Below are 144,179 nucleotides of genomic sequence, written 5' to 3' on the forward strand. Positions count from 1 at the left end.
CCTAGATCAAAGGGCAGACACGTGGCAAACCTTTCAAGGTGCCCTTATGGGCTATACTATATAGAGCACTATAGGGGCAAAATCAGGCATATAACATGCTTCTGCGGCCCAACGCATGAATGCAGTCACATGCTGCTGCATGGACGCATTGTAAAGTCCCCCTAGATGAACATACTGCAAGCACGGACCCCTAGGTCAAAGGGCGGAGGCCTGGCGGTGATTTACATTTGGCTCTGTAGGCCTCTATGGCATAATCCATTCAAACACACTTACATGGCCAGACAGGGCCAACCGCTGAGCGCAGCTGAACCAAAATTTAGATACATCATATTAGATACATACATACATATATTACATCATATATCATAATGTAATATGAATTTGGGTGGTGCGGGCCAATGGATGGAGGTAGCTGCACCCCCTCATAGAGTGTTACTCTTCACTATATATACATGGTTAGTCCATTGTTACAAGCACCTAGCAACAAGGGCCTGCCCACATGAACATTCTTTGTGAGTGGGATGCAAATTCACATCTATATGAACTGTGTCAAATAATGTCAATTGGGATGCAAATTCACACCTATTTGAACTATGTCATATAGATGTGAAGTGGGATCAAGAAATGGGATGCTAGTTTATTTTAAGAAATGAGCTTAAAACTCGCAAACTAAGCATTAATTAACATAGTACATGTTTCACTGAAGCCATATATGTCTTCAGAGTTGTAAAATTCTACTGTACAAAACCCACCTATTTTGGTGACTTGAGTAGATTGGAATTGGGATTATGAGATCTCTGCTTTGGAGTGACCTACATTGAAAATAAGACCAGCACAGTCCAAGTTTGGGTCTCCCTAAGTCAGAGTGTGAGTTTGAAGAGGATTGGAGAAAGTCAAAATTTTGGTCCAAAAAAACCCTTTGGACCAAATTTTTGACTTTCTCCAATCCTCTTCAAACTCACACCCTGAATTACAAGGGCACAGGTATATACATGAATGGTTTGGGGTGTCCTTTGTCCTATTTTTCCTTTCACAATGCATCAAACGTCATTTGTCGTTGCCAAACTGTGCACAATGCCAAATGCCATATGCACTTATCCACTTAGCCCTCTACCACATACCACCATGCATGCTGGCCTTTTGTGTTCCGATGACAAACCAGATGGTCCCTCTCCTCCTCTAGCCCGGATGATGATCCATGTCCATGATTTCCTTATTTACTTCTGAAACTCTGGGATGCTCTTTTATATCCAATCTTGTTACTGATCTGTTTTTATCATTACACAACTTTATCGTTTATGTTGAAGTACACAGCCAGTGTAGAACAGGGCCATGTCTATACACCTGCGCAATACACTTCATGGTACAAAAATAACCCAACCATTAATTTTAAAGTATAATGATGTTTTAGAATAAGTGAAAATCATTACAAATCTAATGTTGGTGTAAGCATGTGACTGACTAATCAATAAAATAAGTGATAATGACCCAACAATGCCCCAGAGCTTTCTGCAGGTAATTGTATGACCAAAAGTTTTGATTGTTACTTTTGGCAAAACAGACAATATAGTGTATCACTGAAATTGCGAACATGACTGATTCTGAGAATGTGGTGCTACAAGTTAAGAACAATTAGAAATACAACATGAAGTTTTACAATATTATATCAATTTTAAGTGATATGTAGGTAAAGAAAAGGTGTGTGGGGTAAACACTTTAATTCCACATACAAGTATTGTTTTAAGATGTTGCACAATATCTTTATTGAACAATAATAACCTTATGAATGACAAGGGTAATGATGAATAAATAACACATCACCTAGAAATAGTTATGCTAAACATCAAAATTCCAAAATGAATAATTTAGAGTATTATTTCAAATCATTACTACGGGAATATCTCGTTGAAAGGCTCCCATGTGTCTTTCCACTTGATGCCACTGCAAAAAAAGAAAACAAAATATAAGGCATCACATTACGTAAAATACATTCTTATAAATCGGAGTGTGAATAGAAATGAGCCTTGTAATCCTCTCTATCCTCCGCAGTGACTTGCTTATGTAAGTACATAAACTTTCACATTTTAATTTCAGAATTAAATCACAAATGACAAAGTTCACATACCACCCAGAACACTGCTGCCAACGGACTTTGACCTCTTTTGTGCCCTATGATGAAATATAAATTATTCATTACACTCCACAGTCCAATTACAGTGTTACTGACCTGGTCTCGCTACAAATACACCACAACATCTTCTAAGACATTATGCTGAATCGACACACAATACCACAGTGGTTTCATTCAGTCTAGGACTTGGCTACAAATATTGTCATCTCAAAGACAGAACAATAAACAGCATCAGTTTCAAGATAATACTCATCATAAAATCACAAGATTTATACACCTCAAAGTAAAAAACATTATGACCACTCACAGATGAAGCAAACACCGATATTATGACAGTGACGCATGTCAAGGTTTGTGATACATTACAACTGAACAGTTGCTTCTCATAGTCAGCATGTTGGTTCTAGGGAGAAATCGGCAAGATTGAAGACCTGAGTGACCAAATCATCAGAAGCCTGGGCATCTGGAGCATCTCAGAAATGGCAAATCACAAACCTGCAAGAAGGTGTTGGGTGCTCAAAGCTCATTGATGAGACAATGAAGGCTATATTGTCTGGGCTACTGGGTCACAAATAATAATAATAAAAAAAAACATTTAATACTAGCTACACAATGTATTGCACCTTGCTGCAAATTTACCCCTGTGGGATAATAAAAGGCTATCTTATCTTATATGTGGCTGTTTAGCTGTAGCTAAAGTCCTGTCAGCGTGTCCAGGCTTGTCCCATGCGCCCACAATGCGTCATGAGAATCATACCTTGGAACAATGAAAGAAGGTTGTCTGAGGGTTGCTCAATTTGACACATTCCACCTCCCTAAACATTGTTATGAGTCAGGTACAGGTTCCCTGATGGCAGTGATATCTTTCAGGATGACTCCTAATAATGCATCCTGCCACACTGCACAGCGTTTGGGAACGGTTTGAGGAACATGCAAAAGAGTTCCCTGACCTCCAGATCTTAAGCAGATTAAGCATCTGTGCTTAATCATTTGTGACATCACATTAAGCATTTGTGATGTACTGCAACAGCAGGTCCTATCCAGCAGCTCTACTTTTGCAACTTACAGGATGCAAAGGATTTGAAGTTAATGTCTGGGTACCGTATACCACGGAGCACCTTCAGGGGCCTTGCCTCAGCATGTTGGAGCTACTGTGGTGGCATGCGGCATATGGTCAACAGCATATAAGGCATGTGGTCATAATATTTTACCTCATCAGGGTGTTTGGTGTCCCAGACATTCAGAGAACACCTGTAGCTTTAAACATGTTTATACCAGGGTAGAACTGAGTCTTAAGTCAGAGCTGAATTACTTTTAATGTGTTCTTGGATTGGATACGTATCTGATTTGTGACGATGAGACATTCATTTTGGAATATAGCCTATATTTTTTCCCACTGTGCATGTGTTTATCCTCACACATCATAAAAATAGGACCCTTTATCTCAGTTTGCATTCAAAAGATGAATTTCCTTCAGGATCTGCAATTTCCTTCAGGATTAATAAAGTGTTATCTTATCTTATCTTATACACTGAAACAATGATCACTCACCTCTTTTGATACCCTCTGTGATAAAATTTTTTGGACTGGGTAGGTGTCAGCCATAGTGTGGACAGGGCATTCTAAAGTACAAACAGTACAAATTTCATTATGACCAGCTTTGTTAATGTATGTAGTCATATATTTAGATTAATTAAAGCAATGTCCTATAATGCAGTGGTTCTAGTACTCAGGGCCAACCTTTTTGCTGTAAACCTACCAGATATCCAGTGTTCGTAATGTACAGGTGCATCTCAATAAATTAGAATATCATCATAAAGTTGATTTATTTCAGTAATTCAATTCAAAAAGTGTAAGCCATATATTGTATAGATAGACAAACGTAGTGATCTATTTCAGGCGTTTATTTCTTTTAATGTTGATGTTCATGGCTTACAGTCAATGAAAACCCAAACGTTATTATCTCAGAAAATTAATGTTTTCTAAGCCTTTAAAGCGGTCCCTTAGTCTGGTTCAATAGGCTACACTAGCATGGGAAAGACTGCTGACTTGACAGATGTCCAGAAGGCAGTCGTTGACACCCTCCACAAGGATGGGTAAGCCACAAAAGGTCATTGCTAAAGAAGCTGGCTGTTCACAGACAAAAAGGACTGGACTGCTGCTCAGTGGTCCAAGGTCTTGTTTTCAGCTAAAAGTAAATGTTGCATTTCATTTGGAAATCAAGGTCCCAGAGTCTGGAGGAAGAGTGTAGAGGCATACAATCCAAGCTGCTTGAGGTCTAGTGTGAAGTTTCCACAATCAGTGATGGTTTGGGCAGCCATCAAAGCAACCTGGTCTTCCATAACACTTCAGCAGTGCCACAGACTGATCGCCTCCATGACACGCCGCACTGATGCAGTAATTCATGCAAAAAGAGCCCTGACCAAGTGTTGAGTGCATATACTGTACATACTTTTCAGTAGTCATTTCTGTATTAAAAATCTTTTTAAAAATTGGTCTTATATAATATTCTAATTTTTTAAGGTAATGACTTTTGGGTTTTCATTGACTGTAAGCCAGAATTACCAACATTAAAAGAAAAACACTTGAAATAGATCACTATGTTTGTCATGTATCTATACAATATATAAGTTTCACTTTTTGAACTGAATTACTGAAATAAATGAACTTTTTGATGAAATTATAATTTTTGAGCTGCATGCACCAGTATTTGGTACTATGCAAATGTTTCAGGCACCTGAGAAAATATTTCTGAAATATTACATTCTTCTTAATATAATCAAATAAACTAGTCTAGGTAAAAATAATTACAATTTCAGTTATACATCAATTCAATTAAATAGATGAACCCAATAGAACCCCAGATTGTGAGAATATGATTTTACCACTTGGGTTGATCTTTATTCTTCTTTTCTTGCAGGGAAAAGTACGATTAAATGTCGAGCTGGACACTAGATGAAAGAAAACATATTAGTAGTTAGAGCTGTGGCGCCGAAATTTTCGCTGCAGCACAAGCTGGCTGAGTTGTGACATCAACACAACTCTTATTTAGAAGTAAACAGGCAGACTATATAACTATGCATCTATATAACTACACATAAAATTAGTCTAAATAGTAGTGTTAAATATTTTTTTTACATGTATTGTTACCCTGCATTTTATTTCTGCTTCATATGAGTTCAAAACAAGTAGGCCATATAAACACATTTCATCTCAGTGTTCTATTCATGTCTCAAATAAACCACATGGTCACCCATGTGGTTCCAACCTGGAGAAACTACTGTCTCACTTGCACTGTCATTGTTGTTCAGTTGCTACATAGAAAACAATGCAAAACAACCAAGGTATTATAAAGTTTAAGGAGGGAAGACTACAAGTCTGAACCTGCTGGTTCCTTCAGTGAATGTTAAGGAATCTAATACTTATTTTCATTCGCAGTTCAGTAAGAGTGATCTGAAACAATGACAAATATAACAACATTATTTCTTCATCAGAATTATTATTTGAATATACATATACATTACAGATACATACATAAAATTATGATTACACAAATACGAATCTAATAAAGGTTAGATTTGTTTCCAATGATACAATAGTTTTATTAACTGTACCGATGTGGGTGCTAATTGTTTGACGATTTGACAAACGTTTCATTCATCTACTTTACTAGTTTATGGGATATTTAAACAAGGCTAGGTCTGCATTGCGGGGGTCAGTTGCTTAATAGGCAAATGATGGGCATGGGTGCCATTGTTCAACAACTAAACAGACTATCAAGTTTTCATGGTAAACAAGAGGCTAGCTGTTTTTGCTAACTCTCTGCTGAAAGTGAAAATGTAATCTTAGATTGTTTTGTCTGTCGTATTATTGCATAATGACTGATTACAGTTCAATGCAATAACCTTAAAAAGTATAGTGAAGCTAATAATTTACCATTTGGTGTTACTTCTTGTGTTCTTTTCTTGCAGGGGTACTTGTCTGTGGAATTCTCATTTCCAGATGTAACAGGGGAGAGAATTGGTTTGAGTTCATCTAAAGAGCTGCTGCGGGGCTCAGGAGTAGCTGAAAAGCTGGGGCTAGCCTCAGGACCATCTGAAGAGAAGGGGCTGGTCTCAGGAGCATCTGAACAGATGGGGCTGGTCTCAGGATCATCTGAAGAGCTGGGGTTGACTTCCAGATTAAGAACCACTAAGTTGAGGAAAATATTTTATTAATTACAGTTCCACAGAATGCATGACCGATAATACAAACCTCTCGTGTTTCATTCATGGTGCCAAGTACATCGCCAATATATTTTACAAGTTTACAGTAATTGACCGTTGTGTAGATTGTGCTGCACAATTTATCAGCAAACCTCTTCTATTTCCATTAACAGAAAGGGAACAATACTGGACCAACAAAGATAAAAAATTAATTGTGTCGGCCTATTGCCCATATAGTAAGTGCGTAAGATAAAAAGTCCAGTTAATGTAGCCTTCACGAACATCAATGTTCTAACTCAGTTACTTTATAGAAACCTTAATAAATTATGTTATATGAGTGAGAAATAGAAGTCTGGACCCGCAAACACATTCAGTGAATGTTAAGCATTATTTTTTGGTACTTGCTTTCACTCTCAGAAGGACTGATTTTAGTTAAGAGACATACATGAATGATGCATTTTGACCAGAATAATCACTGGATTATAAAGGTGGTTGCATCTATGCCAAGGGGCAATAAACTTTTCTATCAGCTTGGGATCACCTTACAAATGAACATTTTTATTGTTTATTGCTTAAATTTGTGACTGATCTGTATGTATCTATAAACAATGTATAAATGACTGTGTAAATACACAAATATAAAACACATTTATGAGCGTAGTGATACACCATTAACAGTTCAATGTAATAAACTGAAAGAGTAATAATAGTGAATATTACCATCTGACAGGAACTTTTGTGTTCTTTGCTTGCAAGGGTCTCACCTGTGGAATTTTCCTTTTCAGATGTAACAGGAGTAAGAATTAAGGTGTATGTAGGTTCAGTATGAAGGGGAGCAACTGAAGAGCTGGGGTTCTCTGTAGGACCATCTGAACAGCTGAAGTTGGTCTCAGGAGCATGTGAAAAGCTGGTGTTGGTCTCAGGAGTATGGGCAGAGCTGGTGTTGGTCTCAGGAGCATTTGAAGAGTTGGGGTTGGCTTCTGGATTAAGAGCCACTACGTGAAGAAAAACATTACTATAATGTTATTATAATACCACACTATTATAATGTAATGTTATAGTAATTACAGTCCTTTGAAGGACATATTAACATTCATTCCTCCTGATTTGATAAGCAGATATGAGAGACACAGAAAATGAATGAGTGAAATACTCAATGCACTTAATTTCAACATGCCTTTTAGAAGACCTTCATACAGCAAACGAATTGTAGAAATTGATGTCCTCTCCATTTCTGAAGAAAACTGCTGAGGATAAAAAACATCTGACCTAAAATTTGTGGCCTGCCTCGTCTTCCTCCTCCCAAGAAGAAGAAGGGGGTAATAACCCAACATGTGAAACTTGTGGAGCTGTAAGTTAACAATAAGTACATATTAGTAGTATTACAAAACCCATGTATGTAAACAGTCCATGTGATTAGTTATTATTAGTTAACTTACTAGAAGATTGGTGGAATTTATCAGCTTTGAGGTGTTTCTTCCATTCAACATTTTTTGGGCCCATTCCTTTGATGTTTTGTCTTTGGCCTGCTGCTATTTCACTTTCTGGGGCTGAGAAGCCCCACACAGCTTGCAGTGTTTACAGCCAACATTTATTTGTGCCTTGCATGACTGGCAGGTCTTTTGGGTTGAACCTGGCATGGTATCCAGTCAGTCAGACAGACAGATGAACAGCCAGAAAGAAAGCCAAAAAGGTAGAACGACAGAGAGGTAGGTAGGTAAGTAGATAGAGAGATAGACAGATAGATATATAGATAGACAAACAGATAGGTAGATAGACAAATTGATTATCTATAATCAGATTATAAACGGATGTATGGATAGACAGACAGACGAGTGGCTCTTAAAAGTGCCGTTGGGTCGCTATAAAGGATAGAGAGATAGATGGATGTGAGGAGGGATCTGAAAGGTCTGTGAAAAGAAAAAAAAAAGATGTCAAAACATTTAATGTTACCATATAATTTTTCGGAGCATATTGCAGATACTGTCAGTAATAAAAGTAATTAGGCCTCTCCAACTAGATTTGGTAGAGCACAGTGTGTGAAATGTTTAAAAAAAATATCATTGTGCGTTTATACTCTGAAAATATTTTAACTAATTTATTAAATACTACCACGTATCATGAAAACTTCTTACTCATGTTTTCACAATTCACATATCAACCAGCTCTAGCTGTAATGTCATTTCTATATCATTCATTAATGGACATACAGTTTGAGTAATGTTAGTGTAGACCTGTGGATTATTTAGGTATACATATTAGGCACATGCTCTAATTAGGCCAGCTCTAATGCTAGCTAGCAAAGAACATTTTCACCTGTTAAACACCGACACGCGTTCTTAGCATGTCAAAAGTAAACTACTACATGGTGCACAGGGCAACATAACTTTATAGAAATTGCGATACTTACAAAAGGAAGAGTGATTAAAATCTCAAGTTTATTAAAGGCATGCTAGCTAATCTAAGCTAGTTTACTAGTTTAGCTAGCAGCATGACCAGCTCTGTGCACATTTGTCTTATACTCTTGGGATGTTAAACCGAGCTCCTACTTAATATTGCATTTTATTTAAGTTTATATTAATGAAAAAAAACTGTTAATGTATTCAGAATTGCATGTGTCTGTTATTAAAACGAAGTCAAGTTAAGCACCGGACTGCTTACACACTCACCGTGTGGAGGGAAAAGCGAGCTGTGGTTCCGTGTCCAGAGGATCGGGCGGAAGTGCACACAGTCCGAAAGATGGGGGGCGCTCACTTTCACTTCAATGCATTAGCTTTCATAAATGAGGCTGTATGAAATGTAGTGCCCTAACTTAGACCCTCCCTTAAACGATCTTTGCTTCAAAACCTTGATATCGATGGTCGCAATCGCGCTCAAATTGGATAGCAACCTTACCAATGCAACCAGAACTTCACAGTAAGAGTCTTTGTCTGAGCACATTCTTGTTAACTAAATACATACATATATTGGGATGTTTCCATACGTGGTCTATTATGAATGAATTCCTGTTACAAGTGAGGTTAACTAAAACGAACAAGAATGACTAAAAGTAAATTCCTTTGTTAAATTGGCAACCTCGCACATCACTTCTGAAGATGTAAAATCCATCATTATTTGAGCTTGGATACTAATCAGTTCATTTAGGCATATCAGAACCTGAGAAGAACCAGAAACAGAGAATAAAAGAAGGAATACGTTTAGGTGAAAATTACGTTTGTCTCCACACATCAGAAAAAAGTAGCCAAAAACAAACCGAACAAACCCTAAACTATGAAACTATTAAACTCTCATAGTTTATTAATTAATAACAGAATTATTAATAATATATTAATTACTAATATTAATACCATTATTATTATTAATTAATAATAACGTGTGTGCTCATTGGTGTGTATCTCCGTCCCTTACTCTGTGGCAGGCCTGAACATACTGTGCTCCAGTGTATAGCACGCTTATATTTACCTCAGACATCATTGCTCAGGAAGGGTTTTAATAAAGCGATTATGTTGGTCTTTTTAGTGAAGAATTCTGACCGAATCCCACTGTATTCTGGGCATTCGCTCAGTAAGTGCATCTCTCTCTATGTCTCTCTCTCTCTCAACTCGTAAAACGTCAAATGTCTCATCTTTTTTTAGCGTTTGCGTTAATATACTGTACAGAGTAGATACTACGATCAGTTTGGACACCTAAATATAGCCTAGGGTATTTACATGTATTTGATAGCGGCGTAACATTTGTACGCAGCTCTCTGCGTACGCATGAGTACGCATCCCAGTGTTTAGTTTTGCGTACGATTTCATACGCATAGGGAGTGAGACCGGGTTGGAATGCACTGAGACAACTGACATTTTCAAGTAAATTGAATACTAAAAATTGTATGTGTAGGTGTATTAATTACTGATTTTAATTTGTATTTCAGTGTATATGTAAAATTGCAACTTTACAAGAGAAGCAAAACAAAATCTTAACTTTTGATGCACGTTGATGTAAAAAGTGTTTTTGGGACACTTTCTATTCATGTTCTGTTGATGAATTTTTGAGAGAATGTTAAAGGCAGCTGTTTTTTCACATTATGTAGAAAAAAAGCCAAAGGTTGAGATACATTGTGTTATTCTGACATGCAGCGATGATATGAAATACAGTAGGAACATATATAGTAAAACCCCAGGCACTCCACTGTACCTTTACCAGTACAGCTCCCAAGAACATAACACAACTATGTCAGTGTCACTGCTGTCCTGAGAATGGTCTGCTTCTCATGTGATTTTTTTCATACATCTAAAGTAACTGTACTTCTGCAGTATATGCACTGACAGCTTAAATTTAAAAGATTACTAAAACAACCCAACTTGTACTGGTAATTTTCTGTGCAGATAAACTCTGATAGAGTTCTGTAGCCCACTGGGGCTGAAAAAATATTGGGAAAACCTTTTTTTCATTGCATAGCATGGGGCTCAGGTGGGGTGGTTTTCGTGTGATTTCTATATTCACTGTAAACACTGATTTGGGTTTTTAAGCAGCATTAAGATTTTTTGTTAAAGTTGAAAGAAGCTGTTTGTCTGGAGAAAAAAAGAGAGCACATTAAAATATGGTAAGATAAAATATGCTGCAAGTTGCCCTGCAAAGGCTGAATCAATAATTTATGGATTATGCAGGAGTTTTCGAGCCATGTTCGATTGACATCACATGCATAGGCTCATAAAGAAGATGATGGCAATAGTAAATAATTCACTCATATTCTCAGAAGATCACTCGTGAGGCTCTGATCGAAACACAACCAACAATACAAAATACATATACAAAATGGATGGATGGATGGATGCTTTGTTGCAGGTTGAAAAATAGCTAGAAGCCCAGGCCAAGCATCGCTGGGGATTAAACTCAAAATCTCTCGACAATAGGGTCAAAAATCTGTACATTTTGGGATATTCCACTGTGTAATGACTTTAACTTCCAATGACTTTCAATCTTCCGGTTGAGTGAACGCTGGCGTGTCTGGCTGCCGCTGCTCACCGGTTGCTATTTGCTGTGACTTTCTAAGTTTGTGTAGTTTTTGTACTGTTGACGTCGGCGGGATTACGATGTGGATCCACAGAGTGTGTGTCTGGTTGGTGCTCACCTGGGCTGTTTTATCCGTTGTTTATCACCCGGTGATGGCCCTCCTTCAGTACACTGCTGCAGAGCTTCTTCGACTCCGCGTCCACCCGGCTGGCCCTCCACCTGTGGCGCTTCACCTCCATCCGGACATCGTTTTCAATCCCCGTCGCAAATACATTCACCGTGGATCACGGCTAAACTTCACTACCAGTGACAGTGACTCTATACAATCCTTCTGGTCTAGAACTCGTCGTCCTCCCCGCAATACTGACCGGGGTGTCAACCGCGATGTATTAGCCCACCTGGCAAGGTCGGCTAACTCTTCCATCAAGCACCGCAGTTCCAACGTGAACTTCGGTCTTCTAAACGTCCGCTCTCTTACTGGTAAGGGTCATCTCATCCAGGATGTCCTTCGCGACTGTAAGTTGGACTTTCTTTGTTTGACTGAAACCTGGCAACATCCCAACGACTTTGTTTCTCTTAACGAGTCAACTCCATCCGAGTTTGTTTACATTTGTCAGCCCCGCAATACGGGTAGTGGCGGAGGTCTCGCGATAATTCACCGAAAGCACTGGAAAGTCCTCCCTGTCTCTGCTCCGCTCTTCCACTCATTTGAATACACTGCAGTACATCTCCCTGGATCTGCTCCTACTATTTTATGTACTGTTTATCGACCACCTAAACCTAACAAGGATTTCTTATATGACTTTGCTGCTCTTCTCACGCATCTCTCTGTTCTCTCTCCCAATATGATTATTGTTGGTGATTTTAATATCCACATGGACAATGGCAATAACCTTCTCTCCAGAGACTTCACCTCCTGTTTGGATAGTTTTGGTTTGCAACAATACATCAATTTTCCGACACATTCTAAAGGTCACATTCTGGATTTGGTTTGTTGTTCTGGTGTCACCCCTACTCACTGTAAAGCCGATCTGTTTTCCCTTTCTGATCATAAGCTCATTTCTTTTAATGTTAATATAATAGCCTTGAAAATCTGTGTACCTCGTGTCATTACATTTAGGAAAATTAATGATATTGATCCTGTCATTTTCTCTTCTGCTATATCTGACCTTCCGTTTGTTCACAGTCTGTCAACTCTTGATGAACTCATGTCCCACTATAATGTCAATCTTCAAAACCTTCTAAATGCATTTGCTCCACTCAAACACAGATCTGTTTCATTTGCTCGCTCAGCTCCATGGTTTACTTCTAACCTGCGGCTTCTCAAAGCCAAAGGACGCCAACTGGAACGTCTGTTTAGAAAAACTGGACTTACAATACATAGAGAAATGTATGACAACCATATTTTATATTATAAGGACTGTATTGTCTCAGCAAAATCTGCATATTATTCTGGTTTAGTTAGCTCCAATGAAGGTTACTCCAAGTCTCTGTTTTCTCTGTTTGCCAGTTTAACTAAGCCTCCTGACCCATTTCCCTCTCACATGCACTCTCCTGATTTTTGCAATTCTTTCTTTTCTGATAAAATCTCTAATATCCACCAACAACTTAGCTCTGTAAGAGCTCTCTATACTGAAGCTGATTCCCTGTTCTCCTCGTTGTCCGTCTGTTATTCCTTTTCAACTTTCACTCTTCCGTCTTTATCTGATGTAATAAATATTATTCATAAATCGAACTCATGCACCTGCCAGCTTGACCCTCTTCCCACAAAGTTGGTTAAAGCTTGTCTACCTACCTTGGCTCCTCTCATTACCACTATCATTTGCTCTTCCCTTAATAATGGAACTGTTCCGTTATCTTTGAAAACAGCTTCCGTCACTCCAATTCTAAAAAAGCCTGGATTAGATCCTAACAACTTCGATAATCTTCGCCCAATATCTAATCTTCCTTTTCTTGCAAAAATTCTGGAGAAAGTCGTTGCTTCCCAGCTCCACTCATACCTCAGTACACATAATCTCTATGAACAATTCCAATCTGGTTTCCACCCCCACCACAGTACTGAAACAGCTTTGTTAAGGATCACCAATGACCTTTTGATGGCAGCTGACTCTGGTTTTCTCACTATTCTCATCCTTCTTGATCTCAGCCCAGCATTTGATACTATTTCTCATGATATCCTTCTGAACAGATTAGCATCCATCGGTATTAGTCAAACTCCGCTTGCATGGTTTAGTTCATATCTTTCTGGCCGCACTCAGTTTCTTCAGTTTAAATCTCATTCCTCTAGTTTGTTCCCTGTTGCTGCTGGTGTGCCCCAGGGTTCCGTACTAGGGCCCCTTTGATTTATTATTTATTTGCTCCCCCTTGGCTACATATTTCGCAAATATAATATCAATTTTCGTTGTTATGCTGATGACACCCAGCTCTACATTTCCTCTAAACCTACTTCATTTCTACCTCCTTCCTCCATTTCGGACGGTCTGATGGAAATTCAGTCATGGTTTTCCTTTAATTTTCTTAAACTCAATAGTAAGAAAACAGAAGTTTTACTTGTTGACACTCCTTCCACTTTAACCAAATCTCCGAATTTTCCCATTATTATTGATAATTCTCATGTATATCCTTCCCCTCAGGTAAAGAGTCTGGGTGTCATACTTGATAGTACGCTTTCTTTTTCATCTCATATTAATTCTATCACCCGTTCTGCCTACTTTCACTTGCGTAACATTAACCGACTTCGTCCCTTTCTTACTCCTCATGCTGCTGCTGTCCTTGTCCATAGCCTTATCACATCCAAGTTAGATTACTGCAACTCTCTTCTGTTTGGTCTTCCGCATAAGACTCTCCATAAACTGAAACTTCTCCAGAACTCTGCTGCCCGGGTCATTACTCGTACTCCACCCAGAAAACACATCACCCCGGTTCTGCAACAGCTCCACTGGTTACCCATTGAAGCTAGAATTAATTTTAAAATTTTAACTCTCACATTCAAATCCTTTCATAAACTTGCTCCTCCTTACCTGTCTGAACTGTTACACATCTCTACTCCGTCCCGTTCCCTCAGATCCTCATCCTCCACTCATCTTTTTGTTCCTTCTGCCCGCCTTGTTACTATGGGCAACAGAGCCTTTAGTCGCTGTGCCCCTCAGCTATGGAATTCCCTCCCCCCAGTTATTAGGAATGCAGACTCTCTTCTCTCTTTTAAATCTCTATTGAAAACATACCTGTTTAAGCAAGCATATTCTCTTTAAACTGGTTTGTTGTTTTACCGTGACTCTTTTAGTGTTGTTTTATTTTGACGTATTCAAATGATTGTTGATTCACATTTATTATTGTTGTTGCTTTTTCCTGTTTTGTAAGGTGACCTTGGGTTTTTGAAAGGTGCCATGAAATAAAATGTATTATTATTATTAACTGAGAATGTAAAGGTACCTCCTATAGAACAGCAGAACACACTCACCACATTTTGGCCTGTACTTATTACTGACTCAAAAAAAAGCCATTTTTAAATACATGTATTAGTCCAACAGTGCATAGACAAACACAAATGCAAAAAATTCTCATTAAAAATGTTTTCCGATTTGAATATTTATTATGAGTTATTTTAAAAGTATGTTTTATAATAGAAAAAATATGATATATAAAATAATCGATTCTGTCGCATATTAATAACTGTTCATGCTCCTGGCTATTTATGTAAATATTCTAATTTAAAAATAGAATACTATAAATATAAATTATATATAAATCATGCATAAATCATAACTCTTTTTTGTTAAAAAAAAAAAGGGTTAAGTTGAACTTCATCGTAAGTTACGACGCTACTAGCTGCAAAATCTATATTAAACATATATTTAATTTAGAATTAGCTGTGCTTACTGGGATTTCCTCACGTAGAAATAAAGGGCGCGGGGTGGGGGGGGGGGGCGTTTGGCTTAGGAACTAAGTTTTAGCAGCAGACATGATAAGTACAAACGTAGTAAAGATATGACCGCTGCAATCAAATAGAGAGGGTCACATCAGAAGGTATGAACCTACGCTGCATTTTTCTGGGAGCGGTCTGGAAATCTGCACAGAAATGCGGAAATCTGTGTAAAGCTGCGTGAATTCAATGTTAGTCTACTTCCGATATAACCTCCTCCCATTTAGGAAGTTAGAAGATCCACCGCTTAACTTTCGATTCAGTTCACTTCCTGCAGAGCCTCGACAAAGCAGCGGAGAAATGAAGAAGAAATAAATCAGCGATTACAGACGGCCATGTTTAACAATTCCATGGGTAGGTTGAGTTTGTTTTACCAAATATTATAAATGAGCGTTTATCCACTATTAAATATGATACTCAACAGCTATGAGAGGTTTAATAATGAGAAGTCTACATTGTGTTTTCACAAGTTCAACAAGTTTTTGTTTTTATTATGTAGCCTGTGCTGGTGTATCATTAAGAGTCTTAGAAAATATGAAGAGTGAGATTGAAAAAGAGAATGAACGTTCTTGTAGCTCAAAGTGAAAGTAAAAATCAAGCAATGTATTTTCTGGCGACGCCAACTTGACGTGGGCCAAAGTGAACGTGTTGAAAATGCATGTTCTGCGACTGCAGAGGCTGGTAGAATAATTCATCAACACATCAAGATTTTTTTTTTTTTTACCGAAAAGTCGGTGGAATTCTTAAAATTCGTTTATTATAATGTAGCAATCATAGTGTGAAAGAATTATTCAAATGCAGTTCTGCACCTGTGAACACTATTCACTTGAATAAATTGCTGTTGTGGCATATGAGACATATAAAATGCATATAGTAAAAAGAAAGTGGTCCTTTACAAGCCTACTATACTTCTGTAGTTATGACTTCCCAGCATATTCCATCGTTCTCTTTTAAAACCTTTTAACTGTATTGAAATTTTTTTTTTTAATGTCAGTGTGCTCTTTCTGTAAGATATAGGCTCTTTTCAAGCCTAAGTTTAGACAAATGTCCATCAGTTTACAGTCATGAGGCACTATTTATTTGTGTTCATTGTATGTTGAAAAAAAGACATAAATCCGACTTGCAGTAGAGAGACAAAACTCAAAATGTCTATCTCCAAGTAATACGACCAGATCAAATTTACAGATTTGACGTGTCATAATTATTATTATTACTATTATTATTATTATTATTATTATTATGTTTCCGAATTGCTTGTCATTTTAGAACCATGCTTCTTTTGATGTTACACTCTCAGGAAAAAAGGTATGACACTGTCACTGGGGCAGGACCCCTCTTGTCACTGTGGTGTTAGCCTCAGGGGTACATCCCAGTACCTTTAGTCACAGAACATAACTGAACCAGAACCTACTGAAATGTTCTATTCTAAGCTGTACTGACTGCACACCCCCCGCCGCACCTCCAGGATTTTCATGGTCTTCAACCATGGTGAACGAAGGCCACACTGCCTGGAAGCCCTGACTCTCTGCCTTGGTTCCAAATAAATTTATGCATCAGTGTTGTACATTTTGTTCCAGTGTCACGCTCTCTGTGGATCACGTCTAAATATTTGAAACAATATCATAGGTAGGGTTTAGTATCATGAAACAGCAACATAATCACTTTCAGCTTTTCTGAATTAAGAACTGATGTAGGAATCAAGTACAGGTTTATTGTCAAAGAAATAATATAATGAACAAAACAAGGTCAACAGAGACCAATACATTGAGGCATATCAAAGAAAGAGAGTCCAAAAGACATAAAACCAGGGTTGTGGTCAGGGATATGCCTAATAATGTCAAAAGTGCACTTTAAATCGGAGGAACAAGAAACACAAAGAAGTCTTTCATTTTTTTCACATTACTGAGGTTTATACACAGTTTATGGATGCTAATGACAAACAGGGAAACTCGTTTAGAACTTAGATGCTACATTGTCTCTTGTTCTCTGTCTGAGGCGTCTGCACGTCCGCCATGTTGGAGCGGTCAAGATCTGCTTGTGAACAAATTCACTTGTATTGAGAGATGAAGAGTCTTAGAATTAAATCAGCCACAACTTCCTTATTACTCAATCCATTTTCACCAAATTTGTTTTCTTATAACCCTCAGACTCAGATTAATTTATGTTGCATAGACTGCTCTTGGTAGCTTTTATTACTTTAATAACTGATCGTGATAATTAAATGTGTGCAAATTAAATGTTAAATGTTTCTTTGCAGGTGCAAATTTGGGGCAAGCAGCGTCAGGCACTAAAGACTCTCCGGTGGCCTCACAACCTACCACTGGTAAATTTAACTTACTTAACACTAACATAACTTTTATCTGCTGAGATGATTTGCGTTAACATTAGCACAGTTGAAGAAAACATTGTTGCATTAAAAATTTCATCGCTTAGTATAACATTGGGCTTTCTCACTAGTACATGAATTTAAGGTTTACTAATGATTTTTCCTGTACTTGGCTGGGCATTAATGATATTATTAATCTATATGCTCCTATTACACATCTGTCTACATATAGGTCCAAAAAATTGGGACAGTACTTGAAATTCTGATAAAAACAGAAAGAGTAATTAGTAAATTCTATTTGATGTGTACTAAACTAAACTCAGCATAAAAACATATTTTACATTTTATGTTATTAACCTAATTGTTTCCTGTAAATATATGATCATTCCAAATTTGAAGCCTACAAGACATTTAAATAAATTTGAGACAGAAGCATATTACCACTGTTACATCACCTTTCCTTTTAACAACACCTAATAGTTATTTGGGGCCTGAAGACACCAATTGGTTTTGGTTTTTGCCATTATTTTGTTATGCAAGTTTTCAGTTGTGCAACTGTTCAGGTCCTTCATTGTTATATTTTACACAGACAATTCTAGACTGCATGTAGACCAGTCTAGCACCCATACTCTCATTACATAGCCAAGTTGCTGTAACGTATGCAGAAGCTGGTTTGCTGTTGTCATGTTAAAATAAGCATGGATGTGCTTAATAATATAATCTGAAAGGTTGACTTAACAGATGTCAATGAACGTTTCCATTGTGCATTAATTAATTTCAGATTAGCTTGAGTCCAGAGAAATCAGCAGCAGTAGACATATGACTTTTGTCCACATACTTTTGGCTATATATGTATTATTATTATTATTATTATTATTATTTATAATATTTATAACTCAAAACTATTAGTATTATGCCCATAGCATAATACTAATATGTGAAGATGACTGAAAGAATTAAAAGACAGGCTCATATGGTGCATTTAAAAACATAATTAGAGAAAATATTTTATGAATGAGTAATATCTGTTATATGGAGTATTATTAAAATGTTCACCAGTTACAGTATTACAGTAATAAATGGTAATTAACTGTGGTGAAAAAAAATGAATATGGCACGGATTAACATTTTCAAACCCAACAGCTATAATGGAATAAATAGTTGATTATAGTAACATGACTTTTTTATACCTTTAAATATAAACTGACAGAAGAATATGATATTTGCCTTAACTTTTACCTGTACAAACATGAGCCTGTTGTATGACATGATGTCTTTATGGCTTGGTTGTGTCAAAGTTATGTTTGAGTAAAGTGTTAGCATTTTGCTTTATGGGTAAGTGCTCAGACAGCTCAAGCAAATGGGCACATGCTGATAATGGAGGGCTGAAAAAGGAAGAAATGAAAGAAAAAGGTGGTACCACACTCGTGGTAGCATGAGACGGACTCTACAACCCACACAAGTGTCTCAGGTCATGCAGCACATCCAGGATGGCACATCAATGTGAGCTGTGGCAAGAAGGTTTGCTGTGTCTGTCAGCGTAGTGTCCAGAGGCTGGAGGCGCTACCAAGAGACAGGCCAGTACACCAGGAGACGTGGAGGAGGCTGAAGGAGGGCAATAACCCAGCAGCAGGACCGCTACCTCCGCCTTTGTGCAAGGAGGAACAGGAGGAGCACTGCCAGAGCCCTGCAAAATGATGTCCAGCAGGCCACAAATGTGCATGTGTCTGCACAAACGGTTAGAAACCGACTCCATGAGGATGGTATGAGGGCCCGACGTCCACAGATGGGGGATGTGCTCACAGCCCAACACTGTGCAGGACACTTGGCATTTGCCAGAGAACACCAGGATTGGCAAATTCGCCACTGGCACCCTGTGCTCTTTACAGATGAAAGCAGGTTCACACTGAGCACATGTGACAGATGTGACAGAGTCTGGAGATGCCGTGGAGAGCGATCTGCTGCCTGCAACATCCTTCAGCATGATCGGTTTGGCAGTGGGTCAGTAATGGTGTGGGGTGGCATTTCTTTGGAGGGCCGCTCAGCCCTCCATGTGCTCGCCAGAGGTAGCCTGACTGCCATTAGGTACCGAGATGAGATCCTCAGACCCCTTGTGAGACCATATGCTGGTGCGGATGGCCCTGGGTTCCTCCTAATGCAGGACAATGCTAGACCTCATGTAGCTGGAGTGTGTCAGCAGTTCCTGCAAGACGAAGGCATTGAAGCTATGGACCGGCCCACCTGTTCCCCAGACTTGAATCCGATTGAGCACATCTGGAACATCATGTCTCGCTCTATCCACCAATGTCACATTGCACCACAGACTGTCCAGGAGTTGGCAGATGCTTTAGTCCAGGTCTGGGAGGAGAGCCCTCAGGAGAACATCCGCCACCTCATCAGGAGCATGCCCAGGCGTTGTAGGGAGGTCATACAGGCATGTGGAGGACACACAGATCACTGAGCCTCATTTTGACTTGTTTTAAGGACATTACATCAAAGTTGGATCAGCCTGTAGTGTGTTTTTCCACTTTAATTTTGTGTGTGACTCCAAATCCAGGCCTCCATTGGTTAATAAATTTCCATTGATGATTTTTGTCTGATTTTGTAGTCAGCACATTCAACTTTGTACAGAACAAAGAATTCAATGAGAATATTTCATTCATTCATTCAGATCTAGGATTTGTTATTTGAGTTAATAACAACAAAGCAATGCATTTAAAAAAATGCCCGAGTCATCAGGACTTTTGACAGGAGTGCGGGGGCACTCAATAGGGACCCCAGTAATACCCACAGATTTAACGGACGCACCAGTCACAGGACCACTGTAAGAGAGCGAACTGAAAGAAGAGTAGGTGGAGTCCACCAGGAAGGTGTAAGTGTGATTATCAATGATTAGATCTAGATTAGGAATTGATCTGAAGTCATAAGCTAGCACAGCACTAAGGCCACTAAATTATACTAAATATACTAAATTAAATACCCTTGTCCGTAGGGGTCTCATTCTGTTGGCCTCCCAATGCTTGTGCAGAGGGGACCATAGCGAGGGTGGGGGCAGGCTGCCACTGCCACTGAGGAGGTGGAGGTGGAAGAGGATGTTGGACTCCGCCCCCATTGTTTTGTTCCTGCCCTTCTCCTTTATTCCCCTTTTTCTTAGCTGCATCTCTACGTTTCTTATGACATTCACATGCAAAGTGACCCTTTTTTTGGCAATAGTGACACTCCAGATTTGCCTTTGAAGAGAGGTAGTGGGGTCCATTATACATACTGGGCACTGGTTCAAATAAGGCAGGCAGAGCTCCAACTGACTCAAGCTCTCGCACCCTTTTTGCCAGATCAGATGGGGTTTTTTTTTTGAGCAGATTTTCAGTATTACATCTAATGGTTTGTCCATGCTCCTGACACATGTTCTGTAAACATGTGGACACAAACAGGTTTTTTTCGGCATCTGTGGTTTGACCTAATCCTGCTTGTTCAGTCCATGCCTTAGTAAAGCGGTAAAGAAAAGCAGAGCATGATTCCCCTGGGAGCTGCTTACAAGCAGTAGCCACAGTTAAATCACGATTAGAGGCATTCAGGCCAAGGAGGAAATTTCAGAGCTCTGTGGAAAACCGATCAACATTTTCTGAAACGCTCCAGTAACAAACTTGAGCACCATCAGCATTTGAGCTTGGGAGCGCATCATTATCAGCAGAAAGTGAGGCTATGCCCTGAATTAACTCTTCCTCTGGAAGTCTATGTTTCAAGCAACGTGTGAGGGTGGTTCTAAAATCAGGGCCCGTGAGCTGTGCATACTTGGTAAAACCTTTCAAAGCATCTACAAATGCATGAACATTAGAAGGATCTGGTAAACTATCACAAATATGTTTAATATCTGTCATATTCGGTGGTTTAACCTGACACATTTTAGCTACAACCTGAACGAAGGGAGCAGAGATGTTTACCCTGCTTCAAAGCTTTAGGCATCCTACTAAGTTCTATTCCATGCGACTTATCCCACACCTTTTTTGCTTTTTCCCAAGCCAACCATGATTTCTCCATATAATCCTAATCCCAGTTTGGATTCCCATAACCCCCATGAATCAACCAGTGAGTTAAATCTAGCATCTCTTGCTTAAATGAGCCAATTCTTGGATATTGCCTAAGTCCTGTACACTCAGTCCACCCAGCCAAACAATCGATATAAGGATTGCAACGTGAGCCCAAATTACAACGTTCAAGCCAATCCTTTGGCGTTTCCCCTGCTTTAGGTTTAACATAACTAACACCCGACCCCATGGTTCACAGGCAGTATGTTAAATGGTTAATAAACACACACAAAACAAAACGCAGACAAGAACAAAAACACACACGGCACAAAAACGACAAAAATGACAACAATGAATGACTCGAAGGAGGGAGGCTTCAGGTTCACAAACACTGCATGTACTCAGCTTAACCCAGGCATGAAAACGGAAAAAAAAAAACAGTAAACCAGTCCAATTTGGACAAGGAGTGATCCTCTCCTTTCTCTCTGTGCGCACAAAACAACCCTTTGCTGCATGGGGCGGAATCCCAGCCTGCCTGTGTCAAGAGAAACTCTTATGCCTTTACAGGGTTATGTAATACATTCAGACATTAACCATAAGATGCTGTGTGACTAATAAGACAGAAGAAAAAAAGTCTTTTCTATAATGCGATCAAAACAAGAATTTAAAAAGGAAAACTTCATCCTAAATTGCCATTATAAGGTTCTGTCTGCATCAGCCAAATGAGGGTGCATTTTCCACAGCTTAGCTATGTTGATAAATTCCATTGGAAGAACCGTCATTTGACCAGCAAGTCTTTCTCAAAACCTCAGTTCAAGTTGTAGTTATAGTTTTCTTTGGAAGCCTGATTAGGAATAGAGGGAGTCCTGTAGCTCATCTGGTAAAGCGAGATATGAGCAACTCTAAAGTACTGAATTCAGTTACCATGTAAGCAAATGTTTGAGGTTTTTTGATAAATATGCATTTATTTTCAAATTAGTACTTCTCTCTTGTTATAAACTGAGTATTCTGGGCACTCTGGTTATTTTGTTATGGTTGAAAGTTGGTTCTTACATAACATGTTCAGTGATGGCCACAAGGAGAATGTTTCATAACCTATTTAGAAGAACACATCACAACTCATATGTATTGCTTAAAATCATTTAAAAAATTTCTGATTTCTTTAGTATTTCTACAGTAGCTTATTTATGTAAGCATTAGAGGTCTGTGTCATACATATTGCATTTTTTCCTCAGACTCGGTTTGTTGTAATGATGTCTTCTGAAGCTAAAGATAGTTTAGGTTTCACTGAAGCGTCCTGTCACTTTCCACTGTTGTGTCCTCACTCCTACCAGCACTGAGCATTGTTGGTGATGTCACAGATTTCTTGTTGAAACAGATCTTAAACACATTCAGTATTTGAGATTTATTATCACAGGTTCATTTCATGTTATAATTAGCATACAGATAATGTTCAGTTTTTCTTTGCAGGGCCCCGGGGTCAAATGCCTTCGACAACTGACGACTCTCTCCATCAGGAGGATCAACAACACAACAGAGGTAAATATCCTTCATTTTACTTTTATATTCGGAGACGAGGCAAGGAGATCAAACAAGATCACACTGTTTCAAATATGTTTATCTGCACAGGTTTATGCAAATTTATGTTATTTTGGTAGTATTATTTAATGTTCCTTTTTTTTTTTTTTTTTTTTTAGCTCATCCGCTGTCAAACATCCAAGAGCAACAGCATCAGGCGGGTTTCAGTTTACTCTCTGCTATTGGTAAATCCTTCATTTTACTTTTATATTCTGATATGAGGCAGTGAGATCAAATAAGATCAGACTGTTTTAGATTTATTTTTGAGTGCAGGTTCATGTGAGTTTATGTTATAATTGGTGTGCATGTTTAACATTTCATTTCTTTTTGCAGCTAAACTCTTGTTAAACAGATGATCCTCAGCATCAGAGGGGTCTCAGACAAAGAACTAATAAATCCTTAATTTCTGTATACTGAGAAGGGGGATTTATTACTTTCTGCAGAGGAGCAATTATACATTTGCCAAACTATCAGTTACACACGTTTGTTCTTTTACAAAACTATAATAACATCATAAGAGCACAGAACAGGTAAAAGTATAGTTGCATTAAAAGATTCCATCTTTTTTCATCCATACAAATACAGTATTGGCCTATCAAACCATGAGTCCCACTAATGTTTCTTGCTGTTCTTGGCTGAAGATCAATGATTATGATTTTCTGTATTTGTTTTAGCGTGGGTGGGTCGAAGAGTTGAATGTGTGTTCTAATTTATTTTGAAGCTACAGTGCTATATAACATGAAGAGTCACTGAATTTCCCACTAGTACCTCCAGTTCACCATCCTCATCACAAGCTCCTCTTTACAGACTCGTTAAGACTGCTGTTTACAATCTGTTCTCTGGTTGTTTCACTTCAGTTCACCTAAACATTAGACCACCAAATATACAGAGAATGTATAAAAGAGAAAATATGAGAATACATATGAAAAGTTGGACAACCTTAAATCACATAATTAACAGCGAGAAAATTACTATTATGCTCTTGTTCATGAAATTAAGCCTGGGGTCAAGGCAGCACTGATCAGCAGAGGACATAATCCACTAAATTGACCAAACCAGAAACATCATCATAAATGAAGTGGCCAACTCTGAATAACACTGACTGAAGCAGGTTTTGATCTCTCTAACAACATGATATAAAACTTTCAGTCTCTGTAGCTTTAGCATGCTAGCTTTATTTCCTGCAACAAGACATGGACAAAACAACTTCTGATTTTAATTCATTCATGTTCTATAGATGTACATATTGCAGTTTGTAGTGAACAGTCAGCTATTCTATCAACACTGAAACCAAAGATTAGTCTTTTATGACTATAAGGATGTCAGAATATATGTGCTGAATAGACGAACAACAGAGTTACATTAGTCACTATAGGTTTTGTGTTGAAAAGGCTTTGAAAAGATGTGCAAACACGTTTCCGACACTTTCTCATAGCTGCCATAGTGGAGTTGTCATTAAACTTTTAATTTAAATTTCAGTATTATCATTACTTACCTGTACTACCATGAACCTGTGCTTTTGGTGGACATATGACATCGGCCATTACGTCTTTATTAATTTGAATTAATTTATTAATTAAAATCTTTTAAACTCTGATTTGTGTTACTATTTTAATTTTGTCTTAAATTATGTTTGTTGTAATGGTGTCTTGTAGCTAAGAATAGTTGAGGTTTTAATAATATAATTATTAATGATTAAAATTGTCTTTAGATGTAAGGGAAGTGTCTCTTCACTTGCCACTTGTCTCCTCACACTGCCTTGCACTCATGAGTGTTGGTGCTATCATTAATATCTCAGTGAAACAAAACTGAATCAATACAATAATATTTTGCTGTATGAGCTTCATTTTATAATTGGTGTCCTCAGTTAATCTTTCTTTCTTTTTTTTTTTTTTTTTGCAGCTGAGCAACCAGGTCAACCACATTTCATCAGTGGACATCTTTTTAATCAGATACCACAGAGGTCACAACTCATCACAGGTATGTCCTTCACTTTCACATTTTGAGATGACAGCTTCTTTCTATTAAGCAAGAGATCAAGTACAGAATAGGCTACACTGTCAGTTACACACGTTGTCAATTCAACATGTATATCTGAAGGGGCTATTGGTAGATGTGGTCTGAGGTGTGGCATAAGCAGCATAAAAGAGCTTTTGTTGTATTTCAGTAGGTTTCAGTCTCAGGCACTCTGCAAACAGAAGTACTCAAACAGTTTAATGTAAACTGCACACTAAAATCACCACAGCACTGTCAATACAATGGGTAGTCATTTCTGCACAACAGGGGGTCATTCAGAGTGACCTATAGCCGTAGCTGCAGAACCAGAAAACTATCTTGCAATCTCATTTTAAGCAGGTACTCCTGAATTTTTTTGAAGCTGTAAGTAGCTAGTAACTAATATAGCCTTGTGTTTGCCCACAGGTGCTCCACTTTAATCTGAGTTTGTTTTTGTTTTGTCTCGCTAAACATTTTTTGTGATTAGTCTTTATGGGTTTGCATTTCACTCAAAAAGCTCTTTCCTATCAGAGATGATGGTTCTTTGAAGCTACTTAGTCTGGCTTACAAGTATTTAATTCTTAAACAGCTTGCGGTGAAATTGTTTTTATCTCATTTTATGTCAACAAATCCTGGTAACTGGAAACTTTACTTTTGATGGAATGAGATTAAACAAGGTACCATGTTTAAAAAAATAATTTAGTATAGTTTGTAACTAGTGATGTTTGATCATCTTCAACTACCACACCACTCAGTCTGTACAGGTAAGTCAACTCTGTAGGTGTGTGCAGTTGCATCCTCCAGCCACTAGGCAGATGCTGTGCATTACTGGGCTCTGCTGCTTGAGATTTTGTTTGTGAGCCTGAAGCAAGAAGATATTGTGGTTAGCAGATCAAAGTGGTGGTTGGGATTTGGTTGTCTGACTGTTTCTTAGCTTCCCATATGAGCATTATTCTATAGAACAAGTTTAAAAAAATGATTATCCAGATGTTTCTGGTAGATGTAGCCACAAGAGCACTTAAACATAGTGTAAGGTGAGACACACTAAACAAGTGTTAAACAAACAAGCATTTGAAGACAGAATTTTCTCCATAGTCTCATTCTGAATTACATATATTATAATAATCGAAGAATCAACTGTTCTGTAATGATAAAATAGGACGCCAAGTAAGAAAAGGGGATTGCAATATTTACCTAGAATGTTGCAGTTTAACACTGAAGATTGACTTGTAACAATAACTGAAGACTTCGCAATAGTCTGAAAAATACTAATAAATATTTACATTTGAAGCTTAACTTAATTAATGGAGCCTGTTAATCTGCTGAGGCAGTCAGCCTAGTTCTAGTTCAAATGCTGGCTACTGAACTTTGTGCTGGTAACAATGTGGATGTCCCTTTAGTTCTTTGGCCCAGAGAACACAATGTGCATTATTTCTATAATCTGAAAGTTTGACTCATTAGACAACAACGCACTTTTACAGTGTGCATCAATCAATTTCAGATGAGCTTGAGACCAAAGAAGCAGCAGCTTTTCTGGGTGCTGTCAACAAATGACTTCCACTGTGTAGAGCCCTGCACATTTTAGTGGATGCAGTGACGAGCAATGTCTGTTGACACTGGTTTGCTCCTGTGTGGTGATATCTATCACACATATCTTGTTTTTGCACAGCTTTGGTTTCAATATGGGTCAAAAGGATTTAAGAATCAGTACTTTCTGTTTTGATGAGAATTTCACATGCTGTCCCAGTTTTTTTTCCTCTTAACACATTGTACCCACCATTAGAAATACTGCATTTTTAGGATGAAATTGTAGTGGTACGATTAGAGCTGTTGCAACAACCCCCAACAATTTTTTTTAAACCCCTCAATCTAAAAAGTTATGCGCTCAATTTTTACAAATCCTATGCAGAAAAGTTTGGACATTTTGTATAATGCGATCAAAACAAGAATTTAAAAAGGAAAACTTCATCCTAAATTGCCATTATAAGGTTCTGTCTGCATCAGCCAAATGAGGGTGCATTTTCCACAGCTTAGCTATGTTGATAAATTCCATTGGAAGAACCGTCATTTGACCAGCAAGTCTTTCTCAAAACCTCAGTTCAAGTTGTAGTTATAGTTTTCTTTGGAAGCCTGATTAGGAATAGAGGGAGTCCTGTAGCTCATCTGGTAAAGCGAGATATGAGCAACTCTAAAGTACTGAATTCAGTTACCATGTAAGCAAATGTTTGAGGTTTTTTGATAAATATGCATTTATTTTCAAATTAGTACTTCTCTCTTGTTATAAACTGAGTATTCTGGGCACTCTGGTTATTTTGTTATGGTTGAAAGTTGGTTCTTACATAACATGTTCAGTGATGACCACAAGGAGAATGTTTCATAACCTATTTAGAAGAACACATCACAACTCATATGTATTGCTTAAAATCATTTAAAAAATTTCTGATTTCTTTAGTATTTCTACAGTAGCTTATTTATGTAAGCATTAGAGGTCTGTGTCATACATATTGCATTTTTTCCTCAGACTCGGTTTGTTGTAATGATGTCTTCTGAAGCTAAAGATAGTTTAGGTTTCACTGAAGCGTCCTGTCACTTTCCACTGTTGTGTCCTCACTCCTACCAGCACTGAGCATTGTTGGTGATGTCACAGATTTCTTGTTGAAACAGATCTTAAACACATTCAGTATTTGAGATTTATTATCACAGGTTCATTTCATGTTATAATTAGCATACAGATAATGTTCAGTTTTTCTTTGCAGGGCCCCGGGGTCAAATGCCTTCGACAACTGACGACTCTCTCCATCAGGAGGATCAACAACACAACAGAGGTAAATATCCTTCATTTTACTTTTATATTCGGAGACGAGGCAAGGAGATCAAACAAGATCACACTGTTTCAAATATGTTTATCTGCACAGGTTTATGCAAATTTATGTTATTTTGGTAGTATTATTTAATGTTCCTTTTTTTTTTTTTTTTTTTAGCTCATCCGCTGTCAAACATCCAAGAGCAACAGCATCAGGCGGGTTTCAGTTTACTCTCTGCTATTGGTAAATCCTTCATTTTACTTTTATATTCTGATATGAGGCAGTGAGATCAAATAAGATCAGACTGTTTTAGATTTATTTTTGAGTGCAGGTTCATGTGAGTTTATGTTATAATTGGTGTGCATGTTTAACATTTCATTTCTTTTTGCAGCTAAACTCTTGTTAAACAGATGATCCTCAGCATCAGAGGGGTCTCAGACAAAGAACTAATAAATCCTTAATTTCTGTATACTGAGAAGGGGGATTTATTACTTTCTGCAGAGGAGCAATTATACATTTGCCAAACTATCAGTTACACACGTTTGTTCTTTTACAAAACTATAATAACATCATAAGAGCATAGAACAGGTAAAAGTATAGTTGCATTAAAAGATTCCATCTTTTTTCATCCATACAAATACAGTATTGGCCTATCAAACCATGAGTCCCACTAATGTTTCTTGCTGTTCTTGGCTGAAGATCAATGATTATGATTTTCTGTATTTGTTTTAGCGTGGGTGGGTCGAAGAGTTGAATGTGTGTTCTAATTTATTTTGAAGCTACAGTGCTATATAACATGAAGAGTCACTGAATTTCCCACTAGTACCTCCAGTTCACCATCCTCATCACAAGCTCCTCTTTACAGACTCGTTAAGACTGCTGTTTACAATCTGTTCTCTGGTTGTTTCACTTCAGTTCACCTAAACATTAGACCACCAAATATACAGAGAATGTATAAAAGAGAAAATATGAGAATACATATGAAAAGTTGGACAACCTTAAATCACATAATTAACAGCGAGAAAATTACTATTATGCTCTTGTTCATGAAATTAAGCCTGGGGTCAAGGCAGCACTGATCAGCAGAGGACATAATCCACTAAATTGACCAAACCAGAAACATCATCATAAATGAAGTGGCCAACTCTGAATAACACTGACTGAAGCAGGTTTTGATCTCTCTAACAACATGATATAAAACTTTCAGTCTCTGTAGCTTTAGCATGCTAGCTTTATTTCCTGCAACAAGACATGGACAAAACAACTTCTGATTTTAATTCATTCATGTTCTATAGATGAACATATTGCAGTTTGTAGTGAACAGTCAGCTATTCTATCAACACTGAAACCAAAGATTAGTCTTTTATGACTATAAGGATGTCAGAATATATGTGCTGAATAGACGAACAACAGAGTTACATTAGTCACTATAGGTTTTGTGTTGAAAAGGCTTTGAAAAGATGTGCAAACACGTTTCCGACACTTTCTCATAGCTGCCATAGTGGAGTTGTCATTAAACTTTTAATTTAAATTTCAGTATTATCATTACTTACCTGTACTACCATGAACCTGTGCTTTTGGTGGACATATGACATCGGCCATTACGTCTTTATTAATTTGAATTAATTTATTAATTAAAATCTTTTAAACTCTGATTTGTGTTACTATTTTAATTTTGTCTTAAATTATGTTTGTTGTAATGGTGTCTTGTAGCTAAGAATAGTTGAGGTTTTAATAATATAATTATTAATGATTAAAATTGTCTTTAGATGTAAGGGAAGTGTCTCTTCACTTGCCACTTGTCTCCTCACACTGCCTTGCACTCATGAGTGTTGGTGCTATCATTAATATCTCAGTGAAACAAAACTGAATCAATACAATAATATTTTGCTGTATGAGCTTCATTTTATAATTGGTGTCCTCAGTTAATCTTTCTTTCTTTTTTTTTTTTTTTTGCAGCTGAGCAACCAGGTCAACCACATTTCATCAGTGGACATCTTTTTAATCAGATACCACAGAGGTCACAACTCATCACAGGTATGTCCTTCACTTTCACATTTTGAGATGACAGCTTCTTTCTATTAAGCAAGAGATCAAGTACAGAATAGGCTACACTGTCAGTTACACACGTTGTCAATTCAACATGTATATCTGAAGGGGCTATTGGTAGATGTGGTCTGAGGTGTGGCATAAGCAGCATAAAAGAGCTTTTGTTGTATTTCAGTAGGTTTCAGTCTCAGGCACTCTGCAAACAGAAGTACTCAAACAGTTTAATGTAAACTGCACACTAAAATCACCACAGCACTGTCAATACAATGGGTAGTCATTTCTGCACAACAGGGGGTCATTCAGAGTGACCTATAGCCGTAGCTGCAGAACCAGAAAACTATCTTGCAATCTCATTTTAAGCAGGTACTCCTGAATTTTTTTGAAGCTGTAAGTAGCTAGTAACTAATATAGCCTTGTGTTTGCCCACAGGTGCTCCACTTTAATCTGAGTTTGTTTTTGTTTTGTCTCGCTAAACATTTTTTGTGATTAGTCTTTATGGGTTTGCATTTCACTCAAAAAGCTCTTTCCTATCAGAGATGATGGTTCTTTGAAGCTACTTAGTCTGGCTTACAAGTATTTAATTCTTAAACAGCTTGCGGTGAAATTGTTTTTATCTCATTTTATGTCAACAAATCCTGGTAACTGGAAACTTTACTTTTGATGGAATGAGATTAAACAAGGTACCATGTTTAAAAAAATAATTTAGTATAGTTTGTAACTAGTGATGTTTGATCATCTTCAACTACCACACCACTCAGTCTGTACAGGTAAGTCAACTCTGTAGGTGTGTGCAGTTGCATCCTCCAGCCACTAGGCAGATGCTGTGCATTACTGGGCTCTGCTGCTTGAGATTTTGTTTGTGAGCCTGAAGCAAGAAGATATTGTGGTTAGCAGATCAAAGTGGTGGTTGGGATTTGGTTGTCTGACTGTTTCTTAGCTTCCCATATGAGCATTATTCTATAGAACAAGTTTAAAAAAATGATTATCCAGATGTTTCTGGTAGATGTAGCCACAAGAGCACTTAAACATAGTGTAAGGTGAGACACACTAAACAAGTGTTAAACAAACAAGCATTTGAAGACAGAATTTTCTCCATAGTCTCATTCTGAATTACATATATTATAATAATCGAAGAATCAACTGTTCTGTAATGATAAAATAGGACGCCAAGTAAGAAAAGGGGATTGCAATATTTACCTAGAATGTTGCAGTTTAACACTGAAGATTGACTTGTAACAATAACTGAAGACTTCGCAATAGTCTGAAAAATACTAATAAATATTTACATTTGAAGCTTAACTTAATTAATGGAGCCTGTTAATCTGCTGAGGCAGTCAGCCTAGTTCTAGTTCAAATGCTGGCTACTGAACTTTGTGCTGGTAACAATGTGGATGTCCCTTTAGTTCTTTGGCTCAGAGAACACAATGTGCATTATTTCTATAATCTGAAAGTTTGACTCATTAGACAACAACGCACTTTTACAGTGTGCATCAATCAATTTCAGATGAGCTTGAGACCAAAGAAGCAGCAGCTTTTCTGGGTGCTGTCAACAAATGACTTCCACTGTGTAGAGCCCTGCACATTTTAGTGGATGCAGTGACGAGCAACGTCTGTTGACACTGGTTTGCTCCTGTGTGGTGATATCTATCACACATATCTTGTTTTTGCACAGCTTTGGTTTCAATATGGGTCAAAAGGATTTAAGAATCAGTACTTTCTGTTTTGATGAGAATTTCACATGCTGTCCCAGTTTTTTTTCCTCTTAACACATTGTACCCACCATTAGAAATACTGCATTTTTAGGATGAAATTGTAGTGGTACGATTAGAGCTGTTGCAACAACCCCCAACAATTTTTTTTAAACCCCTCAATCTAAAAAGTTATGCGCTCAATTTTTACAAATCCTATGCAGAAAAGTTTGGACATTTTGTATAATGCGATCAAAACAAGAATTTAAAAAGGAAAACTTCATCCTAAATTGGCATTATAAGGCATTATACAACCCCCATGAATCAACCAGTGAGTTAAATATAGCATCCCTTCTTAAATGAGCCAATTCTTGGATATTGCCTAAGTCATGTACACTCAGTCCACCCAGCCAAACAATCGATATAAGGATTGCAACGTGAGCCCAAATTACAACGTTCAAGCCAATCCTTTGGCGTTTCCCCTGCTTTAGGTTTAACATAACTAACACCCGACCCCATGGTTCACAGGCAGTATGTTAAATGGTTAATAAACACACACAATCCATCTGCATCAGCCAAACGAGGGTGCATTTTCCACAGCTTAGCTATGTTGATAAGTTCCATTGGAAGAACCGTCATTTGACCAACAAGTCTTTCTCAAAACCTCAGTTCAAGTTGTAGTTATAGTTTTCTTTGGAAGGCTGATTAGGAATAGAGGGAGTCCTGTAGCTCATCTGGTAAAACAAGATATGAGCAACTCTAAAGTAGTGAATTCAGTTACCATGTAAGCAAATGTTTGAGGTTTGTGATAAATATGCATTTATTTTCAAATTAGTACTTCTCTCTTGTTATAAACTAAAGTATTCTGGGCACTCTGGTTATTTTGTTATGGTTGAAAGTTGGTTCTTACATAACATGTTCAGTGATGGCCACAAGGAGAATGTTTCATAACCTATTTAGAAGAACACATCACAACTCATAAGTATTGCTTAAAATCATTTAAAATTTTCTTTTTACTAAATAAGATAGCCAGGACACTTGGTGATAGCCAGGACACTGGGTGCTCTGTGGTTTGGTGTTGGCTCTAGCAGGCGGTGGAAGCAAAAGCATGGCTCCTGGTCTGGCCTAACGGCTATGCTAAAGAAACAACGACCTTCCTCACCAACGCAAGGGCCATCGCCAACAAACTGGACGAAGAGAACCTGCTGATTTCCACCAACAAATTAATCGCTGACTGCTGTATTTTGTTCATTACGGAGACGTGGCTGCATTCGCTTGTCCCGGATGTAGCCATTGAGCTAATAGGCTGCACAGCATTTCGCTGGGACAGAAACAAAGACTCCGGTAAATCAAAGGGAGGAGGGTTATGCATTTATGTCCATAACAGCTGGTGCACTAATGCCAAAATCATTGATAGACACTGTTCTTCTGATTTGGAGTACTTGATGGTTAAATGCAGGCCCTTTTATATCTCTCGTGAGTTTAACATCGTCACGGTAACCACTGTTTACATTCCACCGGATGTTAACGTTGGCATAGCGCTAGGCTACCTGCTCAGTGTCATTAGCTCACAACAGAATAGCTATTTTGAAGCAGCACACATTATAGCTGGCAATTTCAATAATGCCGATTTAAAAACGGTTCTCCTCAAATTCCAACAACACATAAAATGTGCTACCAGGGGGAGAAATACATTAGACAAGGTCTACACAAACATCAAGAACATTATTACCACATCTGGGTCAATCAGATCACTGCTCCATATTTTTAACTCCTGCATACACCCCTCTCAAAAGGAAATCTCAACCCATCACAAGGACTATCAAAACATGGCCTGAAGGAGCTTCCTCACAGCTGCAGGACTGCTTCGAAAGGACCAACTGGGAGGTCTTTGAGGATCAGGACCTGGAGGAATACACATCAGCTGTGCTATGCTACATCAAAAACTGTGTGGACAATGTTACAGCGGACAAAAACATCAGGGTGTAACCGAACCAAAATCACTGGATGACAAAGGAGGTCCGAATTCTCCTCAATGAGCGGAATGCCACCCTAGGTCTGGCGACAGAGCCCTTTACAGTGCGGCCAGAACCAACCTAAAGAGAGGCATCAAGGAGGCTAAGACCACCTAAAAGAAGAAAATTGAGGATCACTTCAATAACAACGACCCACGTCAGGTGTGAAAGGTCATCCAGCACCTCACCAATCCCAAGACCAGAAGCTGCACAACAGTTAAAGGTGACACCTCACTGGCAGAGGAACTTAACTGTTTCTTTGCTCGCTATGAGGCCAAGCAGCAGAGACATACACAAGACCTCCACCAGTCTCCCACAACCACATCCTCACTGTGCAGGAACATGAGGTGAGACGTGTGTTCAGGGCAGTGAACCCCAGAAAAGCTGCTGGTCCTGACAGAGTGACAGGAAAGATGCTGAAGGTATGTGCAGACAAGCTCTCTGTGGTCTTCACAAAATCTTCAACCTGTCCCTGTCCAAATCCATCATCCCACCATCCCACCTTGTCTGAAGTCTGCCACCATCATCCCACTACCAAAAAAGACTATCATCAGCGACCTCAATGACTATCATCCAGTCACACTCACACCGGTCATAATGAAATCTTTTGAGAGACTGGTTCTGCATCACATCAGAGCCATCCTCCCACCCACCTTTGATCCGCACCAGTTTGCCAATAAAGTAAACACATCCACAGAAGACATTATCACCACTGCTGTCCACGTAGCACTCACACACCTGGAGCACCAGGGGAGCTATGTGAGGATGCTCTTCATAGACTTCAACTCAGCTTTTAAAAGTCATCCCCCACAAACCGGTTACCAAACTCACAGACTTGGGACTTTCGCAACCCACCTGCTTCTGGATCAGAGACTTTCCGCAGACTTGACCGCACCCAGTCTGTAAGATTGGGTCTTCATCATTACTCCACCCTCAAACTAAGCACCGAAGCACCTTAGTGGTGTGTGCTTAGCCTGCTTCTCTATGCTCTGTACACCTATGACTGTGTCCCCACCTACTCCTCCAACACCATAGTAAGGTTTGCCGATGAAAAGACAGTCGCTGGACTTATCTCCGGAGGAGATGAGACTGCCTACAGGGATGAAGTCCAGGGCCTGGCTGAGTGGTGTTCAGGAAATAACTTCACCCTGAACTCCTCAAAAACAAAAGAGCTCATTGTAGACTTCCGGCAGAAAGGGGCAGTCCCCACACCACTGTACATCAATGGGGACTATGTTGAAAGAGTTGCTTCCTTCAGATTCCTGGGCACAAACGTTTCTGAGGATCTTTCCTGGACCACCAACACCATGGCAGTGGTCAAGAAGGCGCAACAGAGGCTCTACTTCCTGAGAATTCTCAGAAAAAATAACCTTCAGGAGAAGCTGCTGGTGTCCTACTACCACTCCACCATTGAGAACGTGCTGTCATGCTGCATCTCAACGTGGTACAGCAGTTGCTCAGTGGCAGAGAGAAGAGCAGTGCAGGGAGTCATAAGAACAGCCCAGAAGATCATTAGCTGCCCACTACCCTGCATGGAGGACCTGTTCAGCTCCCACTGCCTCACCAGGGCAGCCAACATCCTGAAGGACACATTTCACCCAGGACATCATCTGTTTGACCTGCTGCCCTCTGGTAAATGCTTTAGGTCCATCCCATCCTGAACAAACAGCTTTTACCCCAGAGCTGTGCGGGAACTGAACACTTCCAAAGAGACACACTGACAAGGACTTTCTATAGAACACTGTGCTCAGTAGAACCGACTGAACACCAGTACTGCTCTTTACTGGCACTGATTTCATTTCATAGGGCACTTTACACTGTTCCAGTGCTCCACTACTGCTCTTTACTGGCACTGATTTCATAGGACACTTTACACTGTTCCAGTGTTCCAGTCCACCTCTGTTCTATTTATTATTCATTTGTTCTCGAGAGTGCAATCTGTATTCTTTCTGTCTTTCTGTATTCTTTCTGTACAGATGCTATCTGTGCAGAGGATGGCAAAATGGGCTCTGGCTCGGGTGTGATCTACAGGGTGTCTACCTTGGGGTTTCTGGAACCAGAAAGGTGCAAAATATTACATTGAAAATGAGAGAAAAAGAGTGATCAACGGGTCAGTTAAGGCATTTAGCAGTGCAGAGATATTCTAAATTCTTGTAATGGTGGGTGAATGGTCAGACACATGCAGAGCAGGATATAATAAAAAGTGCTTAATGCAGGGAGAATCCAAAATCAAAGTACAAATCAGGGAAGGGTCAGTACATATTAGAGCAAAGAGAGTCCAAAAAGATAAGGCTAAAACAGAATAAAAAATTCAGTACACATATACAAGGCTTGGTAATGCACAGGAACTGCAACAATACTTCGCAAAGGCAAAGCACTTGAAGACAAACATATATAGTCCTATATAGTCCAAACAATACTCAGGTGAGCTAGAGCATTGGTAGGTGGATGGCTGTCTGTGGAAGGGATCCTGGAATGGGTCTCGCCACGGGCAGGGTAGGAAGTGGACATCCTGGTCCTCGGATGACCTTTAGACTGACATCTGAAGTCCCTGGTCGACAACCAAACCCGTTCTCCAGGCTGATAGAAAGAGGTCTCGCCACAATGTCGATCAGCTTGTTCCTTATATATTTGCAGAGCCGTTTCAATGTGACAATGACTCTGTTCCCATACCTCCGCACTCTGTCACATCCATTCATCAACTGTGGGTATGTCAGAAGCTTGAGCAGCCCAGGGTGCCAGTGATGTCTGATATCCTAAAATACACTGAAAATGCATTAAACCGGTCGAAGAACAAACCAAAAAATTCTGAGCCATTTCTGCCCAGATGAGGTACATGGACCAATCTCATGGGTTGTTTTGACAATACAATCTGAGAAATTTCCCCAATTCTTGATTTACTCATTCACACTGACCCTAAATCTGTGAGCGATAGCCAGAAGTCAGACTGATGTTTACACTCAGCAGTACCGTGGGCAACACAGCCTGCTCCCCCAACTGAGCGCAGCCGGCGCCGGGGCGCAGAATGTAAAGAAAAGGGGGGGAAGTGAGGGGGGCTACGTGCTAAGCTATGGCTAAGTCCCCACCGATCGGCGGTTCCCAGCTTATTTCTTGCCCATGTCCGGGCTCTAGCGGGCAAAATGGACGAGCTGCGACTATGGACCACTACACAGAGATGGATCAGGGAGTGTAACATCATGATTGTGATGGAATCGTGGCTGAATGGCGACATTTCCGACACCGCGGTGGAGGTGGATGGGCGCAGCATGTTCAGAGCGGACAGAGACGCTGAGGACTCCGGTAAGAGCAGAGAGGGAGGTCTGTGCATCTATGTAAACAAACTGTGGTGCACAGACTCCACAGTAACTGAACGTCGGTGCTCTTCTAACTTAGAATACCTGATCATAAAGTGTCGCCCCTTTTATTTAGCTAGAGAGCATTCAGCCGCTATTATTACTGCTGCCTACATCCCTCCTGATGCTAATGCTAAGCTAGCTATGGAGGAGCTGAGTTTGGCGATCAGCAAACAACAAACTGCGCATCCAGACGGACTTTTTATTGTTGTGGGGGACTTCAATTATTCCAACTTGAGATCTGTACTGCCAAAATTTCACCAGAATGTTTCCTACCCAACAAGAGGAGACAAAACCCTGGATCATGTCTACACAAATATTGCAGAGGCATACAAGGCTGTACCCCTCCCCCAACTGGGGCAGTCTGATCACCTCTCATTGTTCCTGCTCCCGAAGTATGTGCCACTCATCAAACGTGTGAAAACATCAACAAAGATTGTTAAAGTATAGCCAGAGGGGGCCATCTCTACACTACAGCGTCAGTTTGAAAACACTGACTGGAGTGTGTTCTCCTCTCAAGCCACCTCAGAATCACACACAGATTTGGACACGTACACTTCCGCAGTCATGAGTTACATCAACTCATGTATAGATAATGTCACTTCTGTCAAACAACTGAAAATCTTTCCTAATCAGAAACCCTGGATGAATGCAGAGGTTCGCCTACTGCTGAAAGCACGTGATGCTGCTTTCAGATCTGGTGATGCCGAGGCTTACAGCTCAGCCAGGGCAAACCTGAAAAAAGGGATTAGGAAAGCCAAACACACCTACAAACTGTCTGTTGAAGAGAACTTCCACAACTCTAACCCCTGCCACATGTGGAAGGGCATTCAGGCAATCACCGGCTATAGGCCTCCATCCCTGACCCCCCCAGCCAGCAGTGTCTCTCTCCCAGATGAGCTTAATCAGTTCTATGCTTGTTTCGACCAGAGGAATGACCAACACAGCACATGGAGTGGTCTTCCCCACAATGAAAGCCCCCTCACACTTTCCTCAGATAATGTGCAGTCTGTACTGAGCAGGGTGCATGCACGCAAAGCTGCTGGTCCAGATGGCATTCCTGGACGTGTTCTCAGAGCGTGCACTGGACAGTTAGCCAAAGTCTTCACCGATATCTTCAACCTATCACTGGCCCAGGCTGCTGTTCCTGCATGCTGGAAGACATCCACCATCGCCAAAGTGCTCATCTGCTGCATGTCCTAATGACTTCCGCCCAGTCACACTCACCCCCATTGTGATGAAGTGCTTTGAGAAACTGGTCTTCAGCCACCTAAAGACAGTGCTTCCACCATCTCTGGACTCCCACCAGTTTGCATACCGTGCAAACAGGTCGACTGAGGATGCAATCTCCACTGCTCTTCACTCTGCCCTCACCAATCTGGATGAAAGGAACACCTACATCCGCATGCTGTTCATCAACCTCAGCTCTGCTTTTAACATGGTCATCCCAACTAGGCTGGTCATCAAGCTCAGCGACCTGGGAATCAGCACCCCCATGTGTAACTGGGTTTTGGAATTCCTGACAGACCAACCCCAGTCCGTGAGATTGGGCAATCATATGTCTACCACCATCACTCTGAACACTGGTGTGCCGCAAGGCTGTGTGCTGAGCCCTCTGCTCTTCTCCCTGTTCACCCATGATTGTGTTCCTCTGCACACATGTAACATCTTCATCAAGTTTGCAGACAACACCACTGTGGTTGGCCACATCAGGAACGATGACTCGGCCTACAGGGAGGAGATCCAGCACCTGACTTTCTGGTGCACCACCAACAACCTCATCCTGAACACAGACAAAACCAAAGAACTCATTGTGGAAACCAAGGGCTGTCGGAAAACCAAGGGTCTCCTGTTTACATCAACGGAGCAGAGGTAGAATGTGTCTCCAGCTTTAGGTTCCTGGGAATCCACATCTCTGCAGACCTTTCATGGTCCTTCAACACCTCCCATCTCATCAAGAAGGCACAGTCTTTACTTCCTGAGGAGACTAAAACAAGACCGTCTGTCTCCTCAGATCCTCACATATTTTTACCGATGCACCATCGAGAGCATACTGACCAACTGTGTGACCGTGTGGTACAGTAGTTCCACTGTGGCGGAGAGGAAATCCCTGCAGAGGGTAATAAGGACTGCTCAGCACATCACAGGCATGCAGCTCCCTGCCATCAAAGACATTCACCACCAGCGCTGTGCGCAGAGGACATCTCCAACATGTTCATGTATATATCTACACACCTATAGTGAATCTTTTTTTGCATATCTATAATAGTAATTTATTCTATATACTGTAATTTGTTGCACTATGTCTATGTCTATGTCTTGCACAGTCTCTTTTTGCACTATTGGTACTATTTGCACTTCTGGTAGATGCTAACTGCATTTCGTTGCCATGTACTTGTACTGAGTAATGACAATAAAGTTGAATCTATCTATCTATCTATCTATCTATCTATCTATCTATCTATCTATCTATCTACCTGTGTGTTCAAAGAAGCCTGACCAGGCACATGATGTAAACTGTGAGCCCCTGTCAGAACATATGTCCTCAGGAATACCAACGTGTGTACATAGCTTCTGCTGTCTGAAAAGTGGTAGGGAGAGATTTGAAAGGTATAAATTTAACCCCTCTAGAGAAGCAGTCTATGATATTGAGTATGGTAGTGAAACCATCGGATGGTAGTAAATCTGTTATGAAGTCGATAGCGATGTGTGACCATGGACGTTCAGGGACCAAAAAGGGCATCAGTTTATCAGCAGGTAATGTTTTAGGAGTCTTATTTTTAGCTCACACTGAGCATGATGCTACAAATTTGTGTATGTCCTGGCGAATGGTCTCCCACCAGTACTGGGTAGTTAGCAGTTGTTGGAGTGCGTGTCTCACCAGGGTGACCTGATGACAGAGAGGAATGAGCCCATGTAATAAGTTGTATTAGACAGGGACATAAATCTTGTTAACTGGACAATATTGTGGTACATGAATTTGTTCTAGTGCCATTTCAATGTCTTCATCAACCTCCCAGTGTATGGTAGCTGCCTCCTTACTAGATGTTGTGCTTTTGGGTCATGAGAGATACGCTGGCGTGCTTGGCTGCCGCTTCTCCCCCAGTGTAACTTTTTAAACTTTGTCATTTTAAACTGGTTTATCTTAAGCTTCGCTTGGTGTTGCTGGTCTGAACTAATTGCATAAAACATTCTACTGGATTGTATGCACTGGATTTTACCTCTGGATCATTCATTGGTGTATGTGGGACAAGTCATTTGTGTGTTTTTTGCTATTGCTCCCCTGGATTTGTTCTGACCTGAACACTTCAGGATTGGACTTGTAACCAACTGGATATTTTTCTGTATTGACTCGATCCCGTAGTGCACAGTGCTCTGTCTGCTGTGACACAGTTCTGTGCTGTGGAGCTCTCCCCGTACTACCCTGTGTTTGTGGAGTAAAGAATCTACAGTAGCGTGATTAGTGGATCACCTGTTCTCTATGTCTGTTGGTTCAGTCTAATAGCTCCTGCTACTGTGATTACCTCCCCTCCCGGGCAATGGATTATTCTGGGATTGCTCCTTTGGCTGCTGGGCAGTGACGACTGCTACTATCACAGAGGATGCAGCATGATGATCAGGTACTCATGCAGTGTGATCACCTGCCATGCAGAGGGCTTTCTCAGGCAAGAAAAAAGCCAGTGGAATCTGCTTTTATATCAACCAAGGCTGGTGTGCAGATGTCAGAGTGTTAATGAAAACATGCAGTCCTAACCTGGAATCACTTCTTATAAAATGTAAACCTTTTTACTGCCCATAAGAATTCTCCTTTGTCATTCTTGCAGAAGTCTGTATTCCATCCCAGTCATCCAAGCATGCATGCTATCACAGATCAGATCACCAGCATGGAGCTCAAACACACAGATTTAGAGAATATGTTACCTGCCACACCAGGGAGAGTAATATTTTAGATCACTGCAACACTGTGTTAAAGGGTGCCTATCACTCTGTTGCTGGTTTGGGCCTGTCCAATCACTCGCTAATCCACCTCCTTCCAACCTATAGGCAGAAGCTGAAGTGTGCCAAACCTGTAGTCAGCTCTGTGAAGAAATGGACCAACAAGACTAAAGAAAGGCTTCAGGACTGCTTGAAATTATAAGAATGGAATATGTTTGGATGCTACAAGCAGTTTGGATGAATATATGGACACTAACATCCTACATCAGTGTTTGTGAAGTGTTCCCACCAGGACTAAATATAACAACAACAAGCCCTGGTTTAATGCCAGACTGAAACAGTTGCACTACTCTAAAGAGACTTCATATATGAGTGGAGATCAGGCTCTGTACAATCAAAATAAATAAATCAGAGCTGCAAAAAAGAGCTTCTCAACAAACTGAGAAGTAAGATGTCTACAAATGAGACATGAACTGTCAAGAAGTGCCTGCAGACCATCACCAGCTACAAAAGGACTCTTTGACTATTCAGGAAACAAAAAGTGAGGAAAGCGCTAGGACCAGATGGTGTATCACCCTCTGAGGGCCTGTATTAACCAGCTTGCAGCTGTTTTTACAACAATCTTCAACAAATGACTGAAGCTGTGTGTTGTACCCAAGAAAGTTCCCAAGAAAGCAACCATCACAGGATTGAATGACTGCAGACCCGTTGCTTTGACCTCTGTAGTCGTGAAATCCTTTTGGAGACTGGTACTCACCAATGTAAAGAACAAATATCACAGATCCTCTGCTACACCTCCTGCAGTTTGCATACCGGACAAACAGGTAGGTGGATGACACAGTGGACATCTCCATCTTATTCTCCAACAGCTTAATGACCCCAGAACTTGGACTTCGACCAGTTCAGCCATTAATACAACCTTCCCAGGTCAACGACACAACACACTGGTCCAACCGCCACCTGCCAGTGGATCACCAACTTCCTCACTGGCAGAGAACAGCAAGTGAGGTTGGGAAAGTTCACTTTAGACACCCAGATCATCAGTACAATAGCACCACGGGGTTATGTTCTTTACCCTTTGCTCTTCTCACTGTACACAAATGACTGTACCTCCACAGTCTCAAAATTTTTAAGTTTGCAAATGACACTACAGTCATTGGTCTCATCTTAAATGGTGATGAGTCTGCTTACAGATAGGTGGTTGATCAGGTGGTCCTTTGAAGCAGCCACAATAACCTGGTGCTGAATACAATGAAAACAATTCAGATGGCGTTTGACTTCAGGGGGTGTCCTCCAACCCTGCCTCCAACCATCCTGGACAGTACAGTATGGCAATGGAGTCCTGCAAGTTCCTGGGCACAACAATCACCACGACCTGAAGTAGGACAGCATCAGCTCCATCATCAAGAGATGCCAGCAGAAGATCTACTTCCTGCATCAGCTGAGGAAGTTCAAACTGCCCCGGAGCTAATGGTGCGGTTCTACACAGCCATCATAGAGTCTGTCATCACCATGTCCATCAGAGTGTGGGGTAGTTCAGCCACCATGCATGACCTGCAGAGACTACAGCACATCATCATGTCTGCAGAGAAGACAGTTGGGTTTATGTTGCCCACATTGCTAGAGCTGCATGACTCTAGAACCAGGAACCACTATACACCCTTTAACTACTGCTGCACTAACTTAAGACTCATACTTTGCACAATCAAAGGTCTACAGGTATAACCCCAATTCCAATGAAGTTGGGACATTGTGTAAAACATAAATAAAAACAGAATACGATGATTTGCAAATCCTTTTTTATCTATATTCAATTGAAGACACTACAAAGACAAGATATTTAATGTTCAAATTGATAAACTTTATAGTTTTTTGCAAATATTCATTTTGAATTTGATGCCTGCAACATGTTCCAAAGAAGTTGGGACAGGGGCTACAAAAGCCTGGGAAAGTTGAGGAATGCTCAAAAAACACCTGTTTGGAACATTCCACAGGTGAACAGGTTAATTGGAAACAGGTAAGTGTCATGATTGGGTATAAAAGGAGCATCCCTGAAAGGCTCAGTCGTTCACAAGCAAGGATGGGGCGAGGTTCACCACTTTGTGAACAATATTGTTGAGAACAATGTTTCTCAATGTACAGTTGCAAGGAATTTAGGGATTTCATCGTGTCCTCTGTGCCAAAGAGGAAAAAGATTGTCTGGATTGTTATCAGCGCAGTTCAAAAGCCAGCATCTCTGATGGTATGGGTTATGTTAGTGCCCATGTCATGGGTAACATCTGTGAAGGCTCCATTAATGCTGAAAGGTACATACAGGTTTTGGAGCAACATATGCTGCCATCCAAGCAACGTCTTTTTCAGAGATACCCCTGCTTATTTCAGCAAGACAATGCCAAGCCACATTCTGCATGTGTGACCATTGTGTGGTTTCGCAGTAAAAGAGTGCAGGTACTAGACTGGCCTGCCTGCAGTCCAGACCTGTCTCACATTGAAAACATGTGGCACAATATGAAGCGCAAAATACGACAATGGAGAGCCTGGACTGTTGAGCAACTGAAATTGTACATCAAGCAAGAATGGAAAAGAATTCCACCTACAAAGCTTCAACAACAGTGTTCTCAGTTCCCAAACGTTTATTGAGGGTTGTCAAAAGGAAAGGTGATGTAACACAGTGGTAAACATGCCCCTAACTTCTTTGGAACGTGCTGCAGGCATCAAAATGAGTGAATATTTGCAAAAAAACAAAGTTTATCCATTTGAACATTAAATATCTTGCCTTTGTGGTGTATTAGAGTGGATATAGGTTGAAAAGGATTTGCAAATCATTGTATTGTGTTTTACACAACGTCCCAACTTCACTGGAATTGAGGTTGTATGACTGTGTGTGTGAGTGAGTGAATGATGGTTGGAATGTGTTTATTTTATTCACTACATGTAAATTTTTGTCTGATTCTGTGCACTGTGAGCTTCTGTAACCAAAACCAAATTCTTTGTAGACTATATTTCCAAAGTATTCACTCATCCATCCAAATCATTGAATTCAGGTGTTCCAATCACTTCCACAGGGGTATAAAACAAGGTACGTAGGCCTGCAGACTGTTTCTACAAATATTAGTGAAAGAATGGGTCACTCTCAGGAACTCAGTGAATTCCTGTGTGGTATCTTGATAGGACGGCACCTGTGCAACAAGTCCTTTTTGTGAAATTTCCTCACTACTAAATATTCCACAGTCAACTGTCAGTGGTATTATAACAAAGTGAAAATGATTGGGAATGAGAGCGACTGAGCCACAAAGTAGTTATCCAAGTAAAATGACAGTGGGGTCAGCAGGTACTGAGGTGCATAGAGGTTGCCAACTTTCTGCAGAGTCAGTCACTACAGACCTCCAAACTTCATGTGGCCTTCAAATTAGCTCAAGATCAGCATAGAGAGCTTCATGGAATGGGTTTCCATGGCCGAGCAGCTGCATCCAAGCTTTACATCACCAAGCACAATGAAAAGCGTCAAATGCAGTGGTGTAAAGTGCCACCACTGGACTCTAGAGCAGTGGAGATGTGTTCTCCGGAGTGATGAATCAGGCTTCTCTGTCTGGCAATTCGATGGGCGAGTCTGGGTTTGGTGGTTGCCAGGAGAATGGTATTTCTCTGACTGCATTGTGCGAAGTGTAAAGTTTGGTGAAGGAGGGATTATGGTGTGGGGTTGTTTTTCAGGAGTTGGGCTCGGCCCCTTAGTTCCAGTGAAAGAAACTCTTAATGCTTCAGCACCAAGAGATTTTGGACAATTTCATGATCCCAACTTTGTGGGAACAGTTTGGGGACAGCTCCTTCCTGTAGAGGATGGCCACTACATGACTGTGCACCAGAGCACAAAGCAAGGTCCAAAAAGAGATGGATGAGTGTGTTTGGTGTGAACTTGACTGGCCTGCACAGAGTCCTGACCTTAAACCAATAGAACACCTTTGGGATAGATTAGAGACTGCGAACCAGGCCTTCTAGTCCAACATCAGTGTCTGACCTCACAAATGCACTTCTGGAAGAATGGTCAGAAATTCCCATAAACACACTCCTAACCCTTGTGGAAAGCCTTCGCAGAAGAGTTGAAGCTATTATAGCTGCAAAGGTTGGGCCGAAATCATATTAAACCCTATGGATTAAGAATGGAATCTCACTCAATTTCATATGCTTGTAAAGGCAGACAAGCAAATACTTTTGGAAATAGTGTATGTGTAAACATACCTAGCCAATAAAGCTTGATACTAATTCTGATTCTGATTGACTTATTGCCACATTCACTTCCAGAATGTCATGATATTTAGTGAAATTTATCCTTCCTGTTTAAATGTTTCCCGTGGCATTTACTGCCACAAGCATAATAGATTCACACACCACTTTACAGATGATAAGGAGTTCTTTTCATCAAATGCTGCTTCTTTTAATTCGAAACACTTGATCATTGAGGCAAAAGGTCATTTGCTATCATGTGGGGGTTTTACTTTGCCTTTCTAGGCAACAAAAATCAGTTCTTTGCCGTCCAGATCTTCCCTTGACTTCCAGTCATTTCCCAATGGCTTTTTGGACAGTAAAAATTTTCAGTTGGAAGATGTCTTTTTATAGCCTTTTTACTGCTTTCAATTAGGTTTATTTTCAGATCTTCAGTCAGCTGCTTAGAGGAGCCCATGGTTAGAGTGTTAGCAGAAAGTTGGAAGCGTGAGCAAATTTATTATCCTCTGGAATTGTCATCAGCTTCCTTCTGTCCTGTCTAACCAGTCCTAATAAATTTACATTCTGAGACTTTACAACTTGAAAGTTATCCAAACTTTTGCACAGGCGACAATTACTAGTTACTGTTTTTTTAAGTTAATCAAATAAAGAATAACTGTACAGTAACATTCAAATTAAAATGTTTTATTTTTAAAAATTGTTTCAGCAAAGGATTTGGTTCTTTTTTTTAAAAAAAGCAAAAAATAGGTATGCCCAAACTTTTGTATTTCCACCTGTGACTCACTGTCCCTCTGTAATGCCGGGGAGCGAGGAGGCGGACGCATATGATGCATTGATGAGATGCATATGACTTTTATTGTGGACAAATCCAAAATCAGGGTCACAACGGTCCATGGTTAGAAAGCCAATGCGAACAGATCGGGGTACATACATAACCAACTACAAAGCAGACTAAACACAGAACAAATTACAACAGGGGCTAGAATAACAGCAAACGATACATCCAAGCAGCACAAACATCAAACAAACATTCCAAACAAAGACCTGTGAAAACAAAAGTCAAACACAGCTTAAATACATGATGGTAAATGAGGGACAGGTGTAAACACAGGTGGAGACAATCAGGGGTGGAGTCATGAAACAAGACGGCAAGACTGAAAACCAAAACAAAAGCACATGGACAGGACTGGGAAGTAAACACAACAGGAACACATGGAGGAGTGGGAGGAGCTGCACACCAAAAAAAATAAAACAACAAAATAGAACAAAACCATACAGACACCAAGGACAGGGCTAAACAGGGACAGGAGCCAAGACACAAGGAACGGAGGACGGAACAGGCACAGACAAAGAAGCAGGAACAACAGGCACAGAATCAGGAACAACAGGCACAGACGCAGGACAGGAGAGGGAACAACAGGAACCATGGGCATTGGCACAGAAGTGGGAACAGAAGACACAGCACCAGACACATTAACAGACGAAACAAAAACAGACTGAGGACAAAACATGGAGGAAGGACAAGGAGTCACAACACAAAATGATGCTGAATGAGGGACGACAGGAGGTACAACAAGACGAGAGAAACAAGAATGTAAATCAGACCACACAAAAGACAGGGGAAACAGGACCAAAACCAATAAAGGCACAGAAATGGACACGGCCACGGGATCTGGCTTGCTGCAGTGTGCCGCCACGGGATCAGAAACTCAGGCTGGGGACAGCTGCTCCAACCTGGAGGAACGCACAGACACACGACCTTCTCGGCTGCTCCCAAGGCTCACTCGAGCTATGAGATTACTGTAGCCAATTACCGTAGTAAGGGTTATCTGAAAGTTCCTTCCATCTACCCTCATCTTGTGCTGCAGGTCACTCCTCCATGCAGCATTGCTCAAGATGGGCAGACCCAAGGTGCTTACCTGAGCTCTCATTGTCCAAACCGAAGACGGGATGGTCCTTCACCTTTCTATGGGACCTACGAGAAGCTCTTCTCCCCTCAGTGCTAGGGGATTTGCTCTCACTGGCTTGACGGTGTTGGGGTGCGGGTAACTCGGGCTGCATAGAAACAGCCACATCCAAGTATGTCACTTACTCACTGCCTCCTCTGTTGGATGGTCTTTATGTAATGCCAGGGAGTGAGGAGGTGGATGCATACACCAAGATAAGTGACATTTTTTGTGGGCAAATTCAAAATCAGGGTCATAACGGTCAATGACCCAACGAAGAAGCGCCCAGAACAAGGTTCAAACCTTCGCTGTTATGGTCAACGGTCTGCGGCACTTCCACTGCACCATGTGAGTGAGTGACAACAATCAAGGAATCCTGAGGAAGGTGGAAAGGGATGCGGAAGTAAGGGCAAACCAAAGAGACATCACGGACAACATGCTCAAACAAAAGATACTTAGAAAGGCAAAATCAACAAAATAAAAACACAAAGACGCCACCACCGTGACTATGGCAGTTGGCGGGCTTTGCTCGATGTGTTTACTCATAGAGTAAGCACCTTTTGAGGCTTGGATTTCTTTTCTTTCTTTATCTTTCTCTGTTCTGTTCTTTTCTTTCCTTTCCTTTTGTGTTCTTTTATGGTATTTTCCATTTCTGTACTTTTCCTTTTCTGTTCTTTTTTCTTTGTTCTTTGACTAAGAGCTGTACCAGTCACCCCCTCTACAAAGGTGTGACAAATGTTGATGTTTGCCAGCACCTTTATATACGTGGGCTTCCAGGTGCGTCGAATTAGTTTTAATTGCCAGCACCTTGCCACTGTCGCCCTCTGCCGGCCTCAGGTGGCATGGGCTGGGCGCCTTGCTGCCAACGCCTTATATTGTTTTAAAAAAATGGGTATTACTGGACAGTACTACCATCCTGTCAGCTGAATTGCTGCTTCTGAAATGCTGTCATTGAACCACATTTTCCTAAAATAAAAAATGTAGCAGTCTCAGAGTTTGCAATGAAGTCAGATGTAGTCTACGGTGGTCCAGTTTTTTGTCAAGAGAGTGGACTTTGGAGAGGAGAAGAGATAGTACAGCCAGGTGGCTAGTATTAGCTTTTAGCCTAGCACAGTTACCTGAGTGGTTACCCTGCTTCCACCTGGCACACCGTTTTTAGCATTTCCTCTTCTAACCTGCAATGTCACACCATCTTGCAGTCCTGTGGCCTGGTTTGCTTGGCACGCAGGTCACACAGTGCCTCTGTCACGATTGGCCCCTCCCAGTCCTGTCCATGTGTTCGTGTTTTGGTTTTGTAACTCCGCCCCTGATTGTCTTCACCTGTCGCTCGTTACCCCTGTGTATTTAAGCCCTGTGTTTGCCCGTTGTTTTCGTCGTGTTGGTGTTTGCCTTGTCCACCTGTTTGTCATGTCAGAAACTCGATCTGTTCGTGTTGGCTATTTGACCCTGGACCGTTGTGACCCTGATTCTGGATTTACCCTCAATAAAAGTCGCTTACCTCCGCACTTGCATCCGCTACCTCGCTCCACGTTACAGAACGACCAGCCGCCTATGGACGCAGCAGGTAAGCGACACACTGGCTTGTGGCAGTTCCGTTGGGGCGAAACTCTGGCTGTTTCCACGCAGCCCGAGTTACCCGCGTCCCAACGCTGCCCCGCCAGTGAGAGTGAATCCCCTGGCGCTGTGGGAACACGAGCGTCTCGTCGGTCCCGCAAGAAAGCGAAGGACCTTCCCGCCTTGTGTCCGGGCGACGAGCACTCAGATAAGCGCCTTGGGTCCACCCGGCTTGAACAACGCTGCAGGGAGGAGCGACCTGCAGCGCAAGTCGAGGTGAGACGGAAGGAGCATTCAGATGACCTGTTCTGTGGAACTCGGCTCGTTCGCAAGTGCCACTGCGAGCTGCCTATCGCTTGAGTGAGCTTTGGGAACGGCCGAGTGGGTCCAGTGTCTGTCTGTTCCTCCAGGTTGGAGCAGAGGTCCCCATTCTGAAAGCCTGATCCCGTGGCCGCACCCCGCGGCACTTCTGATCCCGTGGCTGCACCCCGCGGCAAGCCTGCGCCTCCGGACCCGCCGCCAGTCGCTGCGCCTCCGGACCCGCCGCCTGCCTCCGTGGATGTCGCAGCAGGCCCGCCTGCCTCCGTGGACATTACATCCCCTTTGTTCCCGCCCATCCCGCCCTCGCCTGTGTCTGTTCCCCCTGGGCCTTCCTTTTCTGTCTCTGTTCCCCGTGGTCCTTCTGTGCCTCCTGTGTCTGTTTCTGTTCCTTTGTTTCTGCCCTGTTCAGTCCCTGGTTTTGTCCTGTTCCCTACTGTTGTCTGTCTCGGTTCCCGTTCCTGTTGTGGTTCCTGTTCCTGTGTCTTCTTTTGTTTCTGTTCCTGTTTCTGTTTCTGTACCCGTTTCCATTCCTGTGTCTGTCTTGGTGCCTGTTCCTCTGTCTTTTGCGTGGTCTGTTGTTCGTTCTTGTTTTCCTCGTCCTGTGTCTCCGGTCGTCTCTCAGTCGGCGTCGTTTTGTGTTGTGCCTCCTCGTCCTCCCTCTGTTTTTTTTGTCCTCGTTCTGTTTCGTCTGTTCCTGTGTCTGGTGTGTCTCCATCTGTGTCTGTTCCTGCCTCTTGTGGTTCTGCCTCTTGTGGTTCTGCCTCTTGTGGTTCTGCCTCTGTGCCCGTTTCTGCCTCTGTGCCCGTTTCTGCCTCTGCTCCTGAGTCTGTGCCTGTGGTTTTGGTTTCGTGTTCTCTTGCTCCGGTGTCTGTGCCTCTCCCTGTGTAGTTTGTTTCGGTTTTTGGTCTCTTGTGTCTGTTTTTGTTCTGTTTTTGGTTGGCACGCCTCAGTGTGCGTGCCTTTGGGGGGGGGGACTGTCACGATTGGCCCCTCCCAGTCCTGTCCATGTGTTCGTGTTTTGGTTTTGTAACTCCGCCCCTGATTGTCTTCACCTGTCACTCGTTACCCCTGTGTATTTAAGCCCTGTGTTTGCCCTTTGTTTTCGCTGGTCGTTGTTTTCGTCATGTTGGTGTTTGCCTTGTCCACCTGTTTGTCATGTCAGAAACTCGATCTGTTGTTGTTGTTGATTGTGTTGGCTATTTGACCCTGGACCGTTGTGACCCTGATTCTGGATTTGCCCTCAATAAAAGTCGCTTACTTCCGCACTTGCGTCCGCTACCTCGCTCCACGTTACAGCCTCCAACAGTCCATTATTTATTGCAGCTAAACTTTTCGAATCTCAAGCAGTGTCTAGCGATGATGAATATCTTGGGCAAAATTGTTTCTGAACTCTGACTACAAGAAATTAAAGCATCATTTTTTCAGTACCTAAAGTAGCTGCTGAAGGTATGAAATGTGTAAAAATACTGCATTTACACTTTTTTTGATCATTATATCTCACAATGTCATGGCCACCCCACACCTATTTTTTGTCGCACTTTGGATACAAGTAAAGGAGAGCATGCTAATTAGCTAGTTAACCAGTCACAGTCCATGTCTTTTATATCAGAGAGGGTGGGGTCAGTATCTATAACAACTTGAAACAAATGAGGGATGTCCTGAAACAACAAATTCCTTTTGCTTTGTGCAAATGGATTGCAGTGCACTTCTGTATTGTCTGTCGGACAGTAGAGAAAAAGTTTCACTAAATATACAAGAATTAAATGAAATGGTAAATAAGAGGCCTAAACATGATTAATAGCAAAACCATTCTTTGATAACATGATTGTGAAATTAAGGAAGAGTAACGTTCATGACTCCACATAGCAATATCATTTATGCTCTAAAATGAATGCAGTTCTGTTTAACCGGATCTAATTGTAACCTAAACAGTAGCAGTATACAGTAAACAGTATGTTGTAATGTATAACTTACAGTGTAGTTAGGCTATCCAGACCCATTATCATTGTGTAATGATACCGTTGAAATCTGTATCTATCAAAAGCAGCCACTTGAATATTTTGACAGCACTTCTAGTTGTTGTTGACAAGCTGATTTATATTTTGCATTTTCTGTAATGGCACCATATTCTGTCCGGATTAGAGCGGGCTAAGCAGGTTAGTCAAAAGCAAATAATGATGTATCAGTGCTGAATAAAGAGAACTTTACAACTTTTAATCTTGGCTCCTCTGTAGGCTCCTTTAGGTTCTAAATAGTGCCAGGTCAGACTTCTGGAGTTTATTCCATTAGAGCTGATAAGAGTTTAATAAGTGTCTAATATTTCAAAATGTTTTCCCTATTTTATATCAGGGTGGTACCCTCAAGGATATGTCTCAGTACCTTCAGTTAGGGAACATAACTGTACCACAATCCACTGAAATGATATTTTCTGCTCCACACACCCCGTCTCGCCCCGTCCCCGTCTTTAGTGTTAAAACATTCTGTTATGAAAAGGTCAATGCAGCACCTTCAATGCAGCACAGATAACCAGACTATTAATCTGGTGATTTTCCTCTTCTTTCTCTCATTGTTGTTTTCACCATAAAACTGGTCTCTGATGCTGGGTTCACTATGATGGGCACCAGCAACCGTAACAATGGACAAAAGTGCCAATTAGAGTATTCTGTTATTTGGAACAGCTTAACCACTTTATGATATCACATGCTTTATACACAGAGCTACAATTACATAATTTACTGTTACTGAGGGGCAAACAATTTGTATTATTATTGATGTAATAAAGTGGATTCTGAGTGTGCACTGTTTAAACTGGTGGTTGACTGAGCCTTGCGATCTCTCAGTTATTGTGTGGTCTAGAATGAAGTGAAAACTCTCTCATGCATACTTCATTATACTTATTACACTTCATACTTTTTTGTGATTGCAGTGGTTGCTCAATTGTTGCACATCTTCTCTTAAACTGTATAACTTATAAAGCTAATCAGGCAAACGCCACCAGCTGCTGAACAAAATGATCAATTAATGACTGTCATTCAACAAATCACGTTCAGCACAGTAAATGTTGGTAAATAGCTTCGGAACTGTATTAGTAGATATTAGGAGCTGTATTAGGAGGTGTATTAGAGGTTTAATATGGTTAAACACACAGTATATCTAGGTATGTGTATAAATGTAATAAATGTTTACTTTATTGCTATGTAATTAACATTACTAGAACAAAAAAATTCATAACTAATTTATATCTTATCAGTTCAAAAAGTATGCATCATACATCATAGTAGAGTTTGGAACCAGTCCACTGAATGGAGGCTAAATGGCAGACACATCCAAGGAAAGCAGACTACACTGCTAATCTTGCAGTTTTGTAGTTGCAGCAAAAAAGGAAGTTCTATGTAATGTGTAGAGTGCACACAGAAGTACAAATGAATACATGAATGCATATTTGAACAGAATGAAGCCATAGATAAGCTGTTATTGGATCTCTTAATGTAGTTGTCCAGGCATTTTACCTGTACAAACTGTGAGATAAACTGTTTTTTGTTTGTTATTTGTTTTTAATGTGCACTGTCAGTGTTACTGCAGTGCTGAGAATGATCCACCACCCAAATAGTGCCTGCTCTGTGAGGGTCCAGGGAGATCCTGACCACTGAAGAACAGGTTAAATGGGGCTAACAAAGCAGAGAAACAGATTACAGTCTGTAACTGTGCACCTACAGTAACTCACAAAAATGAGTACGCCCCTCACTTTTCTGCAAATATTTTATTATATTTTTTCATGGGACAACACTATAGAAAAAAAACTTGGATATAACTTCAAGTAGTTAGTGTACAGTTTGTATAGCAGTGCAGATTTACACTGGGTTCGATTCTCCTCTCTGTGTGGAGTTTGCATGTTCTCTCTGAGTCTACATGGGTTTGCTCCGGGTTCTCCGGTTTCCTGTCTGGCCGATTGGACACGCTAAATTGCATGCTGGGTGACCGGGGTCCTCTCTGTGCAGTTTTCATGTTCTCTCCGTGTCTGCATGGGGTTACTCCGGGTTCTCCAGTTTCCTATCAGGCCAATTGGACATGCTAAATTGCCCTGGGTGTGATAGTGTGAGTGACTACCTGTCTGCCCTGTGATGGACTGGCGACCTGTCCAGGGTGTATCTTGCCTTCCGCCTGATGACCGCTGGGATAGACTCCAGCACCCCCCACGACCCTGAGGGAGAAGCAGCTTAGATAATGGATGGATGGATGTATGAAAAGAACTCAACACACAGCCATTAATGTATAAATAGCTGGCAACACAGGTGAGTCCACCTCACAGTGAACCTGTCCAAATTGTGCCCAGTTGTCCCTCCCTGGTGTCATGAAATTCGTTAGAGGTGTGAAGGCGAGCAGGGCTGTTAAGTTTGTTGTTTTGGGTACAATTCGCTCATACTGGCCACTGGATATTCAACACGGCACCTAATGGCAAAGAACTCTCTGAGGATGTGACAAATAGAAATGTTACTCTCCACAAAAATGGCCTAGGCTATAAGAAAATTGCTAACATCCTGAAACTGAGCTATAGCATGGTGACCAAGGTCATACATCAGATTTCCAGGACAGTATCCACTGAGAACAGGCCTCACCAGAGTTGACCAAAGAAGTTGAGTTCACATTTACAGCATCATATCCAGAGGTTGGCTTCAAAAAATAGACACATGAGGGCTGCCAGCATTGCTGCAGAGGTTGAATAAATGGGAGGTCAGCCTGTCAGTGCTCAGACCATACGCCACACAATGCATCAACTCGGTCTGCATGGCCGTCATACCAGAAGGAAGCCTCATCTGAAGTTAACACACAAGAAAGCCCGGAAACAGTTTGCTAAAGACATGCGGTCCAAGAACACGGATTACTGGAACCATGTCCTGTGGTCTGATGAGACCAAGATGAACTTGTTTGGCTCAGATGGTGTCCAGTGGCATATGTGTGATGGCACCCTGGTGAGGAGTACCAAGACAGCTGTGTACTGTCACATTCTGAAGCAGCCCAGGATTCACTGCCTTCAGAAACTGTGATGCATGGCAGCTCATCAACTCGATAATGACCCCAAACACACCTCCAAAATGACAAGTGCCTTGCTGAAGGTAAAGGTGATGGACTGGCTAAGTACGTTTCCAGACCTAAACCCAATTGAGCACCTGTGGGACATCTTCAAGTGGAAGGAGGAGGAGCGCAAGGTGTCTAACATCCACCAGCTTTGTGATGTCATCATAGAGGAGTGGAAGAGGATTCCAGTAGCAACCTGTGCAGCTCTGGAAAATGCCATGCCCAAGAGGGTTAAAGCAGTGCTAGATAATAATGGTGGTCACATAAAATATTGACATTTTGAACAGAATTTGGACATGTTCACTGTGAGGTTTACTCACTTGTGTTGCCAGCTATTTAGACATTAATAGCTGTGTGTTGAGTTTTTTTCTGAGGACTGTAAATCTGCACTGCTATACAAGCTGTACACTGAAAAGATATAATAAAAAATATTTGCAGAAATGTGAGGGGTGTACTCACTTTTGTGAGATACTGTATATAGTAAGTGGAACTGATTAAATGAACAATGAGCATAGAAACAAAGAAGTACTCATAATGTTATGCCTGAGCAATGTTTCTCCTAACACCAGAGTTGAATGAAATAATGAAACTGCAATTTCATTATGCAATGTACTTGTATTTACAGATAATGAAGCTGTAAATACAGCTCATGAGCATACAGATACAGATAATGAGCAGAAGAAGAGAAGAGAAGACTGGCTAAGGAGACAAGAAAACCAGATAAAGGAACAGAGAACACAGCTGAAGAAAGAGGAAGATCAGCTAAAAGACAATAAAGACCAGCTAAATAAACGAGATGACCAGGTAAAGAAACAGAGAACCCAGCTGAAAAGAGAGGAAGATCAGCTGAAGAAAAGAGGAGAAGAGCTAATGAAACAAGAAGAGCTGATAGACAAAAAGAGCAGGCAACTGGAAAAAGAGCAATATCACCTGACAGGAAGAGAAAACCAGCTAAACAGACAAGTAGAGCATTTAAAGAAACAAAGAAAGAAACTGAACAATGAGAATGATCAGGTGAAAGACAGTGAAGACCAACTAAACAGACAAGTAGAGCATTTAAAGGAACAGAGAAGGAAACTGAAGAACCAGAATGATCAGGTGAAAAACAGTGAAGACCAGCTAAATAAAGAAGAAGAGCAGGTAAAGGAACAGAGAAGGAAACTGAAGAATGAGAATGATCAGAAAAAAGACAGTGAAGACCTGCTAAATAAACAAGAAGAGCAGATAAAGGAACAGAGAACGAAACTGAAGAACCAGAATGATCAGGAAAAAGACAGTGAAGACCCACTAAATAAACAAGAAGAGCAGATAAAGGAACAGAGAAGGAAACTGAAGAACGAGAATGATCAGGAAAAAGACAGTGAAGACCTACTAAATAAACAAGAAGAGCAGATAAAGGAACAGAGAAGGAAACTGAAGAACGAGAATGATCAGGAAAAAGACAGTGAAGACCAGCTAAATAAACAAGAAGAGCAGATAAAGGAACAGAGAACGAAACTGAAGACCCAGAATGATCAGGAAAAAGACAGTGAAGACCCACTAAATAAACAAGAAGAGCAGATAAAGGAACAGAGAACGAAACTGAAGAACGAGAATGATCAGGAAAAAGACAGCGAAGACCAGCTAAATAAACAAGAAGAGAATATAAAGGAAAAGAGGACACAGCTGAATAAAGAGGAAAAGAATGAGAATGATGAAGTGAAAGATAGTGAAGACCAGCTAAACAGACAAGTAGAGCATTTAAAGGAACAGAGAAGGAAACTGAAGAATGAGAATGATCAGGTGAAAGACAGTGAAGACCAGCTAAATAAACAAGAAGAGCAGATAAAGGAACAGAGAACCAAACTGAAGAACCAGAATGATCAGGAAAAAGACAGTGAAGACCTGCTAAATAAACAAGAAGAGCAGATAAAGGAACAGAGAAGGAAACTGAAGAACGAGAATGATCAGGAAAAAGACAGTGAAGACCTACTAAATAAACAAGAAGAGCAGATAAAGGAACAGAGAAGGAAACTGAAGAACGAGAATGATCAGGAAAAAGACAGTGAAGACCAGCTAAATAAACAAGAAGAGCAGATAAAGGAACAGAGAACGAAACTGAAGACCCAGAATGATCAGGAAAAAGACAGTGAAGACCCACTAAATAAACAAGAAGAGCAGATAAAGGAACAGAGAACGAAACTGAAGAACGAGAATGATCAGGAAAAAGACAGCGAAGACCAGCTAAATAAACAAGAAGAGAATATAAAGGAAAAGAGGACACAGCTGAATAAAGAGGAAAAGAATGAGAATGATGAAGTGAAAGATAGTGAAGACCAGCTAAACAGACAAGTAGAGCATTTAAAGGAACAGAGAAGGAAACTGAAGAATGAGAATGATCAGGTGAAAGACAGTGAAGACCTGCTAAATAAACAAGAAGAGCAGATAAAGGAACAGAGAAGGAAACTGAAGAACCAGAATGATCAGGAAAAAGACAGTGAAGACCCACTAAATAAACAAGAAGAGCAGATAAAGGAACAGAGAAGGAAACTGAAGAACGAGAATGATCAGGAAAAAGACAGTGAAGACCTACTAAATAAACAAGAAGAGCAGATAAAGGAACAGAGAAGGAAACTGAAGAACGAGAATGATCAGGAAAAAGACAGTGAAGACCAGCTAAATAAACAAGAAGAGCAGATAAAGGAACAGAGAACGAAACTGAAGACCCAGAATGATCAGGAAAAAGACAGTGAAGACCCACTAAATAAACAAGAAGAGCAGATAAAGGAACAGAGAACGAAACTGAAGAACGAGAATGATCAGGAAAAAGACAGTGAAGACCAGCTAAATAAACAAGAAGAGCAGATAAAGGAACAGAGAAGGAAACTGAAGAACGAGAATGATCAGGTGAAAGACAGTGAAGACCTGCTAAATAAACAAGAAGAGCAGATAAAGGAACAGAGAACGAAGCTGAAGAACCAGAATGATCAGGAAAAAGACTGTGAAGACCTGCTAAATAAACAAGAAGAGCAGATAAAGGAACAGAGAACGAAACTGAAGAACCAGAATGATCAGGAAAAAGACAGCGAAGACCAGCTAAATAAACAAGAAGAGAATATAAAGGAAAAGAGGACACAGCTGAATAAAGAGGAAAAGAATGAGAATGATGAAGTGAAAGATAGTGAAGACCAGCTAAACAGACAAGTAGAGCATTTAAAGGAACAGAGAAGGAAACTGAAGAATGAGAATGATCAGGTGAAAGACAGTGAAGACCAGCTAAATAAACAAGAAGAGCAGATAAAGGAAAAGAGTACACAGCTGAAGGAAGAGAAAAATCAGCTGAAAGACAATGAAGACCCACTAAATAAACAAGAATGGCAGACAAAGGAACAGAGAAGGAAACTGAAAAATGAGAATGATCAGGTGAAAGGAAGTGAAGACCCGCTAAATAAACAAGAAGAGCAGATAAAGGAAAAGAGTACACAGCTGAATAAAGAGGAAAATCAGCTGAAAGACAGTGAAAACCAGCTAAACAAAGAAGAAGAGCAGGTAAAGGAACAGAGAAGGAAACTGAAGAACCAGAATGATCAGGAAAAAGACAGTGAAGACCAGCTAAATAAACAAGAAGAGCAGATAAAGGAAAAGAGTACACAGCTGAATAAAGAGGAGAATCAGCTGAAAGACAGTGAAGACTGGCTAAATAAACGAGAAGAGCAGATAGAGGAACAGAGTATGCAGAGTGAAAATGGTCAGGTGAAGGGAACCAAAGACCAGATGAGGAGATATGAAGAGGACATCAAAAAATGCAAAAGACAATTAGAGAAAAATCCAGATCAGTTTATACGATGTGAAAACCAGCTGATGAGAGATGAGCAGATAGAGAGATTGAAGAGAAAGTTGGACGGAATGGAAGACAAGCAAAGTAGAGAAAAAGAGCTGATAATGGAATGGAAAAAAAAACTAGAGGTAAGGGAAGAGCAGCTAAAGAGGGATGAAGAGCAGTTAGAAGAATGGACAACACAGTTTAAGAAAGAAGAAGATCAAGTAAAGGAAAAAGAAAAACAGCAAAGGAGAGATGAAGAACAGATACATGAACGGAAAACAAAGTTTAAGAAAGATGAAGATCAACTAAAGGAAAATGAAAACCAACTAAGGAGAGATGAAGAAAAAATAAAGGACCAAAGAATGCAACAGAATAAAGAAGAAGATCAGCTGAAGGGAAGGGAAGACCAGCTAAAGAGATGTGAAGAACAGATAAATGAATGGAAAACACAGTTTAAGAAAGAAGAAGATCAAATAAATGAAAGAGAAAACCAGCTAAAGACAGATGAAGAAAAGATAAACAAATGGAAAATGAACTTAAAGGAAGAACAAGATAAATTAAAGAAAAAGGAAGACCAGCTAAGGACAGAGCAAGAGCAGATAAAAGAAAGTAAAAGACATTTAAAGGGAGAACAGGATCAGCTGAAGGATGAGAATGAGGAGCAGACAAGAAGGATGGAGCAGCTAAATGAACAGGAAAAGAGGCTGGAAGAATTTAATACAAATCTCTGCAGGCAGCAGACTGATTTAGGAAAAAGATCACAGGATCTAAAGAAAAGAGAGGAGAGGAGAGAGATACAGTTAGAAACGATAGAGAGACTGGATAATGAGATCAACGCACAAACCAGAGTGATTGAACACTTAACAAAGATGAAACAAGAAAAGGAAGAGGAGATGAAAAAGGATGAAGAAAGTAAGAAAGAGCAGGCTTTACAGATAGAGAGAAATGATGAGAAACTGAAAACACAGGAAGAGAAGCTACAGAAGCTTAAAACTGACATACAGAATATGAAGAAACAGAAGCTGAGAGAGAAACAGTGGATAGAGGAGGAGAACAAAACTTTAAAAAGACAATGGACAGAAATAGAGAATGAGAAAGAGAAGATTCAGAAACAAGAGAGAGTTAACAAAGAGGAGATAAACAGACAGGAGATACAAAAACTAAAAAATGCAGAGAAGATTAAAGTTCAGACAGCTCTGATACAGAAGCTGAAGATGGAGATGAATGAGCATGAAGACACATTACAAAGACAGAGAAACATGAAACAAGTGAATGAGAAAGAAATAGAGCAGCAAACCACTCAGCTTCAGGAACAGAAAACCAAAATAAATACACAGAGAGAAGAGATAGACAGACAGGAGACAGAAAAATTGAAAAATGTAGAAGGAACTAAAACTCAGACAGCTCTGTTATTTAAGCTGAAGGAGGAGATGAACGAGTGTGAAGACACATTACAAAGACAGAAGAATATAAAACAGATAAACGAGAGAGAAATAGAGCAACAAACCACTCAGCTTCAGGAACAGAAGATAAATATTGATACACAGAAGGAGGAGATAGACAGACAGGAGCAGGAAAAATGGAAACAAGTAGAGGAGATTAAAGTTCAGACAGCTCTGATACAGAAGCTGAAGATGGAGATGAATGAGCATGAAGACACATTACAAAGACAGAGAAACATGAAACAAGTGAATGAGAAAGAAATAGAGCAGCAAACTTCTCAGCTTCAGGAACAGAAAATCAAAATAAATACACAGAGAGAAGAGATTGACAGACAGGAGACAGAAAAATTGAAAAATGTAGAAGGAACTAAAACTCAGACAGCTCTGTTATTTAAGCTGAAGGAGGAGATGAACAAGTGTGAAGACACCTTACAAAGACTAAAGAATCTGAAATGGGTAAACGAGAAAAAAATAGAGCAACAAACCACTCAGCTTCAGGAACAGAAGATAGAGATTGAGGAGGAGATAGACAGACAGGAGAGAGAAATCCAAGCAAATGCTAGAATTATAAAACAAGTAAGGAGGAAAAAACAGACACTGGAAAAACTGATGCAGACTGAAGAGAAACAACAACAGTTAAAAACTGACAAGTTTCAGAAACAGGTCACTGAGCTGGAAAAACAAAAGAAACTTCTTGAACAAAGTGTGACTTTAATGAGATACAAAGAGAAGAGAAAAAGAGAAGAGCTTAGAGAAAAGCAGAGGGAAGAGCAGAGAGGCATCAGAGAGAAAGATGTCCAGATTCTGCAGGACATTTATGACCAGCTGGACAGCAGATGTTCCTCATCAAGCTACATGCAAGACTGTGACACAGAGGGAGTCTTAAGAGATAAACTGAGAAACATTGTTGAGAAGATGAAGATAGAGGAACAGACTGATGAACTAGGTAAGAAGCTTAATTTTATTTTAAATTTTCCACTCAGAGTGACATTTTTTCTACAGAATATTTTGTCAAAACATAATAAAAATGAATGAATGAATTAATTAATTAAATTAGTTGTTTAACTTAGTTTCCTTGTATCAGTTACTTTAGTCCATTTATATTATTTACTTAATATGAAGAAAATGAGAAATGCTTACAATAAACTGTTGTTTTGTGCAGATGCTTTACAGGATGCTGCAAGCACCAATAAAGACAAGGTAATAATAAATACCACTACAAAAATAAATCATAATGCCTTCAACATTCCTTCAAAACTAAAGGGCCCATATCCTACATTTTTCTTGTATCTTATTTTTCCCTGATGTCTACTTATACAGTTAATGGGAACTGATGTTTCCACAGTAGCTGTAATTCATTTTTACACATTATTTATGTGTTATGACATAAATTTAGGCAATGAGGTTTAAAACATGGCATATAGTGAATTAATAAATGATGGGGAAACGACTGAGGTATAGACACTCAAGAACATTTGAACTACTTTAGTGATGGCCACTAAAATACCCACACTAGTAAAATACATTTATACTATTTAAATGTATAGTTCTGCACATAAATGTGCATAACCCCAGCTGAATTTGTAAAATAGTTAACATGTTTAGAAAATGTGTGTCTAAACAACATAACATGTCCATATGCAGGTCTGAGTAGACATATGCTACAGAAACTATTATAAGAATAATATCATAATTTTATGCAAAAGATGTGTAAAAGATTATACATATGTCAAGGTATGTAGCTTTTTTAGCAGATGTTTTCATCCTAATGGGAGTTACAACAGAATATTCTGAGCCTCTTTCAAGGGACCCTGCCTATATAATAATATTACTATAATATAAACTAATATACTAAATATTTCAGAATTATATGAACATTTGTAAAGATTTAACATTTAATTTGTAACATCAGTTATGCTTTGTAGTACTGTTCCATTACTGCGTAGATGTCACATTTATTTTTTAGCATAGTTAAGGCAACTGTAGGACAGTTTGCTGATTCCCTAACAATGGTGGCACATGCAAACTGTGGCTTTTTGCAAAGAACCACAAGCAAGAACGCGTTCAGTAAATGCAAATTCTAGGTTTAACTCAAGGGGTTGCACAAAAATATCCTATGAAATGTTTAGGAATTGCAACCATTTTTCTACAAAGCCTCCTAATTTCAGGGGCTCAAAAGTAATTGAACAATATTAACTTTACCATAAATAAAATGTTCATTTTTAATACTTTGTTGAGAATCCGTTATAGGCAATGACTGCCTGAAGTCTGCAACACATGGACATCACCAAACACTGGGTTTCCTCCTTTGTGATGCTTTGCCAGGCCTTTACTGCAGCTGTCTTCAGCTGTTGCTTGTTTGTGCGTCTTTCTGCCTTAAGTTTTGTCTTAAGCATGTGAAATACATAGTCGAACGGGTTGAGATCTGGTGATTGACTCAGCCATTGCAGAATATTCCATGTACACGTCCAAATTCATCCGGCTGCTTCTGTCTTTTGTCACATCATCAGTAAACACTAGTGACCCAGTGCCGTTGGAAGCTGTGCATGCCCATGCCGTCACACTGCCTCCACCATGTTTTACAGATGATGTGGTGTGCTTTGGATCATGAGCCATTCCAAGCCTTCTCCATAGAATGGAGAAAGAATACTGTTCCAGAAGTTCCAGGCTTCTTTAGACATTTTTTGGCAAAGTCTAATCTGGCCTTTCTATTTTTGAGGCTGATTGATGGTTTGCACCTTCTGGTGAACCCTCTGTATTTGCTCTCATGAAGTCTTCTCTTTATGGTAGACTTAGATATTGATACACCTACTTCCTGGAGTTTTCTTAGCTTGGGTGGATGTTGTGAAGGGGTTTTTCTTCACCATGGAAAGGATTCGGCGATCATCCACCACAGTTGTCTTCTGTGGACGTCCGTGCCTCACCAGTGCACTCTTTTTCCCCCCAGAATGTACCAAACTGTTGATTCAGCCACTCCTAACATATCTGCTATCTCTCTGATGGATTTCTTCTTTTTTTTAGCCTAATGAAGGTCTGCTTCACTTCAATTGAGAGCTGCTTTGACTGCATGTTGTGGGTTCACAGCAACAGCTTCCGAATGCAAATGCCACACCTGGAATCAACTCCAGACCTTTTACTTGTCTAACTGATGATGGATTATGAGGGAACAGCCCATACAGTCCATGAAATAGCTTTTGAGATAATTGTCCACTTACCTTTGGACCCTTGAAAAAGAGGCAGCTACATATTATAGAACCATAATTCCTAAACCGTTCCTCCAATTAGGATGTGAATACCTTCAAATTAAAGCTGCGAGTTTGCACTTTAAGCTCATGTTGATTATACAACTGTATCTTGAATATGTTTTGGTAAACAGCTTCTTCTTCTTCTTCTTTCGGCTGCTCCCTGTAGGGGTCGCCACAGCAGATCATCTGCCTCCATCTTGCCCTATCCATTGCCTCCTCTACTTTCATACCAACCATCTCCATGTCCACCTTCACTACATCCATAAACCTTCTCCATCTCCATCTCCAACTTTGACCAATTTATCCACTATTTCTCCTCAACACATGTCCAAACCATCTCAACCTGGCCTCTCTGGCTTTATCTCCAAACTGCTCCACCTTCACTGTCCCTCTGATATGCTCATTTCTAATCTTGTCCAGCCTTGTCACTCCCAACGAAAATCTCAGCATCTTCATCTCCAGCCACCTCCAGGTCAGCCTCCTGTCTTTTAGACAGAGCCACAGTCTCCAAACCATACATCATAGCAGGACGCACTACTGTCTTGTAAACCTTCCCTTTCATTCTTGCTGCTATCCTTCTGTCACACATCAGCCCTGACATCCGTCTCCACCCACTCCATCCTGCACCCTCTTCCTCACCTCTTTTTTGCACTGTCCATTGCTCCATTGCTCCATTGTCCATTGCTCCATTGTCCGTTGACCCAAGATATTTGAAGTCATCCACCTTCACGACCTCTACTCCTTGCATCTTCACCTTTCCACCTGCCTCCCTCTCATTCACAAACATGTATTCTGTCTTATCTCTACTGACACTTCATTCCTCTCCTCTCCAGTGCAAACCTCCACCTCTCCAGATTCTCTTCCACCTGCTCCCTACTCTCACCACAGATTACAATGTCATCTGCAAACATCATGGTCCATGGAGCCTCCTGCCTGACCTCATCTGTCAACCTGTCCATCACCATTGCAAACAAGAAGGGGCTCAAAGCTGATCCCTGATGTAACCCTACCTTCACCTTGAAACCATTTGTCACTCCAACAGCACACCTCACCACTGTCTCACTGTCCACATACGTCCTGCACCACCCTAACATACTTTTCAGCTACACCTGACTTCCTCATACAGTACCACAGTTCCTGTCTTGGCACCCTATCATATGCCTTCTCTAGATCCTGTGGTGGAAATCGCTGGATGACAAGTAATAATGAAGGTCTCTGAGTCTGGATCAGGTATACCCAAAGCAGGCATGTTTTGCAAAGCTATCTTGAGCTGTGTGAAAGCTTCCTCAGCCTGCTCAGTCCACTGCAAGCGTGTGGTATTTGTGCTTTTTGTTGGGATGATTTCCCTCAGGGGCCCCTCTTTCTCAGCATAAGATGGAATGAAAGTGCGACAATATGAGCACATACCAAGGAAAGACAACAGCTGTTTCTTAGTCATTGGTTTGGGAGTTTGGCAAATCGCCTGTATTCTGTCTGCTGCCATTCGCTTTTGGCCTGCAGTGATAATGTGGCCCAGAAAGGTGACCTCTGGCTTGCAATACTGCAATTTGTTTTTGCTGGCTTTGTGCCCATTGTTGGCTAGATCCTCTTGGAACCTCTGGGGCTCTGGCATGGACTGCTGCATTTACTGCTTGCAGATCTTGAACAAACCTCCACTCCTCCCGGCCGGGTTTCTTTACTGGGAAGATTGGTGTTCTTACTGGTGAGTCTGGACATGGAACTATTACCCCTGCCTGGAGCAGTGCTTGAAATACAGGCTTAATGCCCTTAATTGCCTCAGGCTTCAAAGGATACTGGGCCTGCCTGGATCTGTATGCCGATTTGGGAGTGATCACAACTGGTTCACAGTCTTTAATTAGTCCCACATCATATTTACTAGACGCCCACAGTTGAGGAGGAAGTGAGGCCAGTTCTAGTTCCTCCTCCTCTGTGAGTGTGGCAGCCTGCACCAATGGAGGGGGGCCAACTAGCTCCACAGTGCGCTCCGTTCTCAATCTGCATTGAAAAGGGCACTTCCACATTTTCGTGGAGGTGCTGTACTGTACATTAAGGCGCTCTGTGTCAATCCAATCGTTAGCCTTGGCCACTCTCAAAGCCCATGGTCCAAAGTCTCGCCATGGGAGGGTGTGTTCAAATCTGGCTAGGGAGATGTGTGGGTACAAATTACCTACTGTGAATAATTCGCTCTGAGCTTTTGTCAGTGAAACTTGGGCGGCCGCCATTTTGTCGCTCCATATGAGTGCTGTAGTGGCAAGGGATTCTGTCATTTGGTTAAAAAACTGTTTCTCATAATCATGATCTGGGCCTCGACTGATGTGTGAGGTGCAATGCACATCTTGAGTTTTCCATTGCAAAGAACCTAAAACTGTTTGTTGGGCTTTTGACAGAAAATGTTCAACAGTTTCCCCTTGTTCATCACCACAGCACCACATGTAAGCGTATCCCCGGACTCCTGGTGCTAATTGAACCATGCATGGTTGTTCTAGAAAATCTATGGCTAGTCCCTCTGGTGAGCTAATCAAAGTGCATCCCAATTTACACATTAGATCCCTAGCTAACAGATTTACTGGGCAAACGAAAGATATTAAGAAACAATGCGAAAACATTTTGCCATTTAGAGAGCACTGGAGAGGCACAGACACTTTCTCTCTAACTACTTCTCCCCCCACACCTATTAATGCTTGAGATTTTCCCTGCTGTGTGTCACAATTAAGGTCATTCGTTCTAATCACCGAATGCCCTGCCCCACTATCTACCAAAAATTCCAAATCCTTCCCTTGTACCGTTAACATTATTTTTGGCATGCTTAAAGGGCATGTTGTCAGCTGCTGCACTAATGAAAAATAGGGAGAAGAAGATGGCACTTCCCTTTTTGGTGTGTCAGTGGATCCCGCCTCGCCATCCTGCCCCTCCGCCGCCCGTCACTTCTCTTGAGTGGGCTGTCCTGGACAGTCTCTGGCGAAATGTCCAAGTTGGCCGCAGTTATAGCACCGATTCTCCCATTCACCCATCTGATCCACACTTGGTTGGAAGGCTGGCCCATTGCCAGCGAATCCTCTCCCTCTGCCTCGTCCTCGACCCCTCCCCTGTCTTCTCCCTCGGCCTCCTTGGCGTGGAGCTCTGGTGGGGAGGGCTGCAACTTGCTGTACCATCGTCAGCATGGCTTGATCCATCGTGTCTGCTCGTTTTTTCTCTCTCCTCTTTGTTTCTGAGTTGAGGAAGCTTTCATGGTGTTTGGCATGATCCTCAATGACGCTGAGAGGCTGTCTGACAAATCCCACACAATGCTGTTTTATGGCGCTAGACAGTTCTGGCTTCAGTCCCAATAAGAAGCTATTACGCAAGTGTGCTTCCCATGGGCCCACGTGCTCTGCATCGTTCGCTCTCTGTGCAGGTGCTTCCAGCCCGCTGTAATCTGTGTGCACTCTTGTCAAGCGGACTAGATAATCTTGGACAGTCTCCCCATCTTCCTGCTTACATGCAGCTATCTTCCCCGTGTTCACATGCAGAGGGAAAGCAGCCTCTAGGCGAGTTCTCAGATCCCTTATCATATTCCGATAGGGAGCATTGGGGTCCGGTTGGCCAGCTGGTGGCTGATAACTGGGGGCTGCCAGGCGAATGTCTCCATCTGGCCAGTTCCGGTCGATCTTGCAGTAACTGGACCCCAGCTTCCTGAACAAGATGCGTTTTATCTCATTCGCAGTTGGGCGACAAGACATAACAAAGTCCTCAAATTCCTCTCCAAACCTTCGACCTCCTACTTGTCGAGGGTCGGATAAACCAGAGGCAGCTTCCATTGTATCCTTTTCAGTCCAGTATCGGTGGACTAACAATGGGCCTTCAGGTCCTGCAACTTCCACCATTGGAAAACATCCACTTACAGCCTGAACTGCTGTAAGAACATTCCCATCTATGTTGTTCTCGTTACGGCTTCTGGTGTGTGCAGCCACAGGTGACCACACGGGAGGAGGCTGCTGCTGTCCACGGCCGGTCGGGGATGGGCTGGTCTGCGGAGCCGCTGATGCGCTCTGTTGGATCTCACCCAGGCCTGCCCTTGCTGGTGCGTATGGGCTAGGCATTGCAGGTGGTGGCGGTGGTTGGTTGTATGGCGGTGGAGGTGGTTGGAGCATCTCCGGTAGTGGTGGTGGGAGCATCTCCGGTGGTGGTGGTGGGAGCATCTCCGGTGGTGGTGCTGCTGGTTCTCCCGGTTGGGGTCGTCTCGGTGGGGCGGCATCGAGGTCAGGATCAAGCGTGACTGAGACACACTGAGACACAGGGTTAGTTCCCCCCCCCCCCCCCCCCCCCCTCTCTCACTCTCTCTCTTTTGTGCTTCATCCATCCAGAACTCTACTGCTTGTAACATTTTCTCTTTTTCTGACAATGCTTAGTTATTGCCTTTGAGCAACCAACTGGTGGCTGCTCAAGTCTTTTCTTGAACCTGTTTAAATACTTCACACTGAGGCTCCCAGTAGTAGGGAATCCGAAATACTTTATCCACAACGGGACATACATAATGCTATCAGTGCCATAATCCTGGCTCATCTGACTAAAGAGAGCCGCATTGTGAACTTTAGGATTAAACTGTAGGTCTTTAGTTACCTGGGATCCCATTTTGCTCTCTCACTCGATCTTGGCGACTCAGAGAAATTTGGCCCCAACAACCAAGTCTCACCTCCCTTTTTATCCCTATATCCCTATTTAATACCCAATCAGCACCCTGTACTATTGGTATTACTTATGCACTCCTCCCCACGGTCCGGACCTATTGCTCTAAAGATACGTCTATCAGTAGAGGCCTCGCTCTGACCAGGCTAGTCTTTTCTGATTGCGCCGTCGAGCGTCCTGCCCTGACTGCCACGCAATGTGTTACACCGTCATGCAACTAACTTTGTCCAGGGCGGAGTGCTTTAGGCGAGGTGGAGGGGTATAAAGTTCAACAACGATCAAATAATCTTAAACTTGTCACTCACCACCTATTTGTTCGTTGATGAGGCTTGGACTGCGTGCGGAGGGATGATTAGTCACACCCGCCCCCACGGTACTTCTCCCTTATTCTGTGGGATTTTCCCCTGCTGTTGGGTCCGGCTTCAGCCAGAGAGCGTCCTCGGTGGGTGTTTCACTCCTCCTCCCCTCGCCGCAGTCCGCTGTTCATCCTGTTCGTGACGCCAAATTGTGGTGGAAATCGCTGGATGACAAGTAATAATGAAGGTCTCTGAGTCTGGATCAGGTATACCCAAAGCAGGCATGTTTTGCAAAGCTATCTTGAGCTGTGTGAAAGCTTCCTCAGCCTGCTCAGTCCACTGCAGGCGTGTGGTATTTGTGCTTTTTGTTGGGATGATTTCCCTCAGGGGCCCCTCTTTCTGTGCAAACAAAGACACAATGTAGCTCCTTCTGACCTTCTCTGTACTTCTCTACCAACACTCTCAACACAAAAATTGCATCTGTGGTATTCTTTCTGGGCATGAAACCAAACTGCTGCTCATTGATCTGAACCTCTTGCCTTAGCCTTGCTTCAACAACTCTTACCAAAACTAGTGTCACTGTCCAGATATTTCTGGGCTTAACTGTATATGGCTGGTTATGTAGTGGTCAAAATTGTAAATTGACATTTACTGAGTAGAACTGCTTGTAGTCATTGAAATGATGAGAAATGCATGAATACCATGATTTACCATGATGTGCTTACATCAGTGTTCATTGACAAAGAAGCAGATGGCTCCTCCCCCAGATTTAATGGTGAACTTTGCATCCCTGTCCTACCTGAGCAGGTGCAGTGCACTCTCAGGGTTCAGATCAGAAAGCCAAGTCTCAGTAAAGCAGAGGGCACAGGCAGTTGAAAAGTCCTCATTGGTTTTGGTTGAGCAGAAGTAGTTTTTCCATTTTGTTGTGTAGAGATTGCTGAATGGACAGAAATAAAGATGGTAAAGATCCACACTGTCTCAGTCTTACAACCCCAATTGCAATGAAGTTGGGACGTTGTGTAAAACATAAATTAAAAACAGAATACGATGATTTGCAAATCCTTTTCAACCTATATTCATCTGAATACTCTACAAAGTGTGGACGAAACCAGTCCTGCGTGTTCGTTAATACAAAAAAAAAAATTGAGACGAGTAGATCAGACTGAAGTGAAACAAACGGTTTTATTACAGAATTCTGGAGAGGTTACAAACAGAGAACATGCATCATGTATCTCCCAAGTAAGCTCTGACCCCTTCTCATCTGACTCCCTTTTTTATAGTCGCATTACAGCTCTTCCCTTCTCTAGCCTCCAATGTGTGCGTTAGCCCATCTCACCAATCTATATCATAAAAGTGTAAGGATGAGCTCGAGATGTGAGCGCGTCTGCAAGGTCAGCTTAAGGTATTTCCTGTGTTTATCAACTCCCCCCGCTTTCCAGACAATGGCTCTGCTTATCTGACAAGATGAAACACATGTGTGGTGTGCTAATCCCAGTGTCTACTACAATCAGCTTCGAGATATTACCTGTTATCTGACGTCCTTGTGCATTCCACCGTTAGTCAGCACACAGCCTTATGTGCTGACTCTTAGCTCTTAGAATTGGACAATATGACCATTAAGCTTTCAATGGTAAACATAAGCTTTCTTTAATAAATCTTAAAAAAGAAATATGAACAATACTAAGGCTAATAATTCCGCAAAAGACAAGATATTTAATGTTCAAACGGATAAACTTTGTTGTTTTTTGCAAATATTCATTCATTTTGAATTTGATGCCTGCAACACATTCCAAAGAAGATGGGACAGGGGTAACAACAGACAGGGAACATTAAGGAATGCTCAAAAAAATGCCTGCTTAGAACATTCCACAGGTGAGTGTCATGATTAAGTATAAAGGGAGCATCCCTGAAAGGCTCTGTCATTCACAAGCAAGGCTGGGGCAATTTTCACCACTTTGTGAACAACTTCATAAGCAAACAGTCCAACAGTTTAAGAACAACATTTCTCAACGTGCAATTGCAAGGAATTTAGGGATTATCATCATCTACAGTCCACAATATCATCAAAAGATTCAGAGAATCTGCAGAAGTAAGCAACAAGGCAGAAAACCAACATTCAATGCCTGTGACCTTCGATCCCTCAGGCAACATCATTCTGTAATGGATATTACCACATGGGCTCAGGAACACTTCAGAAAACCATTGTCAGTGAACACAGTTCGTCACTCTATCTACAGTTGCAAGTTAAAACTCTGCCATGCAAAGCAAAAGCCATATACCAACAACACCCAGAAACACCGCCGACTTCTCTGGGCCCGAGCTCATCTGAGATTAACTGACACAAAGTGGAGAAGGGTCCTGAGGTCTGATGAGTCCACATTTCAAATTGTTTTTGGAAATCATGGACGTTGTGTCCTCTGAGCCAAAGAGGATAAGGACTGTCCAGATTGTTTTCAGCGCAAAGTTCAAAAGCCAGCATCTCTGATGGTGTGGGGGTGTGTTAGTGCCCATGGCATGGGTAACTTGCACATCTGTGAAGGCACTATTAATGCTGAAAGGTACATACAGGTTTTGGAGCAACATATGCTGCCATCCAAGCAACGTCTTTTTCAGGGACATCCCTGCTTATTTCAGCAAGACAACGCCAAGACACATTCTGCACATGTTACAATAGCGTGGCTTCATAGTAAAAGAGTGCAGGTACTAGACTGACCTGCCTGCAGTCCAGACCTGTCTCCCATTGAAAATGTGTGGCACATTATGAAGCGCAAAATATGACAATGGAGACCCCGGACTGTTGAGGAACTGAAGTTGTACATCAAGTAATAATGGGAAAGAATTCCACCTACAAAGCTTCAACAGTTAGTGTCCTCAGTTCCCAAACGCTTATTGAGTGTTGTTAAAAGGAAAGCGGTGTAACACAGTGGTAACCATGCCCCTGTCCCAACTTCTTTGGAAAGGAAAGCAACAAAATTAAAAAAGAGGGAATATTTGTAAAACACAATAAAGTTTATCCATTTGAACATTAAATATCTTGTGTTTGTAGTGTATTCAATTGAATTAAGGTTGAAAAGAATTAGAAAATCATTGTGTTCTGTTTTTATTTATGTTTTATACAACTTCCCAACTTCATTGGAATTCGGGCTGTACAAGTGCTCCAGCCCTTCTACGTCAGCCTACTATACCTCTTAGCCAAGTTGAGCAGAGCCACTTCATACATCAGGATATAATGAAGTGTAAGGTCTGCATCAGATAGGAATAGTAATTAATAAAGGTAATTATTAAGTATTAACATATTTTTAACCCATTCTGTCTAATTCTGTTAATTAATACCATGACAGTATATTATTTAAAACCAATGTGAAAATAGACACATGCTCATAATTTCAAAGAATGTGTAATTTTTTAATTCTTGTAAATTATATATATATATGAATGATTTAATTATACTATATTAATTGGTTGTTTAGATTGTATTGTTTAGATCAATGTCACATGATAAACAAACTTATTTTACTAACAACATTGCAAAAAGAAATGATCCACAGGTTACGTATGTAACAAAATAATAGTTTAATTTATGTAGTAAAATAACTGAGTAAATCATTCAGTATGACATGACAAGCAAATTTGTCATTTATTAAAGATATTCATAAGTCATTTATTAAATGTGGACAGAATGCAGCCAGAAAGACTAGCATCTATGCTAATTCAATGCTTATTTACTGTCATTCTTTTGTTATGCCTTTATCAGTCATGCCTTCTATCAATGAACTAAAATTCTAAAAAAGGCTGAAATCTCATTAATCAATGATAAATTTGATTTGAAGGTTTTATTTTTTTAATTATCACAAACCTTACTCATATCCTGCAAACGTGGTGCCGCAGAGTGCAAGCGTTGAGTGAGAGCCCAATGTGTGTAACTGAAATTATGCCTGAACATACATACACTGTGGCCTAGGTAGCCTTAATGAAGAGAACTGCGCTGAGACAATCAGAATAATATTTAATGATAGACAGAATTAAAACACTGACCTTGATCTTGCTGATAAGTGCCCAGAATCATGTTAGATAAAAAACTAACATAAACATTTAAAACACCTTGACTAAGACAGCGCCAAACACACTTCTATGTTTGTGATATTTTACAGGCTATTTGACATAAAATGCATAACGTAGCAGACCTACATTGTTTTTTCCTCATATATTTTATGCTGGAAGACACAAAACTGTGTTTCATTAAATCTTTTTATTGCCTCTTGTAGAATCACAGACATATTGCACTTTTCAAGTAAAAAAACAAAAAGTGAATTTCTGCATCAACCCCTTACCCTTAAACCATAACCCACCCACCCCCTTAGAACACCTACTTCCACTAAAGCTGCTCCTGGGGATCAGCTTTACAGAGATAAACAGAATATCTACCAGAACAAGAGTGGTCTAAATCAGAGTGTAAGTAATACTAAATATCAATTGTAAATTACAATATGTACAAATATCAATAACATTAGAAAAGGAGTTTAAATAAAAATAAAATAAAATTAATAAATAAATAAAATAGTAACGATAATGATAAAAATAATAAAAAACATAGAAAAGGGCAACACGTAACTCTCAATTCACATATTTAGGCATAGCTATCTTTGAGTAAAACAGAATTGTTGATAAACTCAAGCATAGGATCCCAGGTCCTGTGAATGAATCTCAAGGAACCCTTCAGGGAGAATCTTAGCTGAACCTGGTCCAGGATGCAAGCCCAGTGGTCGTCTGAAATAGTAATTCCCAAGTTCTCCTCCCAGGATTTTCTAAGGGTTTCAGTAGGTTCTACCTGTACTGAATTAATTAAATTATATATAACAGATATGAGTTGCTTTTTGGAATAATCAAGAGCAAGAAATTGATTGATATAGGTTTCAGGAAGACAATTAGGGAAGTGGGGGAATAGTTTTTGGACAAAATGTCGGGCCTGAAAAAATCGAAAGAGGTGACTATTGGGTAAGTCAAATCTAGTACATAAGTCTGAGAAGGATGAAAAGACCCCATCCTTATAAAACTCAAAAACTGTAGTAAGCCCCTTACTTGACAAGAAGCGAAAAAAAGGCAAGTCAGAGCAGGATGGAGGAAACAAGTGATTTTTAAGATAGGCATATGGATTGAGGCACTATGAAAACCAAAATGTTTCCTAAATTGGAGCCAAATTTTAATAGCACTGATAACAACTGGATTCATAGAAGCTTTGTCAACAGATATGGGGAGTTGGGAACAAAGTACAGTAAATAGGGAGCTATGAGAATACGAGAACTCAATATGAGCCCTTGGTGGAAGGCCATTTGGTGCTTTCCAATAGGCCCAGTAAAGTAATTTATGAATATTACAAGCCCAATAGTAGTAACGAATGTTAGGGAGTGCCAAGCCTCCTTCAGACCTCGAGAGCTGGAGAACTGACCTTTTGAGACGTGCGGGTTTGTTGTCCCATAAAAATGCATTCAGTAAAAGATCAAAGTTGACAAAGAAGGATTTACTAATAACCACAGGGATATGTTGAAAACTATATAAGAATCTAGGAAGTGCGACCATTTTAATCAAGCTAACACGGCCTGTAAGGGACAATGGAAGGGAGGCCCACCTGGTTATGTCCTATTTAAATTTATCAAGGAGAGGCTGAACATTTTTGGAGACAAGGTCATTAAATGAGTTGATAAAGGATACCCCCAAACACTTAAATCCCCCTGCTGCTATTACAAAGGGAAATGTTGACTGCAGAAGGGACTTTGCTAGAGAGTTAACAAAAAATAGCTCGCTTTTTTTCAAGTTCAATTTATAACCTGAGAGATGGCTAAACTGGTCGAGAATTTCTAATATTGGTGGAAGGGATGAGGCGGGCTTAGAAATCTAAAGAAGAAGATCATCTGCGTAAAAGGGAAAGTTTATATACTACATTGTAACATGTAGTGCCCTCAAATCTGTCCTGGCTACGAAGCCAGATTGCTAAAGGCTCTAATGCCATGTTGAATAGCAAGGGGGATAGCGTCCCTGGTATGTCCCATGGTATAAAGGAAAAGGTGATGAGTTCATCCTGTTAGTATGGATGGAAGCAGTTGGGGCAGTGTATAACAGATGTATCCAACGAATAAAGTTAGAGTCAAAACCAAATTTGTCTAAAATGAAGAACAGGTAACCCCATTCCACCCTATCAAAAGCTTTTTCAGCATCAAGGGACACTACAATTTCAGGAGAGTTGGAAGAAGGGGAATATAAAATATTAAGTAATCTCCTGATGTTGAAGAATGAGTGTCTGCCCTGTATAAAACCTGTTTGGTCAGGGGCAATAAAGTCTGGCATAATCTGCTGAAGCCAATGAGACAGAACTTTAGCCAGAATTTAAAAATCTACATTTAAGAGCAATATTGGTCTGTAACTGCCGCAAAGGGTCAAGTCCTTGTCCTTTTTGAGTAACAAAGAGATAGTTGCTGAAGATAAGATTGGAAGAAGTCTGCCTTTGTCAAATGAGTCATTGTATAACCATGTCAAGATAGGGAGAAGCTGTGTAGAAAATGCTTTGTAGAATTCTACTGTAAAACCATCAGGTCCAGGGGATTTTCCATTTTAGAGTGACCCTATTGCCTCTTGTATCTCCAGGGTGGAAATGGGCCTACCCATGTCCACAGCCAGTCTCGTTAACTTTGGGGTAATTTAGTGCATCAAGAAAGCAGTGTAACTCTAAGGGATTGAAGGGCTGTTCTGACATGTAGAGGCTGGAATAATAATCAAAAAAGACTCTGTTAATTTCAGATGGGTCTGAGGTTATATTGCCCGAAGGTAACTTAATCTTAGAAATCAACCTGGAGGCGTAACCTGGAGGTGTGCAAGCAACTTCCCCGCTTTATCTCCCTGTTCAAAGAATAATTGTTTAGATTGTTGCAGTTGTCTCACTATTTTGTGCATCATCAAAAGGTCATGCTCTGAGTGTAATTGAAGGCATTTCTTGTAAAGAGTGGTAGAGGGTGTGGAAGCATCGACTGTGTCTAATTTGAAAAGTTCGTCTGTTATCTCTAAGGACCTAGCTCTCTCTGCCCGTCTCACCTGAGAAGAATAAGAAATCACTTGCTCACGAATAAAAGCCTTGAAGGCCTCCCATAAAATGTCTTTACCAACCTCGGGAGTATCGTTAACAGCAAAATAGAAGCTTATCTGAGCGTCAATAAAGTTCCAGAACTCATTATTGGATAGCATAAATGAACTGAATCTCCATTGTTTAACAAAATTTGGGGCAGAAGGAAAACTGATATAAACTGTTGTGGGGGTGTGGTCCGAAATGACAATGGTGTGATAATCACATGAGTTAACATTTTGGAGTAGTCTGTTATCTAGCAAGAAAAAATCTATCCTTGAGAAAGAGTGATGCACATGAGAGAAAAAAGAGAAGACTTTGCCCTGTGGATTTTTAAATCCCCAGGGGTCTGACAAACCTAATCAGGATTTGTGATTTAACACAGCACTGGCCGATTTCGACAAGGTGGCCTGATTAAGTGACAACCTATCAAGACTCGCATCCTGAACGAGAATCCATAAAAAAAGAAAATGCAGTGACAGAGAACCAGAGAACAATGAAGTAACTGTCAAAGGTTCATCAGTCCAGACCAATCGTACGTGTTTAGCTAGTGATCTTAAGATAACTGTGTTCGCCAATGATGTCAAATATGACAGCTAAATGGCTGAAGCAGACTTTAGCCCTGAGCTAGCAAGTAGCTAGTTCGTAGCACTCAATTAGCACAAACTTTTATGCTCTCTACAATGTTTACCATTAGCCCAGAGATTCGTTAGGTAGCTTTTAGCCTCCTCAACTGAAGCAAGTCTCCTCTTAACCCCGTCCTTGATCGTGATGATAAGCTTAGCTGGGAATAACAGCGCAGACTTGAGACCGAGGTTGTAGAGAACTGCTAGTTCTTCTCTCTCTATGGGGCTGCCATGGTATTGTAGCTTGCCTCTGTCCTCGTGGACGATTCTCTCTTTCTGTTGGAAATGGTGTAGTCGGATTATAACTGCCCTTGGCTTCTCCCCTGGACACGGCTTACTGGTCAGTGCCCTGTGCACTCGGTCAAGCTTTGGGGGAGAGTGCAAAATCTCCTCACCGAAAACCTCACCAGGAGCTCAGAGAAAAAGACTGTAGGACGATGACCCTCGATCAATTCTGGTAAGCCGACAATTCTGATGTTGTTACGATGGCTTCGAGATTCCAGGTCGATGATTCTTGCTGAAAGCTTGGCATTGGTTTCCTTTAGCATAGAGCACATGGCTTCAAGGGCTAGCACGCGCACGCCTAGGAGGCTAGCGTTGGATTCCAGGGAGAAAATCTTCTGGTTATGTTCGAAAACCGTGGTATGGATGCTGTCAAGTTTGGTTTCAAGAACTGAGATTGAGGACCTGAATTCCGCAGAGAGGGACTTTTTGTGTTCTTCCAGGAGGCGAGCTAGCGACGCCTCTTCTTTTGAGTCAGGCTTGACACCGAGTTTCTTCTTGCATGGTTTTGTAGACTTGGAAGACATATTTATATGAAATGCAGCAAAACAACTGGTTTTGTCTTGTAAATTGTAAAAAAATGCTGTGCTGCAGGGTTTGAAAGGTAGAAAGTCCAAAATGACCACTACACGTCTATTCCATTCCTGCTCCTAACTGGGGTGTGAAGTTTTTTTGAGTGATTTTACTGATAAATAATTTAATTCTTGTTCACTGTAATGATATAAAGATCTTTAGATCTCCAACTTACATGGCATATAAATGTAAGGAGTAAACATGCACAGACATATTAAGCAATGAATTGTATCATATGTCATTATCAAATGTATGCAGTCTTTTTTCCTGGCAGTCAAGCCTTTTCTGTGTAACAAATAAAATTTATGAAGATTCTTTAATCATGAAATGTTCACACAGAGATGCCATTGATTTTCCTGCAGATTAGTGTATTGGTTTTAAGCCTATAATTTTATGATGAACTTACATCATCTCCATCACACAGTATGTATTATAGAAAGGGTCTTAAGGTATTAAGTCCATCCATCCATCCATCCATCATTGTTGACCGCTAGTCCAGACAGGGTCGCGGTAGCAGTTGGGAGAGCAGAGAATCCCAGATGACTCTGTCCCCCGCAACTTCCTCCAGCTCATTCCTGGGGACCCCAAGCCGCTCCCAAGCCAACTTGGAGACATAATCCCTCCAGCGGGTCCTAGGACGACCCCGGGGTCTTGTCCTGGTAGGCCGTGCCTGGTACACCCCCACCGGGAGGCGTCCAGGGGGCATCCGGATCAGATGCCCGAACCACCTCAGCTGGCTCATCTCAATGCGGAGGAGTAGAGGCTCTACTCTGAGCTCCTTCTGGATGACCGAGCTCCTCACTCTATCGCATAGCGTGTAGCCCGCCTCCCAACGAAGAAAGCTCATTTCCGCCGCTTGTATTCACAATCTTGTTCTTTTGGTCATTACCCACAGCTCATGACCATAGGTGAGGGTTAAGATGTAGATCGACTGGTAAACAGAGAGCTTCGCCTTTTGGCTCAACTCCCACTTCACCACTACAGTATGGTACAGTGACCGCATTATTGCTGCCGCCTGTCCCAGCCTATGGCCGATCTCACGATCCCTCTTCCCGTCACTCGTGAACAAGACCCCAAAATACTTAAACTCCTCCACCTGGGGCAGGTCCTTTCCCCTTACCTGGAGTGGGCATGCCATCCTTTTCTGGGCCAAGACCATGGACTCAGACTTGGAGGTACTGATCCGCATACCAACTGATCAGCTGCAAACCCCTCCAGTGAGTGCTGGAGGCATCCATGTGATTCTGCCAAAAGAACAACATCATCTGCAAATAGCAGAGACGCCACCCTCCGGCCTCCACATATAATGCCCTCCTGACCCCGGCTACGCCCTGACACTCTGTCCATGAATATCAAGAACAAGAGTGCACACAGAGCACAACCCTGGCAGAGTCCAACGCTAACACTGAAAGAGTCTGACTTAATGCCGAGTATATGGACACAGCTCTTACTCCGGGAGTACAGAGATTGGATAGACCGGAGTAGTAGCCCCGGCACCCCATACTCCCGGAGGACCTCCCACAAGATATCTCGAGGAACACGGTCATAAGCCTTCTCCAAGTCCACAAAACACATGTAGACTGGGTTGACAAACTCCCATGCCCCCTCAACAATCTGTGAGAGGGTGAAAAGCTGATCCATTGTTCCATGGCCGGGACGGAATCCACATTGTTCCTCCTCAATCTGAGGTTCAACTATCGGTCGGAGTCTCCTTTCCAGCACCTTTGCATAGACTTTGCCAGGGAGGCTGAGCAGTGTGATACCCCGATAATTGGCACACACCCTCCGGTTCCCTTTTTTAAAAATAGGGACAATCACCCCAGTCTGCCAGTCCAAGGGTACTGTTCCCGAGGTCCATGCAATATTGCAGAGGCGTGTTAGCCATGACAGCCCCACAATATCCAGAGCTCTCCCGGAGGTGGGAGTTGAAATCATTCCGAACAGAGGCCTCTGAAAGTCATTCCCAGCACACCCTCACTATTTGCTTGGGCCTACCGGATCTGACCATCAGTCTTCCCTGCCATCTGATCCAACTCACCACCAGATGGTGATCAGTTGACAGCTCAACACCTCTCTTCACCCTAGTGTCCAGAACATATGGTCCCAAGTCAGATGAAACAACAACAAAGTCGATCATTGACCTTTGACCCAAGGAGCTCTGGTACCATGTACACTTATGAACATCCTTGTGTTCGAACTTGGTGTTCGTTAGAGACAATCCATGCATGGCACAGAAGTCCAATAACAATTCACCATTCGGGTTTAGATCGGGCAGGCCGTTCTTCCCAATCACGCCTCTCCAGCTCTCCCAGTCATTGCCAACTTGAGCATTGAAGTCTCCCAGTAGGACTATGGAGTCTGTAGACGGGACCCTTTCCAGAACCCCGCCCACTCGCTCCAAGAAGGCCGAATACTCTGACCTGTTGTTTGGTGCATAAGCACAAACAACAGTCAAAGTTTTCCTCTCTGCGAATTTAATTCGCATTGAGGCGACCCTCACGTCCACCGGGACAAACTCCAACTGCATGGTCACCAGCCGGGGACTTGTGAGTATCCCCACACCCGCCAGGTGCCTCTCACCCTGTGCAACCCCTGAGTAGGAGAGAGACCAACCCCTATCCAGGAGTTTGGTTCCAGAGCCGACACTGTGGGTGGAGGTGAGCCCAACTGTATCTAGTTGGTACCTCTCAACCTCCTGCACAAGTTCCGGCCCCCCCCCCCCCCCCCAGTGAGGTTACATTCCATGTACCAAGAGCTAGTTTCTGCTGCAGGGGCCTAGGCCACCTAGGGCCTCCCCGCAATCTCCCACTGCCAATATGGCACTGCACCGCTCCCCCATGCTGGACCTTGCGGGTGGTGGGCCCACATGGCCTCCCCACATTGCCTCTTCGGGCTGAGCCCGGCCGGATTACGTGTGTTGCCCGTTCACCAGGCGCTCGCCATGAAACACTACCCCCAGGCCTGGCTCCAGGCAGGGTACACGAGCCAAGCGCATGAGGACCAGTTTAGATGCCTCAGTGCACGTGGAGCTGTCAGGGGCCGAAATCAGAAGGTCATCTGCATACTGCAGGAGCACAGCACCCCCGGGGAGGGAAAGGTCAGAAATGAGGTCTCGGAGCGACGCGGCGAACGCCGCAGGCGAGTCGCAGAAACCTTGCGGCAAACAAGACCACGTGTATTGGCGTTGGCGATGAGTGAAAGCGAAAATCGGCTGGGTGTCAGGTTCAACAGGAATGCTGAAAAAAGCAGAACTAACGTCTAAAACAGTAAAAAATGCGTGTTGACACGGAATGGAGGTCAATATCGAAGAGACATCAGGCACAATTGGGGCGATAGGCACGATGGCGTCATTAAGGCGTCGAAAATCTTGAGTGAATCGCCAAGAACCGTCCGGCTTGGGGACTGGGTTAATCGGTGTGTTATACGCACTTTGACATGGGACGACCACACCTAAAGAGAGAAGTTTCTGTAGAATAGAGTCTATACCACACAGTTTGTGCTTGGGCAAAGGGTATTGTTTAACAAAAACAGGAGTGGGGCTTTTTAGAGTAGCCTCATATGGTTTACAGTCAACCCTGCCAACATCATCCCTATGTGCAGCCCAAACAGTGTGTGGTATAGAACGCAGAGGCTCAGGAACCTCTGTGGCGTGTGAGACAGACAGCAGAGCAGACACAGGTGATTTAAAGGATTTATTGGCGATGTTGAGATTGCGATTGAAATCTCCCGTGGACACGGTCATGCGCGAACCAGAAAAGGACAGGGATAGACCAAGTTTACTCATTAAATCCCGCCCCATAAGGTTAAAGGGACAATCTGGCATGAACACGAAAGAATGAGTAAATCGCACTGCGTCGCATACAACCTGAAGTGGGGGCGTATACGGAGATGAGAAGGGCTGTCCTGTAATACCCACAGAGCTAGTGATTCTAGATGATAAAGGCCCCTCATAGCGAAGAGAGCATGGCGCCGGTATCAATGAGAAAATTATAATCAACACCAGATACATTGAGAGACACAACAGGAAGGTCATGATTCAGATGGTTGGCAAGGGGAAGAGCACATTTTGGTAACAAAAAGTGCAGCTGTCCTGTTATTTATCTGTCTTTTCTTAAACCTAACTTGCCTGGCACTGCTGTGGATACACAGTAGTGATCAGACAATGCAACATCCTTAATAGAGGCTGAAATGTTAAGACCCTTTGAGATAACCACATCCAAAGTGTGACCATGGCAATGTGTGCTTCCAGTCACATGCTGAGAAAGTTCAAAAGATTCAAGTACATCATAGAGTTCTTTGGTGTAATTATCCTTGTGATTATCAATATGAATGTTAAAATCACCAGCAATAACAAAATGATCAAATTCAGTAGAAATAAAAGATAACATATCTGTGAAGTCATCAATAAAATTAGCATTGTACCTTGGAGGTCTGTAGACAGTTACTAATAATATTCTTTGTGCCCCCTTTAAAATCGCATCTAAATATTCAAAAGATGTGAAATCACCAAGTGGTAACTGCTTGCATTGGAAAGTATCATTAAACAGCATTGCTACACTTCCGCCTTTCTTGCCGGTGCGTGAAACATTTAAAAAGTTAAAGTTTGGTGGAGCCGTCTCAGTTAACACAATATCAGCACTACATGAGTTTAATGTCTCTGTTAAAAGCATGAAATCAAGCCTGTGAGTTGTAATTAAATCATTAATTATATAAGACTTATTTGTAAGAGATCTGATATTCAGTAGAGCTAACTTAATAACCTGTGCACTTTGTTTCAAAGACTGTGAGTTACCTCCAACATACTGCAGGTTGGATGTATTCACAGTATCTGACCTAAACTCCTTGTTCTTTCTGCTTCTGATACGAACTGGAATGGGAAAGATAATTTGGACACAGGGTCCATGCATGTTTTGGAAACAAGTACCGCTGATATCATCACTGTAGCAGCACAGACCCAAAAGAGAGAATGCAGAAAGGCTGAGCGCAGATGGCGTAAAACCAAATTTCACATACATAAAGAGAGTTTCTTCAGTTCATCCCACACCTTTTTCATGTCATACCACGATTTATAGCTTTCATTCATGTAAGATAGGTCTCATCCGGGATCCCCTATGCCCTCATTAATCCCTGGGGTATGCGGGTATTTGCGGATTACTTTCGGTCCAACCAGCTAGGTTGGACAAAAATGGATCAACATAATAGCCCAAATTACATCTACGCATCCATGCAGCCGGTGTCTCTTCCGGCTCTGGTTGGAACGACGTGCCCAGTATGGAAAAATACAGTGAGAGCTGTACTGAGAGTTTCCACTATAGGACATTCCCTGTCTCCCACTAAGCGCTTAGGTTTAAATGTACCCTCTCTACTCTCACTCTCGTACTCCCGCCCACCCGACAGGGCTGGGTCGGTTCGCTCTGAACACCCAGGTGATCTCGACAACCAGGTAGAGGTCCAAAAACGATTAATTGGACTTACCTGGGTGAAGAGAACACGTCGGAGGTCACCATTTGAAAGGACCGGCCGTCACCTGTCCTGTGGAAAGTCTCAGTTGCAGCAAGAGCGCTCGGTGCAGAAAGACAGAACCACTCTCGTAATCAATCAAAGAGTTTATTAAGTCTTCTGCACAAAGAAAGAAGGGCACTCCTTCTTTTATACAAACACGTCCTGCCCTGTTGCGTACAAGCAAACAGGGTGGACCCAAATAAGTTGTCTAACAGTCATGAAATGCTAAGCTGACACTCACGGACCACCGGAACTGCCCAAAGGAGGGGGGCTTCTGCTCTGTGTACGATAATCTTACCTACGAAAGAGAACAAATGGTTCTGGACAGAATGTTGTCCCGATAAGAGGAGCAAGTTGTTTGTGCAAACTGCCAAGGACAGTAGCTATGCTTGCTGCAAAGTCTGCTTAGAGCAGAGTTAGAGCAGAGTTAACCCTTTCAGTCTGGGTCTTCACTCCAGACCTGTTCACCCTGGGAGACCCTACCAGGAGCATATTGCTCCCGCTGACTTAGCTCTGAAGATCCCTAGACCACACAAGCCCTTCCGCCATGACAAGGCCCCAATCCAGGAAGGGTATTAAGTCATGGTACTAATTAACAGACTTAGAATGAATTAGAGTTAGAATAATAGTATTAAACGATTACATTCAATAATTGTTATTCATATGTGATTCAGTTCTTTATTAATGTATACACTTCATTATCTCCTGATGTGTTAAGTATTAGTACATGCATTAATTCACTGTGATGAAAGCATCTGTATTAATTAGTATTAATATGTGCTTATTTATTAACCAGTATTGTGAAGTGTTACCATATAAGCTACACTGTTTTTGTCTGACTCATGCGTGAATTTGAAGATGTGGTGAACAGACAACAGATGTTAAATTTTGTTGGTGGTTTTTGACTATTTTTTGTTATTAGATGGTTACACAACACGTGTCATTCAGTACTACACAGCAAAACAAGTAGCGTTGTATTTACAACCACAAAAGTAATATTTACAATACTCATTAACATCTAAACACTACAGTAGTTTATTTTTATTTCATTGTGCAGGAGCTGTTCATTTTATATAATTTCCTTTATATTTAATCTGTCATCTGATTATCAAAACAGTAGTGCTTTTAGCAGCACTGATAATCCAAATAATTACCAGTAGTAGTGGCATTCACAATACAGCAGAATATAAGTCATATCACCAGCTCATGGAAGTTCATAAAAGTGATTTTTAAACAGAAGCCATGAATTAGGCTAGAGGCCAAAAACAGAAATAAGCTATTTGGCTAAGCAAATACTACCACTTGTGAGTTTGGGGTAGGAACCAGCTTAAACATAAATAAGTGTACTAGGGACTGACCCCATTTCACACTACATCAGGACTCATTATAGTCTGCTGCCATTGAAAATGAATCTTACCTATTAATCACCTTTTAGGTAAGATAAAGCCCACATACATTTAAAAATTAAAAACAAAAATATTCATAAATCTCATAAATACTCATAAATCTAAACACTAAATAGTAATCTTTGTTGGTATCTTCATTAATCAAAATGCTAATCTTTCTCAAAAGGTGTTTGAAGAAATTCTGTCACAAAGGACCTTCACTGAAAACATGCAAGATCCAGATTCAGATTTGCAGGACATCAGAAAATCAACTCTGAAAAGTCTTATGGACACTCTACAGAGTCTCGGTCTTGACGATTTCTATCCTAACAAAATGAACACTGAATCCATCCTGTCAATTGGCAGCCCTAAGGAGAAACAATCAGACAGTAATGTGGCTTTTAGATATGTGCAAAAACTGCTGATGATGAACTATAAAGTGAGATTTATTACAGAGGAAAATGAGAACAAAGACTGTACCCTGTCCATTAGAACAAGTGGACAATGTGATAGAAAAGATGTCTGTGATGTTGGTGTGTTTGTTGTGATGAATGAAGATGGCAGTAACTATGGGGCCAAATTTGAAACTACTGTCAAGGGCATCCTACCATCAGTCAGCGAAGCGGAGGAAATGTCACATGAATACGATCATCTTGATGAATTTCTCAGTGACAAGGATGACTCTAATAATGCTAAAGGAAAGGAAAATATTCACCCAATGGATGTCCAGATGGCAGTTTTCCACTGTGCAGATAGTTTCCTCAAGCAGTATATGATAAGTAAGCTCTCCTTCTGCCAGTATGCTCTGCCACTGCTGGTGCCCATTCCTACATCTACAGATATTGCATTCCAAATTTGGTCATTTCAGCAGACAAACAAAACCTGGAGATCAAGTGATGGCATCAGCAAAACTAAGCCAGTCTGTCAGATTAAAGCTCCAATGGTGTTTTTCTGCAGGCTGGGCTCTGTTTCCACTTCCAAATCCCAGCTGCTGAATTCTGTGATTAACCCAAAGCACGACACCTTCTTCCACAGAGACAGTCCAGGCAGCAGCAAGAATCATCTGTTCATGGAGGGGTTGGTGGAGATTGCCTGGTACTGTCCTGCAGGGAACAATGATGACCTTTTTAGTGAATGCATTACATTCTGTAATCTTCATGGTGATGCTGTAAAGAACAGAGCACAAACTGACTTTCTGAGTAAACGAGCAACAGTCAATGTTGTCCTGATGGAAAATACTAAGTGCAAAGAAAGGAAATTTTTAGAGGAACTTTACAAATCTTCAAAGCCTCTTATTTGTCTTATCAGTGATGAGCAGAAAGGTTCACATAAGTTATCCAACGGGCTTAATGTCAAAATTGGACTGAGAGGTAGAAAACAAAATGAGTTTCATAAAGAACTGATTACTGTAATTACAAATTGTTTGAAGAAGTGTAATTTCAGTCCGACTTTCAGTCTTGAGGAAAGCTCTGAGCTGGCAAAACAGCATGGGTTCAGAGTTGATGAAGACAGTGTGTATTGCCAGGAAGGGAAGATCAGAGCTCAGGAAGTTATGAAGGATCTGGAGGGTGAAGACATCTCAAAAATCAAGAACAAGTTACTGCCCTATCAGGGGAAACTGTGGCATGATTGGTCCATTAAGAAAAAACAAATTCATCGCACATGTGGAGAAATGGAACATACTATAAATGTTACATCAAATGAATTGAACAAAATAAGGATGAAGCAATGTGGCAACGACCTCAAATTCATTCAAAATGTTGTTAAAAATCTGCTGTCAAAGAGTGCAGTGGAGGAGCGGTACTTTGTCCAGTGGGTTAAAAATTTTATTGATGCCAGGTTTTCAGAGCAGGTTTCTCAAGTTCATTTAAAATACAACAGCAAATGGCTTGAAGTGCAGAAGTTGAAAACTACACGAGGAAAGTCTGAAGAGCTGAAGGTCCTGCAGAAACAGCTAGAAGAAGTTTCAGAGGAGCTGGACACAGTGACATTTGGTCTGGAGCACATATTCAGGGAAATGGGTCAGATTTATGAGGCTTGGGCTGCAGTGCCTGAAGAAATGAGGGCAGATGTTTCTGCTTTCCCTGTTGTGGCTGCAGACCTCCTGATCTCTGGACATCCCCTGGAGCTGATAGATGGAGATGCTGCTCATGTCCCTCTGACCTGGATAGAGTCTGTTCTGGACAAGGTCATTGAGAGACTGGGAGACCAGAGAGTGTTTGTGCTGTCTGTTCTGGGTCTGCAGAGCTCAGGAAAGTCCACCATGCTCAACACTATGTTTGGGCTGCAATTTGCTGTGAGAGCTGGCAGATGCACAAGAGGAGCTTTCATGCAGCTGATCAGAGTGAAAGAAGAGGTTAAAGAACAGCTGAACTTTGACCACCTGCTTGTAGTCGACACAGAAGGACTTCAGTCTTTAGAGCTGGCTGGAAAATCAACATTCAGTCATGACAATGAACTGGCCACTTTCATCATTTGCCTTGCAAATATGACCCTGATAAACATTTTTGGAGAAAACCCTGCAGAAATTCTGGGAATTCTTCAGATTGTTATTCAGGCCATCCTCAGAATGAAAAATGTCAACCTGAATCCAAGCTGCATGTTTGTCCATCAGAATATTACAGACCTCACATCTGAAGAAAAAAATATGGATGGAAGGTGGCGATTGCAGGAAAAATTGAATGAAATAACACGTTCAGTTGCAAAAGAAGAAGGGAGCAATGCCGAGTATTTCACTGATGTGATCAAATTCAACACTCAGACAGATGTGTATTACTTTGCCCAGCTGTGGGAGGGAAACCCGCCCATGGCTCCCCCAAACCCACAATACAGTGAAAACATTGAACGCCTCAAACAGGCCATTCTCAAAGCTGCAGCACACCAGAAAGCTCTAACACTTTCAGAGCTCAAAGTCTGGATTAAAGACCTGTGGACTGTAGTTTGTAGTGAAGATTTGTTGTTTACCTTTAAAAACAGCCTAGAGGTTGCATTACACAGGGGGAGAAATGCATATTTTCAAGCACTGAAAATAGAAAACTGACATGTAAAAGTCATAAATGTACAGGACTATATCACAACTGTTGGAACAAAATCTGCATCTGCATTTTTTGTTTCAGTTTTTGACATAGTTTGAAAATGCATCCTGACCTTTACATTATGTGTAAGCTTCATGATGAATGGATCAAAAGAGATAACCCAAAATAACCTGGAAAAATTATTTTCATTCTTGTGTCATACAAGAGGTACAAAGTTTTGTTCCAACAGCAGTGATATATAGAGTACCAAGATGAAATAATTTTAGGTTTTTACTGAGAATAAAATCTGAGCGCCTTCTTCAGTGATGAATGTAAGTTGAGTGAAAAACATAAGACAAATGGCTTTGTTAATGATAGACCAAGGCAAAATAACAAAATATTAGAATAAAGGAAATCAAAGAATGGAAATTAAATATGTATTAAATACCTGGCCTTGTAAAGAGAAGGCAGTTGATGGGGTGTTCAGAGGAATTTGAGAGATGTTAAGGCAAGGACATAAAAGGTTCTGATAAGAGTAGACATACTTATGATTCAAACACCATCACTCGGTTCAGCATTCATATTTTGTATGAGCTTTACATGTTGGGAACAGGACATTATCATTAGGAATGTTTGAACACATGAACCAAGCAAAAGGAGACTCAAAATGCATAAATAAAGAAGACTATGGCCAGAAGCACTGCCAGACATTATGTACACTACAACAAAGATGCAGGACTTGTACCATATGACTGGCAGTCATATGGTGAGTGCTCCAGTGATGGACATCTGAGTAGTAATGCTGGAACTATTTCACGTTTATACACAAAGTCCAATTTGTAAGCAAACAGGTGTCAGAGGCCCGGAACCAGTATAAACTGGGTCATTAACTGAGCTTTAATTTTGGTTATACAAGTTTTTGATATATCCATGTTTGTTTGAGGGAAATAATATCCATAATAGCTTCAACTTAATATAGCCATATATAATGCATAAATTACAGGGCAGTAGTGTGGAAATTATGAGTTACATACAATTTTCTATAAAAACTATATTTTGCCCTTTAAGACTGGTCATCAAAATAATAATTTTACAGTGATAGTTTTAATGAAGAAAATATTGTATCACAAAAAAATATTAACAGAAAAATGTTTGCTGACGTATTCAACCCCAGTGCTGTGGAAGCTTTTAGTAATGTGGCAAGAATAAAATTATACTCAGGAAAAAAAAAATCAAAGTATGTCTGGAGTTCGCCATAAGGCAAAAATAAAGCCTTTGGGCCAAAAATTGTGTGATGCAAACCAAAGTAACACAGGGATGCTAAACAAAAAAGATTAATGTGCTACAATGTCTAAAATCTCAATTAAAATTGAGATTCTGTGCCACTATTGGAAAAATACGGTTCACAAGCATCACCCAAATCTGCATAAAGAATGGGCTAAAATCATTCTAAAACAGTGTGCAACGCTGGTAGAAACTTACCCCAACAGACTTAAATACTTAAAAGTATGGCAACAAAAGATGGGTCTACCAACTACTTGTCTTAATGGGTTGAATGCCAACATCATTTTTGTGCTTTCATCTACACTTTGAAAACATTCTTGATCCTAAGAAGTGGTATCTATTGTGGTATCTACAACAAAATGGCCATAGGCTTAAGATGTTTTTATAGCAGAGAAATGGTAATTGTATTGTTAGGCATGCTGTACCTATATTCACGAAACCTTAAAAATACTCCCCCCCCCTGGTCTTAGGCATGCATAAATAAGTAAGACTTAAGTAATTATTTGACTTGTTGATTTGATTTGTTTCCTATAGTAGTCCAGATAGCCATGCCATTCTTTTTTAGTGAATGCCAACCTTACTTTTTATGGTCTTTGATCTTGAGCTACATGCATGGTATTCTAAGAGAACCAACTCAAATAAAAAAAAAGTTTTAAGATATACTTGTTTATCATTTTGAGTTTGTTATTGATCAGTTTATTTAATCATTTTTATCATTGATCATTTCACATTCTTATATTTAGATATTCATGAATCAAAAATTTTGGGAGATTCAACATGCCCTTGATAAGTTGTGTGGGTTTGTTACAAAAACTGATAGTATGCTAATGCATCTAATGAGAAGGAAAGTTGGGTAACAACTGGAAAGTGTAAATTAAGTTTTAATAAATTACCTTCTTCCAAAAATGATCTGCCTTATGTTCTCTTTCATTAATATGAAGTCAAACAGAAGGTATGAAAATCTACAGATTGAGTCTTTATCAATATGTATCTGGGAAAATAGGACTGAAGTTGGAATAATTATAATTGATATTACGTTATGTGAGACCACCACATTAGAAACCATGGAGAAACCACCCATTAGGGGTGTACTTTGTGTACTTCTGGTGCCGGTCCCAAGCCCAGATAAATGGTGAGGGTTGCGTCAGGAAGGGCATCCGCCATAAAACTTGTGCCAAAACTATCATGCAGATCATGAATATGATTGCCATACCGGATTGGTCAAGGCCCGGGTTAACAACGACCGCCTCCGGTGCTGTTGACCAGCAGGGTACCGGTGGAAATTGGACTACTGTAGGTCGAAGACCATCAAAGAGGAGAGTAGGAAGGTGGGTTAGAAGGCAGCGAGAGAGAAGGAAAGGCAGGAGTGTGGAGGTTAGAGTAGAGACTCTGAACATAGGGACAATGACTGGTAAAGGCAGAGAGCTTGCAGACATGATGGAGAGAAGGAAGGTATATATTCTGTGTGTCCAGGAGACCAGATGGAAAGGAAGCAAGGCCAGGAACATTGGAGGCGGATTCAAACTGTTCTATCGTGGTGTAGAGAGGAAGAGAAATGGAGTAAGGATAATCCTAAAGGAGCAGCTTGGGAAAAGTGTTCTGGATGTAAAGAGAGTGTCAGACAGGATCATGAGCCTGAAGTTTGAGGTTGATGGTGTGATTGTGAATGTGGTCTGTTCATATGCACCACAGGTTGGTTGTCAGTTAGAGGAGAAAGAGGAATTTTGGAATAAGATAGATGAAGTGGTAGATGGTGTCCCTAGATAGGAGAGATTGGTGAGACTTCAATGGACATGGGGTGGCACGGTGGCGTGGTGGGTAGCGCTGTCGCCTCACAGTGAGGAGGCCCTGGGTTCGATTCCTCGACCAGGTGGCCAGGGTCCTCTCTGTGTGGAGTTTGCATGTTCTCCCCGTGTCTACGTGGGTTTCCTCCGGGTTCTCCGGTTTCCTCCCACAGTCCAATAGACATGCAGTCAGGCCAATTGGACATGCTAAATTGTCCCTAGGTGTGAGTGACTGTCTGTGTCTGTCTGCCCTGCGATGGACTGGTGACCTGTCCAGGGTGTATCCTGCCTTCCACACGAAGACTGCTGGGATAGGCTCCAGCATCCCCCCGTGACCCTGACAGAGAAGCGGCTTAGAAAATGGATGGATGGATCAATGGACATGTTGGTGAAGGAAACAGAGGGGATGAAGAGGTGCTGGGTGTGTATGGTGTGAAATGCAGAAGGTCAGATGGTTGTAGATTTTGCAAAAAGAATGGAAATGGCTGTGTTGAACACGTATTTTCAGAAGAGGGAAGAACACAGGGTGACATACAAGAGTGGAGGGAGGTGCACACAGGTGCATTATATCCTTAGCAGGAGATGCCACCTAAAGGAGATTGGAGATTGTAAAGTGGTGCCAGGGGAAAGTGTAGCAAGGCAGCATAGGGTGGTTGTCTGTAGAATGAGATTAGAAACAAAGAAGAGGAAGAGCGTGAAGACAGAGCCAAAGATTAGATGGTGGAAGCTGAAGGAGAAGGATGGTTGCAGGAAGTTCAGGGAAAAATTGCAACAGGCCCTTGGGGGCAGTGAGGAGCTACCTGAGGAGTGGGAAATTACAGCTAAGGTGGTGAGAGAAACTGGCAAGAATGTGTTGGGTGTTTCGTCTGGTCAGAGGAAAGAAGACAAGGAAAGTTGGTGGTGGAATGAGGAAGTCCAGGAGAGTATTCAGAAGAAGAAGGCAGCTAAGAAATAGTGTGATAACCAGAGAGATGAAGGAAGTAGGCAGGAGTACTGTGAGGCTAGTCACATAGCGAAAAGAATGGTGGCAAAGGCAAAGGCTCAGGCCTATGATGAGCTGTATGAAAGGCTGGACAGTAAAGAAGGAGTAAAGGACTTGTATCGTTTGGCTAAACAGAGAGATAGAGCTGGAAAGGATGTACAGCAGGTTAGGCTGATAAAGGATAGAGAGGGAAATGTACTAGTGAGTGAACAGAGAGTGTTGAGTAGATGGAAGGAGTACTTTGAAGAACTAATGAATGAGGAATACGAGAGAGAGAGGAGGACAATGGGGTGAGAGATAGTGGATTAGGAGGTGAAGAGTATTAGTAAGATGGTAGTGAGGGCAGCTTTAAAAAGGATGAAGAATGGAAAGGCAGTTGGTCCAGATGACATACCTGTGGAGGTATGGAGATGTTTAGGAGAGAAGGCAGTGGACTTTTTAACCAGGTTGTTTAATAAAATTCTGGAGAGTGAGAGGATGCCTGATGAGTGGAGAAGCAGTGTATTGGTCCCCATTTTTAAGAACAAGGGTGATGTGCAGAGCTGCAGTAACTCCAGAGGTATAAAGTTGATTAGCCACACCATGAAGGTATGGGAAAGAGTTGTTGAAGCAAGGCTAAGACGAGAGGTCCAGATCAGTGTGCAGCAGTTTGGAGCTACATTGTGTCTTTGTGGATCTAGAGAAGGCATATGATAGGGTGCCAAGACAGGAACTGTGGTACTGTATGAGGAAGTCAGGTGTAGCTGAAAAGTATGTTAGGGTGGTGCAGGACATGTATGAGGATAGTGAGACAGTGGTGAGGTGTGCAGTTGGAGTGACAAATGGTTTCAAGGTGAAGGTAGGGTTACATCAGGGATCAGCTTTGAGCCCCTTCTTGTTTGCAATGGTGATGGACAGGTTGACAGATGAGGTCAGGCAGGAGGCTCCATGGACCATGATGTTTGCAGATGACATTGTAATCTATGGTGAGAGTAGAGAGCAGGTGGAAGAGAATCTGGAGAGGTGGAGGTTTGCACTGGAGAGGAGAGGAATGAAGGTCAGTATAGATAAGACGGAATACATTTGTGTGTATGAGAGGGAGGCAGGTGGAAAGGTGAAGATGCAAGGAGTAGAGGTCGTAAAGGTGGATGACTTCAAATATCTTGGGTCAAACATCCAGAGCAATGGACAGTGCAAAAAAGAGGTGAGGAAGAGGGTGCAGGCAGGATGGAGTGGATGGAGACGGATGTCAGGACTGATGTGTGACAGAAGGATAGCAGAATGAAAGGGAAGGTTTACAAGACAGTAGTGCGTCCTGCTATGATGTATGGCTTGGAGACTGTGGCTCTGTCTAAAAGACAGGAGGCTGAGCTGGAGGTGGCGGAGATGAAGATGCTGAGATTTTCGTTGGGAGTGACAAGGATGGACAAGATTAGAAATGAGCAGATCAGAGGGACAGTGAAGGTAGAGCAGTTTGGAGATAAAGCCAGAGAGGCCAGGTTGAGATGGTTTGGACATGTGTTGAGTAGGAATAGTGGATATATTGGTCAGAGAATGTCGGAGATGGAGCTGCTGGGTAGAAGGAGAAGAGGTAGACCTCAGAGAAGGTTTATGGATATAGTGAAGGTGGACATGGAGATGGTTGGTGTCAAAGTAGAGGAGGCAATGGATAGGGCAAGATGGAGGCAGATGATCCGCTGTGGCGACTCCTAAAGGGAGCAGCCGAAAGAAGAAGAAGATTACTTTCTGTGAGAATTTACATTGTTTAATGTGCCATGGCTTCTTTGGTCTTGTAACTTACATAGACTATCTATACATTGTATTTAATAATATATGAATAGCCGAAGTCTTTTGCATGTTGCAAATCTTGTTACATGGTCAAAAAAAGAGTTTTGTTCCATTTCCACTCTACCTACCTTTGATTTATTCTTGCAGAACACCCCATTTAAGTTGATTATTTTCATAATTTATTATGAAAAAAATTTGCCCAACCAGGTATTTGGATGGAACTAATAATATTGAGCTGCCTTCTGCCTCTCAGGTGCCTTAATACATTTAATTTTCTTAAGATGTTTAACATGTTCCTAAAATATAACTGCCACCTTTCATGTAGGCAAAACTGTTATGTTTTTAAGGTCTCTTGTTTGTCTCATTAGGCCTTCATCCAAGGTAGACATATTGCAGAGTTCTCAAGATGTTGTGCTTGCACTAAACAGCCACGGGTTCATCAAACAGTTGATAGGGCATCAAAGATAATTAACTTTTTCAAAGCAAAAGAAGATTAAAATATATCTAAACACTTCCTGCATTTTCACTGTCTGGAAGTTGCAAAGTGCTTTACAGTACAGCACAGTAAGATACAAAATTCAAAAAAGCAACAAACACAGAAAAATACTAAGATCCTCACCAGTTCAAGAGTTACAAAAAGCAAGAGAAAAAGTCTTTAAATGTTTTTTTTTTAAAACCAACCAAGTTTCAAGTTAAGCTGTAAGCTGGGATGGCCCTCTTAGATTTTTATTTGTTTCATGGGACACCAGGATTAGCCCCTGGTTTGAAGACCTTAGAGTTCCCACATTATTAAGAGGATATAGGAATTCAATGATGTATGCTGGGGCCTCAATGAGTAAAGCCTGATAAGTGAGCAATAATGATTTAAAGTCTACTCTGTGGCTTACAGGCAGCCAGTGAAGAGAGGCAAGCACTGGAATAATATGCCCCCTGTTTTATGTCCTATGTAAAAGATGGATTGCTGCATTTTGTAAAAGCTGTAGTGGAGTCACACCTCTCTGACTCAGACAAGTCATCAAAGCATTAAAGGAGTCCAAATGGGAGGAGACAAAAGGCATAATTGATGTTTCAATGTCTGAAAAGGCAGAACATTTCTAACTTTACTGATATTTTGAATTTGAAATAGCAGGTGTGAAGAAGCCTTTTGATGTGCCTTGCAAAGTTAAGGGGTCAAAAGTCACATCTACAGTTGCAATTAAAATTATTCAACTGCATTGGATGTTAACTTTTACCTCTTTGCAATAAACCAATCAAATGAGACCAATTTACAGGTGCAACACAACTAATGTAGCAAGTAGTTTCTCCAAATTCAACTCAAAATGACACTTTTTAATGACTACTGCGGTCAGAATTATTCAACTCCTTTGAGACAAGCATCGTTAATACTTAATAGAGCACCTGTTTGCTATAATGACCTGCTGTAGATGTGATGCACAGATACCAGCTTCTGGTAGTGTTACTAAAGAATCTTTGCCCATTCCTCATGGGCAATGGCCTCCAGTTAATTAATATCCTTGGGCTTGCGTGCTACAACCACCTGCTTCAAATTCCATCAGTTTTGTATGGGATTAAGTCAGGCAGCTATGATGGCAATTCCAGTGTCTTCCAGGATTTCTTCTGAAGCCAAGCCTTGGTTATCTCTGAGGTATGGAATCATTGTCCTTTTGGAAGCTCCAATCATGCCCAAGCTTCAGCTTCCTCACAGAAGGCATGAACTTTTCTCCTAGGATTACCAGATACTTTATTGATTCCATCTTGCTCTACACATGCTGCAGGTTTCCAGTGTCAGAGGAAGCAAATTAGGCTCAGAGCAACAGGGAGCCACCCTTATGCTTCACTGTAAGCAGGGTGTTCTTTTCAGCATATGCTTCATTCTTCCTACTCCAGAAATACAGCCCCACAAAATCGTCTGCTTCAGTATGCTGAAAACCATACAAAAAAGCCACAGAAGATTTAAGATTGTGTTCTGTGGAGTAATGAAACAAAATTGTACCTTTCTGGCCCTGCAATTCAGTGGTGCAACTGCTTCCTCTGGCAATAGAAACCTGCAGTGTGTGGAGGGCAGGATGCATTCAAAAAAGTATCAGGAAATCCTAAGAGAAAACATCATGCCTTCTGTGAAAAAGCTGAAACTTATCATTGGAGCTTCCTACAGAACAGTAATCCTGATCATACCTCAAAGCCCACCAAAGCTTCATTTCAAAAGAGGTCCTGGAAGATTCTAGAGTGGGCTATTATGTTATATTATATTATATTATGTTATATTAGTTGCACTAAGCTATTTGTTCTTATCAGTTGGTTTATTGCAAATGGCTTAAAAGTCTGTGAATTTTGCTAACAAACCTAATTTCCAATGGTGGTTGAATAATTTTGATTGCAACTTAAGATTTGTCACAAAGGTCTTAGCCTTTAACCCAGAAAAATCAAGGGCTAAGGCACCTTTTTGAATAGATCCTCTGGACCAATAATTAGGACTTGTTGTCTTTGTTCAACCTGAAGAAGTTTGATGGCTGTCAGACAATTTGTAAGACTGAGCAATTTATCAATGTCAATATGGTTTACAGAAAGATAATAAAATATTAAATAAAATATTTAATTGTCATCAGGGAAAAAAATGAAAGAAAATCTTAATTAAAATTACCCCACTGCTAAGAGATGCTGTGACAGACATCTTGTCACAAACTACACATGTCCTCTTTAATAAAAGTATGATTAAAACCATTTAAGTTCCATCTCAGGTAATTCCAGCCCCCTGTTTTAACCTTTCTAGTAAAATGCCATGCTCTATGGTATCAAAGAGTACAATAACATCCAGAAGAACTAAGATCAAAACTTCACCAGTGTCAACATGCAATAAAAGATCATTCAAATCTCTAATGAGAGCCTCTGGGCAAAACCCAGATTTTTTTTTCAAGAATGCTATTTTCTTCAGAAAGCTACAGAAGTCGAATTGAAACAGCCTTTTCTAAGATCTTTGAAATAAAAGGTAGTTTAGAAATGGGCCTCAAATTATTACAAATTGACAGATCAAGCCTAACACAATAGAAACTTTCTCCTGTGAAACAGATTATAAATAATAAAAAATCTATATACAAGAAAGAGAAAGCACAGCTCAACTAGTTGCCACTAAAACAATACTCACTCTTAGGTCTCTAACCTTGTTTACAAAAAATGTTTACAATTTTACAGTCAATGGTGGAGGCTGGAATAGCCAGGGAAACACCATTTTAAGGTGATTAACGATAGAAAAAAATCAGTTTTTATGCTTATTAGCAACAATGAAATTCATGAAATAAGCTGTTCTGACATCTGTAATTCATGAACCAAAAGCAGCTAGCAGGTCTTCTCAATGAACATAATGAACTTTCAGTTTGAATTTGAAAATGCCCATATACAGTGGTATTTGCTGCTCCACACAGGTGTAATAGATCTTTTTAAATTCGTCCCAGTGTGTTCGGTAACACTTAATTTGAAGGGTGTCTACATAACACATTCATATCACCTTACATAAACATTTCATAGCTTGTTCATGAATGCTTAACTCAACAGTCGTAAACTTTACATGTTTTAAATGATGTTAATATGGACAACAATGGCATTTTACCAAGAGATGTTTTTCAAAATAAAAGTCCTAATTTTTTATTTTAAATAACTTTATTTCCCCATTTCTGGATTGCTAGCATAAAATGACAGGGCTTTATCCCTTTGGACAGAAAGTGCTTTCACACTTTTTGCCTAGACTTTCAACTTTTTTTTCTCAAGCATTTGTATTTTGCACTATGACATTCTTTCTCATTTTTACTCTAATTCCCCTTTAAAAATGTACTGTTAATTCAATTTAATATTTAATTTAATTTATTTAATAAATAATTTAATATAAGTTCAAATTTCCTGGGATAAATCCTAACACTCTTATGCCAATTACTTTGAAGGTTTAATTTTTAAAGTGATGGTTTTGGAGAAGGTACAAGTATAACTGTGCTTTGGTTATCCTTGTGTAACTGACATTTTTGAGGTTAAATGTGACCTGCACTCTTATCCCAAGGATTGATTCCTTTTTTGCAATACTTAAAGTAAAATCAATGGTGAGTCACCCGGCCAGGGATTAGAATCCAGGCCCTCCTCGCTGTGAGGCAACAGCGCTACCCACCACGCCGCCCTATGTGTAACAAATGTCCTTTATAAATTTGCCTTGCTTTGTCTTTACCACAAAAGTGATGGAAGCCATGTTATCCTGCCTAAAGTGCATGTTACTGTAATGAGGAGTGAGGAGGAGGACGCATATGCTGAGATAAGTGACTTTTATCATGGACAAATCCAGGGACACAGTCAAAAGAGTCCAGGGTCAAAGAGCAAACACGGATAGAATGATAGACATGATAAATGACACAAAACCCCAAATAATGAACCCAAGACAGGAATACAATAGATACAACCAACAAACAACACATCAAACAGACAGCACGATCAAACAAAAACCAGCCAAGACAAGGGGCAAATACAGGTCTTAAATAGACATGGAAAACGAGGCACAGGTGGAAAACAGCTGGAGACAATCAGGGGCGGAGTCATGAAACAAGGGGGCTAAACAAAAACAACTGCACATGGAAGATCAAAACACAACACGCACACATGGACAGGACTGGCTAGGGGCCAATGTGACAGTTACATGAAGGGATGGATATTGAATGGAATGGATAAGTATTATGGACCTGTCCCACTACTACACAAAGACTGAAACTTTAAGTTGATCGACTGTTTGTAGCATATTTATGAGCAATTAACTGTCCATATAGTAAAGTGACATGCAAGACATTCATAAGTGATTCATAGCTTTTTAAGGAGCTGTTAATGCACCATATAGTAAAGTAATATGCAAAGCAACATTCATACGTGATTCATAGCATTTTAAGAGATGTTTATACACCATGTGTATAAGTAGTGATAGTGATTATCAATTAAACATCTACAATTATTTTCCCTACCTTTGCAGCAAGACCCAATGACTGTGAAATGGAGTCAATAAACACCACAAGTAGGAAGGTCCTTTTTTATTGGCAAAACCAATGTTCAGAACAGGTACTTAAACATGCTGCTCAAACTCAAATCAGGAATCTACAAACTCTTCTGAACATGAACTGCAAAATACGGATGAGTTTGCCAAAATCTTCAGTTCTTTTCTACAACAAAAATAAAAACACAACTCACTACCTTGTTACTCCTAGGGAACTTTCACGTTTTGTATTTACATCAACATACATGTCAACTTTTATTCTGAAAATTGTGTCACTAAAAAAAGTGTCACTATAGAACAATGTGCCTTAAAAAAAGTTTTACAGAGGTCTTTGAGTCGTCTTCAAAGACCCAGTCTTCTGATATTTCTTTAGAGCATTCTTGTACGTCTGCAAGACACCTTTAGTGCTATTCACTAGGCAGTAGTTTATTATAGAAAAATATTTTAGCAGAAACAAAATAAAACCAGGTATTAATCCATGATTACTACAAAACAGAACTGCTGTAAGTCCTTAACCATTAACCAATATTTTTCCCAGTTAAGTGATGACACTAACTCTGAAGTTGGCAAGACGCTGCTCCAAAGCTCTTTTTTCTGGTGGCTCCACAGCAGTATTAGATTTGTAGTTAAAAATAAAATAATCCTCCTTTAGAAAAATAAAGCTCTGCTAATCGTTCAACACAGTTTCAACAACAGACGGTCTTAAACACTGGTGTTAATATATTCTTTTTCTGCTAATTCACCCTTTAAACCACAGGTGTGCAGACTGCTGGTCACAGCAGGACAGTCACCAGTCTTGCCCAATAAGCTAGTAAGTTAGCTAACAAAAAAGCGAAAGGAAAGATATAAGATGAACATTGATCATTTGGAGATGAATGGATTTTTTGCATTCAATATCAGTCCAGCTGGTTTCCCCATATATTTAATCTGCAACAAGAAACTGTCAAATGCTGAAAAGTTGCAAGGCTGAAATCAGCTTTGCGTTTGCCAACTCCTTTTTCGAATGTGCCCGTTCCACCTTAAATGCTGCAGCAGTTACATTCTGGCTCCTCTCAATACGGAGGAGTAGCGGCTCTACTCCAAGCTCCTCCCGGATGGCTCCTCACCTATCAAATAGAGTGTAGCCTGCCACCCTGCGAAGAAAGTTCATTTCCGCTGCTTGTATTCACGATCTCGTTCTTTCGTTCATTACCCACAGATCATGACCATAGGTGAGGGTGGGGATGTAGACTGACCGGTAAACAGAGAGCTTTGCCTTATGGCTCAGCTCCCTCTTCACCACTACAGTCTGGTACAGTAACCGCATTACTGCTGCCTCCTGTCCCAGCCTGCGACCGATCTCACGATCCCTCTTCCTATCACTCGTGAACAAGACCCCGAGATACTTAAACTCCTCCATGTGGGGCAAGTCCTTTCCCCTTACCTGGAGTGGGCATGCCATCCTTTTCTGGGCAAAGACCATGGACTCAGATTTGGAGGTGCTGATCCACATACCAAATGCTTCACACTCAGCTGCAAACCGCTCCAGTGAGTGCTGGAGGCAACCATGTGATTCAGCCAAAAGAACAACATCATCTGCAAACAGCAGAGACGCCACCCTCTAGCCTCCACACATAATGCCCTCCTGACCTTGGCTTCGCCTTGACACCCCGTCCATGAATATCACAAACAGGAGTGGAGACAGGGCACAACCCTGCCGGAGGCCAATGCTAACACTGAAAGGGTCCAACTTAATGCTGAGAATACGAACACAGCTCTCACTCTGGGAGTACAGAGATCGAATGCCCTGGAGTAGTAGTCCTGGTACCCAATACTGCCAGTTTCTGCCGCAAGGGCCTAGGCCACCAAGGGCCCCCCTGCAATCTCCCACTGCCTGTGCAGCACTGCACCGCTCCCCCATGCTGGACCTTGTGGGTGGTGGGCCCACATTTTCACCCCACTTTGCCTCTTTGGGCTGAGCCCGGCTGGGTTATGTGGGCTGCCCAGCCACCGGGCGCTCGCCGGGGTACAAGAGTTTTATTGTCATGTTCACAGCAGAACAGGCAGTTGCACTGTACAATGAAATTCTTACTTTGCTGTTCCTCCATTCACCAAATATAATCTTAAGAGAATAAAAAAAAGAAAATAATAACTCTAAAAACAGTAGTAAAAAAGTAAAAGTACAAGTAAAAATGTACAGTATGTGCAAAGTTGAAATAAAATTAAAGTTACACATGCGTATGTGCAAATATGTAGAGCAGCTGTTCATAAAGTGCATCAAGTAACAGATGTAAACAGATGTAAACAGTAAACAGTAGTGTTCTGTGCAAGTGATAGATGTAAACAGTATTGTTCTAACAGCAGCAGTACAGTGTAGGTAAGGTACAGTTTAGGCAGGATAACATGGCTTCCATCACATTTGTGGTAAAGACAAAACAAGGCAAATTTATAAAGGATATTTCTTACATAATTATCAGCACCCTGAGTGAGGAAAGTCAAAGACTCACCACTTGGTTGTACTTTGAAGTAATGCAAAATTTCTTGGGATAACAGTGCAGATCACATTTAACCTCAAAAGTGAAATGAAACAAATTTGAAATCAATGTCAGTTATGTTTCAAGGCAACTCAATTTCCGCTACTCTGATGTCTTGCAGTGGAAAGATATAGAAGTAGCCTGTTCGACACCTTTCAACAGTACATCGCTGTCCTCTAATCACAGGGTTGGAGGTTAAATTTCTGACTCCTGTCCGCAGCTGTATTGCCCATGAGCATGGCAGCCAAACGCTCCCTGCGTCCAATGTCTTTCTAATGCCATAATGATGGTCGGTGCCTGCTGGGTAATGTTGGTTGAAATAGAGCCTGTTCCCACTGCTGAGGGTGGAAGTGTGGAAGTGCCTGGCTACAGACCATATAGCTTTTCATACGCTGCTGTCATTCACAGTGCTTTACAAATGAGAAAATCTAATTAATTAAAGAGAATAGAAATATAAAAACATGATTAAAACATGATTGACAATAAAAAAACATGACAGAAAATCATCATATTAAAAATCAAATTAAATATGAGAAAGATTTAGAAATGCTAAGTATTTTAAACTGAGCTGAAAGCCTGCTCAAACTAAATAAAGTTCACAAAAAAGTGTTAACAGAAGTTTAATCTTGGTGAAAGGCACAGTTGAACAGATATCTTTTCAGTCTATTTTTTTAATGCTTACAGCTTCAGGAAGTTTACTGCATCTGACAGCAGCATTATGGCTGAATGCAGCCTTTCCATGTTCAGTTCTGGTTCTAGGCACTGTCAGGTAGTCAGACTCCACTTATCTGAGGTTTCTTATTGACTTATATTTTACCAGCCTATCACTAATGTAAGTAGGGCCTTGTCCATGTAGTGATTTATAAACAAGAAGCAGTATTTTGAAATCAATTCAGAAACTGACAAGGAGGCAGTGTAATGCCTGCACCTGTCTCACTGATTTTTGGGGGAGGCCAGTAAAGAATTGAACTCAGTCAGTTTGAACTTTTAAAGCATTTAAAGCCTTAGAATTAGATAAGCAATCTCTTTCCTTTTTTTCTTTGTTCAGGTCAAATATTATTACTTCCGCTTTGTCTTTGCTTAGCTGTAGGAAATTAAGACGTATCCAGTTATCAATGGGTTTGATGCATTTATACAGCGTAAGTGGTGGTGCCATTATTGGCTCTGTGCATTCTGCTGCATATATAAATTAAAGTATCGTTTTACCCCAATATCCAGCATACCTGAAACAAAAATGCAGCGATCCACGCATGGCTAACATCAGCTTTTCATTCAAATATTCCCATTCCACCTTATGGTGTAGCAAATACAGTTCAGAGCCTAGGCACCACAATATAACTGCTGCACCTTTTAAGGTGTAACAGGAAACTGGACAACTTGAGAAATAACTGACAAATAAGAAGCTGACTTCAGCTTCACAGGATTCATTTGCTTTTCTTTAGCTTCCGGTAGTCTGTAAAAAAGATCTGAAGGTCCAAAATCTCATTGAATCTGTTTGCACAGTCACACAGCAGCTATTTCCCATTTTAGATGTTTTTTTGTGTTTTCACTAATGAAAACGATAACGCTGTCACTCAGTCAGTCTTTCAGCTCTCAGTGGGTGTAACTATAGTGACTCCCACCAGCTGTGATGTCAGGTGCATATGCCTAATAAAGCCCATTTGATTTGATGTTATATTGTGTTCTTGGTGCTTCTAATAAATTTTTCTTTGATATTTGGTGAGCATCATCAGCAAGTCAAATAAGTCAAAATAAGATTGCCACACATGTTCAATTGAAAGAATTACATTATGGAAATGATTCCTATTCAATCCAAAACATTCTAAATGAATATATTTATCACATGTATTTTTGCAATGTATGAAAATGGCCAAAAATGCATTTGTTAAATACATTTTTAAATGCAGCACATTTTCCAAATGTATTTATTACATGTATTTTTAACAATTCATGAAAGTGGCCAAAAATTTATATATATATATATATATATATATATATATATATATATATATATATATATACTTTGATAGTGTTCAGGGCTTCAGAAAAAAAAAATATTGCTTAAGAAGCCAATGGCTCCTAATGAAAAAATTTCAGGCACCGAAATGTTTTTTACATGCCAAATTATAATATGCCAACTGTAAATGTTTCAACAATAAACTCAGGTCTTCCCTTAATTTTTTAATCTTGTCTCCATTTCAATGATTTTTAGAACCCATTCTGACTATTAAAACTATGTACTTTAAACAGAATGTGCCTGGTGAAGGTGAGGTTGGGTCTTCATTGCAAAAGGTGTATGTACAACAGCCAACAGTCACCTGAATGTGAATACAGTGCCATTTATGTAACAGGTACCTGAAGGTAACTACTGTACCATTTGAGGTGGAATGGATGAGATGCTTATAAAATGCTTAACTCCCTAAGGAGGGTAAATAAATAATTTGTATAAAATAAAAAAAATTGTCAAAATTCTTATATGCATAATAAAAAAATTAGAATAACCATTTAAATAACAAATAAACCCTAAACTTTTCTTATGCTTGTCTGACATTCCATGAAAGATATTTTTGTGATCAAGGTTAACTATTAATTGTCTAGATTTCAGGTTTCTTCCATCAGGTAAGACACTGCAAAGCTGGTGGTTTGAATGTAATTGTAAGTATTATTTACTTCTTAAATCAATTACTTGTAAATGCTGTATTAAAGAACTGTGGAGCAATTGCCTCAGACAAGCACAAATGTGTAACGATACCTGTTATTTAGAAATAATACATTTTGAGAGTTTAAATGATTGCTGTTAAATGATGGACACTTCCACTTTTTAGGCTCTGAATGTAGAGGTGCAAACAGAGTTCTAAAAGTACATCTATGATGTACCAATTATTACCACACTATGAGTTGAAGCATAGCCAATATTAAGAGACACTGATATCCATGCACATAGTATAAATGTCCATGCTTGTTCAAAACATGGTTTTTGACGTTTTCAAAAATCATAACCTTCTGTTTAATCAGTTAGTATTTAATGAACTCAGCCTTGCCATTTCTACTAATAATCCTTTGGTAAAAGCTATGGGTAAGGGGGCTCCACTAGCCTTAGTCTTTAAATGAGGTACTGTACCGGTCACCCCTCTACAAACATTACTGTTTGCTGCAGCCTTAAGTAGGGGAGCCCACAGGTGTGTAGAGTAAGTCTAATTAGTCCGTGACTCCTTGACGCCATCACCCTCTGCTGGCAGCAGACTGGGCCGGCTGGACCCCTCCAGGACTATGCAATTCGAAGCCAATACATTTTTTTTTTATTCTGCACAAAGATGTGAAATATTCAGATGGGAATATCTATGAGGTGGTGTTTTCCCTCTCACAAAACAGACAAACTGTGACACTGTGCAAGATGCTTTCCACTTTGAAGAATTTCTGCACCTTGTTCAGGAGCTGAAACTTTTCATTAACTCTTTTGCACACAGCTCATATCTCAGTAACTTTTTAAGTTTTTAAGTGCATGTAAGGTCTCCTAATACGTAATGTATACTTTTAATTTTTAGCTGTTTAGCTCCACTTAACTGACTTGCTGGCACCCTGTAACATTTACAGTCATGCTTTTGATATAACAGGAGAAATAGGTCCCCATAAACCAGCTTTGATTCTGATCCTTTTGGTGTTTGTGAAAATGTTATTTTTGCTGTCATTTTGGTTGTCACTATGCAAACAGCAGAGATGGCCATAATCAACCAGAGAGCTGGTTTACTGTTTTCCAAATAAATCATAGTAATAAAAGTTTTTGGTGTGTAAAGGCCTTAAATGGTTGTTGCAACCAAGAACTCTCTCTTTTTGCCCAGGTTCTAGAGATTTATAAGTAACTCTAATATTATCTATAATATTGCCCTAATGATTTGTAATCTAATATCTTCCATCAGAATTAAAGGAATCAAAGATTATCAATAAAAATAAAAAAGGATATAAAGGAAAGGAAAAAAAAGTCTTGAGCTGCTGAGTTCTTGTGGAAGGAAGGAAAGGCCTTTGCTTTATTCAGCATCAAAAAACAAAATCAACCACAATGCAAATAACATCTCAAAACAACCCTTTTTTATTCCCCTCTGGGTTGATGAGGTAATCTCCCCACCCCATTTCTACATTTCCATCCATACCATTTTAGTCCCTATCATGTCCTTACACCTTTTTTGGTAACCTTCAAAACCAAACGCATAGGATGTCTTATTAGTTTTTATTAGCCAGTTTTTAAAACTGACTCTGGTATGAGTCTTATCAGACTGTTCTGTCCTTACAGGGCTCTCTTACACAGCTCTCCAAAGGGCATCTCAGACAACCCTCCATATACATACAAGAGTGACCTCAGCTGTAACTTAAACTGTCATCTGGCACAGCTCCCTTCTGTGAGATCAGCTCTTGCCCTGTTAGAGAGTCCACTGCATATAGTCCATAGTTTTCTTCAGATCCTGAACTTCCTGATGGGCCAAGAATGGGTAGTAAGAATGGGGAACATCACCTCCTCCTCACTGACCCTTAACAACGGAGCTACTCAGAGCTGTGTGCTCAGCTCTCTCTTGTACTCCCTGTACATCCACGGCTATTCAGCCAGACACAGCTCCAACGTCATCATCAAATTTGCAGATGATATCACAATTGTGGGCCTAATCTCCATGGTCATATAATATCATCCATCCATCCATTTTCCAAGCCGCTTCTCCGTCAGCTGGAGACGGAGATGGAGATGGAGGTGCTGGAGCCTATCCCATATAATATCATATCCTTATAAAAATGCAGATAAAATCAACAGACCTCACAAAATCCCCAAGTTTAGTTTTTTGAAAGGAACAATTAGGGACAACGGCTATGAACATTAGACGTTGTTAAAATTGTTGCTTGTAATGATTGGCGGCCTTGTGCCTGAAAATTAACCAACCTGGGAGATACTCTTGGATCTCAAAGCTATTACTTTGATTGTAGTTTCTTAACAGTTCTCAGAAGAATCCTTGAATTACTTGCAGTGTAAAATATCTGACCACTGCAAGTTATTTCTTGAGACTATTAAATATTATTTTACTTTATTTGCTTTTTTAACTTTGTAACTTCTCCTTATTAACTTTGTAACTACTCCTGAATCTTCTTCTTGTTCCCTTGCCTTATGTTTAATCTCGTCTGCATTTTGTATGTCACTCTTGGGTGATGTGTGGGGGCTGTGGAGAGTGGTTCCTTTGTCAAGTAACAGCCTCCAATGGCACGTCTCTACTCCTATTTTCTTCAAGAAAGCAATGCTTGCCAGCAGAAGTCAACAGATTTTTTGGCAATGAGGATAGGATCTGAGATCTGCAAGATTTTCCAGCTTTTTTAGACGTCTGATGCTGTAACCATCTGCTGCAACTGGACAGAAAACAAGAATCCGGTGACGGTCTGCTGATGGCTGATCCTGTGCTGTAAAGACGCTGAACCTTCACCTCTTACACTAACGGTGAGTGAAAGAAAACTCAACACAGCACACACGGCCAGAGTAGGAGTGTTTTCTGTCCTATAGGTAGTTTCCTACATATGATGTGTATGGAGAAACTGCAGGACTTATTCCTGTTTGTCAGCCATAAATCTGGTAGAATGGTGTTTCTTATTGACGGACAGTTTAGAGATTCTGTTCTTGTTGTAGATTTTCTCTCCCTTTATCTATGATAGCTGCAGAAATATATAGAAATATTGTCTTTACACAAGCAATGGCATTTGCATTGAATTAGGTGAATCCTAATCAGATTTCAAGGTGGCATCCTGACTCAGGGAAAAACCAGCCATTAGGGGTGTACTTTGTGTACTTCTGGTGCCGGTCCCAAGCCTGGATAAATGGTGAGGGTTGCGTCAGGAAGGGCATCCGGCGTAAAACTTGTGCCAAAACTATCATGCGGATCACGAATATGATTGCCATACCGGATCGGTCGAGGCCCGGGTTAACAACGACCGCCTCCGGTGCTGTTGACCAGTAGGGTGCTGGTGGAAATTGGACTACTGTAGGTTGAAGACCATCAAAGAGGAGAGGAGGAAGGCGGGTTAGATGGCAGCAAGAGAGAAGGAAAGGCAGGAGTGTGGAGGTTAGAGTAGGGACTCTGAACATAGGGACAATGACTGGTAAAGGCAGAGAGCTTGCAGACATGATGGAGAGAAGGAAGGTAGATATTCTGTGTGTTCAGGAGACCAGATGGAAAGGAAGCAAGGCCAGGAACATTGGAGGTGGATTCAAACTGTTCTATCATGTTGTAGAGAAGAAAAGAAATGGAGAAGGTATAATCCTAAAGGAACAGCTTGTGAAAAGTGTTCTGGATGTAAAGAGCGTGTCAGAGAGGATCATGAGCCTGAAGTTGGAGGTAGATGGTGTAATTTTGAATGTGGTCAGTTCATATGTCAGTTAGAGGAGAAAGAGGAATTTTGGAGTAAGATGGATGAAGTGGTACATGGTGTCCCTAGAGAGGAGAGATTGGTGCAGACTTAAATGGACATGTTGGTGAAGGGAACAGAGGGGATGAAGAGGTGCTGGGTATGTATGGTGTGAAAGACAGAAATGCGGAAGGTCAGATGGTTGTAGAATTTGCAAAGAGAATGGAAATGGCTGTGTTGAACACGTATTTTCAGAAGAGGGAAGAACACAGGGTGACATACAAGAGTGGAGGGAGGTGCACACAGGTGGATTATATCCTTAGCAGGAGAAACCAGAAGGACACAAAGACAAGAGAGCACTCTGAAACAGTTTGGCATCCCGCCGCTCCACTGTTCACAAACCTGAGTGACCGCGTGCGAGCAGTGGGACGACAGCACCAGCGTCTCAGTTTACTATAATTCCTCGCAATCGAGTCAGAATGGATGAAGTTCCCCTCCGGAGTCTATCAATGCTGCAATACAGAGAGAAGACTGATGGTAGTGAAGGACAACAGGAAGCAGGATGGACTTCAAAACCAAACCGTTTTTAGAAACATTCACCACATTGGTGTGTGGATTCATATCTACATGCTTTCCCGGGGACATGTCAAGTAAAACGTGACCAGCAGCACCACAATACACACACAGACCTCCATAAAACTGACAAAGCCTCTACTCTCTGGACAGCGTGTGTCACACTGCATGGACACTATTTTAATAGTTGATCAAGGCATCCATTGTTGAAGCGGCTGACTGTAGCTGTGGCCGCAAGGTAGTTGGTGCCTGTTGGGGCGGTAATCCTCGAACCCTGTTGTGGACACCCCAGGTGAGAGACGCCGTCAAGCTGAAGAAGGAGTCCTATTGGACATGGTTGGCCTGTGGGACACCAGAGGCAGCTGGCAGGTATCGACAGGACAAGCGATCTGCGGCTTCAGTCGTCGCCAAGGCAAAAACCCGGGTGTGGGAGGAGTTTGGTGAGGACTTGGAAAGTGACTTTAAGTCGGGACTCTCCCTTCGAGATAGAGTGAGAAGTTCGGTCATCCAGGAGGGACTCGGAGTAGAGCCACTGCTTCTTTACGTCGAGAGGAGCCAGTTGAGGTGGTTCGGGCATCTGGTTAGGATGCCTCCTGGACGCCTCCCTCGTGAGGTGTCACAGGCAAGTCCACCAGGGAGGAGACCCCAGGGAAGACCCAGGACACGCTGGCGTGACTATATTGCCCAGCTGGCCTGGGAGCGCCTCGGAAGTGGCTAGTGTAAGTGGCTGGGGAAAGGGAGGTCTGGGCCTCATTGCTTAGGATGCTGCCCCCGCGACCCGAACCCCGGAGAAGCGGAAGATGATGGATGGATGGATGATCAAGGCATAAAGCAAGAGTTGATCTAGGTTCAAATTGTTGTTTTATATGCCAATTTCATCAAGGCTTCAGGATTCAATCCATTTCTGAATACTACAATAAGTGCAGTTTCATTCCACTCACTACCTGTGGTTAGTGTAGTTTAAGCAGCCACAGCGTGATTGGCCTGCTTGAGCTCTCCACTAGAGCAACCATTATAGGATTGAAGTTAAATTCTTAAAGTCTTTCAAAAATTGTTCATTAGAAAAATTTTATTAACAAGACCACCCTGTGGTAGTCCACCCTCATGCTTTATCCAAAAGGGGAGATATAATAGCAATTTTAGACTGGTCATTACTAGCAGAAGAGTTACTGAAAAGAACTGAACACTGTAACAAGAACCCTGACATTTTATGAGGAAAACCATCAAATTTATATGGTTTACTCAGCAGAAATGTTTGTATCTGACTCCCTGTAACATAAATGGTAACAAGATGAACTGGAGTAGAAGAAGGAGCAGGTGTACAAACCCTGAGCTCTCACAGCTGAGAAGTGATGTCCTTAATCCCTGAAAGAAGCTGAGTTAAATCCTTAAATCCTGGTCAAAAACAACAGAAAATAAAGAAAGCAAAAAGAAAAAGAAATGCGCAGTACAGACATAAGTCTAGAAACGAAGCAAGCATTGTTTATTTATATAGTGCTTTTTGCAACAAGTGTTGTCACAAAGCAGCTTTACAGAAAAATCCACGTCCAAGCCCTCCCTCATGAACAAGCCAGTGGTAACTTTGACAAGGAAAAATTCCAAGAGCAGGAGGAAGAAATCTTGAGAGGAACCAAGACTCAGAAGGGGAACCCATCCTCCTCTGGTTGACACCAGATAGCAAACAGTTAGTATGAAGTATTACAGTACAAAATGGGGAAAACAGGCAGAAGAAGCAACAGCATCAGACCGCACAGGAAGGGCAGCTGTTCAACTTGGTAAAGAAAGGAAAACAGTTCTGTAATGAGTGATCATGGGTTACAGTATTAAGAATTGCTGAGACTCCAGGTCTAGTAATTACAGCCCTTTACTAAAAAGGAGAAACCAAAAGGTAACAGAGACATGAGGGCTCCTTGAGATGTTGGTGCCTCTCCACTCCACTGTCAGCAAATTTGAGTGAATGTGTGAGAGCAGCGAGATGACAGTACCAACACTCCCAGCTTACCATAATACTCTATTCATGAACCCCCAGATCTGCACCTTTTATCTGACAGGTGTAATGAGACAGAAAGGGCCAGATGCTTGTGGTAAAAACCAATGCATGAGGCTTTAATATCCAAGGGTTTGACAAGAATCGTGGTCAGTAAACAGGTGTGGGTAAGATCCAAAACAGCAAAAATGTACAAAATGGTAACCATAATCAGAAAGCAAAGACAAAAGAGAGAAACCAGAAATCCAGAAAAACAGTCCAACCACAAAAAAGGCAATCACAAAAACACAGGAGAAATGCTCAGTTCTACAAAGGAAGCAATACTTCTAAATCTGGCTAAGCTAAAGCCCAACTTTAAACTAAACTAGTCATGTGATATGGAACAAGTGAACAGAGTTAGAATTCAGGAGATTGAGCACTGATTGGAGCATGAGGGAAGGTCAGGGTCATGTGAGTGAGGTGATCTCTCAGAGGATCAGCTGAGAGATGGAGTCTCAGTGTACCTTAGAGCCAGAGGGATGTGTGACAGTGGAATTATGCCTGTAACTGAACTTGTGAGGGAGTTTTGGGCTGTTTCTGCCTATAATGAAAAACAGGGCCAATCAGTTGGGTTATTATGGCAGAAGAGTCTAAGAAATTTTCCTAACTCCTGGTTCATGTGCTCACACTGGCCACTGGATTGAGGGTGATAACCATAAGTTAGACTTATAAATACTCATACATGTTCAAAAAATTAAGACCATACATGGGAGGTGAACTGAGGGCCTCTGAAACAATGTCTTCTGGTATACCGAAAAAGCAGAAGACCTGGTTAAACAGAGTCTCTGCTGTCTGAAATGCAATGGGGATAGAAGCAAAGGGCATAAAACAGCCTCTATGTGAGAACTGGTCAATGACCATAAGAATTGTGGCAGAACCTTGAGATTCAGGCAGGTCCATAACAAAGTCCTCCGCTAAGCGTGACCAGGGTCTGACAGGTATTGGTAATGGGACTAGTTTACCAGCAAGTAAGGTCTTGGGGGTTTTGCTTTGAGAACAGGTGGAGCATGATGCTACAAATGTGTGAATCTTTTTTCATAGATTCCTATCAATAGCAATTGGCTAACAATTGTTGTGTATGGGTCTCTCCAGGGTTGCAAGAAGTGAGTGCAGAATGGGCCCATATAATCAGCAGAGTACAAAATTGGTTAGTTACATAGAGTTTCCTAGAGGGTACAGGAGCATTAACATTAACATTAACCAAGGCTTTTCTTGATCTCATCATCAATCTCCCAAAGAAAAGAGGATACAGAAACCTCAATGGGTAAAATACATTCAGATGTGGTCTGAATGGGAACTGGGTTGTTACTTTGATGTATTCTAGATAAAGCACCTGCTTTTGTATTCCTGGAACTGGGGCAATGTTATATTGAAATTAAACTGAGAAGAACAGGGGCCATCAGGCTTGGCGTGCATTCAGTCTTTTTGCATTACGAAGGTACTCCAAATTCTTATGGTCAGTCAACACTACAAAAAAAATGGTTAGCTCCCTCTAACCAATGCTGCCATTCCTCTAATGCCAGCTTAACAGCTAATAACTTACGATCTCCTATACCATAGTTCCTCTATGTTGGAGTTAACTTGTGGGAATAAAATGCAATAGGATGGAGTTTCAGGGACAAAATCTGATCATTGGGACAAAACTGGTTTCTGATTTACTGGTTTCTGAGGAGTCAACTTCTATGAAAGGTTCTGAGGGATCATGGTGTTCAAGTACGGGAGCCATGGTAAAGGTCTCTTTCAAAGTTTAAAAAGCATTTTTTGGCCTGTGTATTCCAAATTAGCTTACCTTTCAACAAGGAGGTTAGGGGAGCAGCAACCCTACTGAAGTTGCGAATGAACCTGCAATAGAAATTAGTAAACCCAAGGAATCTTTGGAGTTCTTTAACTGAAGAGGGAGTGGGCCACTGAACTACTGCCTCTACCTTTTTATCATCCATTACCATGATTGAACTGATCACATACACTAAGAAAGCAACAGACTGGAAATGGAATTCACATTTTTCACCCTTAAAAATTATTTTGAAGGAGACATTTCAGGATAGCGCAAACATGTTCTACATGAGTATGTTTGTTAGGAGAATACACAAGGAGGTCATCAAGAGAGGCGATGACGTATTTTCCCAATATGTCCCTTAGAACATCATTAATGAAAGCCTAGAATGCAAAGGGGGCATTACAGAGGCAAAAAGGCATGACTAAGTACTCATAGTGCCCCCTAGTGGTAGTTGTTTCACCAATCGAGCATGAATAAAGTTTCTTTCAGCATTGGAATCTACGAGGGCTGAAATGACAACATGTTTGGTGACAGCATTGAGTTACAGACAACAAGAATAATTTAGAAACCAACCCCTTTGTGGGAAAACTCCCCACATGGAGTATACTCAATGTGCTTTCCAGGGGTCAGTTCCATATGTGTTTGTGGTGAGGTTCTGCAGTGTTTCTTCTTTGGAGAGACAGAAGGAATCACACTGCTTATGTTCTTCCACTTTGTTCTGTTCCACTGAGTCTGGGGTGGGGGGGGGTCACTCTGGTTATCATCTTCCTGGCTTGGTCTACTTTGGGTTTGCTACATTTATTCAATAAATGATCAAGTCTGATTAAAAAAGTAATATGCTGATCTAACGTTGTCATGTTTACAAGACAATTCAGGTTGCAGTTGAGTGTACGCTGTGCGCATTTGCCTGCCGCTACTCGTCGGTGTTTTGTTTGTTTTGTTTTTCTTGTGGCTGTTTTTTTCTTTTCCTTTTCGCACAGATATTCTCCAGTATCGATGGACTCTCTCTGTTTTCTACTAGAAAGCTGAATCTTGCTTTGTGATAATGCCTATGACACACCTGCTCCTCACCTGTGCAAGCCCTCTTCCTCTTCTCCTGCAACGTGGCCGCACTTGTGGTGAGTGTGTTTGTGCCCTCTTGTTTAGTTGCTGTTGCCAGTTTGTTCTGTGGTAAGCTGCAGCATTTCTGATTGTGCTTCTCACAGTCTTGGCTGGTGGTGTAGTGGGTTTTGGTTGGCTAACGTCTGCGGTCTGAGCTCTGGCATATTCACTCTTCTCCTTCATGTCCACGGCTGGTGTCCAGAGTTTTTGTTTTTGGCCTCAAGTCGTGCTGTTCATTTTTGTTTTTTATGCTCTGGAAATGTTTAAATACTCACAAACTGAACTTAAACACCTCGACTGCCATGCGCGCTTGGATTCCGCGTCATATAATCTCTGCCGGACACTTGGAATTGACGTCCACGTTACATCCACCGCTCAAAAAGAGGACCCTCGTTTATGGCTGTGATGGCTCGAATGCGTGGATCCCGACTATATGGACATATAATCGTGCTCGCCAGTGTTACACTAAAGCCATCTGTGGAGTAAATCATGGCCATCTCCGTCCACTTTCAAAACTGGTTGAACCTTCTCTTCCCAGCCGACGCTGCTTTAACCTAATCTTAACACACGATCCATAACCAATAAAGCCTCGTTAATCAACGACCTCATCACCCAGAAAAACGTGGATATGTTTTTTCTTTCGGAAACCTTGCAACAACCTGGTGACTACTTACATTTAAACATGCTGACGCCCTCAGGCTACAGTTGTTTCTCAAAACCCCGACTAAAAGGGAGAGGAGGTGGTTTGGCTGTGGTTCATCATTCCGGTTTAACGGTCAAAGAACTTTCCCTATTCAGTACTACAACCTTTGAATATATTGCATTGAAGGTTCTTTCCTCCTCACCTTTACTGTTCCTGTTAGATTATCACCCTCCCAAACCTGCTGCTAACTTCTTGTCTGAACTTAATGAACTCCTCACAATCATCTCATCTCTTTGCTCTGCCATAATTGTGCTTGGTGACTTCAATATCCATGTTGATACTGAATGCTCTTTCACATCTGAGTTCCTTTCAGCTTTAGAGTGTTTTAACTTGATGCAGCATGTTGATTTTCCAACTCACACTCATGGTCATACTCTTGATTTACTCTGCTCTACTGGTTTGAATGATATCTCTGTCTCTGGTTCAGTTTCTGGTATCTCTGACCATAAGCTCATTGAATGTACTTTTCATATTTCTACTCCTCCCCTCTGTGAAAAAATCTCTGTTGTCTATCGTGATATTAGGTCTGTCAGTCTTAATCTGTTTGCTGCTTCTCTTCAGTCTTCAGCCCTGCCTGACCTACATAACCTATCGTCCCCTGAGAGCATGGTATCTCTCTATAATGAGACTGTCTCTGGACTGCTTAATGATTTTGCCCCTTTTAAGAATAGACTCCTCCCTGCCGTCTGCTCCTGTCCTTGGTTCACCCCTGACAGTTCAGTTCAGTTGTTGGCGCTGCGCCAAACGGCAGTGCTGCCAGATGAGATACCCGACATCCCCCGTGAGCTGAGGAGGAAGAGATGCGAGTGTCGTGCTGGAGCTCTACGTCGGGCTAAGAGGAGACATTACAGACCTCTTCTCCCCTCCGTCATTATGGGGAATGTGAGATCTCTTCCCAACAAGATGGACGAGCTGGCGGCACTGACGCCACACCAGAGAGAATATCGCGAATGCAGCGTTATGTTGTTCTCGGAGTCGTGGCTAACGGCGCTAACCCCAGACACGGTTGTCACGCTGGACGGCTTCCAGCTCATATGCGCGGACAGGACAACGGAGAGCGGGAAGAGGAAAGGAGGTGGGCTGGGAGTATTTGTGAATGATAGATGGTGTAAACCCAAGCACATCACTATCAAAGAGCAAACCTGCTGTAAGGACATCGAGCCGTGACCATGACGCCCCTGCACTTGCCCAGGGAATATTCGCATGTAATCATGGTAACTGCGTATGTCCCCCCCTCCGCCAACGCTGAGACTGCCTGTGAGATCCTGCACTCATCTGTGAGCAGACTGCAGACACAGCACCCACAAGCCCTCCTTCTCATCTCCGGTGACTTCAACCACGCTTCTCCGTCCTCCACTCTGCCCACCTTCACCCAGTATGTAACCTGCCACACCAGAGACAATAGAATCCTGGACCTGTTTTATGCCAACACAAAGGAGGCATATAGGTCATCACCCCTCCCTCCCCTGGGAAGATCACAACCTGGTTCATCTCCTGCCTGTGTACAAACCTCTTGTACAGAGGGAACCAGCAGTCACCCGCACAGTAAAGAAATGGTCTGAGGAAACTGAAGAGGCTCTGAAGGACTGTTTAAATACAACGGTGTGGGAAGTGCTGTGTGATCATGAGGAGGAGAACATAGACAGTCTCACACACTGTGTAACAGACTATGTGAACTTCTGCGTGGAGAACACTGTACCCACCAAGACTGTACGGTGTTTCTCTAACAGCAAGCCGTGGATTAACCCTGACATAAAGGCTCTCCTGAAGGAGAAAAAGAGGGCGTTTAGATTAGGGGATAAGGAGGAGCTGAAAGCTGTGCAGAAGGAGCTGAGGAGGAAGATCCGGGAGGGCAAAGCTAGCTACTGGAGGAAGATGGAGGAACAACTACAGCAGAATAATGTCAGCGGAGTCTAGAAAGGCCTTAAAGCAATCTCTGGCCACAAGAAGTCCGACTCTCAAGCAGTAGGGGACCAAAAGTGGGTGAACGATCTCAATCTGTTTTTCAACAGGTTTGATCACTCACCCCCCCTCCCACTACACAGACATCTCTGCTGAAACCCTCCTGTCTGGCACTTCCAGCATGCTGCTCTAACCCCTCTCTCACAACCACCCCCAGCACAACAACTTTCAGCTCACACCCACCCCCCACTGGTTCTTCTGCTGGTTGTCGTAACACCCCGTTCACACATTTCAACACTCAGCACCCCCCCTGCTCCAGTCTGACCTTCACAATGGCCCAGGTGAGAAATGAGCTCAGGAAGATCAAGGCGAGGAAGGCTACAGGGCCGGATGGCATCAATGCCAGGCTCCTCAAGTCCTGCGCAGATCAGCTGTGCGGGATAGTGGAGCACATTTTTAACACAAGCCTGAAGCTGGGGAGAGTACCACAACTGTGGAAAACATCTTGTGTGGTGCCATTGCCAAAAACACAGCACCCAAAGGACCTCAGCAGCTACAGGCCGGTGGCACTGACGTCACACCTGATGAAGACACTGGAGAGGCTGGTCCTTAGACAACTCCACCCTATGGTGAGCTCATCTATGGACCCACTTCAGTTTGCCTACCAACCTGGCATCGGGGTGGATGATGCCATCATTTACCTGCTGCATGGAGCTCTTTCTCAACTGGAGAAGCCTGGGGGCACTGTGAGAATCATGTTCTTTGATTTCTCCAGTGCTTTCAACACCATACAGCCTGAAGGACAAGCTGGAACAGGCAGGGGTGGGCCATCACCTAACACACTGGATCCTGGACTACCTCACCAACCGTCCACAGTATGTGAGGACAAGGGACTGTGTGTATCCGACATGGTGGTCTGTAACACAGGGGCCCCACAGGGGACGGTGTTAGCACTACAGAAGTTCTCTGATGACTCAGTGATCGTCGGCCGCATCACAAATGAGGACGACAGAGAGTACAGAGAACTGATTCAGGACTTTGTGGACTGGTGTCTGCGGAATCACCTACAGATCAATGCAGGGAAGACCAAAGAACTGGTGGTGGATTTCCGCAGGCGCACACATCCCCCTCCAGCAGTGAACATCCTGGGAACGGACATTGAAAGAGTGGACTCTTATAAGTACCTGAGTGTGCACCTTAACTGTAAACTGGACTGGTCAGACAACACAGCTGCACTTTACAGGAAAGGACAGACTCTACCTGCTCAGGAGACTGAGGTCATTTGGAGTGCAGGGGCCACTCCTGAGGACCTTTTTCGACACAGTGGTGGCATCAGCCATCTTCTATGGAGTGGTCTGCTGGGGCGGCAGCATCTCCACTGCAGACAGGAAGAAACTGGACAAACTGATCAGGAGGGCTGGCTCGGTCCTAGGGACTCCTCTAGACCCAGTGCAGGCGGTGGGAGAAAGGAGGATGCTGAACAAGCTAGCATCCATGCTGGAGAACGACTCCCACCCCATGCGTGAGACTCTGGTAGCACTGGGCAGTTCCTTTAGTGACCAGCTCCTTCACCCCAAGTGTGTGAAGGAGCGCTATTGCAGGTCCTTCCTTCCTGCTGCTGTGAGACTGTACAACCAGCACTGCTCCCAGTAGACCACATACAATACAATATACACTTACATTCAGAATGCGAACATTTTTCATTGTGCAATATTCTAAGTGCAATACAGATTCCTATGCAACTCTTATTTTATTTTATTATTATCCTTATTTTGTTGTAAATAGTCTAGAGATTTAGCTTGAATTTTTATTATTTATAAGGTTGATAAGGTTTATACTATTTCCCGTTTCTATTACTGAGTGCCTTACTCCTGTTACTCTGTTGCTGCTGTAATACTGTGAATTTCCCCGCTGTGGGACTAATAAAGGATTATCTTATCTTATCTTATCTTAACTAAGGATTCTGAAGGCTATTGGTCGGCGTCTTGAGCGCCTTTATAAAAAAACTAGCCTTACTGTCCACTCTCTACTTTACAGTCAACACACCCACAAATATAGGGATGCCCTTAATACTGCCCGCTCCAACTACTACTCCTCCATCATAAATAATGCTAAGTCTAGGCCAAAAACTCGAACTGTTAACAAACTCCTCCATCCTCCTGTATCAGCGTGCCCCCATTCAACTGAGCAATTTCAGGTTTTTCTATTTTTTTGACAAAAAAATTAATCAAATCTATAGCCTCTTTTCTTCTGCTTCCCAGCCATTCTCCTTTACAGATTCTCCTTCTTTGAACACAAAGCTAACTTGTTTCACACCTGTTGACTCCTTTTCTGTCTCTGAGCTCATCATTAAGTCTAATGCTTCCTCCTGTCAGCTTGACCCTGCCCCCACCCCTCTACTCAAGGCCTGTTCATCTGTAATTAACACCCCTATTGCTACAGTGATAAATTCATGTCTCTCTTCTGGTTCTGTTCCTACTGCCCTTAAAACTGCTGCTGTTACTCCGATACTTAAGAAACCTGAATTGGACCCGACTTCTCTTTCTAATTACAGACCGATCTCACACCTTCCATTTTTAGCTAAAGTAATGGAAAGAGTGGTTGCTTCCCAACTCCAGAAATTTCTGAGTGATAATGCCCTCTATGAGCCATTTCAGTCTCGTTTCCATACTCACCACAGCACTGAGACCGCTCTTCTGCGAGTTGTTAATGATCTTCACCTGTCTGCTGATAGTGGTTCTCTCAATATTCTCCTTCTCCCCAACCTAAGTGCAGCTTTTGATACTGTTAATCATGATGTTCTCATTTCTTGTCTTTTTTCTATTGGCATCACTGACACAGCCCTACAGTGGTTCAGGTCATATCTTACAGACAGACACCAGTTTATTACATTAGGCCCACATAAATCCTCCTCCTCTACTGTTAGATGTGGGGTCCCGCAAGGCTCAGTTCTTGGACCCCTACTTTTCCTAATTTACATTTCACCCCTTGGGCAGATTATTCGTAGCCATGGCCTAAACCTCCATTGTTATGCTGATGATATTCAGTTATATCTCAGTACACACACACCTTCAGATACCCCCCCCCAGTACACTAATTCACTGTATTTCTGATTTAAAGCTCTGGATGCATAATAACTTTCTCATGCTAAACACTGCTAAAACTGAAGTCTTACTGGTTGACCCTAAACCTTTACTGTCAAAATCATAAAATTTTTCAGTTAGCATTAGTGGCCTGCTCGTTAAGCCTGCACCTGTCGTTAGAAATCTTGGTGTTTTACTCGACTCATCACTCAATTTTGATCTGCACATCAAATTCCTCACCAAGACTGCATTCTTTCATTTACGTAACAGTGCTCGTCTCCGACCGTTCCTGTCTGATAAAGATGCCAATCTCTGGTTCATGCCTTCATTATGTCCCGCATTGACTATTGTAACTCCCTCTTTGTTGGTCTCCCTGTAAAGTCTATCCAAAAGCTACAGTACATTCAGAACTCTGCAGCTGGAGTTCTCACCCACACTAAGCATTCAGCTCACATCACCCCCATTCTCTCTCAGCTACACTGGCTACCGGTCCTGTCCCGTATAAAGTTTTAAATCTTACTTCTCACTTTCAAAGCTTTGCATAATCTTGCTCCCCTCTACCTCAGAGAACCGCTGACCTCTTACACTCCCTCTCACTCTCTCAGATCTTCTAGCAATAACTTACTTGCTGTTCCATGCACCAGACTTTCCACCTTGGGAGGGAGGTCCTTAAGTGCCATGGCCCCCCAACTCTGGAATTCTCTTCCTCAATCCCTCAGGGAGGCTCTTCTCTTTCTTCTTTTAAATCTGACTTAAAGACTTTTCTGTTTAATGCACATTTTTCTTCCTCCTCCTCTGTATAGTTTTTTTTTTTTTTGCTATGTGAAGCGACCTTGGGTTTGTGAAAGGCGCTATATAAATGTAATTTCTTATTAGGGTTCAAGCACGCAGTGCATTAGACATTAGATAAAACCCTAATGTTTGCCTACAAAGCCAAAAATAGACCAGCCCCTACCTACTTGATGGCAAAGGTGAAATCTCAAACTGTACCATGAGCCCTTCGAGTACAGCTCGGCTTGACCCGCCATCCTTCAAGGCGCGTGGAAGACAAGCATCGAGAATGTTCTCTGTACTGGCGCCCAGGTGGTGGAATGAACTCCCACTGGCTGTCTGAACTGCAGAGTGTCTTGCTGTCTTCAAACGTAGACTGAAGACTCATCTCTTTACACAGCACTTAAATGAGCACTGAATTATAAGCTGCACTTATATATTTTATTGTACTGCACTGTGTATTGTAGTTTAATGTATTGTATCTTATTGTAATTGTATTGCATTGAATAGCACAGAGTTCTGCGTTCAACTGTTTCTTTTTCTCTCTGTGTCTGCAGTGACATCTTGTTTCTAGCAGTATCTGAGCTCAGGGATGTCTTTTTGTCTAAGCTATTGGTAACTAGCAAAAATACTTTCTCTAGATTGACAAAGCACTTCTTGTAAGTCGCTCTGGATAAGAGCGTCTGCTAAATACTCTAAATGTAAATGTAAGAGAATTTGTAACTCCATATAGTACATGCTGATGTCAGCCTAGCAATTGGCTTTGTTCAGCTAAAGCCTGCTGAAAAGCTTCCAAATCCACCATCTGCATTGCAGGTGAGGTATTCTGTAACAAGACAGAAAGGGCCAGACGCTCGCAGTAAAAACCAAAAGAAGAAGCTTTAATATCCAAGGGTTTCATAAGAAACGTTTGTCAGTAAGGGTTTGTCAGTAAACAGGTGTAGGTCAGATCCAAAATAGCAAAATGGTACAAAATGGCAACCATAACCAGAGGGCAAGGACAAAAGGGAAAAATCAAATCCAGAAAAACAGTCCAAACACAAAAAAGGCAATCACAAAAGCACAGGAGAAACACTCAGTAGTTCTACCAGAGAAGTACAGTGGTATGCAAAAGTTTGGGCACCCTTGATAATTTTCATGATTTGCCTTTATAAAATCATTGGTTGTTCGGATCAGCAATTTCAGTTAAATATATCATACAGCAGACGAACACAGTGATATTTGATTTATAGGATTTACAGAAACTGTGCAATAATTCTTTAAACAAAATTAGGCAGGTGCATAAGTTTGGGCACCCCAACAGAAAAATTTACTTCAATATTTAGTAGATCCTCCTTTTGCAGAAATAACAGCCTCAAAATGCTTCCTATAGCTTCCAATGAGAGTCTGGATTCTGGTTGAAGGTAGTTTGGACCATTCTTCTTTATAAAACATCTCCAGTTCAGTCAGGTTTGATGGTGTCCGAGTATGGACAGCCCACTTTAAATCACACCACAGATTTTCAGTAATATTCAGGTCTGGGGACTGAGATGTACTATGTTCTGGAATGGCCTTGTTCCTCTGCATGAATGCCTTAGTAGATTTTGAGCAGCGTTTATGGTCGTTGTCTTGTTGAAGTATCCAGCCCCGGCGCAACTTCAACTTTATCACTGATTCTTGAACATTGTTCTCAAGAATCTGCTGATATTGACTGGAATCCATGCGACCCTCAACTTTAACAAGATTCCCAATACCTTCACTGGCCACACAGCCCCACAGCCCCACAGCATGATGGAACCGCCAGCAAATTTTACTGTGGGTAGCAAGTGTTTGTCTTGGAATGCTGTGTTCTTTTTCCACCATGCATACGGCCCCTTGTTATGTCCAAATAACTCAATTTTAGTTTCATCAGTCCACAGCACCTCATTCCAAAATGAAGCTGGCTTGTCCAAATGTGTTTTAGCATACCTCAAGCGACTCTGTTTGTGGCGTGTGCATTACTCTCCCATACAGCCTGTCCTTGTTCAAAGTGCGCTGAATAGTTGAACGATGCACAGTGACACCATCTGCAGCAAGATGATGTTGTAGGTCTTTGGAGCTGGTCTGTGGGTTAACTATGGCTGTTCTCACCATCCTTCGCCTCTGCCAATCTGAGATTTTTGTTGGCCTGCCACTTCGGGCCTTAACTAGAACTGTGCCTGTGGTCCATTTCCTCACTACATTCCTCACAGTGGAAACTGACAGCTGAAATATCTGAGATAGCTTTTTGTATCCTTTTCCCTAAACCATGATGTTGAACATTCTTTGTTTTCACTTCATTTGAGAGTTGTTTAGAGGCTCCCATGTTGCCACTCTTCAGAGAAGATTCAAAGAGGAGAAATACTTGCAATTGGCCACCTTAACCCTTTCTCATAATCGGATTGACCTGTGTATGTAGGTCAAGGGTCACTGAGCTTACAAAAAAATTTGTGTTCCAATAATTAGTGCTAAAGGTATTCAAATCAATAAAACGACAAGGGTGCCCAAACTTATGCACCTGCCTAATTTTGTTTCAATAATTATTGCACACTTTCTGTAAATCCTATAAAATTCATTTCACTTCTCAAATATCACTGTGTTCGTCTGCTATATCATATATTTAACTGAAATTGCTGATCCGAACAACCAATGATTTATAAAAGGCAAATCATGAAAATGATCAGGGATGCCCAAACTTTTGCATACCACTGTAATACCTCACAATTGGGCTTAGCTAAATCCCAGCTTTAAACTAAACTAGTCATTTCACCTGGAACACACATGAACAGAGTTAGTATGCAGGAGACTGTGAGCGCTGATTGGAGCATGAGGGAAGGTCAGGGGTCACGTGATCTCTGGGAGATAGAGTCTGAGTGTGTCTCAGAGACAGAGCCAGATGTGTGACACAGGGAAAACTAATTCCCAAAAGCTTGACTATACAAGTAAGTTTTTAGCTTAGACTTAAAAACTGAGGCTGTGTCTGAGTCCCGAACATTAACAGGAAGATTATTCCAGAGCTGGGGGGCTTTGTATGAGAAAGCTCTCCCCCCCTGATGTAACTTTATTAATTCTAGGTAGTAATAGTAAGCAGCACCTTATGATCTGATTTAGAGCTTTATAGGTCAGTAAGAGAATCTATAATCAAACTTGTGACACCAACATTTTTTACAGATGAACTTGATGCAATTGAGGAATTGTTAAGTTTAAGTGTTAAGTTAGACAGTTTATTTCTTGACGGTTTCTTCTCTGCTTTTGGACCAAGAAGCAGAACCACCGTTTTATAAGAGTTAAGTAGGAGAAGGTTACTAGACATCCAACAAACAGACTATACATCTTTCATACAGTGCTCAGTCTTGCTGAGTTTAATTTTATCATCTGGTTTGCTTAATATACACTGCTCAAAAAAATAAAGGGAACACTTAAACAACACAATATAACTCCAAGTAAATCAAACTTCTGTGAAATCAAACTGTCCACGTAGGAAGCAACACTGATTGACAATCAATTTCACAGCTGTTGTGCAAATGGAACAGACAACAGGTGGAAATTATTGGCAATTAGCAAGACACACTCAATAAAGGAGTGGTTCTGCAGGTGGGGACCACAGACCACTTCTCAGTACCTCTGCTTTCTGGCTGATGTTTGTCACTTTTGAATGTTGGTGGCTCAGGTAGTGCAGCTCATCCAGGATGGCACATCAATGCGAGCTGTGGCAAGAAGGTTTGCTGTGTCTGTCAGCGTAATGTCCAGAGGCTGGAGGCACTACCAGGAGACAGGCCAGTACACCAGGAGACGTGGAGGAGGCCGTATGAGGGCAACAACCCAGCAGCAGGACTGCTACCTCCGCCTTTGTGCAACGAGCCCTGCAAAATGACCTCCAGCAGGCCACAAATGTGCATGTATCTGCACAAACGGTTAGAAACCGACTCCATGAGGATGGTATGAGGGCCCAACGTCCATAGATGGGGGTTGTGCTCACAGCCCAACACCATGCAGGACGCTTGGCATTTGCCAGAGAACACCAGGATTGGCAAATTCGCCACTGGCACCCTGTGCTCTTCACAGATGAAAGCAGGTTCACACTGAGCACATGTGACAGACATGAGTCTGGAGATGCTGTGGAGAGCAATCTGCTGCCTGCAACATGCTTCAGCATGACCGGTTTGGCAGTGGGTCAGTAATGGTGTGGGGTGGCATTTCTTTGGAGGGCCGCACAGCCCTCCATGTGCTCACCAGAGATAGCCTGACTGCCATTAGGTACCGAGATGAGATCCTCAGACCTTGTGAGACCATATGCTGGTGCGGTTGGCCCTGGGTTCCTCCTAATGCAGGACAATGCTAGACCTCATGTGGCTGGAGTGTGTCAGCAGATCCTGCAAGATGAAGGCATTGAAGCTATGGACTGGCCCGCCCGTTCCCCAGACCTGAATCCAATTGAGCACATCTGGGACATCATGTCTCGCTCCATCCAATAACGCCACGTTGCACCACAGACTGTCCATGAGTTGGCGGATGCTTTAGTCCAGGTTTGGGAGGAGATCCCTCAGGAGACCATCCACCACCTCATCAGGAGCATGCCCAGGCGTTGTAGGGAGGTCATACAGGCACGTGGAGGCTGAAACTACTTCAAATATGTTGGCCTACAATATGTCAACAAGGCAGGTAACTGTAGCTGTTCACACTAATCATGAAAAAAGACAATATGTTTAATAAGTAAAATCCACTAGGTCCTCCACCAATCATGTGAAACTGTGGTGAAACAAATGTTAGAAAGAATCCTTCCAGCAGCCAACCAAAATGGAAGAGGGACAGAACAACTGGAAACAACTAGTCCTCTTTAGCACGAAGATCGATTGCTCAAAACACACCCCCTGTGAGTTTGCTGGTCTTTGTTTGTATTGTTTGATGAATGTTTTCTCCTGTGGTGTTTTGTGTATTCTGGCCTCCGTGGTGTTTCTGGTCAGTTTATTTTTCGTCATGTCTGTCCCTCGTTCAATCCATGTTGACTCAGTGACCCTGGACTGTTCTGACCCTGAGTTTGGATTTGCACTTAATAAATCTTGCTTATCTCAGCATATGTGTCTGCCTCCTTATCTCTCGTTACAGAAAGTCCAGCCGACCAAGGACGCAGCGAGAGAGAAAGATACCGGAGTATGTGGTTGTTCCACTGGGACAAAACTCCAGCTGATTTTAAGCAGCCCAAGGTCCCAATGACACCAAGCCGGAGACAGCAAATCCCCTGGCACTGAGGGTACAAGAGCATCTTGTTGTTCCCGTAGGAAAGCGAAGGACAATTCTATTTTGTATTATGAAGACAAGAGCTCATTTAAGCACCTTGGGTCCACCCATCTTGAACAACGCTGCAGGGAGTGAGCACCCTATAGCGCAAGATGAGGTGAGATGGACGCAACATGCAGAAAACCCTTTTTATGGCACCTGACTCACTCAAGTGCCACTGCGAGCTTCCCATAGCTTGAGTGAGCCTTGGGAGCTGCCGAGTGGGTTCTGCTTCTGCCTGTTCGTCCAGGTTGGTGCAGCAGTCCGCCGGCCGAGTTCCTATTCCTATGGCCACACCCCGCGGCACGCCTGTTCCTGTGGCCGCCAGTCGCCATCATGCCTCCGGACCCACCTGTCTCCAAGGACATCACTGAAGGCCTGTGTCAGGGTTTTCTTTTTTTTGATACTTAAGTTTGTGTCAGGGTTTTCAAAGAAATATTCCTTAAGTCACCATTTAAAAGTTTCTATCAACTTGGAAATTATTATAGTTATAGAGTTAGGGTTATTAGAGTTATAAGCCTTAAACTGAGAAACTCAGCAATTAGCAGAAGAACAGGCCTAACGCTCCATATATGGAGATTCTGCTCTAGAAGCAGGTAGTGCAGGGTATGAATGGAAGCTTTGATGGTAGGAGCACCTGGCCTAAGAAAGCCTGAGAAACGCTGTGTGACCACTAGTAAAGTAAAAGTATGACACCTGGGGAGTTTCACCCCAGGAAATACCCATTCAACAAACTAGAGCAATTACGCACACAGGTAAGGCTGAAGGACATCCAGAGACATGGGATTGAGATCATGAGACATTTAATAGTCCATAAAAACACTGGTTTATAAATATTAATCTAAAATAAACAAAAGATAGGAGCTCCAAGAAGGGGAAATACTGGCTGTGAGCATCCCACTCTAAGTGGCCTAGCATGGTCAAAAACCTAAAATCTCCAACACACACAGACAAAAGTGCAGTGCACGTTAACATATCACAGCAAGTAAAGTTCAAACCATGAGTGACAGACAGGAGGGGAGCATCCACAGGAGGAACTGCCGCTATACACAGGCTCACCGCCTGTTAGCCGTTACACCAGCCCACCATACACCTACATAGTCACAGACATTAGCCACTGTATACTAAAAACACAATACCCATGTAGCCCCCACTACATACCTGCATACAGACACCATCCTGGAGAGATCGGAGTGCAGGAGCGTTATAATGTAGCAGCCACAAAGCCACAATTGGCTATGATAATTCAATGCTGTTTCCAATAGCTCCTCGCTAATACACCAGAAGTGCTGGAGAAGGGGTAGACTGCATAAACTGGCATGCCAGCACCTATCAAATGACCATTAGCCCCAGCCAAGTCAAGCTCCAAGCAGGAGGAAGTTGTCCATGCACAAGGTGCCACTGTGCTTATATGCTAAGGCTAATGGATAATTGTAAACACCTGGTACTTCAGAGTGGGGAGGGGGAAACAGCACAGTGCCTCTCACTACGCTGGGTGGCAGGGCTCACAAACCACCCACAGCCAACCAAAGGCTCTGCTGGTTACAGCTGCACATTCTGCGAAAACAAACTAGCCGTTAATGAGAAGAAGAAGAAGAAGATAAGACCAGCAGAGACTAGCCCATCAGTCAAAATTAATGAGGAAAGCACCCAGCACTTGGTCAGGGTGACCTGATGCACCAGGATGTGGGAACTGATGGGTGGCACACTGATGCAGTGGGTAGTGCTATCGCCTCACAGCAAGAAAGGCCTGGGTTCGATTCGGTGATCAGGGTCCTCTCTGTGTGGAGTTTGCATGTTCTCCCCGTGTCTGCGTGGGTTTCCTCTGGGTTCTCCGGTTTCCTCCCACAGTCCAAAGACATGCATCCAGGCCAACTGGACATGCTAAATCGCCCCTAGGTGTGAGTGACTGTCTGTGTCTGTCTGTCTGCCCTGCAATGGACTGGCGACCTGTCCAGGGTGAGGCCTGTCTTCTGCCCGATGACTGCTGGGATAGGCTCCAGCATTACCTCGCGACCGTGAGGGAGGAGCGGCTTAGAAAATTGGATGGAAATAAGGGTTCCAAGGGAAGTCATAAAAAAACAGATCTATTGGTAACTATGTTCATTTGGGACATATGAAAAATAGGAGGGGCAATGATATCACCCCAGGGAGGGGTGATAAACTCGCCCAGGAGTGGTATAAAGTGTAAGGTGTATAAATTGTCTGTACATTTTGGCTTTTGGGCGCCATTTTGTCACATTGGAACTAATAAACGAAGAAAGCCTTTTCTTTCCTTCAAACCAAACCCTGCAGCTGAAGTTTGGTTTTTCATTTCACTTTGACTTTTTTGCAAAGTTTTGTTCTTCACTTTTCTTTAACTTTTGCAAGAATGCTTTTTCAATATTTTTGATTAGTTACCCTTTTTGCATTACAACAGACTTTATTACTTTTCTGCATCAGAGAACAGATTAAATTAAAATTCTTTTAAAAACTTTTCTTAAAAACTTAACATTAATTAATTAGTAATGTTTTTTCACATCGTCCAGGACTTGTGGGCTGAAGACGAGGAGCTCTGGGTCCCGACACCCACCTGCCTCCGAGGACGTCTTTGCAGGCTCGCCTGCCTGCGATCAGGTCACAACCCCTTTGTTCACGCCTGTTCCGCCCTTGTCTGTGTCTGTTGCTCCCCATGGGCCTCCTGTTCTGCCTGTGTCTGCTTCTGTGTCCCCTGTTCCTGTTGTGGTTTCTGTTCCTGTCTCTCCTTCTGTTTCTGTCCCGGTGTCTGTTTGTGTGTCGGTTCCTGTGCCGCTGTCTGTTCTTGTTCCTGTTCCCTTGTCTTTTGCATGGTCTGTCTTATGTTGTTGTCCTCATCGTTTTGTGTTATGCCTCCTCGTCCTCCGCCTCAGCCTTTGTTTCGTCCTCCGTCTGTTTGTGTTTCCCCAGTTCTTGTGTCTGGTGCTGTCTCGTCTGTTTACTCCTTGGTTCCTGCATCTATGCCTTTGGCTTCTGTTTCATGTTCTGTGTCAGTTTCTGCTCCTGTTTCTGTGCCAGCTGTGGTTCCTGTGCCTGTTCCAGCTTCTGTGCCTCGTGTCCCGGCTCCTGTGATTGTTCCTTCTTCTGTTCCTTGTGTTTCGTGTCCTGTCCCTGTCTAGCTCTGTCCCTGGTTTTAGTCCATTGTATCTGTGTTTGGTTTTGTTTTGGTTTTTTTTTGCCGCGCTTCAGTGCTGCTTCTTGGTGGGGGGTTCTGTCACAATTGGCTCCTCCAAGTCATCCATGTGCTTGTGTTTTCATTCTTCCCTGCCCAGTCCCCTTGTTTCTTGACTCTGCCCTTGATTGTTCTCACCTGTTTTTTCCACCTGTGTAATGTGAACCCTTGTTGTTTCCCAGCCTTAAAGCCCTGCTTTTTCCATGTGTCCATGGCCAGATTTGCCACTAGTAGGACGCTTAAGTATTTCATTTATTTATTTTATCCTAATACAAAAATAGTTACACTGTTTTGTAAAATGTGTAGTTGTATATTAGCATTCTAATGGGTATATTTCTCAATGAATAATTAAAATAATAATAATTGCAGGTGAAAAGAGTGAAAACTTTTGGATCAATTGAGGGTTTATAACATCTTGGACTTTTACAAATGCTTTAATAAAATTATTTATTTATTGTAATGTAACACATAAAGAATGTTACAGCACAGTGTTAGTAATGTGCTTTCATTGCAGCATTGCTCATGATTTTGTGCATTACATGTGTAAGATATGACTTCCATTCTCTTCTTTAAAAGGAACTTTACCTTCTCTGTAGTAAGTGCAGCTTTTTCAGATTTTATATTTATTAAAAAGTTTTGTGATGTTCAACTGAAGTAAAACAGTTTAAAGTCTTACTTTTATACAAATTTTCTTTACACAGTTTAGTAATGAAAATCCAATTACAGATTCATGGAATATGCAGTATGCAAATTTTTTTTTTTTTTTCTGAAACACTCACAGCCACACTATGTTTTTGGAGCCACAATAACTGGAGTCAGGAAACAGTACAAAAAATGTCTTTAACAATATATTTTAAGAATTCATAAGACAGAATCAATGATAAATCATGCACAAATCTTTGTAAAAATGCTCAAAAAGATAAACTAATTAAGTATAAAAAAGAAAATTAAGACTAAAATAAAAGTATAAAGAGAGAAAGTAAAAAGCCTTGATCATATGTCAAAGATGTTCTTTTAGCATAACCTAACCTTCTTTGCTTTTTTTTTTTTTAAAGAAACTTTATTTTAGCAAAAAGTTTAGCAGTTTACAATTAACAAACAAACATCATCATTACATACAAAACATCAAAACAGTTACAGACTTTATATTTTAAAAGGTCAGAAAGTCCCATTTCTTACCTTCCTGTTTTTTTGTATCGATAGTCCTTCTTCTTTTCAGTTCCCGTATAATTTGACTAAAGACAACATCACTGGACACAAAAGCTTGATCAATCGTCATTCTCGTTCTTGTTTTCCACAGTTGACGGGTAGTCTCCTAACAGAGATTAGCCACGATACATCTCTCAGATTTCCTGATAGAATTTTATTGTTAATATTATTGCATGCGTCTTTATATTCATTGTAAATCTTTGTAAATAATCATATTACCATATATAAAGTTACATATTAGCATATATAAAGTTACATATTATATATTTCTTTACTATGATCATTTATCCAGTTTATATTGAAATGTTTATGTTTTGCAATAAAATCTGAATACAGTAATTTAAAATATGGGAAATTGGATCTGTGGCCTCCTCTTTTTTCTTTCCAGTTTGTTAATTTTCCTACCCAGGCTGCTTGTCTGTGAATGCCCCCTGCAATAACTTTGCAGGCTGCAATTTTAGTTTTGATTGCTAGGTCTATAGCTCCTAGACCTCCGAACTCAGTGCTTTTAAATAAAATATTTCTTTTGGTCACTTCTCTTGTGGTGTTCCATATAAAATTACAACATATTTTATTTAGTTTTTTGGTCCATTTATCTGTAGGAGGAAATATAGAAGCTAAGAACATTATTTTAGACATTATATACGTTTTAGTGACATTTATTCGGGTTTGGTAGCTAAAATTATGATTTTTAAACTTACCTATTTCATCTTTTATTTCTTTTTCCTTTTGTTCCCAGTTAAAATCGACACATCCTTTATTATTAAAAAATATTCCTAAGACTTTCATATTTTCTTTTTCTAAAACATTAATTGGGAATTTTTTACTTTCGTCTCCAATCCATACACACTCTGATTTCTCTATATTTAATTGTGCTCCAGACACTTGTTCATATTCTTTAAAATGATTTCTTATTATGTCAAGTTCAATTTGTGATTTAATAAATACACTAACATCATCTGCGTACGCTGTTATAATTATGTTTTTATCTTCAATATTAACTCCTTTTAATCTCAAGTCTTGTTTTATTGTTTTAATGGCTAAGATGTAAAGAGCTGCACTAAGAGGACATCCCTGTTTTACTCCTCTACAGATTTTAAACTGGTCTGTCAAACTCCCATTGACATTAACCTGCACCTTGGAGTCGGAGTATAAACATTTGATCATATTAATAAAATTTAAAGGGAAACCATACATTTCCAGAACTGCCCATAAATATTCTCTCGACACATAATCAAAAGCTTTTCTTTGATCCAGAGCTACAACATAAAAGGACTGTTGGTTTTTATCACACACAAGTTCTCTTAAAGTGCTCAAATTGTCCCACATCCATCTTCCTTTAATGGAGCACGTCTGTTCTTCTGTGATGACGTCATCCAGAACCTCATGTAGTCTGTTCATAATGATTTTAGCAAATATTTTATAGTCCAAGTTCATCAGAGTCAGATGCCTCCAGTTATTAATGTCCCTTTTATCCCCTTTTTTATACAGCAGTGAGAGCACACCTTCATAAAAACTGTTGTACATAAAACCCTGGTCAACTCCCTCATTATACACCCGTGTTAATAAATTGCTCAAATCACACATATTTTTACTATAAATTTCTGCTGGAAGGCCGTCTTTACCTGGACATTTCTTAAGATTTAATTGTTTTATTACTTCAGTGACTTCTTTTTCTAAAATTTTATCACCTAAGTGTTCCAAATTATTATTATTAAATTGGATGTTTAAAAATTTGTTCATCATATTTTTGTCTATTTTAATTTCTTTGTACATTTCTTCACACAAGGTTCTAATCACATTTCTTATCTCTTTTGGATCCGCTATAACGTCACCATTATTATTAAATATTTCCTGGATGTAAGAATTTTCTATTCTTGATTTGTACAGAGACATAATTTTTTCATTGTTCTGGATTTCTTCAGAGTTAGCTCCAGCTAAAACCTGAATATTATTATATATATTTTTATTCATTAAATCAATATTTTCTTTAAGATGTGCCAGTTTGTTATTTTCAGATTCAGTTCTTATCTTTTTGCATTTTAAATCAATATATTGTCTTATCATAAAATCATATCTTTTATTATTATCTGAATTAATTTTCTGAGATTTTATTTTTAAGAAATCTTTAATTTGTATTTTTAAGGTTTCCCATAATTCTCTATTATTCCAAGAGATTTTATTCTATTAATTTCTGATTTTAACTCTAATAATACATAGTTATAATTTAATATATTTATATTTAATTTCCAATCATTATTTTTAATTTCACCCTTCAAATTAAGTTTACATATTACAGTCAAATGATCAGAATTTAGTAGCATTTTAGTTTCATATGAGCACACTTCGATTTCATTATTTATATAAATTCTGTCAATACGACTGTTACATGTAGAGCTAAACCTTGTAAAATCTATTTTATTAGGGTAAAGAATTCTAAAAGTATCATTAAAGTTTTGTTCGTGCATCATGGATTTTAGAAAGACGCCTTCTCAGCGTATTTCACACGGTTTATTAGTAAGTCTATCGTTCTGGTCTGTAACTGTATTAAAATCTCCACATACAATAACACAAAAACCTACACATAATAACACTTTAAGTTCTTTAAAAAGCTGCATTTTCCTTACTCTATCTTGAGCTGTATATATATTAATAATTCTAATTTTTTTATTTTTATAAAAACAATCCACATAGATCAATCTTCCTGGGATTAATTCCCTATAGTTTGTAATTTTAAACAGTTTGTTATAAAATAAAACACCTAAACCATCAGCCTTACAATCTCCAATAGAGAAAAAAGAGTCTCCTCTATTCCATCTATTTTTAACATCCTCTATATCTCTATGTGTTGATAACCTTGTTTCTTGTATACACAACACCTCTAATTTTTCATGACTTAATATTTTCAATTTACTTTCTCTATTAATCTTCGACTGTATACCTCTCACATTACAAGTAGCGATGTTAAGGAGGACAGAGGTCATACAGATTTAAAATCATCTCTTTTTTGTCTTTTCAGTCATTGTCCTACCTTCAGTCCCAGGTAGAGTCTTCCTTTTTCTTTCATTTGCTGAGTTCCCATCTTCATTTTGATCCATGTTTCCAGCAGTTGAAATCATCGAAGTTGAAGAAGATGAGGATGTAAAAGTTGAAGAAGAAGAGGATGATGACAGGGATGAAGATCCTTCCTCCTTGTCCATGTTCCTTGCGCTCTTTGAATCATCCCCACTATCGCTCTCGAATGAGATGCTGATGTTGATGGGGGTCTCTGTTGTTGCTCCACCCACACAACTGTTCACCTGGTGGAGTTTGCATAAGGCGGAAGATGCCTGGATCTTTCGCAGTCTTGTCTTTCCTCAGTTGAAGTTTTTTGTTTTTCCCTGGATCCCGGATACCTTCCTGGGAATCTTGTTCTTTATGTTCTGGAACAGGTACTGTAATCACCTTAGATCTGTTAGCATATGAATTTGGGCATGTGAAGTAGGTTTGACCATCTTTAGCACAAAGAGTGCATTTGGCTGTAAGGGTGCACTCCTTGCCTTTATGTCCAAAAGTTCCACATTGCCAGCATTTCGTTTTGCCACAGTTTTTAGCTTGGTGATCTGTGTCTTGGCATATAAAACACCTCGAGACGTGGCCATGGTAAGTGATCTTCCCATTATGTGGACCCAAGGAAATGGAATTAGGGATACTGATCTCTCTTCCAAGATCATCATTTTTTATCTTGACTTGATATTTCCTAATTCCATACCATAAGCCATATTTGTCTACAGGTTTAATTACTGGTTTTAAAATAGTACAAAACCTGCTGAGGTAGGTTTCAATGTCTTCATCTAGGATCCGGCCAGTCCAGAACTTGACTATGATTGTCTTTTCGTCGGTCTTCAAGGGGGGAAAACAAGTCAAAATCTTTCCACGTTGTTGAATTCTTCTCATGGTGGTCTAAAAAGATTCTCAGGGCTCTCTCAGTCCTAAAGCATAACTCAAACTCCTTTCTGTTGGGTAAACTAATAAAGGAGTGAATATCCTGGACCTGGAGCCACTGAGACCGGAAAATCATGTCTGCGATAAAATCTCTGTTAGGGGTTTCTCCTTGACCATTAAAACTGATCTTCACCCAAGATCTGACGTTCGCTGTATTGGCCGAGGCCATGCGGGACGCCATAATGGCGGCGGGATCCACAAAAGCGGCGTGACTTCAGATAAAATACTCAGTTCAGCGATTTATAAAATAAGTAGGTTTACAGGAAAATAGTAAAAGAGACCGCGGCTACCGCGAGGCACCGTGGCCAAACACTCTCACGTCTCACTCAGATACCGCCCTTTCCTCGTCCAGACATCGTCGCTACTTTGTCTCCAAACCGAAGCTCACACCTTCTTTGCCTCTGCATGACCTGTAATTTATGACTGTTAATGTAATTTGGTTACAGACAGACACAAACTCTGGAACTTTTTGTTCTTTTTTTTTTTTGGTGCCACCACCCCCCTCTTCTTGAAATTGTGAGAGGTAGATATAATAGATTTTCAGGCCATTTAATTATGGAGCACAGTAAGGATTTTAGCTGGTGGAATTTGAGGAACTGATTGCTGCCAATGCTTTTTTTTATTTATGAGGAGGTCAGAGTAGTTTTAAATGGGGGAGTTAATATTGAGAGAGAGATGAGAGTTTAGGATTTAGTGAAATTTTCACCAAGCTGTCAGAGTTGCTGTGATTATTAAATTGGATTTTTAAAGCTGGCCTGTTTTTTCAGTGTTTGGGTGATAAATGGTAGGTCTGCTATCTGGATATCTTTGCATTGTGTTTGTTCTATATCGATCCATGTGTAACCTTCTTGTTGGGATTTATCCATTTTAAAATATATTGTAATTGGTTTACAAGAAAATAATTGTAAAAGTTTGGAGCTTCTAAACCTCCATGTTTTTTAACTCTGTAATAAGGTCATTTTGATTCTTGTTGATTTATTTTTCCAATAAAAATTTGAGAAAGTGGTATCTAAAGTCTTGAAACAGGTTACTGGAGGTTGAAGAGGTATCACTGAGAATAAATACTTTGGGCAATACTGTCATTTTGATTATAGCTATTCTACCTATGAGGCAAATGGGAAGGTTTATCCAACATTGGAGGTCATCACTTATTGTTTTGAGAAGGGGGCGGGTGTAATTAAGGTTGAGTAATTCTGGAAGCTGAGGGGAAATTTTGATACCCAAATGTGTGATGGGGAATTAACGCTTAATGGAATAGAGAGTGTCTGTAGCGGTGTATGAGAAAGGTTCTTATTTATTGGTAGAACAAAACATTTGGACCAGTTAATTGAGTAGTCTGAGACTTTGGAATAACAGTTATTTCTTTTCTTTTCTTTTCTTTTATTGAGGAGGAAGGGTTTTGTAAAAAAAAGTAGGATGCCATCTGGATATAAACTAATTTTATGTTGAGTGTTTAACATCTGAATTCCTTCAATACTGATATGTTGGCATATTGCTGCCGCTAATGATTCTATAAATGTAGCAAATAAGTAGGGAGAGAGAGCATCCTTGTCTAGTGCCTCTGTGAAGAGTAAAATGCTGTGATAGTCGTTACAGTGGCCATGGGTGAGGTGTATAAGATCTTAATCTTATAAACTAAACCTGCATAATGTAGCAAATAGAAATTTCCACTTTACCTTTCCATTTTATCTTGTCAAAGGCTTTTTCTGCATCGAGGGTTACAATTGCTGTTTGTGATTCCTGGGCGACAGCATATTGGATACCCAGACAGCAAGCATGTTCAGGCTGGGTTACTTTGGCCGTCACAAATTCCTCCTTGTACTTGCATCTGCACTGTGGATTTGTGCCACATTTGGGGCAAGTAACTGTTAACAGCACTAGACACTCTGCCAGTCAGCGGACTCAGAGTGCATTTGGGCCTGATTTTTAAAACAGGCGCGCCTCATTTAAAATTTGCCCCACCCATTTTCCCCACTCAGTTCTCTGTATTCACCAGTGGAGCTGGACTGTAAAACCTGCTGCAGGTCATGAGGTGAGGTGTATTTTGTATTTTTAATATTTGTATATTTATTATAATTACGATCAGGTATCTTGGATTTTATTGTTTAACTTTTAATGTCATTCAATTTGACAAATAAGCTGAGCAGTGGAGTCACTAGAGAGGAGGATCATCAATGCTAACTGGTTATGTTAGTTAAGGTATTGAGTAAAAATGTCTAATTCCAAGCTAAATTAATGTTAACAGTAGAGATTTTTCTTTGATTATGTTTAATAATGACGCACTCAATCTTACATTATCTCCAGTATCTACAGTGTAATTAGTTAGTTAGCTAAACTTAGCACAAAAAGTATTGTTTATTACAAAATTTACAAAAAGATTATTACTTTGTTGTAACAATGCTTCTTGGCAATAAATCTTATACCATTGGAAAGCCTGTTCCTTTCCCTTTTAAATGGTGCCACATTTGTAAGGAACATGCATTTGTGGGATGAGCAGTAAAGCTGAGTATGTGGGTTGCAAATTTGCCAAATCCTCTCAGCTAATGCCAAACAGCTTATTCTGCCATTGACTCGTTTGGTGTTGGTGGACTGGATGATTGAAGTTTGAAGAAAGACACATTGACAATTTAACTATTTATTCATTTAACAAACAGAAGCTTCAGTAGCGTGTGGAAGAACCTCCTTTTCATGCTGGTCACCAGCCTGGTCATGCACTGCTGTGGGATGGCATCCCATTCTTCAACCAGCATTTGTTGCAAGTCAGCCAACTTGTGTTGGTCACTCTGGCACGAACAGCATGCCCAAGCTGATCCCACAAGTGTTCAATGGGGCTGAGGTCAGGATTGCTGGCAGGCCATTCCATTCTCTCCACTCCCAAACTCTGGAGATAAACCCTGCTCTGTGGGGGTGAGCGTTGTCATCTTGGAGGATAGAGTTCGGTCCCACACTGGAGATATGGGATTACCAGTGGTTGCAGAATTTCATCTCGATATCTCTCTGCATTAAGATTGCCTCCAATGATGACAAGCCTCGTTTTTCCAGTGAAGGAGATGCTGCCCCACACCATCACACTGCCTCCACCCAAAGATATTACTCTTTCAGCATAGTGTTCTCCGCGTCTTCTCCACACTTTGAGCCTACGATCCAACTGCCGTAGAAAGAATCTGGATTCATCGCTGAACATAACGTTGCTCCACATGTTCAGGTTCCAGTGCACCAACACCAGCGCAAACAGGCCTGACAGTGAAGGGCAGTCATGACAGGTCTCTTGGCAGCCCGATGAGACCGGAGATTGGCTGCGTGCAGTCTGTCCCAGATTTTCTGGTCAGAGAGCCTTCGGCCATATCGTCATGCAAACCTTGACTGCACATCTGCAGAAGTACAGTACCTAAGTACTGACAGGGTGAGGAAACAATCTTCAGGCACCTGATTAGCAGCACCTGGGGTTACCAGAAGCTCAAAACAAGTGTCAACAGCAACAGCAAAATAAACTGCTTGGCAATGGCAAAGAAGATTTGGCAAATTTTTCATGGGCGCAACCTACATACTCAGTTCTGCTCATCCCACAAATGCATGTTCCTTAAAAATGTGGCATCATTTAAAAGTGAAATTTAAAAGTGAAAGTTATCGGCTTTCCAACGGTATAAGATTTATTGCCAAGAAGCATTGTTACATTGTTAGCGAGTTATCTGGTTTGGACTATGAGAGGTACCATCCATCCATCCATCCATTTTCTAAGCCGCTTCTCCGTCAGGGTCGCGGGGGGGAGCTGGAGCCTATCCCAGCAGTCTTCGGGCGGAAGGCAGGATACACCCTGGACAGGTCGCCAGTCCATCGCAGGGCAGACAGACAGACACAGACAGTCACTCACACCCAGGGGCAATTTAGCATGTCCAATTGGCCTGACTGCATGTCTTTGGACTGTGGGAGGAAACCGGAGAACCCGGAGGAAACCCACGCAGACACAGGGAGAACATGCAAACTCCACACAGAGAGGACCCTGGTTACCTGGCCGGGGAATCGAACCCAGGCCCTCCTCGCTGTGAGGCGACAGCGCTACCCACCACGCCACCGTGCTGCCCCTATGAGAGGTACTGTTAGGGTTATTCACTGGAAATTGTGAAAATGTTCTAAGAGCAGCTTTAATATTTCTGCCTGTTTTAGAAAAAAAACAAGTTGAAAGAAAACCAACTAGTTTAACCATTTTTTAATGTGCTTTTTTGTAGTATTGAATAATTTTTTACTTAAAAATCATTTGTTAAATCTACAGTAACACAACCATTAAAGCAGTGGAGACATAATTGTGTTATTTTTTCTTGAAACTGCTGAAATAACATATACCAGTAACACAATCCTCTTATTTGGTGATAGTGTGGAGAATAATTCTCAGAAACGGTCAAAACAGGGTTTCTTTAGCTTAATGTTTTATTTGACGAAGCTTCAACTGTCACACTGCTGCTCCCGCAGCCGCTTCTGACTCAGGGTCAGTCTCACAATTATGAAAAGAAAGTGTTTCTGTGGTCATTAATATCATCATTATTATTTTCTTTGTATGTTCATCTGCTGATATGTTCAGAAGCATCAGCAGAGGTGTTTACAGAAATACTAAAGCTGATACTAGTAATAATAATAATAGCTTCTCTTGTTTCGTGTTATAATTTTGAGATGGTCTTTGGCTCTGAAGCAGACAAAATTAAAGAATAGAAAAAAGAAGAAGAAAAGAATGGCGCAGCTCAGTAATACTGGCTGTGTTGCGTTTGTCATCTTTATTTTGGCCACGAAAGTCTAATTAATCTAATAAGATAGAACATCACTGCGAGTGTCACATGAACTTCACCGTCTGATGTGAAGTGTTTAGCCTGACTGTGTGAAAGCTGAGACATGGCCATGTCACAGTGGTCTGAGGTGGTCCTAAAACATATACACTCACGCAGCTTGTTTTTTCAAAACATACATGCCACACTGAGTGTGTTTAACTATCGCAGCTCAGTCATATTCATGTGTTTTACCATTATTATAGGCCATTACTGTAACTCTTACCAGCCACAGGCCAAGGCCCAATATAAAAGACAGACACACCGAATTTGAAAAAATTCCCCTTTCTTTTTTCCCACTCAGCGTCTGCAGTCATCGTTGATACTGACCTGTAAAGTTTGCTTCATGGCTTTGAGGTAAGTTAATCATTACTTTCAATATCTGCACATATGTGATCAAAATGATTACATTTGTTAATTGTTTCATTTATTTTTAAATGTTTTATCCAATTTGACAATTAAATAAGCTCAATGGAGTACAGACAATTTTAGTTCTGTTAAAACGAATTACCGTTAGCATCTTCTCTTTGATTATCTTTAAGTTTAAAAACAATTTTTGCCTCTCCACAAGGGCCAGCCCCCTACACCTCTCCACCATTGCCAGGGCCAGCCTCCTATACTTCTCTCCACCATTGCCAGGGCCAGCCTCTTACACCTCTCTCCACCATCAATAGTGGATATGTTGGATAGAGGAAAACAGTTAAGAACATATTTTTGGTTCTGGCTTTCTTGCACCAGCCATTGCATGGATTTGTTCACTTTCGTCAGCAGAACATTTGATTCAGTTTAATGTAGGTTTGGCTGAGACAGGTACTGGATGGTAACTAAATAATGGGCTTCCTCAACGATAGCTTGAAAATAGGTTGTAAAGATCATTACCATTCAGTTTACCATTCAGCTGTTGACCACAGCAGTGATGAAATGAAAGAATTTTAAGTGATTTGAACTCCAGAACATGACAGCCCTACCAATATGAAAACCTAAAACATTACTGATACCAGTAATGATTGTTAAGAGGCTAGAAGTTATATTAACACATAACAATATTGGCTGTTATTATTTTATATAGTTTTATTTTATATTGTGTTGTTTTATACTCATTTTATATCATTTTTAGTTGAACTGTGCTTTACTGATAGAGTTGTTACTTCTCAGTGTTCACAGTTCTTAATTTGATATCGTAAAACTCAGCATGGTAGTATTTTGTTTTCAAATTGCCAGTTAACCTATATTATTGTGATGTCATGAGCAGAGTTTATCCATCTCTATCAGTGTTGAAAAGTCTTTTTTGTGTTAGTTTAGTACAACTGAATACAAAGCAGATAATTATCACTTCTTTAAAGGCAGGATTTTTTGCTGATAATTCTACACCTCAGTACTGGCATTGTAGTGTTTTCTCGTTTTAATTAATTTTTCAAAAAAATGCTGTGTTGAAAACATAATGACATTCAATAAACTTTTTTTTTAGTTATTTGGTTTTGTTTCCCTTTTTGAATTTACCTTCTTTGAAAACAATCATTATTAATGATTTGTGAATACTTATGTTGAATATGGAGCTGTTGCTGACTCTGGAATGGATCTGGTGCAGATGCAACAAGTCAGGGCCGGATCCAATCCAGAGACAGCTCCTTATATCAACCTGGGTTTGGACCTCTTCTGAACTGGGTCCGTGCCACATTTGGGCCATATGTGAAGATGATATTTAGACTTGCGCCAATTCAGGGCCAGAAGTAATGCTGTTCTTTGATAATCTGGGCCAGATTTTAATCTGTTTTGGCGCAGATCTGTAAAACAGATCAGTTCCAGTATTGGGCTGTTGTGCAAAAAGAAACCAGGCCAGCTCTGCTTTGCGGATCTGGACTGGATGCAGTGCTACATTTGGCCCTAATCAGGTGCAGTGTACATTTGTTGTCTGGGTAATGTTGAGTAGCTGGTGCATTTTAATGAAGGTGTGTCTGCCTTTAATTAAACCTGGTCAGGGTGAATTAGAGATGGAATTACTGTTTCTATTCTATTAGCTAATGTCTTACTTATGATTTTTATATCCGTATTGATGAGTGATAAAGGCCAATAACTGGTTGGTATGGTGGGATCTTTGTATGGTTTGAGGTGGAGAGAAATTGTAGCTGTATTCATATTAGTGGGAATTTTGTTTGATTTCCATTGTTAATTTGATGGAGTGTGGTGCTAGTATTTGCCAAAAATGTTGGTAAAAGCCAGCTGGAAAACCATCTGGACCTGGTGTTTTATTGTTGGGCATTTGGTTTTGTAAAACCCTTTTAATGATACTGGTTCTTCTTGTGACTGCTTTTGTTCTCCTGTTAGTTTTGGTGTTTTAATATTTTTGAGAAAAGTATTTATGTCCTCCAGTTTTGGGTCATGGTCTGATGAATAAAACTTTTCACAATAATTTCTGAACATGTTATTAATTTCATCTGGGGTCTGCATAATCCTTCCCATTGGATCCTTAATGATTGGAATTATTGTTTTTTCTCTTTTTCTTTTAATGAGATTTGCTAAGAATTTGCTCTTTTTAGTATATTCAAAGTTTTCATACCCCTTAGATGCATAACTGGGACAAAAATGACCGGTGAGGTTGTCTTCTTGAAATATCTCCATAATGAAAAATTATTTTTTCATATTCCAGATATTTCTCAAAAAACATGTTTTTGACATAATGCCATTTACATTTTTAACTTACCTTTTATAGATTTTAAGAAATTGTAGTTTTTGTAGTACTACCCCAAGCTCCCTTTAGTGGGTCAAAAATGCATGCATTTGCTATGGAATCCAATGGGAACCTTTGATTCTTATCAACGGTGGCTGTCAGGAATAAATTAACTGTGGACCACACAGACTATATCAGAAGTGTCATCCCTCAGGAAGATTATTTTACACAGCAAGAGCTGATACGTGTAAGTATAATCTTCATTATAATATGATATGAATAATAATATTGTGTGTGTGGCTTTCATGACTGTTGTTTTTATTCATCAACAAATTAGCCTACTTTATAACTAACTAACACTAGCTAGCTAACTACCTAAGTTAGTTAACATTACTATATGTAGTGTCTGTGTGTGTGTGTGTGTGTGTATTTATTTATATAGCTACATATTGATCTGTTGAAAACATTACTCTTATGTTTCCTCATCCAAGGTGTCATGGCTGCTAGCTACACAACCAAAACGGTCCTACAGATGCTGATGGATGATGGAGAGGAAGTAACGGGGTTGGACTCTGAGTCTGAAATTTCTGATGATGAGAACCCAGACTATTGTCCAGGTGGCAGTCATCCCCCTGGAAATCCAACTGAACATGATCAATCTGATTCAGAAGATACTTCTTCTGTGTCCTCTGAAGAAGAAAGTGTCCAAATCATGTCCAGCAGAATGAGTCGGAAGGGCTCTTACTGGAGCGAGTTACTTCCCACCCAGGACAGAACACAGAGCCACAATATCCTCAGAAGTCGGTCAGGGCCTGCACAAGGGCTTAGCACTACTGTCTCACCAAAAGATGCATGGGAGCTCTTTATCACTGATGATATAATACAAGAGGTGATGAAGTGCACAAACTTGGAAGGACGGAGAGTCGATGGCCTTCATTGGATTGACCCTGCTTGCTGGAAGTGAGAAGAACTGGGATGTATCAGTCTGTGAGCTGTTTGGGAGTCCCCTACATAATCCCATGTACAAGGCCACTATGGCTGTTGGAAGATTTGAAGACATTCGCCGTACCCTGCAAGTGCCAAACACAGAGGTGGCCCATGGTGCTGTGGTATAACCTAATTGACATGGCCACCCTGAATGCCTACACTTTTTTCACGGCTCAGCACCCAGAATTCAAGAGTGGCATCACCAATGCACGACGGCTCTTCCTCAAAGAGCTGTCAAAGGACCTAGTCACACCACACATGAGGAATCGACTGGAAGGCTGCCCCCAACTGCAAACCCCGATTATTAAAGCAATGGAAAGGTGTGGGGTGACAAAAGCCACAACCCAGCCACAGGAAAGAAGCAGACAGGGCCAACCAAAGAGAAAGAGGTGTCAGATCTGCCCAAGTAACAAAGATCAAAAAGTCAGCAATACGTGTGGGAAATGCAAGGTACCTGTGTGCAATGATCACAGCCAGAAACAGGTAGTTTGTCTGAACTGCATATAGTGATGAGAGAAGAAGGCACAATAAGGAAAAGAGAGAAAAGAGAGAGGAACTGTCAATGACTGGACAGTTACAGACACACACACACACACACACACACACACACACACACACACACACACTGGATGTATGCAATGTTCACTTTTTTCTATTACTTCTTCTTCTTCTTTCGGCTGCTCCCTTTAGGGGTCGCCACAGCGGATCATCTGCCTCCATCTTGCCCTATCCATTGCCTCCTCTACTTTCACCCCAACCATCTCCATGTCCAACTTCACTACATCCATAAACCTTCTCTGAGGTCTACCTCTTCTCCTTCTACCCAGCAGCTCCATATCCAACATTCTTTGCCCAATATATCCACTATTCCTCCTCAACACATGTCCAAACCATCTCAACCTGGCCTCTCTGGCTTTATCTCTAAACTGCTCCACCTTCACTGTCCCTCTGATCTGCTCATTTCTAATCTTGTCCATCCTTGTCACTCCCAACGAAAATCTCAGCATCTTCATCTCCGCCACCTCCAGCTCAGCCTCCTGTCTTTTAGACAGAGCCACACTCTCCAAACCATACATCATAGCAGGACGCACTACTGTCTTGTAAACCTTCCCTTTCACTCTTGCTGCTATCCTTCTGTCTCACATCAGCCCTGACACCCACCCACTCCATCCTGCCTGCACCCTCTTCTTCACCTCTTTTCTACACTGTCCATTGCTCTGGATGGTTGACCCAAGATATTTGAAGTCATCCACCTTTACGACCTCTACTCCTTGCATCTTCACCTTTCCACCTGCCTCCCTCTCATTCACACACATGTATTCCGTCTTATCTCTACTGACCTTCATTCCTCTCCTCTCCAGTGCAAACCTCCACCTCTCCAGATTCTCTTCCACCTGCTCTCTACTCTCACCACAGATTACAATGTCATCTGCAAACATCATGGTCCATGGAGCCTCCTGCCTGACCTCATCTGTCAACCTTTCCATCACCATTGCAAACAAGAAGGGGCTCAAAGCTGATCCCTGATGTAACCCTACCTTCACCTTGAAACCATTTGTCACTCCAACTGCACACCTCACCACTGTCTCACTATCCTCATACATGTCCTGCACCACCTGAAAGGGTTAACTCTGCTCTAACTCTGCTCTAAGCAGATTTTGCAGCAAGCATAGCTACTGTCCTTGGCAGTTTGCACAAACAACTTGCTCCTCTTATCGGGACAACATTCTGTCCAGAACCATTTGTTCTCTTTCGTAGGTAAGATTATCGTACACAGAGCAGAAGCCCCCCTCCTTTGGGCAGTTCCGGTGGTCCGTGAGTGTCAGCTTAGCATTTCATGACTGTTAGACAACTTATTTGGGTCCACCCTGTTTGCTTGTACGCAACAGGGCAGGACGTGTTTGTATAAAAGAAGGAGTGCCCTTCTTTCTTTGTGCAGAAGACTTAATAAACTCTTTGATTGATTACGAGAGTGGTTCTGTCTTTCTGCACCGAGCAGTCTTGCTGCAACTGAGACTTTCCACAGGACAGGTGATCCACTCTCTGGTTCCTCTTCATGAACGGACCAAAAACGGCCGGTCCTTTCACCACCCTAACATACTTTTCAGCTACACCTGACTTCCTCATACAGTACCACAGTTCCTGTCTTGGCACCCTATCATATGCCTTCTCTAGATCCACAAAGACACAATGTAGCTCCTTCTGACCTTCTCTGTACTTCTCTACCAACACTCTCAATGCAAAAATTGCATCTGTGATACTCTTTCTGGGCATGAAACCAAACTGCTGCTCACTGATCTGAACCTCTTGCCTTAGCCTTGCTTCAACAACTCTTTCCCATACCTTCATGGTGTGGCTCATCAACTTTATACCTCTGTAGTTACTGCAGCTCTGCACATCACCCTTGTTCTTAAAAATGGGGACCAATACACTGCTTCTCCACTCATCAGGCATCCTCTCACTCTCCAGGATTTTGTTAAACAACCTGGTTAAAAAGTCCACTGCCTTCTCTCCTAAACATCTCCATACCTCCACAGGTATGTCATCTGGACCAACTGCCTTTCCATTCTTCATTCTTTTTAAAGCTGCCCTCACTTCCACCTTACTAATTCTCTTCACTTCCTGATCCACTATCTCTCCCCCCGTTGTCCTCCTCTCTCTCTCGTTTTCCTCATTCATTAGTTCTTCAAAGTACTCCTTCCATCTACTCAACACTCTCTGTTCACTCACTAGTACATTTCCCTCTCTATCCTTTATCAGCCTAACCTGCTGTACATCCTTTCCAGCTCTATCTCTCTGTTCAGCCAAGCGATACAAGTCCTTTTCTCCTTCTTTACTGTCCAGCCTCTCATACAGCTCATCATAGGCCTAGGCCTTTGCCTTTACCACCATTCTTTTTGCTATGCGGCTAGCCTCACAGTACTCCTGCCTACTTCCTTCATCTCTCTATAAGAAATTAATAAGGTAATACAATATCACAAATTAAAAAAGTAATGATAAAAAACTATTAAAAATAAAATGAGAGGAAATAAATAAATCAATAAAAAGAGATAAAGAACTAAGGAGAACTAACACAAAAATAAAAGTTACGAATAAATATGATTAAGTAAAACAGGTACAGGCTTTCTGTAGTTGGTTTGATATTAAAAATTTTAAATGACTGAGTGACACCAGTGAGCCAAGTTTTAGTTTTCCTGTAGTGAATTCCAACTCACTGGTGCACTGTGACTAAAAGTAGATTTTCCCAGGTCAGTAAAAACTCTTGGTACCTGGCAGCTGATCCAATTACTAGAGCGAGTCTGATAATTACTGTTATTTGTAATCATCAGTGAAGTGATGTATTCTGGCGAATGACCGGAAAGTGTCTTATAAATAAAAATCAACCAGTGTGTTTCCCTTCGTACCGTTAAAGAGGGCCACCCAACTTTCGCATACAGCTCACAGTGGTGAGTTCTGTACGGATCTCCAGTGATGAACCTCAGGGCAGAGTGATACACTGGGTCCAGTAATTTGAGAGAGCTGGAGGGAGCATATTTATAGATAATGTCACCATAGTCCAGCACTGATAGTAAAGCTGCTTCAACTAGTCTTTTTCTGGCGTGTATGGGGAAACAGGACTTATGTCTATAAAAATAACCCAGCTTCTGTCGGCATTTACTGACTAGTTTATTTATGTGTGGTTTAAAACTGAGTTTATCATCCAGCCATATGCCAAGGTATTTATATTCTGTGACTCTCTCAATAGTGGATCCTGCCAGGGTAGTAATATTTACAGTACTAAAATCAGTATTAAAACATCTGGAAAACAGCATGAAATTAGTTTTCATGGCATTTAAAACTAATTTGTGCTTATATAACGCCACCTGCAGAGCATTAAATGATCTCTGTTACTTTCTTGTTGCAGCATGAATAGAATCAGCTGAGCAATATAAAATCGAGTCATCTGCATAAAGATGAATTTTGCAGTCTGAGGTTGAAGCAGAGGTAGCAATATCATTTATGTACACTACCGTTCAAAAGTTTGGGGTCACCCAAATAATTTTGTGTTTTCCATGAAAAGTCACACTTATTCACCACCATACGTTGTGAAATGAATAGAAAATAGAGTCAAGACATTGACAAGGTTAGAAATAATGATTTGTATTTGAAATAACATTGTTTTTACATCAAACTTTGCTTTCGTCAAAGAATCCTCTATTTGCAGCAATTACACCATTGCACACCTTTGGCATTCTAGCTGTTAATTTGTTGAGGTAAGCTGGAGAAATTGTACCCCACGCTTCTAGAAGCAGCTCCCACAAGTTGGATTGGTTGG

The 144,179-nt window shown here is 41.1% G+C and overlaps 2 protein-coding genes across 3 annotated transcripts; one reads left to right on the forward strand and one right to left on the reverse strand.

Moving 5' to 3' along the window:
- Positions 1 to 1,741: 1,741 nt before the first annotated feature.
- LOC119263962 (putative uncharacterized protein DDB_G0290521) lies at positions 1,742 to 11,570 on the reverse strand. 2 transcript variants are annotated; one of them, XM_037540873.1, is made up of 9 exons: positions 11,456 to 11,570; positions 7,776 to 7,969; positions 7,514 to 7,685; positions 7,101 to 7,331; positions 6,068 to 6,322; positions 5,017 to 5,082; positions 3,683 to 3,753; positions 2,126 to 2,169; positions 1,742 to 1,941 (listed from the first exon to the last, which is right to left on the reverse strand). In XM_037540873.1, exons 2-9 carry the CDS (start codon positions 7,824 to 7,826, stop codon positions 1,890 to 1,892), a joined length of 942 nt encoding a protein of 313 aa, XP_037396770.1. In that variant the 5' UTR covers positions 7,827 to 7,969; positions 11,456 to 11,570; the 3' UTR covers positions 1,742 to 1,889. The 2 variants fall into 2 exon arrangements, with proteins under 2 accessions (XP_037396770.1, XP_037396769.1); XM_037540872.1 differs by lacking the exon at positions 11,456 to 11,570 and adding an exon at positions 9,006 to 11,315 and having other exon boundaries at positions 7,776 to 8,246.
- A 3,962-nt stretch (positions 11,571 to 15,532) lies between these two features.
- On the forward strand, positions 15,533 to 88,282 carry LOC108411828 (trichohyalin-like). Its single transcript, XM_017683586.2, has 11 exons — positions 15,533 to 15,613; positions 17,517 to 17,582; positions 23,081 to 23,149; positions 23,308 to 23,373; positions 25,091 to 25,168; positions 27,940 to 28,008; positions 28,165 to 28,230; positions 29,947 to 30,024; positions 54,772 to 60,336; positions 60,553 to 60,590; positions 83,263 to 88,282. The coding sequence occupies exons 1-11, from the start codon at positions 15,595 to 15,597 to the stop codon at positions 86,113 to 86,115; spliced, it is 8,967 nt and encodes a 2,988-aa protein (XP_017539075.2). The 5' UTR covers positions 15,533 to 15,594; the 3' UTR covers positions 86,116 to 88,282.
- The last annotated feature ends 55,897 nt before the right edge of the window (positions 88,283 to 144,179 follow it).

The sequence above is a fragment of the Pygocentrus nattereri genome, chromosome 9 (genome assembly GCF_015220715.1).
Source record: "Pygocentrus nattereri isolate fPygNat1 chromosome 9, fPygNat1.pri, whole genome shotgun sequence".
Taxonomy (NCBI): domain Eukaryota; kingdom Metazoa; phylum Chordata; class Actinopteri; order Characiformes; family Serrasalmidae; genus Pygocentrus; species Pygocentrus nattereri.

Bases quoted from the DNA above. Each gene is read 5' to 3' on its own strand.
- LOC119263962 (XM_037540873.1), bottom strand. From the start codon at position 7,826: ATGTTGAATGGAAGAAACACCTCAAAGCTGATAAATTCCACCAATCTT. The intron at 7,686-7,775 runs GTAAGTTAACTA...GTTAACTTACAG, and splicing joins TAAATTCCACCAATCTTCTA to CTCCACAAGTTTCACATGTT. The intron at 6,323-7,100 runs GTGAGACCCTTG...TCCTCAACTTAG, and splicing joins TGAAAAGGAAAATTCCACAG to TGGTTCTTAATCTGGAAGTC.
- LOC108411828 (XM_017683586.2), top strand. The intron at 28,231-29,946 runs GTAAATCCTTCA...TTTTTTTTGCAG, and splicing joins CAGTTTACTCTCTGCTATTG to CTGAGCAACCAGGTCAACCA. The intron at 60,591-83,262 runs GTAATAATAAAT...CTTTCTCAAAAG, and splicing joins CAAGCACCAATAAAGACAAG to GTGTTTGAAGAAATTCTGTC.